This window comes from Mustelus asterias, chromosome 9, assembly GCF_964213995.1.
Source record: "Mustelus asterias chromosome 9, sMusAst1.hap1.1, whole genome shotgun sequence".
NCBI lineage: Eukaryota > Metazoa > Chordata > Chondrichthyes > Carcharhiniformes > Triakidae > Mustelus > Mustelus asterias.
This window is the reverse complement of record NC_135809.1, coordinates 14897615-15041793: the sequence shown is the minus strand read 5'-3', so window position 1 is coordinate 15041793 and position 144179 is coordinate 14897615. Positions and strand designations below refer to the sequence as shown.

The 144179-nt window shown below is 44.1% G+C and overlaps 2 protein-coding genes across 4 annotated transcripts in view; both read right to left on the bottom strand.

Annotated features, from left to right (window-relative positions):
- Nucleotides 1-49261, bottom strand: part of scaf11 (SR-related CTD-associated factor 11) — a 68666-nt gene extending 19405 nt beyond the window's left edge. For 2 of the 3 annotated variants that reach the window (XM_078219714.1, XM_078219715.1), the window contains exons 1-9: nucleotides 49055-49261; nucleotides 41767-41854; nucleotides 22595-22761; nucleotides 13473-13550; nucleotides 9630-9712; nucleotides 7351-7406; nucleotides 6903-7006; nucleotides 2969-3072; nucleotides 1593-1712 (exon numbers count right to left, since the gene is read on the bottom strand). In XM_078219714.1, the coding sequence (XP_078075840.1) occupies nucleotides 1593-1712; nucleotides 2969-3072; nucleotides 6903-7006; nucleotides 7351-7406; nucleotides 9630-9712; nucleotides 13473-13550; nucleotides 22595-22761; nucleotides 41767-41827 (773 nt within the window). In that variant the 5' untranslated portion in view covers nucleotides 41828-41854; nucleotides 49055-49261. Of the gene's footprint in view, nucleotides 1-1592; nucleotides 1713-2968; nucleotides 3073-6902; nucleotides 7007-7350; nucleotides 7407-9629; nucleotides 9713-13472; nucleotides 13551-17836; nucleotides 17914-22594; nucleotides 22762-41766; nucleotides 41855-49054 lie in introns of those variants that run through there. The other variant, XM_078219716.1, reaches the window with a different exon arrangement.
- A 36146-nt stretch (nucleotides 49262-85407) lies between these two features.
- On the bottom strand, nucleotides 85408-135746 carry LOC144498510 (sodium-coupled neutral amino acid symporter 1-like). Its single transcript, XM_078219730.1, has 16 exons — nucleotides 135555-135746; nucleotides 123990-124162; nucleotides 122369-122447; nucleotides 117912-118027; nucleotides 111914-111987; nucleotides 108929-109021; nucleotides 106257-106335; nucleotides 102231-102313; nucleotides 96935-96993; nucleotides 95891-95998; nucleotides 94461-94540; nucleotides 93821-93921; nucleotides 92106-92224; nucleotides 89325-89466; nucleotides 89135-89226; nucleotides 85408-87381 (listed from the first exon to the last, which is right to left on the bottom strand). Exons 2-16 carry the CDS (start codon nucleotides 124073-124075, stop codon nucleotides 87259-87261), a joined length of 1434 nt encoding a protein of 477 aa, XP_078075856.1. The 5' UTR covers nucleotides 124076-124162; nucleotides 135555-135746; the 3' UTR covers nucleotides 85408-87258.
- Between the last annotated feature and the right edge of the window lie 8433 nt (nucleotides 135747-144179).

Genomic DNA, 144179 nt, shown 5'->3' with positions numbered 1-144179 from the left:
GTTTCTCTGAATTCCTTTTTGGGTTTCTTGGTGACTGTCTTACATCCATGGCCTCTAGTTATTGCTCTTCCTCACAACACTGAACATTCTCTCCACTCTCTCAAAGCCTTTCATCATTTTAAAGGCCTCTATTAGTTCAAGAGAGGAGATCAAGTCGGTTAATCCTTTCTTGATATTATTCCCTCACATTTCTGGATTCAGGGGAGACAGTGGCATTGTCAATGGACTAGTAGTCCAGAGACTCAGGATAATGCTCTGGGAACCTCGGTTTGAGTCTCCCCATGGTAGATATGAAATGTGAATTCAATAAAAATCTGGAATTAGAAGTCTAATGATGACAATGAAACTATTGTCGATTGTTGCAAAAATCTATCTGGTTCACTAATGTCCTTCAGGAAATCTGCCATCTTTACCTGCTCTGGCCTACACGTGACTCCAGATCCACAGCAATGTGATTGACTCTTTAGCGCCCTCTGAAATGGCCTAGCAAGCCACTCAGTAAGGGCAATTAGGAATGGGCATTAAATGCTGGGCCTAACCAGCAATGCCAACATCCTACGAATGATTTAAAAAAAAATTCTTTCTATCTTTATATATCTGTATATCCTTTTAAATTTTCATGAGCCTCTGTGTTGGAGAAAGGCAGTTTTAGTTACTTCTCGGGTCAGTACTTCTGGCTGAATCAGAGGGATCAACTCAGATGAAGAAGATACCTTTCATTATAGAATATAAAACCTAGATGTTTCTTAAATTAATGTCTGGACCTCATTCATCCTTGTTAGCAGCTTTCCAGTAGTAAAGGGGCCCCAGGAATGTGATAGTGCAGGAGACTCAGTTCATTTTCTTCTTCACAGCCCAGGTCCATTATAGGAAGCCTCATGATTCCATTTGTTGAGAGAAGATACCTCAACCTGGGACCTATGTAGTTTATATGATTCATCTGATAAACCTGCTGAACCATTGGGGTGTGAATGTGTCCGAGGGGAAATTTTATGTTGGATAATTGGTTGATAAATCAGCAGTTGCAGCACCAAATGGTCTGGTCACCAACAGATGTGAATAAAGATGAAAAAGTTGTTGACAGCCCCGACAGACACTAGTCTCCTATTTCTGCAGGAACTCTTACTGATAATCAAGAATGTAGATAATGAAAGAAGGGACAATTGAGTTTGGTTTGCAGTAAGACTTTTAAAAATAAAAATAGACAAGGGACATGCAATTGCTGTGCTCACAACCAAGCAAGAAATTAGAAATCTTGCACCAGGCAGCCTATTTGGTCGAGACCAAATTGGATCTCTGCTGAGTGAGACATTAGGATAATGTGATTTGTAAAAATTATTAATGGGCATTTATTAAAGTTTAATAATTTGTCCAATTATCACATCTAAAATAACAAGGTCAGACAAAATATCTTAAATTAAACTATATCCATTATCAGCAAGGTTTGAACCAATAAGTGATGCAATTGGAGCTAGATATTGGTTTATAACTAATGTCACTATCATTTTATACAAAAACAAAACTGTTATTTTAAAAAGTTGCTCAACTTATTTGCAAAAGGTACTACACACAAGTTCACCCTGAGTCTATACCTCAATATTCCTGTTGTAAGAGCAGTGGAAGCAGCTCGCCATCGGAATCTAAGCGATTCGGGTCCTCTCCCCTTCTGTCTGATCAGTGGTGCAATTTCATACAGGTCAACAAACTCAGTACTATAAGAGACAGATAAAAAGGTTCAAATGATTAGGAGTAAAATGTAGAAATCAATTGACTCTAGTATAGTCCATATTTCCCATCCAGTTACAGAAACACTAGCTAATTAAACTCGTGCCCCTCTCCCATCTCTACACCTCCCACCAGTATCCAAAATAACCATCTGCCACGTTTAATTTCTCGTGAAAGTACCCATTTTACTCCACGTGAAATCCGGCAATGCCTTGATGTAGAATTTTCATCCTTGTGTTCAAAGCCCTCACCCCTCCCAGCCTCTGCAACCTCCCCAGCTCGACAACTGAGCTTCTTCAAGTCTGACCTTGTGTACCCCTGATTCCCTTTGTTTCATCATTTGTGGCTATGCCATCAATGCGAGCTCTCAAATTCCCTCCCTAAACTTCATCACCTTTCTATAATCTCACCCCTCCTTTAAGTCGCTCCTTAAAACCTACCAATTTGACCAAGTTTTTGGTTCCCCAACTCTTTTGGCTTGGTGTCAAATTTGATCAGAAATGCTCCTCTGAAGTACATCAGCACATTTACCACATCAAAGGTGCTATATAAATGCAAGCTATTGTTGATTAACTCTGCCTTAACTTCACTTATTTATGCCTGGATTGCACAAATTCACTTTGCTCGTATTAATTTTAAATATAGTATTTGCATTCAATTCAAGACAATCTCAGAAACTTACAAATGGCATAAGGACTATCCTCTAAATTATACAAAAACTAAATGGGCCAGTCTATTGTTCAAATAATATGCTCTAAGTCATAGCAAAAGACTTATTTTTTTCAGTTTCATTTTTGAAAGGACAATAAAAATTGCACTGACTTCTTTTCCCAACATTTAATTATTTTTCCTTCAAGGTTTTAAAGGTTTAAAGTCATCAGACACCTTCTGCACCTCAAATCTTACTTGCTTGTTTCCCCCTTTATATAAAAAAAATGGTGACTTTTCAGTTGTCCCATTGAAGCAAAAAGAAAATAACAAACGAAAAAGCTAATTTACTGGAGCATATAAAGTGAGATGTGCAAAACAGAAAGTGCACAATAGTCACCACAGTTGCTTCATCATTTTACAATGTCCAAATGAAGCAAATTTAGAACAGCAGCAGACTTCATGCATTGGAAAACCAGTTTTACACGACTAACACACCTTTTAGATGCATTAGCAGGCAAGACTATTTGCTTTAACTCTATAATTCTGCAACTTTTAATGAGCTGCGTAACCCTAATTTAGCACTGAGATTTACCTGTCTTCAGCCTGAGAATGGGATATCTCTGACTTCTCGTACTGCGGACAGAAACTGTTGAGGTCATTCCTCACACACAGCTGGTAACACGTTTTTCTGTTGACCTATTGAGGCAAAAGGATAACTTGTGAAAAAAAAAGCTAATTTATTGTAACTTGCAAAGTGAGATGTGTAAATATACCAAGCAAACTAGTTTTGTTTCACTCATTTGAAAATAGTTAAAGAACGGTGAGACCAGACTTCACTATGCCAACCGTTCCCTTTGAATCAACTTTCTGTCCATGGTGCTCAAGCAGCAGTTATTACCACACCGTTTCTGGCTGTTAGATGCATTTGCCCCTTAAAGCTTAGTGACCTGCCTCCACTGCACACACTGAGAAACTTCATGCACATATACAAAAAGTGAGTTGTCCTCCCAGTGAACAGTATAAATAATTAACAGATATGTGATATGCAGAGAGCACTGAACTTTCTATTTGAAAATGACAGCTGGCTGAAACTATGGAAAACAAGCAGTCACTAGTAGTGTGACAAGTTGCTATCTAAAATCGTGGCAATCTGCCAAATCTGACCATGAATATCCTGATGTATTTCTTCTAAGTGTCTATGAATAATGTGCTGGATGATACTTGGAATAGTAACACAGGTGAAAATACAGAATGCTCAATAATTTGAATTTTTCAAAAAGCATCTAATAAGGCGCCACACAAGAAGCTATTACATAAAATCTGGACTCAGGGGATTGGAGTATTAGCATGGGTTGAAGATTGGTAAATGGATAGGACACAGAGATTAGGAACAAAACGGATATTTTGAGGTTGAGAGGCTGTAGCTACCAGGATACCACAATGATCTATTAATAACTGAGGCCTAATTACTATCTATATTAATGACTTAGGTGAGGGGACTGAAGTTGCTGATGATATAAAATTAGGTGAGAAAGTAAGTGAAGATGCAAAGAGGTTGCCGAGAGACGTAGACGGGTTAGGTGAATGGACAAGTGCACTGCAGATGGTATAGAATTTGGCAAAGTGCAAAGTTATGCACTTTGGTAGGATAAATAAAAAACATATTTTGGATGGTGAGAGTCATAGAGGTTTACAGCATGGAAACAGGCCCTTCGGCCCAACTTGTCTATGCCGCCCTTATATATTTTTTTAAACCCCTAGGCTAATCCCAATTGCCTGCATTTGGCCCATATCCCTCGATACCCATCGTACTCATGTAACTATCTAAGTGCTTTTTAAAAGATAAAATTGTACCCGCCTCTATTACTACCTCTGGCAGCTTGTTCCAGACACTCACCACCCTCAGTGTGAAAAAATTGCTCCTCTGGACACTTTTGTATCTCTCCCCTCTCACCTTAAACCTATGCCCTCTAGTTTTAGACTCCCCTATCTTTGGGAAAAGATATTGACTATCTACCCTGTCTATGCCCCTCACTATTTTATAGACCTCTATAAGGTCACCCCTCAGCCTCCTACGCTCCAGAGAAAAAAGTCCCAGTCTATCCAGCCTCTCCTTATAACTCAAACCATCAAGTCCCGGTAGCATCCTAGTAAATCTTTTCTGCACTCTTTCTAGTTTAATAATATCCTATCTATAATAGGGTGACCAGAATTGCACACAGTATTCCAAGTGTGGCCGTACCAATATCTTGTACAACTTCAACAAGACGTCCCAACTCCTGTATTCAATGTTCTGACCAATGAAACCAAGCATGCCGAATGCCTTCTTCACCACTCTGTCCACCTGTGACTCCACTTTCAAGGAGCTATGAACATGTACCCCTAGATCTCTTTGTTCTGTAACTCTCCCCAATGCCCTACCATTAACTGAGTAAGTCCTGCCCTGGTTCAATCTACCAAAATGCATTACCTCGCATTTGTCTAAATTAAACTCCATCTGCCATTCGTCAGCCCACTGGCCCAATTGATCAAGATCCCGCTGCAATTGGAGATAACCTTCCTCACTGTCCACCATGCCACCAATCTTGGTGTCATCTGCAAACTTACTAACCATGCCCCCTATATTCTCATCCAAATCATTAATATAAATGACCAATAACAGTGGGCCCAGCACTGATCCCTGAGGCACACCGCTGGTCACAGGCCTCCAGTTTGAAAAACAACTCTCTACACCACCCTCTGGCTTCTGTCAAGGAGCCAATTTTGTATCCATTTAGATACCTCACCCTGGATTCCGTGAGATTTAACTTTATGCAACATCCTACCATACGGTACCTTGTCAAAGGCCTTGCTAAAGTCCATGTAGACAACATCAACTGCAATGCGCTCATCTACCTTCTTGGTAGATGAGGGCAGATGAGGGACTGGGAAATATCTGCATTCAGAATTACTTTTATAGGAATTGCAGGAAGTTAATATTCAGGTACAACAAGCAATTAGTCATAGAGTGTTACAGCGCAGAAAAGGCCCTTTGGCCCATCGAATCTGCACCAACAATACCCCTAAAGTCACGCTAATCCCATTTTCCAGCATTTGTCCCATATTCTTGAATGTTATGATGTTTCAAGTGCTTGTCCAAATACTTTTCAAAGGTTGTAAGGTTTCCAGCCTCCACTGCATTCCCAGGCAGTGAATTCCAGATTCCCACCACCCTGAGTGAAAAAGAATGTTCTCAAATTAGGAAGACAAATGTTGTAACAGAACTTTCTTTCAAGGGGTTGGACTATAAAAGATTTATTTTTTACAATTATCCAGACCATTGGTGAGACCACACCTGGAGTACTGTATGTAGTTTTGGTCCCCTTACCTAAGGAAGAGCATAGGGTGAGTGCAATGAAGTTTCAGTGGATTGCCCTATGAGAAGAGATTGAGTAGACTCAAACAGGAGTTGGCTATTTAAAACTGAAATGGGGAGAACTTCTCATTCAAAAGCTTGAGTGTCTTTGGAAATTTTCTAACCCAGAGAGCTATGAATGACGTTTAGTCCTCTGAATACATTCAAGATAGCGGATGATAAGATTTTGGGCCATTCAGGGACGAGTGGCAAGGTGGAGTTGAAGTAGATAATCAGCCATGATCTTGCTGAACGGCAGAGCAACGTTGAGGATTCAAATGGGCCACTCCAGGTCCTATTCTAATGTTATATTCTCAAATACATCTCAAAGACTGAAATAAATGCAATAATAAAGGAGATACAAGCAACGATTTTTTTTAGGACATAACAGATACTGCTTAAAAAAGAGAGGAAACAGAGGGTGAAAATATTTCAATACAAACTTAAACAGTAATTCCTCTTTCAATAATTTGTACTTCTCAAAGTTAAATTATATTTATACTAGGCCAACAAGTTCTTGGTCACTCAGCTGTAAGACTGTTGTAAAAACCCAACTGGTTCACTAATATCTTTTGAGAGAGAAAACCAGTTGTTCATACTGGGTCTGATCTATGTATCAATCCAGCCACACATCAACATGGATGACTCTTATGTGCCCTCTGAAGTAACCTCTTGTGTTACAGCAACTTGCTGGTGCAGTGGTTTAAGAAGATATCCAACCACCAATTTCTCAGGGCAACTAGGACATGGGCAATTTAATGGCAACATTGCTAGTGAAGTTCACACCCTGAGAGTGAAAGTAAAAACACAAGTTTCAAAAATGCACCAAAAGAGTATTCAAAAATATGACATTGAGCACTGTTATTTAAAATAAAGGAAACGTCAGCTTTTGAACCAGCAAGTGTGACTACTTGACCGTATATACTATTTAAGAGCACCAATTATGCTTATCCTGCAACACGTCTTGACAAACTGCTCCTGAAACCATTATTTTAGGGTATTGTGACAGGAATTTTACCAGTGGCCTATCCCTTTTTCTAACACGGATGTTCGTACACATGTTTCTATGTTCAATCCCACTTTAACACAGCATTGTTTACTACTCTGCAGACTCAACAAACCTTCCACTAACCTTATTTTTACTCTTCTTAGAAGTCCTGTCCCTTTTGTCGCAGGTCATGATCAATATGCTTTGTATTTCACAAAATTCTGTTTTTTGCAAAGCAGCGCAGTTTCCTGAAAAGAAAAGAAAAACTTCAATAGCCTTCTTCACTACATATTATCGTGACTGACCAAGCAGTCAGCTACAGGGAGAAAACCTTTCTTCAAAGACTATTATAGGACTCTTGACTTATGCATATTTGGCCATTTACAAGGTCAGGATTATCTCCAACAAATACTGCACTCAGGATCGGGCAGATATAATGGGTTGAAAGCTCTTTCCTCCCTTTGGATTTTATGCTCTTGACCTATGTCCAGACAAAAATACAAATACAAAGAGCACAAAAAAAGTGCCTTTTCCAAGCACGTTTGTTTCCTTCCAACTTATGCTGTGAATACAACGCTCATTTGTTACTTACTTTCACAATTTTCCTTTAAACAAGTGCATAACCCGTTGTTCGAGGCAATGTCTCCCCTGTAATTTGAAAAAGAAAAGCAGATGAGGTTTTTTGAAAGACCTGCATTATCTTGAGCTGCACTTTGTTGTAAAAATGATGGCAAGGCCAACAGTACGCAGTCTCAATCAAATATGAACTTCTGGAAACGGCACATGCACAATTAAAAGCAAAATTGGGAAGTTACTATCCAAGTTGCGTGCTCCCGCAGAAGCTGCATTTTTCCACTAACTTGCTGAGAAACTTGGCATTGAAACACATAAAACAGTGTGAAGTTACTGCACGTACGTGATATATACCCATAAAACGGACTGGAAAAAGTTCATTCAAGTTAAAGGAAACTTTTTAATGGTGCGACAATAATTTATGGCCAAATAATCCCTCTGAAACTGAAAACTAACTTTAGCAAAAAACAAAAAAAAACTTTCATCACCCGTTATATTATCCATCCTTCCCTGTTTTCTGTACCTGATTTGACACTGATTTAAATATTCTAACTTCCTTATTCATACTCTATGCAGGCCCTTATTTATTCTTGACTCTGACAGTTGAGGTGCACAGTTACTTGCCTTGTTCAAACAAGCCCTAAATTCCCTGTGGACAGCCCTGCACTGGTGGCTCTATAATTGCAGCAATTTTCAGTGCAAAATCTGACAAAAAGTCTGTGGGCAAGCAAAAGTGTAAAGAATGGCTGGCACATTTAGACTACTAGAGAATATAATCCAGTCCATTTATTTTTATAAACTAATATGATTCAGTTGCAGGAATTCCCATTAACTATGTCAGGTTCCCTTGTACTAGTGAACTCAAGCCACTACTTTTAGCTACAATACTGCAGAAAAATTACTTGGCAGTGTATCTATTATGGTTGTGCAGCCGGCTCGAAAATGCTCTTTGTCTATGCAGAATAAGCAATGAAATACAACAGATCTGAAAACAAACTCAGAGCTACTCAAGGCACACAATATTTGAAGACACCATTTGTGTAGAACTATCATAGCTCCTCTAATGCACGAGGGAACCAGAATTATTTTTTAAACAATGCCTAGATTAATTCACACTGGTCCAACCACACAAAATCACCATCAGATGTGGGCGGCACTGTAGCACAGTGGTTAGCACTGCTACCTCAGCGCCAGGGACCTGGGTTCAATTCAGGCCTCGGGTCACTGTCTGTATGGAGTTTGCACATTCTCCCCGTGTCTGCGTGGGTTTCCTCTGGGTGCTCCGGTTTCCCCTCTCAGTTCAAAGATGTGCGGGTTAGGTTGATAGGCTATGTTAAATTGACCCAAGTGTCAGCGGGATTAGCAGTATAAATATGTGGCATCACAGGAATGGGGCCTCGGTGGATTTGCGGTCGGTGCAGACTAGATGGGCCGAATGGCCTCCTTTTGTGCTGTAAGGATTCTATGATTCTAAAACATCCTAATCGGATTAGTTTCCAGAGTACATTATGAACTCACAATAGCATTACATCACTGGAAACATCGTTACCAAAATTCTCAGTGCAAATTCTAATTTTAACGAACTGATAAGATTAACAAGTTCAGCTCCTACACGATTATGCACACAAACACATACTTTTGCAAAACTACCAGTGTTCCCACATCCTGACATGAAACGGTTTTTCCTGTACTGCTTTGTGATCCATAAATCAAAACTTACTCTAGTATTGAAACATTCCAGCCATGCCTGAACCTGGGTCCCTAACTGCACACCTTCACCCTTCCCCATTATTAATATGACACACTTCAAAAAAAAATGCACTCTGATAGATTAACGGTTGCTGAGTCTTGTCTGTGAGATATCAGCAATGTGTGTCAAGCAAACTTGGCCACTTGGAATGTGATCATCTTATGAGCAGTGGCAAGAATGGAAACATTATCGCAGTTTTTTACGCATGTTGAACCCTTGTGCATTATCCCCACATGTAATATGCATACAATATAGAAGTACCATTAGTAAAGGGCACATAATCCAAATAAAGTATCTGAAGCAACCATTAAGCTTTGCAAATACACATCACTATATGTGCAAAGCATATCCACATCCACAGAAACAAAAATGCTCACTGATTGTTTAGAAACCAGTAAAATTTAACGTCCATGAAGAGTTTAACATTTTTTAAAAACAAAATTGCTGTGCCACCCAATTTTGGTTCCACTCTAACCCACACCCAGATTTTTTTTATTATGGGTTAGGAACAGATTTGGTCTAAAGTTTAATATTTTGGCAGTACATACCTTGTGACACCATGACAGTGCTCTTCATTGCTGCCTTCCTTCTGTTCTCTTGAATTTTTACTAAAGCTCTGCTTCAAGGGTACCTGAAATGTCATTAAAACAGCAGTGAAAATGACATGCCATTTTGTAATAAGTTGATTTATTTTGCTGTTTTGAAGGCAGAAAGTGTAAGATTTCACACTAAACTGTGAGGTGAATTTTACAGCACTGTGGTGCCCACCTGCTGGTGGGAATGGTGGTGGTGGTGGTGATGCAAGAGCACATCCACAATCCTGATGGCTGCTCTGCAGCAAATAATGCTGGGAGCAGTGTTAATTGCTTTAAGGCCAGACCTCCTTTCTCAGGAAGAGGTCCTACCTGGTGACCACTTCTGTGGTTACAAGCTGTCACCAGTGTTGTGGGGTGGGGGGCGCACTGAATTTTTGTTCGCAAAAATATACTTGATTTGTAAAATATCTGAAAGAACATTACAAATATCTCAAAATGGCCATCATACCAAGTGCAGTGGTATTCAGGTTTTCTACATACATTATGTTGCACTCGGAGCTGCTTCAACAAAGTCCAAGGACATTACAGACATTTCAAAATGGTCATTACAGGTATTTAAGTTTTCTACATCGATCAAGTTTGATCTCGGAGGAGCTTCCATACATAGAAACATAGAAGATAGGAGCAAGAGGAGGCCATTCGGCCCTGCGAGCCTGGTCCGCCATTCATTACAATCATGACTGATCATCCAACTCAATATCCTAATCTTGCTTTCTCCTCATAACCTTTGATCCCATTTGCCCCAAGTGCTATATCTAGCCTCTTTTTGAATACATTCAATGATCTGGCATCAACTACTTCCTGTGGTAATGAATTCCACAGGCTCACCATTCTTTGGGTGAAGAAATGTCCCATCTCTGTCCTAAATGGTCTACCCTGTATTTTCAGACTGTGACCACTGGTTCTGAACACCCCCACCATCGGGAACATCCTTCCTGCATCTACCCTGTCTAGTCCTGTTAGAATTTATAAGTCTCTATGAGATTCCCCCCTCATTCATCTGAACTCCAACGAAAACAATCCTAACTTAGTCAATCTCTCCTCATACATCAGTCCCTCCATCCCTGGAATCAGCCTGGTAAACCTTCGCTGCACTCCCTCGAGAGCAAGAACATTCCTCCTCAGAAAAGGAGACCAAAACTGCACACAATATTCTAGGTGTGGCCTCACTAAGGCCCTGTATAATTACAACACATCCCTGCTCCTGCACTCAAAACCTCTCGCAATAAAGGCCAACATGCTATTTGCCTTCTCATAGAAATCATAGAAACCCTACAGTACAGAAAGAGGCCATTCGGACCATCGAGTCTGCACCGACCACAATCCCACCCAGACCCTACTCCTATATCCCTACATATTTTACCCACTAATCCCTCTAACCTACGCATCTCAGGACACTAAGGGGCAATTTTTAGCATGGCCAATCAACCTAACCCACACATCTTTAGACTGTGGGAGGAAACCGGAGCACCCGGAGGAAACCCACGCAGACACGAGGAGAATGTGCAAACTCCACACAGACAGTGACCCAAGCTGGGAATCGAACCCAGGTCCCTGGAGCTGTGAAGCAATAGTGCTAACGACTGTGCTACCGTGCCGCCCTTTACCACCTGCTGCACCTGTATGTTTATCTTCAGTGACTGGTGCACAAGGACACCCAGGTTCTGCTGCACACTCCCCTCTCCCAGTTTACAGCCATTCAGGTAGGCATCTGCCGCCTTGGTCTTGCTTCCAAAGTGAATAACCTCGCACTTATCCAAATCATACTGCAACTACCATTGATTTGCCCACTCAGCCAACCTGTCTAGATCATGCTGAGGGGTCCCTGCATCCTCGTTACCCTCCCATCCAACTTGGTATCATCTGCAAACTCAGATGTTACATTTTGTTCCCTCATCCAAATCATGAATATATATTGTGAATAGCTGGGGTCCCAGCACAAATCCCTGTGGCACCTCACTAGTTACTGACTGCCAATTTGAAAAGGACCCTTTAATTCCTACTCTTTGTTTCTTCTCTGCCAACCAGTTTTCAATCCATGTCAATACACTTCCCCCAATCCCATGCGCTTTAATCTTGCACAATAGTCTCTTATGCGGGACTTTGTCAAATGGTTTCTGAAAGACAATTGTGATGCATGTAATAATCACTGTATACATTCAATGTGAGTCATACTGTCTGAAGGGGCCTGTACAATTATACTCCGCTCACTTCATAATGGCTGAAAGGTCCTGGCGATCTTCCCCCATTGCGTCTCTTAGCCAGCTGCCCCAAGTTTTAGTATGTCACTCAGTATGTAGTGCTGGACTTTGGAATATGTCACTCTGCAACACTCGAGGACAACTCTGTACTGGAAGACCAACAAGTTTTGGGCAAACCAGACTGCATCTTTTATTGAACTTCCTGCAGCAACTAATGTTTGTCTCAGAGAGCATCCCTGGGAACGTATTGCCACCCTTGGCCCAACATCAGCTGGCACAGCTAAAGGTGCTGGGCTTACTGCATAGCGTAGGCCCATGGTTAGTAAGTTTGCAGATGACACCAAAATTGGTGGCACAGTGGACAGTGAAGAAGGTCATTTAGGATTGCAACGGGATCTTGATCAATTGGCTCAGTGGGCTGCTGAATGGAGTTCAATTTAGATAAATGCGAGGTGATGTATTTTGGTCGATCGAACCAGGGCAGGACTTACTCAGTTAATGGTAGGGCGTTGGAGAGGGTTATAGAACAAAGAGATCTAGGGATACAGATTCATAACTCCCTGAAAGTGGAGTCACAGGTGGACTGAGTGGTGAAGAAGGCATTTGGCATGCTTAGTTTCATTGGTCAGAACTTTGAATACAGGAGTTGGGACGTCTTGCTGAAGTTGCACAAGACATTGGTACGGCCACACTTGGAATACTGTGTGCAGATCTGGTCACCCTATTATAGAAAGGATATTAAACTAGAAAGAGTGCAGAAGAGATTTACTAGGTACTACCGGGACTTGATGGTTTGAGTTATGAGAGGCTGGATAGACTGGGACCTTTTTCTCTGGAGTGTAGGAGGCTTAGGGGTGATCTTATAGAGGTCTATAAAATAATGAGGGGCATAGATCAGTTAGATAGTCAATATATTTTCCCAAAGGTAGGGGAGTCTAAAATTAGAGGGCATAGGTTTTCGATGAGAGGGGAGAGATACAAAAGGGTTCAGAGGGGCAATTTTTTCACTCAGAGGGTGGCGAGTGTCTTGAACAAGCTGCCAGAAGTAGTAGTAGAGATGGGTACAATTTTGTCTTTTAGAAAACGTTTAGACAGTTACATGGGTAAGATGGGTATAAAGGGATAAGGGCCAAACACGGGCAATTGGGACTAGCTCAGGGGTTAAAACACTGGGCGGTATGGACAAATTGGGCCGAAGGGCCTGTTTCCATGTTGTAAACCTCCATGTTTGCCAAGGGTAAAATACCGGTGGTGTCAGGATGAGGCCCTTAAGTGGCCATTAATTGGCACTTAAAGGCCTCAATAGGCCCAAGGGTGGACCAGCTGCCTGACATGGCTCCCCCGCCTTATAAAATTTCAGACAGGTCAGGGGCAGGGGATGGCCAGTGGACAGGTTGCCCGCTGGATTTTACAAGCCCTTCCAGTCTTCTAAGCCACTGGCATGAGATCATAAAGTAGTCCCAAGAATGGTCACTCTTGTGCCTTATTTCAATGACTATTCATCCGAATTACCTTGCACCTAGGTTCATTGTATATTGGATATTCGACCTGTATGCATATATTGAACTAATAAAAATAAGTATCTGTACATTACCTTTGCGTTACTCTTTATGTTGTCTTGTTTGTAAATCACACTGAATGGCTTATGGTCTATTGGACAACAATTGCGTTTCTGTAAGACAGACACAATTCCATTTGTAAAAGTGATTCTTTTCGGGGTTACTCTTCTGTCTTTTACAGTATGTTCAATTATTATATTCAAGCAATATTAGCATGTTAGCCTGAAAACCATCCACTGGACGATAGGTTTTCACTGGAATCACCCAAATTGTATAATGGAATGAGATGAATACTCAATTTTCTAATCTCAGTTGTGCTATTGTGACTTAGATCTTTCTCACAGAATGCTAGATGGGCCATGTGGTCCTCTCCTGCTCCCATTTCTCATGAAAGGATGGGGAAGGCAAAAAATGATGCAAAAAGAAAAGCAATATGAATTTCTCATACAGTACAGGAGACCACCATTCAGTCCATCAAGTTTATGCTGGATGGCTGTAGAACAATCCAGTCAGTCCTATTCTCTTGCTTTTTTGCCAATTTCCTTTCAAATCATGATTGTTTCTGCTTCCACCAACCATGTAGACAGCCAGCTCCAGGTGATTACCACACGCTGCATAAAAACACTTTCTCACATTTCCCCTGCCCAAAACCTAAAGCACCATTGGTGCCAAATCCTCCTCAAAAGCACTTTATAGAAAATGAATTGCTGTAGATGAAAGCGGTCATTATGTTATGCACATGTTCCTACAACCAACGATAAGATAAATATCAATCCTTTTTTGGTGGTCAGGGACATCTGAAAATAGGAAAAAAGGTTAGTGTGTTTGGAATATAACTCTTTGCTCGCAACACCATCCTTTCGATGTGAACGGACAGGTTTGATCCATTCTACTTGAAGCTCCTCCAAACTCTGGTGTTTTCTCAGAATAGAAAGTCCACTTTCACAGCCTGCTTTAATAATGCGTTGGTGCAGATGTTTTGAGTAGACTCACCTGCTGGAATTTATGATTTAGAGTCAGAACTTGTTCCTACATTTATCAGCAGCTCCTGTGTTCAATCCAAAACTATACTTAAAGGATACCTGATCCATTATGAATTTCACAAACATACATGAAGTATTATTCAACAATTACAAAAAACAAAGAACAATAAAGCACAGGAACAGGCCCTTCAGCCCTCCAAGCCTGCGCCGCTCATGTGCCCAACTAGACCATTCGTTCGTATCTCTCTATTCCCAGTCTGTTCATGTGGCTATCTAGATAAGTCTTAAACGATCCCAGCGTGTCCGCCTCAATCACCTTGCTTGGGAGTGCATTCCAGACCCCCACAACCCTCTGTGTAAAATACGTCCCCCTGACATCTGTGTTGAACCTTGCCCCTCCCTCACCTTGAACCTGTGACCCCTTGTGTTCGTCACCTCCGATCTGGGAAAAAGCTTCCCACTGTTCACCCTATCTATGCTCTTCATAATTTTATACACCTCTATTAGGTCGCCCCTCATCCTCCGTCTTTCCAGGGAGAACATCCCCAGTTTACCCAATCTCTCCTCATAGCTAAGACCCTCCATACCAGGCAACATCCTGGTAAACCTTTTCTGTACTCTCGCCAAAGCCTCCACGTCCTTCTGGTAGTGTGGCGACCAGAACTGGACGCAGTATTCCAAATGTGGCCTAACCAACGTTCTATACAGCCGCAACATCATATGCCAACTTTTATATTCTATGCCCCGTCCAATAAAGGCAAGCATGTCATATGCCTTCTTCACACCCTCTCCACCTGTGCTGCCACCTTTAAGGATCTGTGGACTTGTACGCCCAGGTCCCTCTGTGTGTCTATACTCCTGATGGCTCTGCCATTTATTGTATAGCTCCCCCTCTACCGAAATGCATCGCTTCGCATTTATCTGGATTAAATTCCATCTGCCATTTCTCCCCGCAATGTTCCAGCCTATCTATATCCTGCTGTATTCTCTGACGATGTTCATCACTATCCGCAACTCCAGCAATCTTCGTGTCGTCCGCAAACTTACTGATCACACCAGCTACATCTTCCTCCAAATCATTTATATATATCACAAACAGCAGAGGTCCCAGTACAGAGCCCTGCGGAACTCCACTAGTCACAGATCTCCAACCGGAAAAAGACCCCTCCACTGCTCCCCTCTGTCTTCTATGGTTAATCCAGTTCTCCACCCATCTAGCTAGCTCACCTTTTATCCCGTGAGATTTAACCTTCTGCACCAGCCTGCCATGAGGGACCTTGTCAAACGCTTTACTAAAATCCATATAGACGACATCCACAGCCTTTCCTTCGTCAATCGTTTTTGTCACCTTCTCAAAAAACTCAACCAAATTTGTGAGGCATGACCTCTCTCGTACAAAACCATGCTGTCTATCGCTAATGAGATGATTCAGTTCTAAATGTGCATATATCCTATCTCTAAGAATCTTCTCCATCAATTTCCCTACCACGGACGTCAAGCTCACCGGCCTACAATTATCCGGGTTATCCTTGCTACCCTTCTTAAATAACGGGACCACATTTGCTATCCTCCAATCCTCTGGGACCTCACCTGTGTCCAGCGAAGAGACAAAGATTTCTGTTAGAGGTCTAGCAATTTCATCTCTTGCCTCCCCGAGGAGTCTAGGATAAATGCCATCCGGCCCTGGGGATTTGTCTGTCTTAATGTTTCCTAAAAAACCCTAACACTTCCTCCCTTGTAATTGAGATCTTTTCTAACGGGTCAACACATCTCTCTGAGACACTACCAGTCAACATGTCCCTCTCCTTTGTGAATACTGATGCAAAGTATTCGTTTAGAATCTCACCTACTTCCTTTGGTTCTAAGCATAATTCCCCTCCTTTGTCCCTAAGAGGTCCAATTCTTTCCCTAACAACCCTCTTGTTCATCACGTGTGTATAAAATGCCTTAGGATTCTCCTTAATCCTGTCTGCCAAGGACATTTCGTGACCCCCTTTTGCCCTTCTAACTCCCTGTTTGAGTTCTTTTCTACTTTCTCTGTATTCCTCCAGTGCTCCATCTGTTTTTAGCTGCCTGGATCTCATGTATGCCTCTTTTTTCTTTTTGATTAGACCCACAATTTCACTGGTTATCCACGGCTCTCGAATCCTACCTTTCCTATCCTTCCTCTCTACAGGCACATGCCTGTCCTGCAGTCCTATCAACTGCTCCTTAAAAGACTCCCACATGCCAGATGTGGATTTACCCTCGAACAGCCTCTCCCAATCAACAACCACCAAATCCTGCCTAATCTGGCTGTAGTTAGCCTTTCCCCAATTCAGCACCTTACCCATAGGACAACACTCATCTTTTTCCATTACTATCCTAAAGTTTACAGAATTGTGGTCACTATTTGCCACATGTTCCCCCACTGAAACTTTGATGACCTGACCGGGCTCCTTCCCCAGTACTAGGTCCAGTATAGCCCCCTCTCTAGTTGGACTGTCAACATATTGTTCCAAAGAACCTTCCTGTACGCATTTTATAAATTCTTCCCCGTCCAGGCCCCCAGCCCCAAGCGATTTCCAGCGTTCATATCACTCAATTGTGAATTTTGCAGATGAACTAAAGACTACATTAAATCTAAGAAACGGAACACAGTAAGTAGAATGACTATCATCTCCGGTTTGCACCTTTGCAAGAATGGAATGTAGGAAAAATATGTCTTCCAGATCATAAGGAATAGTGTCTGCTATCAAGAACTGTTAAATTAATGAGAGAAGATTGCCTGTAATTATAACACTACTCGTTCGGGTTGCAAATGGCATCAATATTCAGAGATTGGCAACATGCAGGTCAAGTATATTAGAATTCAGCTCCCCACCCCGCTGACTTCAGTGAGAATTGGGATTCCATATGAGTTATCAGCTAAAATACAACAGTACTATAAATCTTTACACAGGGGAAAAAATGCACCAATTCTTGAGGTTTGCACCAGAAAACGCAACTTTAAAAAAAACTGCATTCAAATGTTCTTTCTTCATTAGCTCTTCTAAATTATACTAAAAACACAGGCCAAATTTTCAGGTCTGAATAAAGAATACAGCAAAATCTATTGCCCTTTCATGCCAGAAGAGTTGGAACATGTAATTCAGCACATCACCGGCTGACTGGCACTCGCGAGTGCGACCAACAGAAACGCGTTTTATTTTCCAGTTGTTTTGAGGAGTCTTTCCAGAGTCTGCAGGCATAATTTTAAGGATTTCTACAATAACTTGCATCAATAAAAGAAAATTGCTCAACTCCTATTCTGAACATTCGTAATAGTGTATTAGAAATGCAAAGAAGTTCTTGCTGCTTCTTAATTTTAAATGCCTTTATTGCTCCACAGCTGCTCCGTAATTGGGATGCCAAAGTAAAGGCTGAAAGAAGCTTACCTGCTAAATTCCTCTCCAGCATTATTCACCAAGATATTCCAGTTTTCACGCTGGAACTTAACTGACCTCCATCCTTCACCCCAGTGTCCCTGCCAACCTCAGCCAGAACCCCTGGGGCAAAGAGTAGACATCAGTGGTACAAATACTGTAATCCAGGAAATATTAGCACACAGCATAATCTGTGGGACCCAACATTGCCAGCCAGCACTTTGACACAAACAGAATTTACTTTGACATTTTGTTGGGCACATCGACAAGAGCAAAATTGTCACTGTTGTTCAGCGTTGCTCACCTCACATAGCAGACTAGGAAGCACACTAGGAATCTGGTAAACTTATAATTCAGACATGAATAATTTACAACAAAAATGAGTAATTTAAAGTTTCAAGTACTGGGTGTCCTGTTAAAATATCCCACCAGGCAAGAGCAAATATTTCCTGATTTACAGCCCATAGACTGCATATTTTGATCCATATCAAAATGGGGCACATTTGATAGGAATACTGCAAAAATGCAATTTAACATGCAAGCCTCTCCAGCTCTAGGCAACAGTGTACCTGGAAAAGTTATTCATTAAATAGTGCAACTATAGCATATTCTAATTAAATATCTTTAATAAAAACATGCTAATCATGCTTAAAGTAAAAACACTTCTTGGGTCCTTATTTCAATGCCGAGCCCATGATGACTTTCCTTTTTAATTTTAAATGGAATAAACAGCAACATCTGATATTTAGGCCACCTCAAAAGAACTACTCCAAAATACCAATACAAATTGCAGTTTAGCCAACATCCTTAAATGTGTCATTACCATGAAGGAATCCATACATCATCAAAAAACACAAGAGGAGGAAATTACCAATTCCATCCCCTGCTCCCCTCTCCCAAAATCGCCCCATTTTTCGAATAAGGCAATTGTTTTGTTGATGCATGCAGCTGCATTCTGAACTCTGGCCACTCAACCACGCCATTTTTGGGGATGGAATTCCTTCAATAATGACATTAATTGTGCAAGACGATCATGGAACTTCAAGCGCAAATTGCATTCAGTGCAACTCCAGTCCTTCGTGCTAAATCTAAAAACGTTACACTAGAAGCAGGCCCTGTCCAGACCAGCCACGCCCCAGGGTGAATTAGTCATCGTTGGGAGTTCCCGCTAATTGCATTTGTTCTTAGGTTTTTGAGGAGGCTCCAAAACAAAACCTGGAATTTATGGGTACAAGGACAATAATAGACACATTTTGAAAAGAGAATTAGTTTTGTTTTTAGTTTACTAGGGAACTCACTACGGTAACACGATTTAATTGGAAAGCGGTTTTAAACATTTGTGAAAAGTAACTGTCAGTTAAAATCAAGGTTATTCACAGGTGATGGAGTTACGTTGTTTCTGTGATAAATCAATTTTCAGCTGCAGTAATTCAAATTATATCAAATTACCACTCTTAAATAATCAAGGAAAGCAATGTTTTTTCTAAAACCACATTGTAAAATGCTGTCCTTGACAGATCTTACATTTGGTGATATGCCAATGAACTTGAGCGAATATCCAAGCTTGGGGAGGGAGACATCCATGCTTTGAAAATAGGAATGACTTGCACGGAATCACTGACTGTGGCCATGGGGGAAACTCGACCATCTAATATTCTTGCACTTAATATCATGTTTCGCAGATTATTCCAGAATAAATATTGCCACCAATGAAAGAAAATTCTTAACTATTTGGTTTTAAGTTTATTATTCACTAATTTATCTCTTTCAATCCAAGTCTCTTGGCTTGCTTGAAATAAATATTTTGTATTTGTCTTGTCCATGTCATTTAATATTTCTGTACATACTTCTGTTAAGTATTCCTCCTTATTACTGCACCTGTCCACCCCTGCAAAGTTATGAAGGTCAGTCAATCTTCGCAGTTATTTCCTTATAACTCAGAGGGAGATGGTGGGGGAGTGGTAACATTACTTAACTCTTGCAATCCAGAGACCCTAGGTCTGAAGGCACTGGTCCAAATCCCATAATGGCACTGGTTTGAATCCCAACACAGCTGCTTGAATTTAAAGGGCGGCACGGTGTAATTAGCACTGCTGCCTCACAGTGCCAGGGGCCCAGGTTCAATTCCAGCCTCGGGTCACTGTCTGTGTGGAGTTTGGACTTCTCCCTGTGTTTGCGTGGATTTCCTCCGAGTGCTCCGGCTTCCTCCCACATTCCATAAAGATGTGCGGGTTAGGTTGAATAGCCATGCTAAATTGACCCTAGTTAGGGGGAGTAGCAGGGCAAATGTGTGGGTTTACGGGAATAGGGCCTGGATGGGAGCGTGGTCGGTACAGACGTGCTGGGCCAAATGGCCTCCTTCTATACAGTAGGGATTCTATGATTCTCTCACTAACTCATTGCCATTTACAGATAGACCAGACTTGTGTTTCCCTGTATTCTTTCCAACGCACCCTATATTTTTTGGTGACAAAACTGAATACATTTACTCTGAATGTGGTCTGACACAGCAGTGTTAAATCTTAGCTTCACCACTACAAACTTGTACTATATGGCCCTGGCTATTTAATCCCAAAATTCTATCAGTTTTTTTGAAATGTAGTTTGCCACAATGTCTATACAATGAAAATGATAGGTCGACCATCACTTTGAGGTACATTTCCAAGTGACTCTCCTCCAATTGAAATGAGCATTTTAAACCAATGTTCAAAACTATACATTTACTGAAGTATTTACAGACCATGTGTTTCACCCGCTGTCTCTTTGCTCTCCCTATGTTAGTGTTGCCAGAGCCTCCTGGAAAACATATTTGGTTTTGTTACTGGGGTCAAAAGACTGAAAACAAGAGGGCTCCTTCTAAGCACTGACTCATCAGGAATTTTCCCCATCATGGCACATCACTTCCCAAGAAGCATCTTAAAAACTATTGCTAAAAGTTTTCTAAAAGTCCAAATATTACAGGGAGATTCACCATCTAATTTACTTGTAAAGTATTCAAAGAAGTTAAAGATGTTTGAGCAGAAGAATCTCTCCCCTGCAAACATTTTCCAGTTGTTAAATGATCTTTATGCAGGTTATCTTCACCCAGATAACCTCTTGGAATAGTTTGCATTATTTTATCCATTGTCGATATGAAACCATTTCTCCAATTAGTAAATTGCAACTGGATTCTACTTTGTTTGATTTTTTGTGCTTATGTTCATTTAACTTTTCATTAAGAATTCTGTAAATATTATTTCAAAATATTATTGGGCTAGCTCTAGATGAAGCAGGCATCTCATGGCACACAATAAATGACATTTTTCTGTATTAAGTTCACAATTTTTTGGGCCGTTAATAGCTGAAAATATGAGCTGATAACTTGTAGTGCGTCACCTTAACCAACAGGATTTGAAGTTTGAAAATGAGAAACAACAGAGAAGAAGAATGAAATAGTCGCTGGAATTTTACCGCTCTGCCCGCCACGGAAATCGGAGCAGGTGAGAGGAAGACAATGGAAAGGTCCGTTGACCTTGGGCGGGATTTTACAGTTTCGGGATGAACAAGGCTGTAAAATCCCGCCCAGTGTGTGAATCGAAATCAAATCAGATACACAAGGTGAAATAGAAAGGGTAAGAAAGTGAGAAGAGACAAATTAAATATATGAAATAAACTGATGATTTACAAATTGTTAACAATTGACCACATGCAGGAATTAGACTGAATACTTTCACCGTTTCCTATTCTGGGTTAGGAAGATTGACATTGCACGCTATCACCATAATTAAATTGGTACTTATACTCTTAATTATCAGACACAGGTTTGTGTGGTGCAGTTAATGGTCCATAGGAACAAGAGGAGCCCTTTAACCCCTCGAGCCATTCACAGATCTTGGCAGATCTGACATAACACCATATTCCTGCCTTTGCCCCTTTTCCTCAACACCTTTGGTTAACAAACAGCTATCAACCTCAGATTTAAAATTCATAGTTTATCTAACATTAATCGACGTTGCGGAAGAAAGGTCCCAACTTCTTGCACGTAGAAGCTTTTCTTAATTTCGCCCCCGAAAGGACTGGTTTTAAATTTTAGACATTGCCCCTGGGTTGAGAATCCCAAACCAGTGGAAATAGTTTCTGTCCACCCGATCAATTCCTCTTCATATCATACAATTTCAATCGTATCACCCATAACCTTCTAGATTCCAAGAAATACAACCCTAGTTTGTGTAACTAACGGGAAGGGGTTTAAGAACACTTACGCGAAGAAATTAGCAAAGTGGTCCACCAGCAAGTTCTGGAAATTCGTAACTCATGCTGCATCTCTTAACTTGTGCATTAATCTGGATGTGTGCTGCTAACATGCTGTAATTTTCCCAGCGTGACCTGGTCGATTATATCTATAAACTGTCACAAGGAGATACATAATGTTGGATGGTCAACCTTCTCCTGTACAGGATATATATATATATTCAATTAAATGTCACAGCTCATCCTAAACTTAGGGAATGCAACTCCTATCACTCTTACTCCTGCTATACCATCTCCCACCTCAAACCATAATCCTGCCAAAGTCTGCACCAAAACACAACTTTTGAGCACTACTGCTCATCTGGCTCAATTGTTCCATTTATAGATCATATACATTAATTTCATAACAGACTGCTCACCCACACAACCAAATCAGGTTCACAATTCATGACTCCTATATTTTCATTTCACTTCCACATATGAAGTTTTTAAAACATATATTCATAATACTGTTTCATTAGGAATTAACATTTTTCTTACTTCAGCCCATGCAAGAATGCACCTCAGGCAAAAAATGTGAGAACAGCTCTCAGGTACAGCCACTTCTTGTTCCACAAATTGGTTCAGGCAGATAGGACACCAATCAATTTGACAGGTCGTTGCAGCAAAAACACCATTATCAGCACGTTCTTGATCATTTTCTCTGCCTGTTAAGAGAATCAGAAAAAATGGTCTCAAAGAGCGCTAACTCAAAATAAACAATAATCAAACTATACAAAGTCTGAACATTAATTCATGCTAATAATTCAACTCAACTGGTCACCTTAAACCCTGATAAATAATACCAATTATACACAAATAACTTGGAAGGAGTTGATGCAATTCATACATTTGTATATGTTCAGTCACAAGAAATATAGTAAATATTTCTTCCTTAACAGTTTTACTTTCCATATTTCATTTTTCTTTCCTTAACATTCAAACATCTTTTCCATCAAATCGCATTTTCACCATACTTCTGTGAGAAGCAACAACTAAATTATTTGTATTTTTCCATTGCTGTGATGGACGCTTTGCAAATGCGTATTCAAGTTTACAAAATCTCAAACTTAACAGCATGAGGAGGGAATGTAAGGTCAGTATGATTTAAGCAAAGTCATCAGTTCCTTATATTTTTGTTCCCTTTTCTGGAAATATCATTCATTATTTTGCTTCATGTATTCTTACTTTTTGCTTCATATATTCTTCCTTTTTTCCAGAAGCAATCTTTTAGACTTTGTGAAGCCTCAAGAGCCACCTTTCGATCTGTGTTTGCACTAAAATGCATTGATCATATGTTGCAAATTCGAACGGACCTGTTCTGATTTACGATAGGTTTATCAGTAGCAAGAGTGCCACAAAGTTATTCCTAAGCTCCTTAGTACAAAAAAGGGGCAAACCAACATATTGCAAACATACAGTCAAAAGGATGAAGTTGCCAAAGTTTCACAGCTGCACTGCTGGTACCTGAGCCACATAAGAACGAAAAGCAGGAGTCTTGAGCCTGCTCCGCAATTCAATAAGATGATGGCTGATCTTTTTGTGGACTCAGCTCCACTTACCTGCCTGCTCACCATAACCCTTACTTCCTTTACCGTTCAAAAATCTATCTATCCTTCCCTTAAAAACATTCAGCGAGGTAGCCTCAACTGCTTCACTGGGCAGGGAATTCCCCAGATTCACAACCCTTTGGGTGAAGAAGTTCCTCCTCAACTCAGTCCTAAATCTGCTTCCTCCTTATTTTGAGGCTATGCCCCCTAATTCTAGTTTCACCTGCCAGTGGAAACAACCTCCATGCTTCTACCTAATCTATTCCCTTCATAATCTTATATGTTTCTATAAGATCTCCCCTCATTCTTCTGAATTCCAATGAGTATAGCCCCAGTCTACTCAGTCTCTTCTCAAAAGTCAACCCCCTCAACTCCGGAGTCAACCGAGTGAATCTCCTCTGCTCCCCCCCCGCCCCCCCCTCCAGTGCCAGTATATCCTTTCTCAAGTAAGGAGATCAAAACTGTACACAGTACCAGGTGTGGCCTCTCCAGCATCTTATGCAGCTGCAACATAACCTCATTGTTTTTAAACTCCATCCCTCCAGCAAGGAAGGACAAAATTCCATTTGCCTTCTTAATTACCTGCTGCGCCTGCAAACCAACTTTTGTGATTCATGCACAAGGACACCCAGGTCCCTCTGCACAGCAGCATGCTGCAATTTTTTTACTATTTAAATAATAGTCCATTTTGCTGTTATTCCGACCAAAATAGGTATCCAGATCACCAACAATCTGTCCTGGTCTCCCCATGCCGACACTATTGTTAAGAAAGCTCACCAACACCTCTACTTTCTCAGAAGACTAAGGAAATTTGGCATGTCAGCTACGACTCTCACCATCTTTTACAGATGCATCATAGAAAGTATTCTTTCTGGTTGTATCACAGCTCCTGCTCTGCCCAAGACTGCAAGGAACTACAAAAGGTCGTGAATGTAGCCCAATCCATCACGCACACCAGCCTCCCATCCATTGACTCTGTCTACACTTCCCGCTGCCTTGGCAAAGCAGTCAGCATAACTAAGGACCCCACGCACCCCGGACATTTTCTCTTCCACCTTCTTCCTTCGGGAAAAAGATACAGAAGTCTGAGGTCACGTATCAACCGACTCAAGAACAGCTTCTTCCCTGCTGCTGTCAGATTTTTTGAATGGACCTACCTCGCATTAAGTTGATCTTTCTCTACACCCTAGCTATGACTGTAACACCACATTCTGCACTCTTTCGTTTCCTTCTCTATGAACAGCATGCTTTGTCTGTATAGCGCAAGAAACAATACTTTTCACTGTATACTAACACATGTGACAATAATAAATCAAATGGATGACCTCACATTTACAGTTTGCATAGTCTCTGTTGTAAAGTATGGAAAGGTTTCTGGAGTTAACATCGATTGCAAGGTCAGGGTTTCCAATGATAAGTACCCAGACAGCTTACTTCTTTTATTCCATGAATCATTGTCAATGAGTAACATACGTAAAAATGTGAGAACGCTATCTCTCAGTATGCTAGCAAATGGATTATTTCAGAATGGTATATCCTACTCTGTATTTGAGGTTAAACTATTATAGAAAATGCCAAGAGTTATGTGTGCTCCAGTCACAGCAGTGAGCAACTAAACCATTAGCATCAGAAAGTGATAAATTCAATCCCTGGGTAAGAAGCTCTTGCGGAGAGTCGCTGAGAGAGACTTGATGGGCCGAATGGTCTCCTTCTGCACTGTAGGGATTCTATGGTTCCAAGGCAGAGGAAGGAACACAGTAATCAATCTCATTGCCAAACAGTTTTGGTGCTGGTGCAAATGAATACGTAAACAATTAGTTATGCGCTTAAAATGTGGCTTCGAAAGTTGAAACAAATTCTTGCATAGGCGTTCAGGCATTAATGCGCAATTGTTCACATACTTCCACATAAGGGATGGAATGTCCCATCCCTTTATTTCTGGTTGTGTTAAACTGTCCGTTTTTATGAAGCTGTTGGATAATTTTTGGGAGTTTCTAGGAAATTAACACGTGTCGAAAACATGACAGAAATTCAACTCAGGAAAAAACCCATCCCATCATCCAAGCATCACGATAATGCTCCCCAATGCACGGTCTAATATACCTCACCAGATCTCATGAATATTACCAATCGTGGGTACATTTTTTTTTCATGCTTCTGGACTATCACTACTCAGTTGAATTGTGACAATTATATTTCCCTCCTGATTGATCTGGATTTAAAATATGGTTTTACGCCCCTCCAAGATTACACGGTTTTTGAATGGATCGGGGGATGCACAAGGCAGCTCATAATATACGAGACCATCTAGATGGACCAGTGGTCTTTTCCTGTCTGCAAGTGGAAACAAACACCCACACTGCAAACCTTGCAGGTTACAAAATACAGCACATAGCTGTAAAGCACACGCAACAATTCCCAGAAGACAACACAGTCCCAAATCCCAAATTTAAGATGACGATATACCAGACAGCGGCTGTGGTTGGAGGTCAAACACCTCAGCTTCAGGACATCACCACAGGCGTTGCTCAAGGTGGCATGTGCTAGCCCCCATCTATTATCAGGGTAGCTTCAATGACCTTCCCTCTCTTAAGACTGAAAATGAGTGGTTGCATTTGCAATTTCACAGATAATGAAGCAGTCTGCAGCTGGGTGCACCAAAATCCAAGACTTAAGATGGTAAGTGCTGAGTAACATTTGCACCACATAAGTGCTGGAAATTGCTACATAGGAGTGGACCTAATTACCCATCCTTAACAATCAACGACGGCACCAACAAATGCCCCCTTCGAGCCACCAATGAACAAAAATGTTGCCATAAGATAGGGCATCTCAAAACCCATTGTTGAAAGTCGAATGATATTTGAAATGTACATCATAAGATGCAGGAGGCAGCCCTTTGGTCCATCGAGTCTGCACAGAACACAATTCCATTCAGGCTCCATCCCCATAACCCAACATTTTACCCTGATAATCCCCCTGACACTAAGGGGCAATTTAGCATAGCCGATCAACCTAACTCGCACATCTTTAGAGTATGGGAGGAAACCGGAGCACCCGGAGGAAACCCACAGACACAGGGAGAACGTGCAAACTCCACACAGACAGTAACCCAAGGCCAGAATTGAACCCAGGTGCTGTGAGGCAGCAGTGCTAACCACTGTGCCATCCTCATATGATAAACCAGCTGCAATAATAGGAACACTTAAGGAATCCTCAATAAAGGCTGTACCAGAAAAGAAAAGGAGTTTTAAACCATAGGACAGCTGAAACGTGTTCTCTCAGAACATTCTATAATTGGGGGGTATGATACAAGAGTCAATAATTCTTCAATGACTGCAAAAGGGAGTCAGGCTACTGGAGGTTCTAGATGTTTTGTCACGAAGGGAGATGCACTCCCTCACTCCTTCCAACAAAACAAGTAGACATTTTGAGAGATACTGGGCAGATCAGTCATCAATGGTGGCCAATGATCGCAATTTGTGCTCCAAATAGTTCGATGAAGGAAAAAGTATTAATGGGGGTATGAATGGGATTGATGAACCCGTTCCTCTGTGAATTCCCTTCCCTCTATGTTTATATAGTCCAGTTCAGATTCATTCTTGGAGCAGTTCAATGACATTACCGCCCATTAATTCTCGTAATGCCTGTTTATACTTTTCTCATTCAACCTCCCGCCAGGATTCCACTTCCTGTAATTGAATAAATCAATGCCTGCACTAAACTGACAATGCTGCCCTACCCCTCCTGAATGGCAACCATAGCTACCTGAAAATCTTTCTTCAGGTAGAATTTGAAGGACATTGAAAGATTTATATCCCTGTGTGCTGGGTAGGGAAAACAAAGAAAATCTGAACTTTGAAGACTTTCTGTTAAGGAAATTTGACTTTTGGTTTGGTTAAATCTCAGTTGCTTTTATGCTATCTATTTCCATTTTTTCTATCTAGGCAGAATGAGCTCTATGTATTTTAAGACAGATCGCAGGTATTTGGGCATCACATGTGGAGACCTAACAGCCAAATGTGTAATCCTGAGGAATCCCAGTAGAAACCCAAGAACTGCCTTAAATCACATATCATTAAATAACTTCCAAAACGAGCCTATAGATGATATTAGCTGTACCTCCCCTCAACAAAACAAGAAATTTGCTTAAGCAAGGAAATTGCAGGCCAATTTCAAAAGGAAATTGGATGGGGCGGGGCGGTGAAATGATAAGGAATACACATATTGCCACATCATTCTGCCGTGAGTATTGCGGATAAAGGAAGAAGTACAAATGCAAGACACCTCTGCCAGTGTAGCGAGTAGCTGTCCTTTATGCCAAAGCAATATTTAACAGAATACAGTACCATAGCAAGTCTGAAGCCAATGGGAGTAATAGGGAAAATCCTCCACTGGCTGGCTTCATACCTAACACAAAAGACAAATGTCCAGCTATCAGAAAAGCAGGGCATGACTGCAAGAATTTCTTAGCAAACTAATCTTCATAGGACCATCTTCAGCTGCTCATACGATGGCTTTTCCTTCAGGTGTTTTTTGAAACTCTTTGATAAGTCATGTGGTGAAGGATATAATACTGGAGTTAATCTTTATACGCTTACGTTTTTATTTGCAGAGAGAAACATTGCATTAAGTGTGCCTCCAACAAAAAAAACTTATTTCACTCAGTTCTTATATATATATGAGCTCACACAAGTTCCCAATTGATAAAGCTATAACCTGAATAGAATTAGTGCCCAATTGTAATTGGGACTGTGCACTGTTAATTCCATACTGTTCAGGTTCATTCACCACTCCTTGAATAATGAAGTATTCCTTGCTGATTTACATTAAGAACAAGGAGGTTGGGATTGACAGGTGCCTAGTAACGACCACCTGGAACAAGAGGCATCACCATAGTCGAGTGCCCTGTCACCACATCCTCTGGCTCATCATTAGCCAGAAGCTGGACTGGAATAGTCACATTTGTACTGCGGCCACAGGAGCAGGCAGAAGCTTTGTGATGAGTGGGTCACTTCCTGACCCCCCAAAACTTCTCTTTCAACCACATGGCCCAAGTCATGGGATGGAATACTCTCACTGTCTAAATGGACACATTGCAACATTCAGTAAGTTCAACACTGCATAGAACTAAGTAATTAATTTGGTTAATACCTCTGCCAGTGGACTCACCTGACAACAGTTGTTACATTATAACTTTACTAAGTGCAAACCACATGATTCAGTGTCACTGGCCAAAACCCTGAAATTCCGTAATGAATGTAAGCGCGAGGGAACCATCACCACAAGTTCATAAAGATATAGGAGCAGAATTAGGCCATTCGACCCATCGAGTCTGCTCCGCCATTCAATCATGGCAGCAGCAGTTCAAGAGGAGCATCAATCACCAACTTCTTAGGGTCTTGCCAGCACTGAGCATATTCCAAGAGCAAATAGAAAAAGGTAGCAAAATGGTCTCAGCTTCAAGATAAAATAAAACCTCACAAATCAATTACCAACTTGTAGCAATTTTAATTTTTCAAATGGACCGTGAAAAGATCTGCATTAACTTTCTGTTCCAAAACGATTTTCATTTAATTCTCTAAATAGAGATTGTAGCCAACAAAAAAAATCACATCTTCACTACAAACAGTTGCAAACTTTTTAATAGAAAAAATTAAATATAATTTGCTTACTACAAAACTGACATTAGTCTGCTTTTGATGTGAACACTGCCTCTATACTGCAAAGAGCTATCTGAATCCTATACTGCAATAATCAAAATCCAAATGGAGAAAAGCTTTGATGTGTCAATTCAATCACATGATCTAAGCTAAAGGTGCTAATTTTGAGCGAGTTACGTTGTAAAATGACAGCAAATGATATTTCAGAACCAGGTGCTGTGGAAACACCTATTAGCTCAATGGTTTCTATAGCACCAGGTGCAATGCAAAATAATCCCACGTGCTACCCCATTTTCAAATCGAGCAGAATGCTTTTCTTATTCGTTCAGGGGATGTGATTGCCCTCAAGAAGGCAGTGATAAGGTGCCTTCATGAACGACACCAGTCCATGGATTACAGGAACGCTCACCGTGCCGTGAGGGAGTTCCAGGATTTTGACCCAATGACAGTAAACAGCAATATGATTCCAAGTCAGATGGTACAACTTGAAGGGGGACTTGCAGGTGGTGCCCTTGTCTTTCTAGATGGTAGAGCTCCGAGGTTTGGAAGGTGCTGTCGAAGGAGCCTTGATGACTTGTTGCAGTGCACCTTTTAGATGGTAAATACTGCTGATACTATGCATCGGTGGCAGAGGAAGTGAATGTGAAAGGGGTGCCCATCAAGCAGGCTACTTTGTCCTGGATGTTGTTGAGCTTCTTGAACCAGGCAAATGGAGAGCCTTCCATCACATTCCTGACTTGGGCCTTGTACATGTTGGACAGAGGTTTTGGGAATCAGGAGGCGAGTTATTCACTGCAAGATCCCTAGCCTTCGACTTGCTCATGTAACCACAGTATTTATACTGCTGGTTCAGTTCAGTTTCTGGTCAATGGTAAATCCCAGGATGTTAATACAGGGGGATTCACAACTGATAATGCCACTGAATTTCAAGGATGATTGTTAGAGATGGTCATTGTGTGGCACTTAACTTGGCAAGTAACATTTGTGACACATCAGGCCAAGTCTGAATATTGTCCAGGTCTTTCTGCAGATGGATATGGACTGCTTCAGTATCTGAGTCACTGAGTGATGTTGAACATTGTGCAATCATCTGAACATCCCACTTCTAACTGCAGGATGGAGAGAATGTAAATGAAACAGCTGAAGATATTTAGGCCTAGGACACTACCCTAAGGAACTCCAGCAGTAATAAACTGAGATGGAGATGATTAACCTCCAACAATCACAACCATCTTCCTTTGTGCTAGGTATGACTCTTACAGAGTTTCCCCCGATTCCCAATGACTGCAGTTTTGCTAGGGCTCCTTGATGCCACACTCAGTCAAATGCTGCCTTTATGTCAAGGACAGTCATTCTGACTGCATCTTTTTAAACCAAGAACAACAATTTTTCCCAATGTCTGGCAACATTCCAATAGGCTAGCCGTACAGGGAGGAGGCAGTTTCAAATACCTAGTTGCTGTAACCAGAGTAACATGCAAGCATTCATAACAACACAAATCCACACAGTCCCAGATGACAGCTCATTTTATTTTGCCAACTTCAAGGTCACAGCCAGCAACTACAATATGTGACTGCAACATTTGACAATTATAGGTGGAGCTTAAGTGAGCATTTCATTCAAGCTAAACACAGCACAGACAATTCAATATTACATCAGAGATTTATGTGAAGTTATCAATTGAAGGTTCTTTAGTCATCTACCTGCTATAGCAAGAGGAATTCAGTTTATAATATAGTATTTGAAATCAACATCAGCTTGAAAGCTGATAAAAGGACTGAGTAGGAGTGCAGTCTATAAAATGTTTGATTTTGCTCTGCGTTTCTTAAAATGGCTAATTCTCATTCTAAATTTTAAGAGGGTTTGCAACTCAAACACGTTTATAAAAGTAACTTTCCAAAGTGCCACATTGCTTTTCCGCAGCTTTGCATGTTCCTCTCACCTGCTACAGCAGCATGTTTCTGCAATAGCTGACCTTAATCCTAAGCACTATCAGAGTTTTTCAGGGTAGTGTTCTAGACCCAACCATCAGCAGCCTCATCAATGACCTCTCCGCCATCATAAAGTCAAAAGTGGGCATGTTCACTGGCGACTGCACAATCTTCAGCATCATTTGTGACTCCTCAGTACTGAAGCTGCCTGTGCCCATATGCAGGAAGACCTGGACTATATTCAGGCTTGGGCTGATGTGTGGTGTGAATGTAACTTGCCACTAGTACCAGGCTATAACCATCACTCCATGACATTCAATGCCTCTACCATTGCTGAATCCCCCACTATCAACATCCTGGGAGTTAACGTCGACCAGAAACTGAAGTGGACTGGCCATATATAAATATTGTAGCTACAAGAGCAGGTTAGAGGCTGGGAATTTTGTGGGGAGTTACTCACCTCCTGACTTCCCAAAGTCTGCTCACCATCTACAAGACACAAGTCAGGAGTATGATGGAATCTTCAGTGTAGCTCCGACTACACTGAAGAAGCTTGACACTATCCAGGTCAAAGCAGAATGCTTGATTGGCACCCCACCCACCACTTTCAACATTCACTCCTGTTACACTGATGCACAGCAGCAGTGTACAACCTACAAGATGCACCGCAGCAACTCAATAAAGCCCCTTCGACGGTACTTTCCAAACCCGCAACCTCTACCACCTAGAAGGACAAGGGTAGCAGATGCATTTGAACACACCAACTTTAAGGAGCCCTCCAAGCACCGCACAGCACCCTAACTTGTAACTCTGTTGCTGTCTTTCCAAAGGCTGCTGGGTCCAAACAAGGTTTCAAAGGCAATGGTAACCATGTACTGAACCAGGGCACTCAAGAATAAATTGGCCTTTTAACAGGCTGCAGGGTCCAAATTCTGGAACTCCCTTCCTAACAGCATTGTGGGTGCATCTACAACACATAGAATGCAGCAGTTCAAGGCAGCAGCTCACTACCATTTCACAAGGGTAATTAGGGATGGGCAATAAATGCTGGCCTAGTCAGGGGCATTCACATCCCATGAAGGAACTAAAAAGAGTTGAGATCTCAAGGATTTGAGACAAAATGATACACCAGCATCAATATTTTACAAGTGCAACAAATACACATGATTATTTTGATGACTTTAGCAATAAATACAGTGAATATAGAAAATAATGTATATTTAAGCATGATGGCAGTAGCAATACTACAGAAATGGCAGCTGAGTGATATAAATGTTATATATTAATCTTACAACTAGTGTGGATGTCACATGTCAAATGTCTGAAAGTGTGTCAAGTGCAAGAAAGGAGGACAATCAGTACATGCTAGTTTCATCTAACTAGAACTACCAAATTACCCACCTGCAATCAGGTTATTTGACTTTTGGAGATAACTGATTTAGAACTGAAATATGCTTCACTCGCTATGGGTTACAGGGTAAAGACACTGCCCTGTTCAACATTAATCTATACAGATCCACTTTGCACATTAATTGATTTTGGAATGCATAAGTTAAAAGGCCAATTTATTCTTGAGTGCCCTGGTTCAGTACATGGTCACCATTATCTTTGAAACCTTGTACTAAGAGAAAAGGTCTGTTCTATAGAACGTTTAAAATGGTCACTCATGGAGTCATTTAGGGTCATCTTAAATACTTACAAATCTGATCTCTGAACTATTTTTATACTAGTGCCAAAATCTTTGAGGAAAAGTGAAACTCGCATTAACATAAATAAGGAGATCAAAATAAAGCATTAAAGGAGGGATATAATTACATTGAAAGTTATTGAGAAGGTTCACTAGGGTGTTTCTTGATATGAGGAATTATTTTATAAGGAAAAGTTGAACAGGGTGGGACAATACTTATTGGAATTAAAAAAGAGAAGTAATTATACAGAAACAGAAGATTCTAAGCGGGCTTGATAGGATAGATGCTGGGAGAATGTTTCCCCTCGTAACAGTCTAGAACTAGGGAGCACGGATTCAGAATATGCGGTCATTCACATAAGATGGAGAGGAGGAGAAATTTAATCTTTGAAAAGGTTGTGAATCTTTGGGATTCTCTACCTCAGAGACTTGGGAGTCTGAGCCAATGGATATATTCAAAGTGGAGATAAGCAGATTCTTCAACTGGATGGGAGTCAAGCATTAAAGGGAAAATACAAAAGGTGATTATTAACAATGTAAACAGATTGTAATCATGCTACCTAATGGTTCGTAGTTCAAACAGATAGTTGCTTCATGACCCAGCAAGTCAGGGAAGTTGTCAGAGACAGTGCTTATCTTGACTTGGTAATAAGTAACCCAAGTAATATACAGGGAGTGGAAGCTGCGATACTCTTCAGAGACAGCGAAGGCAAAATACTCAATTTGACAAGACTAGCGGTTCAAAAATAAGATCGTAATACAGGTGGTCCTCAATCTATGTATTTAATGTATTAAACAGTTGATGTTTTGGACACTTCCCACATTTCCCTTCTGTAAAACATTTTTCATCCCACTTTATCGGTAACACCCTTGTTCCTCATCAAACAGCATCTCCTCTGATTCGCTACATGTAATCTGTCAGAAGATTTGCTAGTATTACTCATCACAAGGCTATGCCTCTTAATTTTTGAAAATATGATTTTTCAACATTCAATTGACTGAAAATTTTGCAATTTGAACTGAGACAGGGCAAACTGCTTGAAAAAAATGCATAGTCACATTCCAAGATGAATGTGAGAAGCAGACAAATTACCCTCGGGGAGTGTGAAAAGAGAGACATATTTCCTATAATCCAGACATCCATCGAAACTCTTAACACTCGAAGGAAGAGACACTAAAAAGGCAAAATACTGGAAACTAGAACATTGGCTGCCACAAACACCCAAAACCCTAGGGAAGTGCACAATGGGTGAAGTATTTCAAGGTAAGGCTGCTCAGCAACTAGAGAGAGAATTCAAGTCACACAAGCGATGTCAAGAAAATCTTCAGCAGAGGAAACAAGCTGAAGGCTGATCACTCCCCCTCTCTTTTGGAGTAAAAATGGCAGCTGGTTCGAGAAGTCAACTCTACCAGAAACCTACCAGTAAACTGAGGTCTCCTAATAATTACAATATCTTCTACACCTGACCGGATGCAAGAAAGCAGCTAACCTAAATGGGCTGCAGTGTTTAAAAGATGTGCCTCATGGACAAAAGACATTTAACTGTATATTCTTTTACTTTTTTTTGTTGAACTCTTAACTCTTCTTATTTCTGTGTGTGTGTGGATGTGCATTTCTTTGTGGGCCCGAATAATTGCACGAGGGTCAAATTTGTGATGTCGTGTTTTTGTTATTTTTCTTGAGTTTAGTGGCCAACATGTTTATTCTTTGACTCAAGAAAACTTGATTCGACTGGCTCCTTATTACTCACACCTTAAATAGTTAAACATTCTAATTTCGAAGCAGCACATCCTTGTGAAAAAGAAACCTAAAACCTTCATTATGATGAACCAAGGAGGTTGAATAGAGGGGAGTCACCTGGTCGCAACATACTTTTAAAAGGCTAACTTTGTTTCAGCGGTGAACAGGTGGAACAACTTTAAAGGCTGAATGCTAAGCATACAGGATTAAAAAAAGCACAGCCATAATTAATAAAGTGCGAAGCAATGTTGGCCCCAAATCGGTAAGTGATTTAATTGGAGAAAAAGGCAAAAGTCTTCATGACATCAAACCAGAAGGGCAAAGAGGCAGAGATAGATCTGGAAAATAGCAGAATGCAGATACAAAACACAAAAGTAAGAAATTCTTTTAGTTTTAGAGAATAAGAGAAGAAATGAGAACCCCAAAAAACGGCAATCTGAACTGAATGGAGGATAAGCACAAGTATATTCTCGTTCGTATTGAATGAATGTTTCCTTCAAGTATTCATCAGGGAAGACATGAACACGGCTTCTGAAAACAGTAATATTTGAAGTTGGAACTAATGAGACGTAAATGAGGTGGAAATTCTAAACAAGCTAAAAAGGTTTTCAACAAATAAATCCCCTGGGATGGACTAGCAAGAGATGACACTTATGAGCTATTGAAGAAGTCACTTGGCATTGGGAGTTCCAGAGAAGTCAGAAACAGGCAGACATTTTGAAAAGGTTAATTTTCAAAAAAGGAAACAAAACAGATGCAAGCACCAGCAGGCTAATCAGTCCTGCCTCAATGCTCTGCTAAATAATGTAACTGATCATGCGGAATCCTGAGAATTACTTATATCACAATAGCCCAGGAGGCAGTACCAGGTATAGATTTAGAAAGGTAATATTGCTTGACCAACTTCCTTAAGTTTTTGATGATGTGGCATCTCAGATGTGGTGTACCTTGACTTCAAAACACACTTGATAAAGCTCCTCATGAAAGGTTAGAACATTTGAAGTAGTAAGGATTCTCATTCTGTTAATGAAAAGGAAAGAGGTTGAATGGTAGGAATCAGTAGCACCTTTTGAAGGAGAATTCCTCGGTTGGAGCAGGTTGGGTGTATGTGGAGAAGGGTGGGAGAAGAGGCAGTTGGCAACCAGAATCATCATTAGAATCACTCTAAATAAACTACGACTTGCAGATACTTAATCCAAATTGATCAAATTTACTGACATCAAACCAGAAGGGGAAATTGCACTTGGAAGAGTTGGGTCAGAAACTACAAAGTATACAAAACAAGTAAACAGGTCAGATTTAATACAGGCAAGTTCAAAGCATAGCACATCAGGTGGCGTTGGGGACAAAATCCCGAAAAGTTTCAATAAACTCAACAATCAACGTCATCTAACTACAGCGAGCTTTAATCAACTAAGCAAACAGAAGACTGAACTACACATCCAAAATAGCACAATCGAACTGAAGATGGAGGACATCATGCTGAAATCGTACAGTGCTCGTTTCAGACCACAGCTTGATCACAGCGATTTGTTCTGATTCCTGAAAGAAAAGAAAGTCATTCAAGCCATGGGGAAAGTTGGATGAAGAGCCACAAGACTGAACATACAAACAACAAATTAGGAGGAGTAAGCCATTTGGCCCCTCGAGCCTACTCTGGCATTCAATAAGACCATGACTGATGCCTCAACTCCACTTTCCTTCCTTCCCCACTACCCCTTGACTCCTTTGTCAATCAAGAATCTGTTTTAAAAATATTTGATGACCCTACCTCCATCGCTGTATGGTCAAGAGTGTTCCACAGATTCACGACCCTCAGAAAAAAAAAATCTCCATGCCGTCTTAAACAGGAGATACTCTTAAATGGTGTCCCCTAGTTCTAGTATCTCAGCACAGCAAACATCCTCTCAGCATCCATTCTGTCAAGTCTCCTCAGGATCAATGGATATGGACCCAACCTTTCTTCATTGAATAGCCCCCTCATCCCAGGAAGCAGGTGAGGGAACCTTCTCTGAACTACTTCTAATGCAATTAAGTTATTTCTTAAATAAGGAGACCAAAACTGTACACAGCACTCTTAACTACTCGATTCAACGGTAGCAAAATATTCCTCCTTTTGTATTCCATTCCCCTTGCAAAAAAACCCCATTCCATTTACTTTCCTAATCATTTGCTGTCAACGTATACTGTTTGTGATTCTCGTACCAGGACAACAACAATCCCTCTGTACCGCTGCAATATCTCCCCATTTAAATAATACACTACTTTTTTATTCTTCCTGCCAAACTGGTCAAATTCATATTTTTCCACATTATACTCCATCTGCCAATTTTTTGCCCACCCACTTAACTTTCTATATCCCTTTCAAAACCCCTTATGTTCTTTTTCCAATTTCTTTTCCAAGTTATCTTTGCACCATTCGCAAATTTAGCAACCATACATTTGGTCCCATTATCCAAGCCATTAACGTAGATTATAAATGGTTGAGGCCCTAGCACTGATCCCTCGTTAAATCCCGCCTATCTGAATATGACACATTTATGCCTCCTCTGTTTCCCGTTAGTCAACCAATCCTCTATCCAGGCTAATATGTTACCCACACATCATGGGCTCTTACGTGGCACCTTGTCAAATGTCTTCTGGAAAACCAAGTACACCACATCCAAAGGCTTAATTTATGAGGAAAGATGAGCGAAACTTAGGTTTGGCAGCATAGAAAGAAGGCAATCTGAAAGGAGCACATAAACTAGTAAAGGAAAATCCAGAACACTATATCGAGTAGGATAGGACATTCAGGAAAATTTAGAACGGAATAGAGCGGAGTCCAGTTGAATTGTGTTGGTGTCATTTTGTGGGGATTGGGGAGGGGAAGCAGTAATATCGTTCTTAAAAAGACAAGATGAACTGAATGACCTCCCTCATCTGCCTCTAGCACACGGTGTCATTGAAATCACTTTTTATAGATGACAAATGAAATTCCCACTCCCAGAAGTGCTTTGACAATGTCAGGTTTTGAAAGAGCATCACCAAAACCCACATCATTAAATTTTTTTTCTGGCATTTAAAAAATATTTTTGCTTTAAAAGCAAGTGTAGCTGAAATCAGACAAAGAGTGTTCAAGGAATGAATGAGGCTTTGAGGAAGCTTCTTAAGTGATATAGTCAGAAAACCAGGGAAAATTCAACATCAGATCTGCACTAATTCAGCACCCTTACATAGTCAGATTTGGTATCTTAATAAGGGTACGGCATAGTTATGGTGCAGGACTAGCCAAACAGTTCAACTGTGGCCAGTTTATGTTTCAGCAATCTGGTCATTTAAAGGCTGGCAGCAGGAAGAATGATCAGAGCTGCTGAATTTCACCAAAGATTCTAACCGGCACATTCATGTCTTTCAGGGAAGGAAAACCTTTTCAAATGTATTCAGTCATTGGATGTGGACACTGCTGGCTCGGTTAGCACTTATTGTCCATCACTAAATGCCCTTGAGGTGATGATGAACTGTCTTCTTGAACCACTGCAGTCCATGTGTTTTAGATACACACAGAGGGCTATTAGGGAGCGAGTCCCAGAATTTTGACCCAGCAACAGTGAAGGAATTGCAATATACTTCCAGGTCAGGATGGTGGGTGACCTGAGGGGGATTTGCAGATGGTGGTGTTCCTATGCCCTCGTTCTTCAAGGTGGTAGAGGTCATGGTGTTTGGAAGGTGCCTTGGTGAGTACTTGCAGTGCATCTTGTAGATGGTACACACACTGCTGCCAAGTGCATTGGTGATGTAGGGGGTGCCAATCAAGCAGATAGTTTTGTCCTGCATGGTGTCGAACTTCTTGAGCATTGTTGGAGCGACATTCATCCAGGCGTGTGGAGACATTCCTCACTCATGCCTTGTGGATGGTGAACAGGCTCTGGGAAGTACTCTTCTTGTATAATTCCTAGCATCTGACCTGCTCTTGTAGCCACAGTATTTATATGACTGGTTCCATTCAGTTCCTGGTCAATAGCAATCCCAGGATGTTGATGGGGGGGGATTTGATGATGGTAATGCTACTGAAGTCAAGGGAAATTGGTTAGATTCTCTCTTGCTGAAGATGATCATTGCCTGGCATTTGTGTGGCATGAATCCTACCTGCCACTTATCAGTCTAAGCCTTAATATGGTCCAAGTCTTACTGCACATGGACACGGACCACTTTAATGTCTAAGGCATCGCAAATGGTGCTGAACTTTGCACAACTAGCAAACATCCCAACTTCTGACCTTATGATGGAGGGAAAATGAAGCCAAAGATAGTTGGGCCCAGGCTGCGAGGAACCCCTGCAGAGGTGCCCCTGGACTGAGTTGATTGACCTCCAACAATCAGCTCACATGACCGTAGTACTTCAACATGTGGTCAACTCTGAATGCACTTTGAAATGGCCTAGCAAGCTACTCATTTGTAAAATCAGCTTAGATCATATCCAACAGCAATAAGTACCACTAGACACTGAAAACTTCCCCATTCTAGTTATTTGTACACTGCTGCATTACGCTGAGAGCTATCCCAGTGTAGTCAAGCAACAGCCCAACAAAGCCATTCTCAAAGAATAACCAGTGAATACCAGACTCCTCTAAGCATCCCTGGTTACATTAACAACTTGAATTTATATAACACCCTTAACGTAGCAAAACAGTCGAAGGCACAAATTTTGACTTGTACCATCAGCAAAATAGATCCACCAAAGGTGGGGTCAGAGTGATACACAATCAGGTAGGAACGCCCTTGCTGTTGAACGCCTCAACATTGGCTCCTGCTCCCTTGATGAAGCATCATGGCTTCATATTAAATAAAACCAAATAAATCCCCTGCTGATCACCATTTAACCTCATCCCCACCAACTGACAAATCCATACACCTGCACCCTGAACACCATTCAGGAGGAGACACAGAGGGGAATATACTCTAGAAGAGGAGGGAGGGGGAAGGGCAGGAGTTATTACCAATGCCAAATCCAAGGAGTTTGCATGGAGACTGGATCACCATCAGGTGACAAAGGAACCAATGAGTGTAGTCCACTTGATATCCTCACTTACCAAGCATGTCTATCAAACATAGCACCATAAGAGTAATCACACTCAGTCTTCATGAAACAAGGTTATGCAGCCAAACCAAGTGGATCAAATGTAGAAACCCTAAACTGGACGGTCTTGAGACTCTGTAGACTCTTATCAACATCAAGATTGTGTAATACAGCCGGAAATCTCATGCTGCTCACAACTCTCACACTTCTGTCTCCAACAAACTCGAGACTGTCTCCAAGAAACTGGCAGACAAACCATGTTTCAATGGGAAATATAAAAAGGATATGCCATGAGTAGAGGCTTAGTTCAGAATGAGGCACCAAGTTACTGAAACTACAACACAGGAATATCTGTGCACTAAGTACCAAAAGCGATATTTGCAGTCAGAGTTAAGTATTCAACATCAACAGATGGGAGCAAAACCCAATAATCTTCCTGGATGCAGTCAAGGACTGGACAACTAGATAACATAAGAAGCAGATTCCATAAACACTTTCACATGACCACTGCTAGCAAGAAATCCACCTTAGACATTCACTAGCATCATGAATATCAAGTCCCCACTGATAATATTGTGCTGGGTGACGGGGGTCAACACTGACCTCAGGTTGGGTTCTGCGACAAGTGGTTTACTTCCTTAACCCTCAGGGTCACTCCCCAACTTCTATAAGGCTAAAAGCACAAGTGTGATTAAATAGTCTTCTTGCCTGGTTGGGGACAGCTGCAATATCACCTACGGAGCTTATCAGAACAGGGGAAATTGACACCACGACAAATGGATTCAATGTACACATTTTCAGTACCAATGCACTGTATGTACCATCCACAGGATATACTGATGTAGCTCAGCAAGCTCACTCTGACAGCAACCTGATCCCCCCACCACCAAGGATGGCAAAAGTAGCAAAATCATGGGAATACCAACGCCCCCAAGTTCTGCTCTAACTTACATCCCAAGCTGATTTAGTGATTTACCACCAAGTCTTCACTGTCAACAGGAATTCCCTACCCAATCTTGGGAACACCAGAAAGGCTGACCAATACGTTCTCAAGATAGCAAAGAAATACCATCATGCAAATACCAAAATTAAATAAAATATGAGGATCATTATGAAAAAGTCACTCGGAACATACAGAGCTAACCTTAAAAAATTCTAAAGTGCTCATGACAACAAGATCCATTTAAGTAATAATTTTCAACAAAGTACCAACCTTGAAAAACCAGAAGACCTTGATGGAAATAGGCTGCATACTGAAAAATCTGCCAGTAAATCATACTGACATCAACACAAAGAGTTTGGAAAACATTTAAAAACTCCTTTATGGCCACTTCAGCAGCTGGGCCTATATGTCTGCAAGTATGTGTTTTCAACAAAATTAACACCTGACCAGGAACAATTATATTATTCACATATCAACTCTGTCTCAATCCTGTGACATCTGTTAAAAAGAACAAAACAATCCACTACCCAGAGTAGAGTGGAATCTGCTTATTTAATATAATGGAGGGGATATCCCAAAGTGCTGTATACTGGTATTTCCCTTACAAACAGCACTCACTCAGACCCACCGGCAAGATCGGCCTGCAACGACTCATCAGTCGATTTTCCATTTCACAGCCTCACATGCTCATGAGCAGCTACAGAAACCCAAGACAATTGGCCAAAAGTACCACACAAATCCTAGCTTTAAAACCAGTGTTACACAGTAGCTGTTACTCTCCCCAATCATCCGTCAGCAGCCCACTTTCTGAAATGAAAAAAGATGGCAGACCAGATTGTCACCAGACTTCCATTAACTGCAAAAAGTCTCCGATAATGCAGAACAGAGTTTACTGGGAGCATGGCTAATCAAGACCCCATCAATGCGTTAAAATACATTTTTCACTGCTACATCAAAAACAACTGTTCCCTCGGTGTTAAACAAGGGTCTATTCCCAGGACAGCAATTGGTTACAAACATAATTAAAATGTAAAACATTTCTAATTCACAATAAAGTTTTCAAAGTTGACAGACAAACATCACAATGCAAATAAACTTACCTTCAAAATCTTCATCCTGTTCTGGAGCTGCTGCAGGTTTGTTTAATTTCCTACCTCCCATCTTTTACACTCAGTCGATAATGCAACACTGCAAATTAAACAAAATTTAAAGGCAATTAAAGTTCATATTTTCTTGCACAGAATAGTTAAGCTCTCTCAGCATAATGCAACAGGTTTCTGATCCAGAGCCATACACAAAACTGCGTTGTCTTAATAGCTCGAATGATACCTGCTTCAATTGTCCACCTGAGACTGAGAGGTCTTAATAAAGACAAATCATCAGGTAGCTTATCTGCCAGGGTAATTTTGGCATAGTTATCGGGTTGCTACACTATCTCCCAACTACAGGATGGAAACAGGGTGTACAGAAAGACAAAATTATAATGGTAGCATTTGATGCAATAAAGTTGACTGGTGTTATACCCATTTATCATAGGGTCCTTGATGCCAGGCCTCTATATGTACAATTAACAAGGTATAAACCAGTCCTCCTTAGGAAGGATAAGATTAATTGTTTTTAATTGACATTCTGTTCTGATTTCTCACAACTGCCAATTAAATACTACTGCTTTCCAAAATAAGGGCACTAAACAGCTGATATCCTAATTAAATTGAAATAAATACATAAAGCAGCAAGGTTTCCTTTCAAGCAGTCTTGTAAAGCTATCAGCTCTTCCAATAATCAAATCATTTGTTATAAACGGTCACTGATCTACTCTAATGACGCTGGATGTGAAATATTACCTTCTTCCACTTCAACCATACATTTTTCTCCAATCGAGTGAATCTTAGAATGTGCTAGCACCTACAACCAGAAAGGACTAACAAGTACCCCACCCCTTTGCTTAAAGGAAGGACCAAGAGCCCCAGGGGAAAGATCAGTCCAATCAAATATCACAACACAAAACCCTGCCATGATCCATTAGGGCAAGTGGCAAAACTCAGCTGGATATATCAATTAATTTCTATGATGAGACAAACAAAGACAAAATTGCACATCTTATTACAAAGAATATCCAATTCACTAATATCCTGTAGAAAGGAAGCCCATCACCCCAGGGAGCTTGAGCATATCTGCAGATGTGTATTTCGTGCCTCCAAGAGGAGGAGGCCATCTCAGTACATGAGGTTATCAGGTTGTAAGCCTCTGAAGTCATTTTTTCTAAATCCCTCATTTTGACCACCCATCCAGCCCCACTCTTTAATTAGACATAGATTGTCATGAGGTCTTAAGCAGAAGAATCTGTCTTCTACAGATACCAGCTGACCAGATGTATATTTGTTAAATAAATACGTCAATTCACTCTACGTTTTCGGGCGGCACATTGGTTAGCACTGATACCTCTCAGTGTCAGGGACCCAGGTTCGATTCTTGGTTTGGGTCACTGTTTGTGTGAAGTCTGCACGTTCTCCCCATGTCTATGTGGGTTTCCTCCGGGTGCTCCAGGTTCCTCCCACAGTCCAAAGGATGTGCTGGTTAGGTGAATTGGCAATGCTAAATTCTCCCTCAGTGTACCCAAACAGGCACCGGAGTGTGGCGACTAGAGGATTTTCACAGTAACTTCATTGCAGCGTTAATGTAGCCATGATGTGGAGGTGCTGGCGTTGGAATGGGGTAGGCACAGTAAGAAGTCTCGCACACCAGGTTGAAGTCCAACAGGTTTATTTGGTAGCACGAGCTTTCGGAGCACTGCCGCTTCATCAGATCTCACCTGATGAAGGGGCAGCGCTCCGAAAGCTCGTGCTACCAAATAAACCTGTTGGACTTCAAGCTGGTGTTGTGAGATTTCTTTCAGTATTAATGTAAGCCTACTTGTGACACTAAGAAATAAACTTTAAACTAACATATGAAATAGGAGCAAAAATAGGCCATTTGGCTTGAGCCTGCCCCGCCATTAAATAAGATCATAGCTGACTTGTACGTGTTGAATTCCACATTCCCCATCTACCTCCGATAACCTTTGATTCCCTTACCTCACAAGGATCTATTTACCTCTGCCTTAAAAATATTCAGTGACCCTGATTCCACCGCCTTGTGAGGCATTGAGTTCCAAAGTTACATAACTGTTTGAGAGGGTTGCAAAATAAAAATAACAGAATATCCCCTTCACCAGCCTGACAAAAAAAACTGTGCAGGACTGTAATTCCTTCATTGAAAAATGTGTTTAAACATCTCGATTGTGTGATCAAAAGGAACCATTCCTGAATGAATCTGTTCCCCTTCAACATCTCAACAGTATATATCTAAACACTACAGCTTGAAGGATGACACGGATGTTATCCTTTTCCCAACTTGCACACTTAGTAACAATTTTAAAGTTTATTTATTAAAGTTTTAAAAGTATAAAGTTTATTTATTAGACTTACATTAACACTGCAATGAAGTTACTGTGAAAATCCCCTAGTCGCCACACTCCGGCGCCTGTTCGGGTACAGTGAGGGAGAATTTAGCAATGCACCTAACCAACACGTCTTTCGGACTGTGGGAGGAAACCAAAGCACCCAGAGGAAACCCACGCAGACACGGAGGGAACGTGCAGACTCCGCACAGACAGCGGCCCAAGCTGGGCTTCGAACCCAGGTCCTTCGTGCAGTGAGGCAGCAGTGCTAACCACTGTGCCACCGTGAACCAAAGCTAATCTTAAGTCATTGTTCCTTTAACCCACTGTCAAATCAGTCAGTAAGTAAATCATTCTAGCTGTACTCTCGGTATGAAATGGTGAGAGTTCAGAAATATTTAATGCAAAGGGTAGGAGATCTGAGAGATGTGATTTTTATGTAAAGAGTCAAAACCAAGACCTGTTTCTTGCATAAAAAAACATATTACCTTGATATTAATCCAGGTAACACTATTCTGCACTCTCCCCTTTCCTTCTCTATGAACGCCATGCTTTATCTGTATAGCGCGCAAGAAACAGTACTTTTCACTGTATACTAATGCATGTGACAATAATAAATCAGATCAAATAAGGTACCAGAATCGGCTACAGATAAACAGGAAGTGGTCGTGTACACAACTACAAATAAATGGCAATCACAAAGTAAGCAAATTTTTGTTAATATCTACCAAGTTGTACATGGAATTTATAGTACTTTTAGCTTTATATATCTTTGACTATGCTTTTCCCATCTTCAATTGTATTCAAAATAGAAAATAAGTGAAATTTACCAGTAGTTTGATTCTGGTAAAGTGGAAACCGAAAGAGAATTGTGAACTGGACAATGCCCTTTAGACTCCAGTTTGTTTTGTAACTAAAGTGTATCGTAAACAATTGTTTCAAAGCTGTAAACATTTTAGGCAAGGAATGGGTTGGATATTTTTTTTTTAAAAAGGAGCTAGTATCGGAAAACTGTTTAGCTTAACATGTGTAATAAACACTGGCTGCCTTGGTATGTGTCAATTCCAATGGATCTAACTAACACATCACATTTCAGTATTTAATGCAGCCTAAGAGTGAGGATTTCACATTGCAGAAGGCCAACACTCTGCCCATTGTTCTGTTGCAGGTCCTGTAGGAGCTGGAAATTTAGTCCATTCCTCTACCCACTACTCCAATTGTCACTGTATTTGTCAAACACTTCACCCTTTTAAAAGGTGGTATGACATACCATAAGAAACTACAGGAAATGGTAGATACAGAAAAGTGAAAGTACTGAAGTATGTGAAACAAGAAAAAAGTAACAATTGAGAGTTTTAATGCAAGTTGCAATTCCCCACAACACAAAGGGGTAAAGATTGTCAAACGGCTCCATTCCATCCCCCCCTCCCACTGCTCACCAACGGTGGTTTATTTCCAATTCCATTCCCCCTCCCCCCAACAGTGTAAAGATTATTTCCAATCCTTCCCGGGTGAAGATTATTCCCAATTCCCCATCCCCCCAGCTGAAGTAGATCCCAATCCCTCCAGAGGAGATTATTCCCAAACCCATCCCGGATTAAATGAAGATTGTTACCAAACCCCCCACGATGAAGATTATTCCCAACCCAACCGCCCCCGGATGAAGATTATTCCTAATTCCCCCCTTGGGGATTATTCCCCATCCCTCCACCTTGGGATGAAGATTATTCCCAATCCCCAACTCAGGATGAAGATTATTCCCCCGGAATGGGGATTATTCCCAAACTCCACCTCCCCCAGATGAAAATTATTCCTAATCCACCCAGGATGAAGATTATTGCCAATGTCACCCCCGCCCCGGGATGATGATTATTCCTGGTGTTTTGGGGGGATTGTTCCCGGTGTTTTGGGGGGGATTGTTCCCAGTGTTTTGGGGGGGATTGTTCCCGGTGTTTTGGGGGGATTGTTTCCGGCGTTTTGGGGGATTGTTCCCGGCGTTTTGGGGGATTGTTCCCGGCGTTTTGGGGGATTGTTCCCGGTGTTGAGGGGGATTGTTCCCGGTGTTGAGGGGGATTGTTCCCGGTGTTGAGGGGGATTGTTCCCGGTATTGAGGGGGATTCTTCCCGGTGTTGAGGGGGATTGTTCCCGGTGTTTTGGGGGGATTGTTCCCGGAGTTTTGGGGGGATTGTTCCCGGTGTTTTGAGGGACTGTTCCCGGTGTTTTGGGGGGATTGTTCCCGGTGTTTTGGGGGGATTATGCCCGGTGTTTTGGGGGGATTGTGCCCGGTGTTTTGGGGGACAGTTCCCGGTGTTTTGGGGGATTGTTCCTGGTGTTTTGGGGGGATTGTTCCTGGTGTTTTGAGGGGGATTGTTCCCGGTGTTTTGGGGAGATTGTTCCCGGTGTTTTGGGGGGATTATGCCCGGTGTTTTGGGGGGATTATGCCCGGTGTTTTGGGGGACAGTTCCCGGTGTTTTGGGGGATTGTTCCCGGTGTTTTGGGGGGATTGTCCCCGGTGTTTTGGGGGGATTGTTCCCGGTGTTTTGGGGGACAGTTCCCGGTGTTTTGGGGGGATTGTTCCCGGTGTTTTGGGGGGATTGTTCCCGGTGTTTTGGGGGACAGTTCCCGGTGTTTTGGGGGGATTGTTCCCGGTGTTTTGGGGGGATTGTTCCCGGTGTTTTGGGGGGATTGTTCCCGGTGTTTTGGGGGGATTGTTCCCGGTGTTTTGGGGGGATTGTTCCCGGTGTTTTGGGGGGGATTGTTCCCGGTGTTTTGGGGGGATTGTTCCCGGTGTTTTGGGGGGATTGTTCCCGGTGTTTTGGGGGGATTGTTCCCGGTGTTTTGGGGGACAGTTCCCGGTGTTTTGGGGGGATTGTTCCCGGTGTTTTGGGGGGATTGTTCCCGGTGTTTTGGGGGGATTGTTCCCGGTGTTTTGGGGGGATTGTTCCCGGTGTTTTGGGGGGATTGTTCCCGGTGTTTTGGGGAGATTGTTCCCGGTGTTTTGGGGGGATTGTTCCCGGTGTTTTGGGGGGATTGTTCCCGGTGTTTTGGGGGGATTGTTCCCGGTGTTTTGGGGGGATTGTTCCCGGTGTTTTGGGGGGATTGTTCCCGGTGTTTTGGGGGGATTGTTCCCGGTGTTTTGGGGGGATTGTTCCCGGTGTTTTGGGGGGATTGTTCCCGGTGTCTTGGGGGGATTGTTCCCGGTGTCTTGGGGGGATTGTTCCCGGTGTTTTGGGGGGATTGTTCCCGGTGTTTTGGGGGGATTGTTCCCGGTGTTTTGAGGGACTGTTCCCGGTGTTTTGGGGGGATTGTTCCCGGTGTTTTGGGGGGATTATGCCCGGTGTTTTGGGGGGATTGTGCCCGGTGTTTTGGGGGACAGTTCCCGGTGTTTTGGGGGATTGTTCCTGGTGTTTTGGGGGGATTGTTCCTGGTGTTTTGAGGGGGATTGTTCCCGGTGTTTTGGGGAGATTGTTCCCGGTGTTTTGGGGGGATTATGCCCGGTGTTTTGGGGGGATTATGCCCGGTGTTTTGGGGGACAGTCCCGGTGTTTTGGGGGATTGTTCCCGGTGTTTTGGGGGGATTGTTCCCGGTGTTTTGGGGGGATTGTTCCCGGTGTTTTGGGGGACAGTTCCCGGTGTTTTGGGGGGATTGTTCCCGGTGTTTTGGGGGGATTGTTCCCGGTGTTTTGGGGGACAGTTCCCGGTGTTTTGGGGGGATTGTTCCCGGTGTTTTGGGGGGATTGTTCCCGGTGTTTTGGGGGGATTGTTCCCGGTGTTTTGGGGGGATTGTTCCCGGTGTTTTGGGGGGATTGTTCCCGGTGTTTTGGGGGGGATTGTTCCCGGTGTTTTGGGGGGATTGTTCCCGGTGTTTTGGGGGGATTGTTCCCGGTGTTTTGGGGGGATTGTTCCCGGTGTTTTGGGGGACAGTTCCCGGTGTTTTGGGGGGATTGTTCCCGGTGTTTTGGGGGGATTGTTCCCGGTGTTTTGGGGGGATTGTTCCCGGTGTTTTGGGGGGATTGTTCCCGGTGTTTTGGGGGGATTGTTCCCGGTGTTTTGGGGAGATTGTTCCCGGTGTTTTGGGGGGATTGTTCCCGGTGTTTTGGGGGGATTGTTCCCGGTGTTTTGGGGGAATTGTTCCCGGTGTTTTGGGGGGATTGTTCCCGGTGTTTTGGGGGGATTGTTCCCGGTGTTTTGGGGGGATTGTTCCCGGTGTTTTGGGGGGATTGTTCCCGGTGTCTTGGGGGGATTGTTCCCGGTGTCTTGGGGGGATTGTTCCCGGTGTTTTGGGGGGATTGTTCCCGGTGTTTTGGGGGGATTGTTCCCGGTGTTTTGGGGGGATTGTTCCCGGTGTTTTGGGGGGATTGTTCCCGGTGTTTTGGGGGGATTGTTCCCGGTGTTTTGGGGGGATTGTTCCCGGTGTTTTGGGGGGATTGTTCCCGGTGTTTTGGGGGGATTGTTCCCGGTGTTTTGGGGGACAGTTCCCGGTGTTTTGGGGGACTGTTCCCGGTGTTTTGGGGGGATTGTTCCCGGTGTTTTGGGGAGATTGTTCCCGGTGTTTTGGGGGGATTGTTCCCGGTGTTTTGGGGGGATTGTTCCCGGTGTTTTGGGGGGATTGTTCCCGGTGTTTTGGGGGGATTGTTCCCGGTGTTTTGGGGGGATTGTTCCCAGTGGTTATTGTCTCTCACTCTCCCCCGGGCCGGAACTCCCGGCGCTGCCGCTCTCTCTCGCCGCCCTCCCGGCCTCTCCCCGCCCAGGCAGCCCGGGCCCAGGCCCCGCTCCCCGGTTCCGCTGCCGGAACAAAGCGCCCTCCGCTCCCCGCTCTAGGCCGCCAGCCCGGGGCTGGGCCGCGGCCTCCTGGCCGGAGCTCCCTCCCTCCTCCCCCGGCCCCAGGCCGCACACGCACTTGGTAAAGTCCCCGGGGCCCCGAGCCTTGGGCGCTCCCCCGGCTCCTACCTGAGTCCCGAGGCCCCGCTCGTTCGCTCTCCGCTCTAGCTCCGTCACCCGGGCCTCATGTGATCATCCTCGCCCCGAAGCCGCCGCTAATTCCGGCCAGAGCGCGGCCGCTGCCGGCCCCTGAGCGCCTGGGGAAGCGACTCACTCACTGCGGAAACGCGGGGCCCCGAGCCTCACGGCCACATGTCGCTCTGAGTGGGGGAGGGGAGCGGCAGTGCCGCTGCTGGCCACTGGCGGCGCTGTGTACCTGCAGTCCCGGTGCTGACCATTGGTGGCGCTGTGTGCCTGCAGTCCCAGTCCCGGCCACTGGCGGCGTTGTGTGCCTGCAGTCCCAGTCCCGGCCACTGGCGGCGCTGTGTGCCTGCAGTCCCGGTGCTGACCATTGACGGCGCTGTGTACCTGCAGTCTCAGTCTCGGCCACTAGCGGCGCTGTGTGCCTGCAGTCCCAGTCCCGGCCACTGGCGGCGCTGTGTGCCTGCAGTCCCAGTCCAGGCCACTGGCGGCGCTGTGTGCCTGCAGTCCCAGTCCTTGCCACTGGTGGCGCTGTGTGCCTGCAGTCCCGGTGCTGGCCACCGGCGGCGCTGTGTGCCTGCAGTCCCAGTCCTTGCCTCTGGCGGCGCTGTGTGCCTGCAGTCCCGATGCTGGCCACCGGTGGCGCTGTGTGCCTGCAATCCCAGTACCGGCCACTGGCAGCGCTGTGTACCTGTAGTCCCAGTCCCGGCCACTGGCGGCGCTGTGTGCCTGTAGTCCCAGTCCCGGCCAACGGCGGCGCTGTTTGCCTGCAGTCCCAGTCCCGGCCAACGGCGGCGCTGTGTGCCTGCAGTCCCAGTACCGGCCACTGGCGGCGCTGTGTACCTGTAGTCCCAGTACCGGCCACTGGCGGCGCTGTGTGCCTGTAGTCCTAGTCCCGGCCAACGGCGGCGCTGTTTGCCTGCAGTCCCAGTCCCGGCCAACGGCAGCGCTGTGTGCCTGCAGTCCCAGTCCCGGCCAACGGCGGCGCTGTTTGCCTGCAGTCCCAGTCCCGGCCAACGGCGGCGCTGTGTGCCTGCAGTCCCAGTCCCGGCCAACGGCGGCGCTGTGCGCCTGCAGTCCAAACCGGCCAACGGCGGGCGCTGTGTGCCTGCAGCCCCTGTGCTGACCACTAGTGGTGCTGTGAGCCTGCAGTCCCGGTGCTGGCCACCGGCGGCGCATTGTGCCTGCAGTCCCGGTGCTGACCAATAGCGGCGCTGTGTGCCTGTAGTCCCGGGGTTGGCCACTGGCAGCGCTGTGAGCCTGACTCCGGGGACGAGACACATGGGAATAAGCTGCAATTCCAGACTGGCCACAGGGCGGTGCTGGTGATGCCAGCAGTGATATTTGATGCTGTTTGCAGAGGATTTCATTGCCATTGAACACTGCTGCAACACTGCATCACAGCAACCTGCTCAGATTGGGTCATGGCTGAGGGGCTACAGAGCATGGCCCAGCTCAGAGGGCACTTGCTGCTGCCATTGACAGGTGGTCCCCGATTCAGAGGGCCATCGCAGAGGGCTCAAACACCATGGCAAGAACGCAGATGGTCCTCCAGGACTGGCAAGGCCAGGTGACGCCGGGGCTTCTGGAGCTCACTGCAGAAGCACCACTGTCCTATGGAGTGACCTGGGACCCACAGGAACCCCAAGGCAGGAGAGAGGGCTCGATCCCATCCTGGGGCATTCCACCCAGGACACTGTGGCTACACCTTCTGAATCCCCCCCCCTTCCTGACACCAGGGCATCTCAGGGGCAACGGGATGAAGGAGGTGTCATGGATATGTCCCTTACGCCTGGAAGCCAGCCAAGGCCCTCAAGGTCCAGGCCCTCCAGAGGAGGCTCACCAAGAGCATCACAGGCCACGGGGTGCAGTAGGCAGCTGGCCACCTCCACCTCTGATGTCCATCCTGGGGAGACATCGCGACTTCACCAGGGCCTCGAGGGCGATGTAGGTCCAGTCTATAGCATGCTGTACATTTGTCTTCCCCGCGATGGCTGCGAATCCTGCAGCCCAGGCTTCCTACTGGACCTGGTTCAGGTCAAATTTAACATACTGGCCAGCCTGGGCACACAGGGCATCCATCAGCTGCTTGACACACTTGTGGATGGATGGTTGGGAAATGCCGCAAAGGTCTCCACTGGCAGTCTGGAAAAACCTGGTGGTGCAAACGTTTAAGGCGGCCGTCACTTTCACAACCACCGAGACTGGGTGCCCCGAGGTGCCCCGAGGTGCCCCGAGGTGCCCCGAGGTGCCAGGTCCTGCAACAAATGGCACAGGTGTCACACAGTCTCCTTTTGGAGCGGGAGCTGTCGGTGGCAATGCAATGTCCGACAGTTCGTCAAAGGACACTCACGTGTGGAATTGCCGGTGTCTCCGCTCCTTCCTTCTCCTCCTCCCCACCCCCACCCGCCTCCTCCCCCGGGCGAATGGTGGCCACATCCTGCCTCCAGCAGCCGTCTCCCTCTACTCCTGTGAGTGGTAAAGTCTGGGCCTCCTGTGCCCACAATTCATCCTCCAGCTCCTCCTCCTCAGCTCCAGCAGCAACCAAAAGAACAGCAAGACCAATGGGTTGCATTGCAAAAGCCATCTCGTCAACCTGAAGAGGGGGGGAGCACATTTGAGGAAGGGGAGGGAGAGATGGAAAGGTTACAGAACTCTGTTCGCCCCCAGCCCAGCAACACACACTCCCCAGGTTCCCCACCCCCCCCCCACAGACTCCCAGCAACACACACTCCCAGCAACATACAATCCCCATACCCCCCCACACAGCCCCAGCAACACACACTCCCCATACCCCCCCACAGATTCCCAGCAACACACACTCCCCATACCCCCCCACAGATTCCCAGCAACACACACTCCCCATACCCCTCCACAGACTCCCAGCAACACACACTCCCCATACCCCCCACACACTCCCAGCAACACACACTCCCCATACCCCCCCCAACCCCCACACACACACTCCCAGCCACACACACTCCCCATACCCCCCACACACTCCCAGCCACACACACTCCCCATACCCTACCCCACAGATCCTGGGATGGCAACACAGCCACCCCCGGAACTCCCCACCACTCACTGTCTGTAGTGGCCACAGACACTGCTGCTTGACAAGTATTGAGGCTGCAGCACTGCCACTTCAGAGTTTCCAGCCCATCCTCCACCTGAAACTGTGCTTGTTGCTGCCAGCACTAGGACCCAGAGTCAGCGCAAAGACCCGAGGTCTGTGCTGAGAGTCCGAGGTTGGACCCCATGAGCAACAATAGCCCCCCACACACCCCCACACACTTACAGGCCACCCCCCCCCCGACCCAAAATACAACATGGCCGCCACGAAACAACCCCCTCTGAGCAGCACGGAGCAGTTTGAAAGCAGAGACTTACCTCCTCGCTCACCCTCACTGATCAAGCGCCTGAATCCAACTTTTATACATGAGGTGTTTTCCTGACCGATCCGGCTGCAGTGAACAAGGTAGTTAAGGCCGGTGAGCTGGGACGATTGGGAGTGAAACTCACTAATTACATCGTGATGAATGCAAAAACATGCAATTTGACGTTTGGCCCATTTTGGGCAGGCTCCCGATCATAGAATCATAGAACCATAGAATCCCTACAGTACAGAAGGAGGCCATTTGGCCCATCGAGTCTGTACCGACCACAATCCCACCCAGGCCCCATCCCCACAACCCCATGCATTCACCCTGCTAATCCCCCTGACACTAGGATCAACTTAGCATGGCCAATCCACCTAACCCGCACATCTTTGGAGTGTGGGAGGAAACCGGAGCACCCGGAGGAAACCCACGCAGACATGGGAAGAATGTACAAACTCCACACAGACAGTGACCCAAGGCCAGAATTGAACCTGGGACCCTGGCGCTGTGAGGCAGCAGTGCTAACCACTGTGGTTATGCCGATTGTTTTTGTAAAATGGGAATGGGCGTGAAAACAGTCGCCATTCCCGCTAGTCGCATCACACCCGATTTTACAACATTTTCCCAGTGCAATGAGGTCATAAAATTCCATCCCCTGTCTCAAGCTCCAACTCTTCTTCAGGCCCCGCCCCTTCCTCAAAGGCCCTGCCCCTTCCTCACAGGCCCCACCCCTTCCTCACGGGCCTCACCCCTTCCTCAGTCCCTGGCTCCACCTCCATCCTTTCAACTTCATTCCAGGGGTTGGGACTGATTTCCCCCTGGGTTGTTATCACTGCTGCCTCACACCACTCTCTGTGCGGAGTCTGCATGTTCTACCCGTGTCTGCGTGGGTTTCCTCCACATGCTCCGATTTCCTCCCACAGTCTGAAAGACGTGCTGGTTAGGTGCATTGGCCATGCTAAATTCTCCCTCAGTGTACCCAAACAGGCGCCGGAATGTGACCACTCGGGGATTTTCACAGTAACTTCATTGCAGTGTTAATGTAAGCCTACTTGTGATACTAATAAATACACTTAAACTGTCCTCTCCTGGCGGGTCCTAGTGCCCCGCACAGGATGCAATCTGTCTTCCGCCACTGAATCAGGAGCTGAGAGCCTGTCACGCTCCCCCCCATGCTGATTGCAGTCATGCTGAGGGGCCACATTCTCAAGGGCTGCTGCTATTGTCCGCTGTGTCTTGGCACTGTCCCCCGAGGTGTCCTGCAAGCTCTCGAGCCTCTCAGCTATGGGCTGCAGAATTCCGAGAAGCCTGTTGAGGCCCTCAGTTGTGGCCCACTGTGACTTGGCTGTGGCCCTCTGAGACTCTGCCATGGCTTAGAATCTGCCACTCATGGTGAGGATTTCCTGACCCAAGCTTTCCATCCTTTCAGTGTTGGCCTGGGAACCCCACAATGGCCACTTCTGTTTCCAGTGCTGGCTATTTTCACCAACGCAGGAAAGAGGGAATGCCATGAACTCGCTGTGCTCCTATTCAGAAGTGTACATGTTAGCACTACATTGAGGTGGCTGCGATTTGGAAGTCCTGCTCATACACTCTGCAGAGTGGACCTGTGAAGTACAGCTTGTAATGCTGGGTTCATTTATTGAGCTGTCCTGGAGAATGCGGGTTTAGTGGTTTTGACAGTTTTATGAGCTTCTGCAGAGGCTGATTGTTTCCTATGCAGCTATTCAAATGATGATTGTTTACTTGGATAGATTTATGAGCTTTCCAATGACCTCCAAATGCTGGTGAGGGGAAGATGAGGGACGTATGAGGGTGCTGAGGGAGATAACGGGGGTTAAGGTGAGGGGAGCTTTTCACTGATCTGTAGGTTTAATTTCAAGATGTGGAGATGCCGGCGTTGGACTGGAGTGAACACAGTAAGCGTTTTAACACCAGGTTAAAGTCCAACAGGTTTATTTGGTAGCAAATACCATTAGCTTGCGGAGCGCTGCTCCTTCGTCAGTGGAGTGGAAATGGAGTGAAAACATCTCGCCAAGGACATCCCCATACCCCCACTTCTTGCCTTCAAACAACCGCGCTACCTCAAACAGACCATTGTCCGCAGCAAACTACCCAGCCTTCAGGAGAACAGTGACCACGACACCACACAACCCTGTCACAGCAACCTCTGCAAGACGTGCCGGATCATCGACACGGATGCCTTAATCTCACGTGAGAACACCATCTACCAGATACACGGTACCTACTCTTGCAACTCGGCCAACGTTGTCTACCCGATATGCTGCAGGAAAGATGTCCCGAGGCATGAATGAATGAACACCGCTCGACAATCACCAGGCAAGACTGTTCTCTTCCTGTGGGGGAGCACTTCAGCAGTCACGGGCATTCAGCTTCTGATCTTCGGGTAAGCGTTCTCCAAGGCAGCCTTCACGACACACGACAGCGCAGAGTCGCTGAGCAGAAACTGATAGCCAAGTTCCGCACACATGAGGACGGCCTAAACCGGGATGTTGGATTTATGTCACATTATCAGTAACCCCCACAACTTGCCTCCTGGACTTGCGGGCTATCCTGTCTGGAGACAATACACATCTCTTTAACCTGTGCTTAATGCTCCCTCCACCCACATTGTCTGTATCTTTAAGATCTGGTTGGTTGTAGGGATTCGCATTCTAATCAGTATTCTGTAACTTGATTTTGTGTCTCTGTGCCCTGTTTGAGAGCACATTTCCACTCCATCTGACGAAGGAGCAGTGTACCGAAAGCTAATGGTGTTTGCTACCAAATAAACCTGTTGGACTTTAACCTGGTGTTGTTAAAACTCTTACTGTGTTCACCACAAGTGACAGGCTGACTTCTGGCCAATCACACATGGTCTGTAGATCTCACTTGCTGGTACTGCTGAGATGGAGGCAGGACTCAGACATTAGAATTAATCCAGTTTCCAAAAGGAAAACGCAGCCTCTTGTGTCCAGGTATATTTTGTATCCAGTACTGCTTATTTTTGCAGAACCTCATATTCACTCTCGCTTTCTGCACCTGCAGTTCATCAACCTTGTGCGGCACGGTGGCACAGTGGTTAGCACTGCTGCCTCACAGCGCCGGGTACCTGGGTTCGATTCCGGCCTCGGGTTACTGTCTGAGTTTGCACATTCTCCCTGTGTCTGCATGGGTTTCCTCCGGGTGCTCCAGTTTCCTCCCACAGTCCAAAGATGTGCGGATTAGATGGATTGGCAGTGCTAAATTGCTCTTTAGTGTCCCGGGATGCACAGGTTAGAGGGATTAGGGGGGGGTCTCCCCCGCTGTCTTCCCGCCCCCCCCCCCCCCCCGAGGTTAATGGACCTTCCCATTGTCCACCCCTCGCCCACTCCGATTCCTGTGTGGCGGGCAGTAGAATTCCGATGGATCTTTCTCCTGGATTTGAACAGCCCAGCATGAAATGATGTAATTAAACAAAAGAACCACCAGATGGTGCCAAACTCCAACAATCATGCATGGACATTCTGAAGACCAGGGCTGGTAAAATGATTGAAGTGAATCAACAATGGGCCCAAAAATCTCCAGTCTCACCCCACTCGCACAGGTATAGCAAAATAAAAATTGTGCTCTCTTACTGACTACTACTCCTGACCCAACCAGAGTCTCCCTGATCAGAGGGCCATTTATAGAGTGCCAGTATACATACATATCATAGAGTCATTGAATCCCTACAGTACGGAAGGAAACCTTTTGGCCCATCGAGCCTGCACCAACAACAATCCCACCCAGGCCCTATCCCCGTAACTCCTCGTATTTACCCTGCTGGTCCCCCTGACACTAAGGGGCAATTTAACATGGCCAATCCATCTAACCCGCACATCTTTGGAGTGTGGGAGGAAACCGGAGCACCCGGAAGAAACCCACGCAGACACGAGGAGGACGTGCAAAATCCACACAGACAGTGACCCGACGCCAGGTCCCTGATGCTGTGAGGCAGCAGTGCTAACCTCGGTGCCACCGTGCCGCCCACAAACATATTCCAATTCTCTTCTGCACCTAGTGGTGTACTAAGGCAGATTTTCATCTGTTTCCACAGTTAGTAATTCCTGGAACAGGCCACTAGTCTGTCGCCAGAGGCTTATAGCTTGAGGGGCACCACTCCATAACAAGCGTGGCTGACCAGGAGTCTCTCCCACTCTTACTGCCGGCCATTGGTATGTTTGGAAGGATTTCGCAGGTTGCCACTCAACCTGTTTGACCGCTTTATGAACATACTTTCCCTAGCCATCAAGTCCTGGAGTGGGACTCGAACCCGGAGCTTCTGGCTCAGAGGCAGGGACACTAACCCACTGTGCCACAAGACCTAAAACTCAATCTAAAAGAAATGGCGGAGCTGCTTAATGAATACTTTACCTCGGTATTCACGGTGGAAAGGGATCTGGGTGGTTGTACTGCTGGTTTGCGGTGGACAGAAAGGATCGAGCATGTGGACATAAAGAAAGAGGATGTGTTGGAACTATTGAATGGCATCAAGGTTGGTAAGTCGCCGGGACCGGATGGGATGTACCCCAGGTTACTGTGGGAGGCGAGGGAGGAGATTGCGGAGCCTTTGGCGATGATCTTTGCATCGTCGATGGAGACGGGAGAGGTTCCGGAGGATTGGAGGATTGCAGATGTGGTCCCTATATTCAAGAAAGGGAACAGGGACAGCCCGGGAAATTACCGACCGGTGAGTCTAACCTCAGTGGTTGGTAAGTTGATGGAGAGGATCCTGAGAGACAGGATTTATGATCATCTAGAGAAGTTTAGTATGATCAAAAGTAGTCAGCACGGCTTTGTCAAGGGCAGGTCGTGCCTTACGAGCCTGGTTGAGTTCTTTGAAAATGTGACCAAACACATTGACGAAGGAAGAGCGGTGGATGTGGTCTATATGGACTTCAGCAAGGCGTTCGATAAGGTCCCCCATGCAAGACTTCTTGAGAAAGTGAGAGGGCATGGGATCCAAGGGGCTGTTGCCTTGTGGATCCAGAACTGGCTTGCCTGCAGAAGGCAGAGAGTGGCTGTGGAGGGGTCTTTCTCTGCATGGCGGTCAGTGACCAGTGGAGTGCCCCAGGGATCTGTTCTGGGACCCTTGCTGTTTGTCATTTTCATAAATGACCTGGATGAGGAAGTGGAGGGATGGGTTGGTAAGTTTGCTGACGACACCAAGGTAGGTGGTGTTGTGGATAGTTTGGAGGGATGTCAGAAGTTGCAGCAAGACATAGATAGAATGCAAGACTGGGCGGAGAAGTGGCAGATGGACTTCAACCCGGATAAGTGTGTGGTGATCCATTTTGGCAGATCCAATGGGATGAAGCAGCAATATAATATGAAGGGTACCATTCTTAGCAGTGTAGAGGATCAGAAGGACCTTGGGGTCCGGGTCCATAGGACTCTTAAATCGGCCTCGCAGGTGGAGGATGCGGTCAAGAAGGCGTACGGCGTACTGGCCTTCATTAATCGAGGGATTGAGTTTAGGAGTCGGGAGATAATGCTGCAGCTTTATAGGACCCTGGTTAGACCCCACTTGGAGTACTGCGCGCAGTTCTGGTCACCTCATTACAGGAAAGATGTTGAAGCCATTGAAAGGGTGCAGAGGAGATTTACAAGGATGTTGCCTGGATTGGGGGGCATGCCTTATGAGGATAGGTTGAGGGAGCTTGGTCTCTTCTCCCTGGAGAGACGAAGGATGAGAGGTGACCTGATAGAGGTTTACAAGATGTTGAGAGGTCTGGATAGGGTAGACTCTCAGAGGCTATTTCCAAGGGCTGAAATGGTTGCTACGAGAGGACACAGGTTTAAGGTGCTGGGGGGTAGGTACAGAGGAGATGTCAGGGGTAAGTTTTTCACTCAGAGGGTGGTGGGTGAGTGGAATCGGCTGACGTCGGTGGTGGTGGAGGCAAACTCGTTGGGGTCTTTTAAGAGACTTCTGGATGAGTACATGGGATTTAATGGGATTGAGGGCTATAGATAGGCCTAGAGGTGGGGATGTGATCGGCGCAACCTGTGGGCCGAAGGGCCTGTTTGTGCTGTGGCTTTCTATGTTCTATGTTCTATGCAGGACAATAGGCAAAACGCAAGGGAATGTGATGAATTGCAATGAGTTGGGAAATTTGCTTCTTCTGTGCTGCATGCTGCAATGATGCTAAATTATGGCTCTTTCAGGCTATAGTCACGGACTGGATACCTCACTGCGCCCAATTCTGCACTGCAAGGACTTGAATGCTGGTATCTTCCTGGTGTCAAGGATGTTGGTGCAGTAGAATCCCAGCCCCATTGATAATTTGTAAGGATGCACGTACCCTGTGTCTGCGTGGGTTTCCTCCGGGTGCTCCTGTTTCCTCCCACAGTCCAAAGATGTGCAGGTTAGATGCAGTGGCTGTGCTAGATTGCCCCTTAGTGTCCAAAGATATTATATGGTGGGGGGATTAGCGGGGTAGTGTTATAGGGATAGGGCCTGGGTAAGAGTTGGTGCAGACTCAATGTATGATTCTATGGGTGGATTCTTTTTGAGCCAGTGAGAGCTGCAGGTTGAGTGGTTGCAAGACTGTGGGCCTTTTGATTTGATTTGATTTGATTTATTATTGTCACATGTTTTGGTATACAGTGAAAATTATTGTTTCTTGCGCGCTATACAGACAAAGCATATCATTCATAGAGAAAGAAAGGAGAGTATGCAGAATGTAGTGTTACAGTCATAGCTAGGGTGTAGAGAAAGATCAGCTTAATACGAAGTAGGTCCATTCAAAAGTCTGATGGCTGTGGGTATTGTTGGCACCATCTGGTGGTCGCTTTATTTAATTACATCAATTCCATGTTCAAATCCAATCTCAGAGAACAGTCATCTTTCTCTTTCCCAGGCTGGTTGAGTCCTCAGCAGTTCAGGCAGTCACAGCCTAGCCAAATATTACTGACATCCCTGACCCTCTGAATGTCAGCTCAGCAGGGCAGCAGCGCACGGAGACACCAGCCATAGGATGATGGAAATTTCTTTCAAAAAAATTGCAAATATGTATGTAAAGTAAAATTACTGTGAGGTATTTAGTGTGGGAGAGAAAATTAGGGGGTCAAGTTAGCAGTGGTGTAGAGTATCCCTGATGACTCCTTTAATGGATTGCTGATTTTTGGAGGAGACCTTTTCTGATGCATCCTCTTGGGGCAGAATATTACTCTCATCCCCGCCCTCTGAGGCAGCGGGGAGGGTAAGATTGAATGGATAGAATTTCCCCCAGGAACCCACCTGCCCAAATCCAGAGGCGATTTCACAATTGGCTGGGTCTCAGAGGGGAAACCTGCTCATTCACCTATTAAGGCTCTTAAGTGGCCACTTAAAGGCCTTATCCTGCCCAGCCTCAATTTTTCAGGATGGAAAATTACAGTTAAACTTTTCCCCATTTCAGGCAGAAAGAGGAGGAGGGGGTGGGCTCACTCACTCGGAAGGCCCCCTCAGATTTGGTGCCTCCTCCCTCCAGTATGTAGGAGCTCCAGGACCCCTCCCCTCTCCCATGGTCTACCCCCTGATGCTGCAATTGCCTCCCTCCTGACCACCCCCCACCAGGGTGTCCCTGGCCCTCCTGCCCCCAGGGCCCCAGGGATTTACATTTTCAAAGCTCTTGGGACTCAGTTCCAGGCAGAATACTGCAGTACCGCTTCTGGCCACTGCAACGCCGTGCCTGGATGGGTTGAAGAGCTGCCAGCGAATCTGATTGGTTGACGGTTCTCATGGGAGGGGCTTCCTTCCAAGGGGGGACAGGTTTCTCATCCACTGCCAATCAATGCTCAAGTGAGTGTTAAATGGCAGTGGGAGTTTGCGAGTTGGCTGCTGTGTGTTACGTACTGACTCTCGGGGTGGCGAGTGCCGATTTTACCCATTGTGACGCTACTGTGCCTTTAAGAAATGTATTTTAATCACCTTTGCAGGAATTTGTCGGCGCCGTTTCTGTGACCGGTGTCCTCTAATTGTTACTGAAGCAGAATAATGGACGTCATGTTGTTTTTAATCTGGACTAATGCAGTGCTCTGTGGTTTAATGGTCCAATGGGGATTGCTGAGTGGAGCTTGATTTGGGGATGATTGACAGGCCAAGTGAGATGCCGAGGGACAGTTTTTTTTATGGAACATTCCAAGTTTTTAGTTTTGTTTTAGTTGCTGCGAGAAGCTGGTGGAAAAGGCAGTGCCGCTGTCTCTCTCTCTCTCTCCCCAGAAGCTTTTTGGAAAGTTCGAGGACTGGGAAGCCTCGGAACATTGATCCTACATTCAAAGGATCAATTCACAGCAGGTGTTAAAAAGCTGCAAATCCAGCATCACGTGAGCATACTTGTTTCTGTGCAAAGTCTGAAGAAGGGTTTGTGACTGTGGGCTGGTATTTAACTTGGAACAACAGAGATAGCTAGCTGTTAGGAGTTATACTGTCATGTTTCAGTCTTGTAATTGGTAAAAGTTATACTAATGTTATATTTGAACTGTGTTCTTAAATAAGCTTTGTTTGATAAAAGCTCCCTAATGGGTCACTTGAATCGTACCTGGAGTGAAACATCTTATGCTCACCCGTGGCCACTTAAGGTCTAGGCTAACTTCTTACAACACCTTGAAGTTTTTGGCCCGAGTCTTCACATTGTGCAGACAGAGTGCATAATAAACTCTGGTGGAATAGATGTTCCCAAACAAGTCTTGTGCTTTGGTGCAGAAAACCACTCTCATTCCCTCTTCCCCACGTTCCAGTTCCGCCTCTTTAATGAGAGCACAGATTACAATGATCGCAGTGAGTCCCCTGATAAGGGCTCCAATCAGAAGGGGAAGAAATTAAGAATTAAAAAAAATTTCCTGCCTGAAATTGCTGAAAACCATCTGTGGAATTTTTATCTTAAAGCATTGAGAGAGGAAAATAAAACAGACAAGTTCGTGCAGTCAGAGCTGTTATTTGAGAACATATTGGTCGACAGTCCGAGCCTCTGAACTTAGCCACTTCCCCATTCGATAAGCCGTGTGGATAACATACTTCTGTATCCATCAGGTTTCATTCGTTCCGGCAAATCTGGTTAAACATTCCAATTCCTGCATCCTCACTCCTCCATCATTTTCCACCCAGCACCATTTTGGAGGTGGCCGCATTTCCTACCAGAAGCCACCTTCACCGGAATTTTGTGTATTTTAGAATAGGGGCAGATCTAGCAAACCCAATTTATATAACCAATCAAGTCAGATCAAACACATTTTTGCTCCTCCACCCCCAGAACCCCCTTCTCCCCCGTCCACTACTCTCAGGTGAATGTAAAAGATCCCATGGCACTCACTCACCAGGGAGTTATTCCTGGTATCCCAGCCAATATTTATTTCTCAAGTAAACAGAACAAAAACAGATTATCTCATCATTATCACATTACCCTCTGTGGAAGCTTTCTGTGCAGAAATTGGTTGCCACATTTCCTACATGATGGCAGTGATAACTCTTTGAAAGTGCTACATTAGTTATAAAGCACTTGAGGTGTCCAGTGGACATAAAGAACATGATCTAAATCCTCCCACAGTACAAAGATGTGCAGGTTAGGTGCACTGGCCTTGTTGAATTACCCCTCAATGTCCAAAGATATGTAGGTTAGGTGTATTGGCCATGTTAAATTACCCCTTAGTGTCCAAAGATATGTAGGTTAGATGGATTAGCCATGGCAAATGTGTGGGGATAGGGCGGAGGAGAGGGCCTGGGTCAGATAATCTGTCAGAGTCGGTGCAAACTCGATGGACCAGGTGGCCTCTTCTGCTCTGTAGGGATTCTATGATTCTATGATAAATGCAATTCTTTTCTTTTTTTCCTATTTGCTGGACTCCTCTTGATGGAACAGAATCTCATCTGAGCTGCGTTCCATTGCGTTTCACTCCCTCATCCTCTCTGAGATGTCACACAGCAAAAGAACAACATTTCAGGTTCTATTTGCTGGCTAGATTTGGGAGTATTTTTCTGAATTGGAGGACATGATCAAATGTCTTGAAAGGAGCTGATATTTGAGTTATGCCAAACAGGAATATTTACTGGATAAAAATTTGCATTTGAAGATATGAATAAAATGGGAGAGAGGAGATGAAAATGCATGCATTTTAATATTGTTTGATTGTTAGGAGTTGTAATTTTCCATAGTTTAAATGCATTCTTAATAATCTGGCACCGCCCGTTGCAAAATTCTAACCTTTGGCTGACTAATACGAAATGACATATTGTAAATTTCAACATCCGGTACAAACATAATACATAAAAGATAAGGATAAAAAAATCCAGATCAATGCCAATGGACAAATAAATGATCTATCAATTCCTTGGCATGTTGTAATATTCTTTAATAAGCTTTAATTACCTGAGCAACAATTTGTGATATAAAATCTGTGTATTTAAGCCTGTGATTATTCTCCATTATTACTTTGAAAGGTTTGCACAGCTGACATTTTTAATCTCATACAGACTTTAATATTTAAATCTGCAGTGAAAAGTGCTGTTTGAAAAGGCGTGAATGCTTGACATGAAGGTATGAAATTTCATTGTCTACGATCGCAGTGCTACTCTCATGAGGTCCAATTTTACTGTAATGGCATATTAAATGTATATACATACTGCCAAAAAAGAGCTTAGCATTTGAAGCTTATGCACTCAAATATCCAGATTCAATTTCTGTATCTCCGTGTATTATTTTCATCTTGCCCTATCAACATTCCCAGCTTGAATGTGTAACATGGGAAAGGGTTTAACCTATTCCCGTTCTTCACGTGAATGGTCTGTCTATCTTCCAATGCAATGACTGTTCTTCCCTTGGTTAGAAAGAGCTGGGCATCAAAGAAGTTTGAATAGGGGAACACTTATGCTCAGAGCAGAAGGTAATGATGCTTCATACTATTTATTACATGAACAGGGTAACATTATTTACTGTACAGCTTTACTCATGTGCAAAGGTCTTGTGGCGCAGTGGATAGCAACCCTACCTCTGAGTTACAAGCTCTGAGTTCGAGTCCCAATCCAGGACTTGACGGCCAAGGAAGGTGCATTCATAACGTGGACAAAACAGCTCAACTCTCATCCTGAAAGCTAGAAGGTGCTGGGAAAAGCTCAGCAAGTCTTCCGCACTCTGAAAAAGAGTCCTATTAGACTCAAAACATTAACTCTGTTTCTCTCTCCATAGATGCTACCAGACCTGTTCAGCATTTTCTGTTTTTGTTTCAGATCTCCAGCATCTGCTGTACTCATAGACACCCTACAGTGTAGAAGGAGGCCATTCAGCCCATCGGACCTGCACCGACCACAATCCCACCCACGCCCTATCCCCATAACCCCATGCATTTACCCTAGCTAGTCCCCCCTGACACTAAGGGGCAATTTAGCCTGGCCCATCCACCTAACCCGCACATCTTTGGACTGTGGGAGGAAACCAGAGCGCCTGGAGGAAACCCACGCAGACACAGGGAGAATGTGCAGACTCCACACAGACAGTGACCCAAGCCGGGAATCGAACACGGGTCCCTGGCACTGTAAAGCAGTAGTGCTAACCATTGTGCCACCGTGCCGTCCATTCGCTTTTATTTTCCAGAAGTAGGAGTCATAGTTTGAGGATAAGGGGTAAACCTTTTAGAACTGAGATGAGGAGAAATTTCTTCACCCAGAGAGTGGTGAATGTGTGAAACTCACGACCACAGAAAGTGGTGAGACCAAAACATTGTGTGATTTCAAGAAGAAATCAGATATAGCTCTTGGGGCTAAAGGGATCAAGTGATATGGGGGGAAGGGAGGGACCAGGATCTTGAATTCGATGATTAGCTATGATCAAAATAAATGCCAGAGCAGGCTTGAAGGGCTGAATGGCCTACTCCTGCTTCTAGTTTCTATGTTTCTGTTTCTATGTTTAATTCACTGCCATTTCTCTACCTTGATTATCTACCTGAAGGCACAGTGCCACAGTGGTTAGCACTACTGTGTCACAGTGCCAGGGATCCTGGTTCGATTCCGGCATGGGTGACTGTGCAGAGTTTGCACATTCTCCCTTTGTCTGCGTGGATTTTCTTTGGGTGCTCCGGTTTCCTCCCACAGTCCAAAAGATGTGCTGGTTAGGTGTATTGGTCATGCTAAGTTCTCCCTCAGTGTACCCAAATTGGCGCCGGAGTGTGGCAACTAGGGGATTTTCACAGTAACTTCATTGCAGTGTTAATGTAAGCCTACTCGTGCCACTAATAAATAAACTTAAACTAACAAACTTGCTTTCCCAGCCGCATTTCCTTCATCAGTGTCTGCCTCTGAATTACCTCATGTGGATTCCAACCAAAATTCCATGTTTTGAACGCAGCTGAGAGACACGACATTTCTCGGATTGCTTTTTAGAAACATAGAAACATAGAAAAACTACAGCACAAAACAGGCCCTTCGGCCCCATAAGTTGTGCCGAACATATCCCTACCTTTTGGGCCTACCTATAACCCTCCATCCTATTAAGTCCCATGTACTTATCCAGGAGTCTCTTAAAAGACCCTATTGAGTTTGCCTCCACCACCACTGACGGCAGCCGATTCCACTCGCCCACCACCCTCTGTGTGAAAAACTTCCCCCTAACATTTCCCCTGTACCTACCCCCCAGCACCTTAAACCTGTGTCCTCTCGTAGCAGCCATTTCCACCCTGGGAAAAAGCCTCTGAGAGTCCACCCGATCTATGCCTCTCAACATCTTATATACCCTCTATTAGGTCTCCTCTCATCCTACGTCTCTCCAAGGAGAAAAGACCGAGCTCCCTCAGCCTATCCTCATAAGGCATGCCACTCAATCCAGGCAACATCCTTGTAAATCGCCTCTGCACCCTTTCAATCTTTTCCACATCCTTCCTGTAATGAGGCGACCATTTCTCGCGACATCCTGAGATTCACTCTCAGTGACATCAGCGCCACATGTACAAACTCGACCCATCTCAAAGCTGTTCTTGTCCCCAGTTTCATTTCACTTCGTCTCGTCCGACGTCCTAACAAGAAACTTTTTCCCTTCCTTTCCGTAGTTAAAGAACATATTGGTACCAATGCCCTTCTGGATCCTTCTCCCCTTCTCCTCCCCACTGACCCTATCCCTTCTTCCCAATCCCAACTCTTGACAGTTCTGAAGAAGAGCAATTTTGGACTCAAAATATCGACTGTTTGCCTCTCCGCTGATGCTGCCACTGCTCAGAATTGCTGCGCTTTTATGTAAACACTTTGTTTTCATTTCGGATCTCCGGCAGCTGTAGTAATATGCTTTTGTTTTATTTGTTCTCAACCTGTAATTCCTTCCAATATGGCAGGCGTTAGGAATGGGAGAGTCTCCTGGTCAGCCATGCTTGATGCAGAGTGACACAGAGTCTCACTCTCTGGCCTCTGGTGATGGGTTGGTAACCCGTTCCAGGGGAAAAAGCAACTAGCCTTGGAAATTAAAAAAAATATTCATTTACGGGTTGTGGGTGTCGCTGGCTAGGCCAGCATTTATTGCCACTCCTAGTTGCCCTTGAGAAGGTGGTAGTGAGCTTTCTCCTGCCTCGAGCTGCTGCATTCCCTGAGGTGTAGGTACACCCACTGTGCTGTTAGGAAGGGCATTTTGACCCAGCGATAGAGAAGGAATGGCGATGTGCTGCCAAGTCTGGATGGTGAGTGACTTGGAGGGGAATCTCCAGGTGTTCCCATGCATCTGCTGTCTTTGTCCTTCTCGATGGTAGCGGTCATGGGTTTGGAAAATGCTGCCTAAGGAGCCTTGGTGAGTTGCTGCAGTGCATCTTGTAGATGGTGCAGACTGCTGCCACTGTTTGTGGGTTATGGAGGGAGTGAATGTTTGGGGACGGGGTAGTAATCAAGCGGGCTGCTTTGTCCTGGGTGGTATCGAGTTGCGTGAGTGTTGTTGGAGCTGCGCCACCCAAATGGACATAGGCACGTGCATTGTCCATCTCATGTGCCACTAAGAAACGGGAAAGCCTCTAAGTTAAGCCTAAGGAGGCAGGCTGTGTGAGGGCACCGTTGGCTGATGCAATGTTGCCCAGTGTGTAATCATTTTGAAAACAGACTGTTTGGCAGGGAGCTGGTATCAGTTTCACAGAAAAGAGAAATGAGACTCAAGGGGCGAAGTTCATTTGTGGACTTGTCTTCCAGGAGTGCTGCACTGCATGCATGTCACAGTCTCCCCATGTCTGTTTATACCTCACTGAGCAAAACAGGTTCAGAATATGCCATTCATGTCTATCTTGGCAAGCTCTGAAGGATTGCAAATTTCTTAAACAGTGTGATATCATTTATGTGCCATGATCCTTAGTCATCTTCCCTATTACCCTGCTGATGGTGCAGGAAGACTTACCCCAGTGCACAAGTACTTTTGCTCACATTATTAGGACAGGTTCTTTCCAATTCCAGGGGATTATCATTTTCTAATCCATGAAATTGGTTGCCGCGTTTCCCTACTTTTGAACATGTTTCAAAAGCAATTCATTGCCTGTGAAGTGTTGTGTGTGGATTATAGATGACCTCTGTTACTGGATGATTGATGCCTGTGAATTCTTGCTGCTGTCAGGAATGCAACATATTTGAACTCAGATTTGAAGACAATTCTCAGGGTATTAATTATGTGGTATATTTTTCTAAAATGCGCATTCTAAGTGTTAGTTAGGTATGTGAAATTATGTGACATTATGTTAAAATAAACATATACCTTTGAGTGTCACTGAGCTACAAGAATCTCCTGGGTAACTATATTTGCTGCTTTCCTTCCACACTGAAGAGCTTTTCTGAGCTCCGGCATGATGTTTAAACCAGATTAATGTCCCCTTTCAAAGGTAGCATTCCAATCTTATTATTGTATTCTTTTCCCTATAATCCTTCTTGCATTGCCAGTCGCTTGCAATTTGAAAACATTTATTTTTAGGTTCCTTTCTGCTCGAACTGTGTAAAGCTGGTTGTAATACATTCTTGAGAGCCTAATGTATATAAGCTGCAAAACTGGATGGGGCAGGAAAGAGGTCCAGGGATTAGCGATGCGGGATTAGCATGTCTGTCGCTTCCAATGTAGATCACATGCAAACTTTGACCTGTGTACTAATTTGAATTATCGTAGAGTACAGCTGGCATTAAGCGCACCATTGAGTGGCTGCACACCTGAGCAGAGGGGCAACACTCTGAGAGGTTGGCATGAATTAAAGCTCGCCTGCGTTGTTTAAAGTCAGCCTCCACCCTTTTAAAGAAGGAGTGCATTGCGACTGGAACGGGTTCTGCTGAAAGTGGAGAACACTCAACGATGGCACAACACAACAGGTCCGCCAGACGTTTTGACGTGGCACTGGGAGGCCTTGACGTCGAAAGTGGAAACAAATGGCCCCACTTTTATGGCGTCTGGTCCGACCTTGCACCAGAGTGCGTGTAGGCACCAGGACACCATTGGGACTTCAAAAATTGAGTGCCTGGTATCTGAATTTTGAGGCAATAACCTGCCTTCCTCAGTGGCACAGCGGTTAGCACTGCTGAGTCACAGCGACAGTGACATGGATTCAATTCCAGCCATGGGAGACTGTGTGGAATTTGTGCATTCATCCCGTGTCTGTATGGGTTTCCTGTGCAGGCTAGGTGGATTGGTTATGCGAAATTGCCCCTTAGTGAAGATGTGTAGGTTAGGAGGATTATGGGGTAAATATCTGAGGCTATGGGGTTAGGGCTTAGATGGGATGCAGTTGGTGCAGACTCATTGGGCCGAATGGCCTCCTTGTGCACCGTAGGGATTCTATCACATTCCGAATGCTCTGCTGTGCATTTTAATTATTTTCTGCCTTGATTTTGTGGAAACGTGTTGGCCCTTTGATGGATTTCATGAACTGATACATCTTTATGTCATTATATTTTTGCTGTGGGTGGGTCATATGTTATTAGGTTAATTTGGATGCTCTCATTGCCAGCATCATCTTACAAAATGGAAATCAATTTACAAACGACAAAAGATGCCAAAGTCAAAATTTACTACAGCCTTCACATTATCACAGCCATTATCTTGACTTACATTAGATTTTCTTTTTAAATTCTACTTACATGGTCAGGATTGTGTCAACTGTGTAAACGTAAAAAAAAATAGCAGAACCAAACGATATGGAGCTATGGTACTGATAAAGAAATGTATCACTGGTGCCACTTCTACAGATTTACCATAGAAAGCATTCTTTCTGGTTGTATCACAGCTTGGTATGGCTCCTGCTCTGCCCAAGACCGCAAGAAAATACAAAGGGTCGCGAATGAAGCCCAGTCCATTATGCAAACCAACCTCTCATCCATTGACTCCGTCTAACTGCCCGCTGCCTCGAAAAAGCAGCCAGCATAATTAAGGACCCCACGCACCCCGGACATTTTCTCTTCCACCTTCTTCCATCGGGAAAAAGATACAAAAGTCTGAGGTCACATTCCAATTGACTCAAGAACAGCTTCCCTGCTGCCATCAGACCTTTGAATGGACTTACCTTGCACTAAGTTAATCTTTTTCTACATCCTAGCTATGACTGCAACACTACATTCTTCTCCTTCTTCTATGAATGGTATGCTTTGTCTTTTTAGCGTGCAAGAAACAATACTTTTCACTGTATGTGACAATAATAAATCAAATCAAATCACTTTTAGGCAATATGAGATCATTTTGGGGACATATCAGTCTGAGTACCCATATCATTCAAGAATAGGTTCAGGCTCAGCGAGAGGATCACGTCCCATTCTGGGTGTCAGACTTTAGGGAGAACCTTAGAGAAGGTGCAAAGGAGATTTACCAAAATGAGAGACTTCAGTTATTTGCAGAGAAACCGTGAAGCAGAGGGATTATTCGATGCATTTTAAGTGAAGTTAGTGAACAGACAGCTGAAGAGCTGTTACACATATATGTACGTAAATTCCTTAGAAAAAGGATACAGCAGGAGACTGACACACAGCTAATGTGTTTCCTGTTTTTAAAAAGTGAAATAGAAAAAATTCAAGGAAACTTAATGTTGGTGGTAGGAAAGGTAATGGAATCTTTACTCGGTAATAGAAAAACATAGTGGTATTGTTGCTGAGCTATTAATCTAGAGATCCAGGGCATTGCTCTGGGGATCTGGGTTCAAATCCCACCACGGCAGATGGTGAAATTTGAATTCAATAAAAAATCTGGCATTAAAAATCTAATGATGACTTTCTTCCATCGGGAAAAAGTACATGTACAAAAAGTCTGAGATCAAAAACAGTTTCTTCCCTGCTGTCATCAGACTTTTGAATGAACCTACCATATAATAAGCTGATCTTTCCCTACACCTTAGCTATGATTGTAACGCTATATTCTGCACCTTCTCCCCTATGTTTTAAAGTTTATTTGTCAGAAGTAGGCTTACATTAACACCGCAATGAAGTTACTATGAAAATCCCCTAGTCGCCACGCTTGGCGCCTGTTCGGGTACACTGAAGGAGAATTTAGCATGGCCAATGCACCTAACCAGCATCTCTTTTGGACTGTGAGAGGAAACTGGAGCACCCGGAGGAAACCCATGCAGACACGGGGAGAACGTGCAGACTCCACACAGACAGTGGCCCAATCCGGGAATCGAACCTGGGTCCCTGGCTCTGTGAGGCAGCAGTGCTAACCACTGTGCCACCGTGCCGCCCCTCCATGAATGGTATGTTTTGTTGCATAGCTCACAAAAAACAATACCTTTTACTGTATCCCAATACATGTGGCAATAATAAATCAAAAGTTCTGGATGCCATGCCTTAACACTAGCCTTGAAGGGAGTCCAGCACAGATTCACCGGAATTATACTGCAGCTAAAGGGTTAAGTTATGAGGTGAAGCTGCGTAGACTAAGCTTATACTTCTTTTGAGTGCAGAAGATAAATTGACGATCGAATTGATGTGTATAAAATGATTAAAGTGTTTGATAAGGGAGAGAGGGAGATATCACTTCCTCTGTTGGGGAAGCTGACATGAAGAGGGGAATCGTTTTAAAATTAGAACTCCCTCATTCACAGGAATGTCAGAAAACACTTCTTCACACAAAGGACAGCGGAAGTCTGAAATTCTGTTCCTCAAAAAAGCTGTGGTGCTGAGGTCAACCAAAAAATTCCACCCTAAGATTAATCGATTTTTTTTTATTGGGTGGGGGGGGGGGCGGGTAGGAGGCTGTAAAATGATTTGAAGATAAAGTAAACAATCAAATTCTTGAATGGTTATTGGCGGTGAGGCAGGAATGTGAGGTTGAAGTTACAGTCAGATCAGCCATGATCTTATTGAACGGTAGAGCAGGCTTGAAGGGCTGAGTGGCCTACTCCTGCTCCTATGTTTGTATGTAGATAAATAAATACAATCGGGGTACAAATCAGCCATGATTAAATTCAACAGCAGAACATATTGGAAGGGCTGAGTGTTCCATTCCTATTTCTACGTTCCTACCGTTCACTGAATAAAATTAAGCTAAAATTATTTTCACCAATCTTTGCATTTTGGTGTTAAAATGGCTGCTGGGCTCCGCAAAAGTTAAACTTAAGGTATATGAAGGCAACCACTCATCACTTCCTGTAGAGCTGTGGTTTTTCTAGGAATTCAAAAAGTAAAGCTTTGTCATGTGTGATTTGTCAAGCTTTCTTCTTGAGGTCTCTGAGGAAAAGCATGTGCTTACAGATAAAAAAAAGTTGTCGTTTGTGAAATTTAGAATATTGATAAAGAACAGAACCACGCAAAATCCTTTCTTGCATTCACAGTGTTCAGAATGAATTCAAGAATTTACAATTATAAAAGTGCCTTTTTGGTATAAAAATACCTCCCAAATTGATGGCTCAAGAATATCTCCTTCATCTTGTGATGCGAGGAACTTCTTCTAATCAGGCATCCATTTTAATCATCCACATTTTACAGAATCAAAAGGTTCCCACTGCAGTTAAAAGAACCTCGAGTAAGCAGCCATTTTGTGATACTGTCTGAATGCCTTGATTCTATCCTGGTGACTTCCTAATTCTGCAAAGTTTCTCTTGAAAAAGAAGTTGTGTTGATAGCTGTTGTACTGAATTATGGAGCCATTCCCTTCCCATAGGAAGATCCCTCATAGAGAAAACTGATCAAGTCACAGCAAGAGGATGCACAAGGTCAAGATCAGCAGACTTTGTAAAAGGAAATTTGGATGAGCAAGGTTCTTCGGAGCATTTTATCTCTCCCTTCCATAAAACCAACCCTAACTCCACTTTCTGCAGAATTTACCTATTTCTTGAATGAATCCAGTATCCTGATCTGAGCCATGTTTCCTTTTAGGTCTCCCAGATGTTGCTTAACATCTGCATGAAAAAAAGCACTCTGGCTTTTGGGGAACTAGACCCCTGTTTCTTTTGTCTTAAAAATATAAGGGCATACGAAACAGGAGCAGAAGTAGACCATTCAGCTCCTCGTGCCTGCTTCACTGTTTAATAAGATCGTAGCTTCAACCCCCACTTTCCTGTTTGTCTCACATATTCTTTGATTTCCTGAGAGACCAGAACTATTCTATCTCAGCTTTAAATATATTCAATGATGGAGCATGCTTAATCCTCTAGGGTAGAAAATTCCAAAGGTTTATCTCCATCTCAATCTTGACTGATTGCTTCCTTACCCTGAGCTTCTGTCCAGTATTCTAGATTACCCAACCTCTCGGAGTGATCCCTCTCAAGCCCCTTCAAAATCTTGTATGTTTCAATGAGGTTATCGCTTATTCTTCTGAACTCCAGGGAGCATAGACCCAATTTACTCAGTCTCTCATCATAGGACAGTTTTCTCATCAGGAACCAATCTTATGAACCTCCTCTATAACCCAACCATTGCCAGTATATCCTTTCTTAAATACGGATACCAAAACTTCACACAGTTCTTCCAGTGTGGTTTCACCAAAGCTCTGTATAATTGTATCAGAACTTCCTTATATTTGTACTCCAATCCCCTTGCAATACAGGTCAAAATACCATTTCCCTTCCTAATTGCTTGCTGTGCCGGCCTGCTAGCTTTCCATGTTCCTTGTATTAGTGCACCCAACTCCCCCAGACATCAACATTTACAAGTTTCACAGCTTTTAAATAATATTTTGCTCTTCCATCCTTCCTACCAAAGTGGAAAACCTCAGAGTTCTCCATTTATAACTTATCTGTCACTTTGATGAGCACTCAGTTAATCTGCTTATATCTCTTTGCAGCCTCGCCGCATTCTCCCCACAGTTCACTTTTCTACCTAGCTTTGTATCATCAGCAAACTTAACTTCATTGGCCGGGATTCTCTGGTCTCATCCATGGCAGGACCCATTGTGAGTGAGAACGGAAAATTTGGCGTTCCAGCCAGAACTCCATTAACTTTCTACGACACCGGAAAATCCCAGCCGTGAACGACGAAGGAAGATTTCGGCCTTGTTCTCTATCTGTTCATCTAAGTCATTAATATAGAGTGTAAATAGCTGAGACCCCAGCACTGATCGCTGCAGCACTCCATGAGTTACAGCCTGCCACAGTAGAACTGTCCCGTTTATTTTCACTCTTTGCTTTCTATCCATTGTCCAGAGGTGCAATATTTTCACACAGAGGGTGCTGAGTGCTTGGAGCAAGCTGCCAGAGGTAGTAGTAGAGTCAGGTACAATTTTGTCTTTTAAAAAGCATTTAGACAGTTACATGAGTAAGATGAGTATAGAGGGATATGGGCCAAATGCAGGCAATTGGGACTAGCTTAGGGCTTTAAAAAAAAAGGGGTGGCATGGACAAGTTGGGCCGAAGGGCCTGTTTCCATGCTGAAAACCTTTATGACTCTATGACTCATTAACCAATTCTTTATCTAACCATGTTACTGTGGTGTATCTGGTGGTTTGGGTCCAGCAGTTTATTTTCCCTATTCCATTTAGTGCTTCAGATACCTCTATGGAGTTCCCTCTGAGATGTCACAATCTTGTCCCTCAAGCACCTTTGTTGCCAAATGAGATATCACATAAAGCTTAATCATAAAATCCAAACTTGTTTAAAACAATATAATAGTAAAGCAGTTTTCGGTAGTAAACTGATTTCAAAGGGTTAATTGCGGCAGACATTGAAAGGACTCAGCTCTAATGAGTGGGCTCCTGTTGCGAGTTCTGTGACCCAACAGGCAACCTGCCAGGGGAGTCCCAGTAGCGATTCAGCACGGAAAGAAGTGGGGCATAAGAGAATGCAAAACCTCAGCAATCATTATTTTTACTGAAAGCTCCCTCACTGTTGCATTCATGCAGCTGTTAGGAAGGAACATTCAGCGATGATTGCAGGAAAGGGAAATGAATGTTGCGGTCAAGAAGGCAATGGTAGACTTCCCTGTCTGATCTTCTCCCACTGTTTCCACCATTATGCTGGCCGATTTGTGGCAAGAATGTGAGGGAGAATCCAGACAAGAATCTTCACGGGGAGTGAGGTGGGAGCAAGAACAGCAACGTATATTATATAGCGCTTCATGAAATGAAACACCTTAAGGAGCATCACAGGAGTGTTATAAAGCAAAGTATGACACCAAACCAAATTAAGGAGATATTAGGTGAGGTGACCAAATGCTTGGTCAGAGAGAAAGGTTTGAAGGAGTGCTTTAGAGGAGGAAAGAGAGGAAGAGAGGCCACAAGGCCTAGGGAAGGAATTCCAGAGCCTAGGGCCTTGGCAACTGAAGGCATGGCCGCCAATGTTGGAACTGGAAATGAATAAGAGCAGTGCGGATATCTTGGATGGCTGTGGGATTGGAGGCGATGACAGAGATCAGGAGGGGCAAACCATACAATCCCTACAGTGCAGAAGGAGGTAATTTGGACCATCGAGCTTGCACCGACCACAATCCCATCCAACCCCTTTCCCATAACCTTAGCTATTAACCCTGCTAACCTCCTGACACTAAGGGGCAATTTAGCATGACCAATCAACCTAACCCGCACATCTTTGGAGTGTGGTAGGAAACCGAAGCACCCGGAGGAAACCCACGCAGACATGGGGAGAATATGCAAACTCCACACAGACAGTGGCCCAAGTTGGAAATCAAATCCAGGTCCCCTGCTCTGGGGAGGACCTGCTCTGTGAGGCAGCAGTGCTAACCACTGGGCCACCGTGCCGCCACAAGTCAATGTAAACAAGGACAGGAATTTTGATTGCAAGAAGTTGCTTGTTGGGGAGCCCATGTAGATCAACGAGCACAGGGGTGATAGGAGAACAGGACGTTAAGATGGGGCAGCAGAGTTTTTAAAGCATTAGTCAGGAAGCTGTGGCAGTTGATGGATTTGGGACAGAGTAGAAGTGTCTCATAAAAAGCACAAAATTTACAATTGGATCGATAAACAAAATCTTAAACTGACTGACGCCAGCATTTCTGCCACATTCGTTTCCAACACTGGTAAGTGAGTGCACTGCAGCGGCATATTTCCAGTTACCCAACGTCTGACCCTGTTTCCTAGGCAACTCTCCTCTTGGGAATGATGCCATGTCTGTCATTTGCACCTGACCAGAAGACAGAAGAGGAGAGACGAGCAGCTGGCTTGAGACTGTGCTGATGGAAGCATTAATCAATAATTTAAAAAGGAACATTGTCCTCAGGTTGAAGGAAGGTAAGATTGCTTTGGGTTGATAAATAAATAATTAACACCATACTGCTTCTTTAAAGGATGAGCGCTCCAAAAACATGCTTCACATTTACAGCTTTTACAGTCTTATGAGGCGGAACAGAAACAGTGGTTGTCCCCTTTTAAAGGTTAAAAGGTTTGTAAATTAGATTTATTATATCACAGGAAAATGATGAGTTTGTTGCCCCATTAAATACCACACAGTTCCAGCCTGCTGCAGTTACACAAGTTCTCACATAAATTCTCATTATAGGCTCAACGCTTCTTGTGGACATTTCTTGTAAATCGAATGCAGTTTGAAGGCGGCAGCAACCTACCTTTAGCATCCCCTCCCCCGTCGCCCCGTACAAAATCACAGGTCAGCAATTCTTTTTTCTCTCTCTTTTGTCACTGCTCTCTACAATTCTCTCCCCTTCTGAAAGTGATGACTGCTTGTTAGGCGATGGTTTCATGGCTGCAAATCACCCTTTCGTCCCCTGTCCAAGTGGCTATTTACTTGTGTGTAGGCCTCAACGGTGAGTGTATCCAAAACTTGTGTGAGGGGAGGTTGGGGGGGGGGGGGGGGGGGGGGGGGGGCGAGCGGGGTGTGAGGGGAGCATCATAGCCGAACCTGACCCTGTCCAGACCTGGTGTCCAATGGAGACCGTGGGCCCTATTTTATCATTTTTATTCTAAGTGCTGAATCTGGGCGTGATTCAGATCCAACTTGTAAATCTGTTCTCAGGCGCCCCCATACGCACTCAGCCTGAAAGAAAAGTCGCGAGTCTGAATCGTGCTGTGGGCGGGGCTTATCGTACCCGAAACGCTGCTGCTCCGATCGGAGTCTTCAACTGCGCATGGTAAAATCGGGAATGGTAATTCTGGATGATCTTGTCCTCTTGAACCATGACTAGTGAAGACAATTACAGTTCCCACAATTCTGGCTCAGCGAGTATCAGTAGCTCACTAGATGGTGCATCCCTGTTTGACTTCCACCAGAAATGTTGCAGTCAAAATCCATGCAACTTTGTGTCTGATCATTCAGGGTGTCTTTTTAGACCTGAACTGAGCTTTTCTTAAACATCACCAAAAATCTATTTTCACTTCTTTACATCACTCAGCTTTGGTACTTTAAGTACATTTCTAACTTGACGATTTCAATCCTCTTCTTGCCAGTTCCTTACTCTATGTAACTTCAAATTATTCAAAACTCTGCTGCCTTCATCCTATCCAATTATTGTCTTAAAAAGAAACATAGACATAGAAACATAGAAATTAGGAGCCGGAGGAGGCCATTTGGCCCTTCGAGCCTGCTCCACTATTCATTGCGATCGTGGCTGATCATCCAACTTAATGGCCTAATCCTGCTTTTTCCCCATAACCTTTGATCCCATTCGCCCCAAGTGCTACATCCAGCCGCCTCTTGAATACATTCAATGTTTTGGCATCAATTACTTCCTGTGGTAATGAATTCCACAGGCTCACCACTCTTTGGGTGAAGAAATGTCTCCTCACCTCCATCCTAAATGGTCCACCCTGAATCCTCAGACTGTGGCCCCTGGTTCTGGACACCTCCGCCATCGGGAACATCCTCCCTGCATCTACCCTGTCTAGTCCTGTTAGAATTTTATAAGTCCCTATGAGATCCCCCCCTCATTCCAGCGAAAACGTTCCTAACCTTGTCAATCTCTCCTCATACATCAGTCCCGCTGTCTTCTTTTCTATCAACTCTGCCCTCACCCACCTTCACTATCCTCCAGTTCCCAAATGTGGTGATTTCAAAAACCTCGGGGGTGATTCTCCCACCCCGCTGCGCTAACTTTCTCACGCAGCGGGCTGGGAAAATCGCGTGGGGACGGGGGAGGGGACGGGGGGACGGGGGACGGGGGACGGGGGGGGGGGCGATTCCTGGGATTCCCGTGAGCGTTCGTGCCCCGCTAGGATCTCCCAGTGCCGAATTTCCGTCCTGGAGATCCCCATCCCGGCCCGCTAATAGGATTTAAATGATATTTAAATCAGCTGTTGAATATATTAGGCAGCCCCGTGCCAACTTTTGGCGTGTAGCTGACGGCGCTGGAAATCCGGCGCTGGGAGCTGCGTGGAGGCCATGGCGCCCAGCGGGGAGCTCACGAAACGGCCTCCGCTCGAGTCTCCCGGCCCGCTGCACTAGAAAAGCAGTGCAGTGGGATGGGAGAATCGCCCCCCTCCCCCTCCAAGAGTTTACAAGTTGTGTTTTGGATAACCCACCAGTGGAAACTGCATTGGCCTTTTGGCTAAGATCAAGAGTAGTATCGACATCATGAGGTTTCACTGAGGCTTCATTTGAAGCAATTTTTTAAAGCGGCATCTAGGTCTTTTGGTTAAGATGCAAATGAGATCAAGCCTTGGAGGAGGTGCAATGCCTGCTCCAATCAACTTGGATCACGTAGATCAAGACCAAGACAGGAAGTGGGAAGCCTGTCTTGTCAGCTTGGATCTGGAATGTCTCACTTTGAATTGGACTTTGGATTGGATTGAATTGGATATAAACAAAACAAAAAAATCTGTTGAAGGCAGCTGCACTTTTACATGTGCAGTTGCCTCCGTGAATCATACATGTGCAAACTACAACCTCCCCTTGTTACCCCCCCCCTACCCCGACTCCCCTGACCCATCAGTGGAAATGCTGGATGCCAGGTTGAGGGGTGGGACTTTCAAATTTGTGACTCTGGTGTCCTTTTTGCTCCAGCAGAGAGCCTATCCGCACCCGTGGAACCGATATTAAAATTCTAAATACTGCTACGCAGCTAAAAAAGAACTCAATGAGATGTGGGTTAACATAAAGATCTTGTGGTCTCTTCAACGGTAAACACTCTTCAAAGTTGGGAAGGAAAAGGATGTCGAATGTACTTTTCAAGTTTCTTGTGTTATTGTGGTCTATGCATGTGATAAAATTGAAGATAATATATGTAAGCTAGCATAGTAGTTATGTTACCAGATTGGACTCCAGTAACTTAGTTTAATTATCCAGAAGCATGAATCAGATCCTACCACAGCAGGTAGAGAATTTAACAATCAATTATTTAAATAAACTGTGCTAAAAAGCAAGATTGGCTCTTATTTGCCCTCTGATATGGCCTTACAAGGCACTCAGTTGTATTGAACTATTGTGAAAAAATATACAATAACTTGGGACCATTTGGTGGCAGTGTCAGCACCGGACATGACAAAGGTGCACACAGCCTGCTCAACGCTTCCTCTGCACTTACATCTGGGGACTTGTGCCAAAACTGGGAGAGCTATCCGACAGTCCAGTCAAGCATCACCTAGACGTAACCATGTTCACAGAATCATACCTTTTAGCTAATGTACCAGACTCCTCCATCACCATCCCTGGGTCTGTCCTGTCCCATTAGCGGCAACAGAGGCCCATCAAGGTGGCAGCACAATGATATAGTCAAGAGAGAAAGGCCCTGAGACTTCTCAGCATTGAACCTGGACCCCCTGAATTTTCACTGCATCAGACAAACATGGGCAATGAATCCTTCTGCTCGTTACCACATATAGGCACAACCTCAGTTGATAAATGATGGGAACATCAAACTTAGGAACAGGAGTAGGCCATTCAGCAATTTGGCCCTGCTCCACTAGAACAGTGACTACAATTCAAGAGCTGAAAATGTACTTTGGAATGCCCTGTGGTTGTAATGGCACAATATAAATGCAAGTTCCCTCCTTCTTTCTAACAGATTTTGGAACTGGCATGGTCTTTTCTAGTTCACTAATTTCCAATGTTCCTATGTCAAGAGAGATTGAACAGTTTAGACCTATACTCTCTGGAATTTAGAAGAATGGGGGGTGATCAAATTGAGGTATATAAGATGATAAAAGGTATAGATAAGGTGACGTGGAGCGGATGCTTCCTCTTGTGGGGCATTCTAGGACGAGAGGTCATAGTCTTAGGATAAAGGGTAGCAAATTTGAAACAGAGTTGAGGAGAAACTACTTCTCCCAAAGGGTTGTGAATCTGTGGAATTTGCTTCCCCAAAGTGTGGTGGATGCTGGGACAGTGAGTAAATTTAAGGAGTTAGACAGATTTTTTAATTGGTAATGGGTTGAAGGGTTATGGGGAGAAGGAAGGAAAATGGGGATGAGGAGCATATCGGTCAAAATCAAATGGCGGAGTGGACTCGATGGGCCGAATGGCCTAATTCTGCTTCTATATCTTATGAACTTATAAACTTAAGTGATGTAAAAGTAATGTCGCTAGTCTAACTGCCTTTTCGCTCATCTAGGGACTCCTGAGGTGCAGAACGGAAACAAGAAAAATATGTTAAGCAGTTTTGTCAAAAACACAAAGATGATTGTAGTTGAACGAACCTGTAAAAGGGTTGAAATGTACATAAGCATACCACACAGAACTGCGAAGGGATTTAAAATGTCAGAAGAAAGGGACTTTAAACAAATAAAATTAACAATATTTCTTTATTGCATTATATCAAAAAAAGACATTAAAAATCTTTATGATGTGTAATTGTATGGCATGTTTCATTCCCTAATAGAAGTTTTGATGAAATAAGCTAGATTCTTTAAGATGGGTGTAGCTGCCTTGTCCCAGATGGTCATAAATAAATCAGTACAGCATTTTTAAAATGCAAGTACTTGGCAGCATTTCAAATCCTTTAACAGAAATCACTAATTAACTAGTAATCCAAGCTAAAATAAATCACATAATTTCATGGAAGTGAATTTATATAATATTAACAAAAAAAATCTAGATTTACAAACTATACCATAAGATAAATTATATACACTGTAAGGTGAACAAAATTCTGATTTCTGTACAAAATTGCTACCAACATGAATCGTGCTTTAAGAAAATACAAATTCAAGTCTCTTTAAGTCAGAAGTTCTGCACTCTGATAAAATCGGAATACATCTCATAGAATCATAGAAGAGTGTCAACCACATTGCTGTGGCTCTGGAGTCACATGTAGGCCAGACCAGCTAAGGATGGCAGATTTCCTTCCCTAAACGGTAGCAATTAGTGAACCAGATGGGTTTTTATAACAATGGTCATCATTATGATATTTAAATCTTAATATCACTTGCGTTAACGGCATCATCAGGGGAGGTCCTCAATAGCGAGGATCCCGTATGGTCCCCAGCAATGGGACCTGCCATAAAGGCCTCGCCGGTGGGACCAGAGGCCATTGAGGCTCCCTGGGTGGTCGGGACAGGGGAGGCAGTGCCCCTTGGGCAGTGCCAACATGGCACTGAGGCTCTTTGGGCACCTGGCAATGCCAAGGGGCAGGGCCTAGGGAGAGATGGGGGGTGTTGTGCACTCGGCATTCGGGGATTGCACGGGTGATGATCGACTGGGAGGGTGGGGAACAAGGATGTCAATCAGTGGGGGAGGGTAGTGGTTTGGGAGTGGGGGTGGTGATTGACTGGGGGGGGGGGGGCGGATGGGGAATGGGGGTGGTGATCAGCCAGGGTAGGGGAGGCAGACGAGGTTGGTGATCAGGTGGTGGTGGGGGGGGGGGGGGGGGTGGGGGGGGGTGGGGGGGGTGCTGCAATCAGGGTGGGCCGATCGGGCAGGCGTGACTTATCTCTGTGGTGAACCATTGTTGGTTCCCACCAGGTAGTGCTGAGCCAGGGTCTGGCCAGTACTATGAGTCTGTATATATGTTACTGTTGGGGTTAGGGTTGGGCTGTTCTACATGTTACTGTTGGGGTTAGGGTTGGGCTGTTCTACCTGTAATATAGTTCTTATGGTACATCCCAGTCGGGCTCCGCCTCCTGGGAGAGGTATAAAGGTCATTGCTCTGTCTGGGACCCTTTAGTCTGGGATCGTGTATTATATATGGTAGCTCTATTGTTGTAGTCAATAAAAGCCTTTATTTCCCCGAGTACCTCTAGCCTCGTGAGTTATATCGCGCATCAATTTTATTGACTACAATTGAACTCTCTTCGTTGAAAAAAAAAACGACACAGAGAACATGGAGCAAATGCTTAAACCTGAACGGCTTACGTTGGACCCACGTGCGGCGGGCGCCTCGAACACCTTTGACCACTGGTTGAAATGCTTTCAGGATTACCTCGAAGCCTCCGCAGCGGTCACCACCGACGCCGACAGACTCCGGGTCCTCCACGCGAGGGTAAGCGACGCTGTATATTTAGCGATCCGTGGGGCCACCAACTACAAAGGAGCCCTCGAGCTTCTTAAGAAGCGCTACATTAAACCGCCGAACGAGATGCATGCTCGATATCTCTTAGCCACTCGACGGCGGCAGCCCGGCGAAACGACGGAACAGTACGCGTGCGAGCTCCTACAGCTAGCCAGGGGCTGTAACTGCAAAGCAGTGTCGGCAGGCCAGAACATGAACGACCTCGCTCGAGATGCGTTTGTGGCGGGAATCGGCTCGTCTTACATCTGCCTTCGGCTGTTGGAGCACGGTAATCTCGATCTCACTAAGTCCATAGAGCTAGCGGATGCGCTAGAAATAGCCTCCAAAAGTCTGGCGATGTACCCCGACGACCACGTGGAGACAGCGTGGCAGGGGCAGTCACAGACCCCACTTCATTCAGCGGGACCGAAAAACTGCGTGATTGCGTTCCCACCCTCGGGCCTGACGACGGCAGCAGCTCCAGGCGGCCCGCGGTGTTACTTCTGTGGGGGAGTGAAACACCCTCGGCAGCGATGTCCCGCTAAAGCGGTGTTGTGCTCCGCCTGCGGCAAGAAGGGGCATTATTCGAAGGTATGCCGATCCAAACTTCAATCCAGGAACAGCAGTGCGGCGTGTGACTTCCCGGAGCCGGTTTCCTCGTCGTCGGCATCGTCAAGGGCTTCTTCCACGTGCGAGGCCAGGACATCGCCATTCCAGACGACGGAGTTGCAAGAGACGCGCGACCACCAGGGGCCGCTGGTTTTGGCGCCATCGCCCACGTGCGACCTATGGGGGCAGCCATTTTGGTCGGCACCGACCGCGAATGACCAGCAGGGGTTGTCATCATCCATCTCAGCTGCCTGCAGTGGCGCCCACGAACCAACGGTGGCGTCGATCATCCTGGACCAGGCAAAGCCTCACAGACTCGACAAGTCCATGATGGACATACAGGTAAACAAACGCACGATTTATTGTCTGTTTGACAGCGGGAGCACGGAGAGCTTCATTCACCCAGATGCCGTGAAGCGGTGTGGCCTCCGGATTCAGCCTGTCAAGCAGACAATTTCGATGGCGTCAAGGTCCCGGTCTGTCACCGTGCTAGGGAGTTGCGTGGTAAATCTGACGGTGCAGGGCTCGGTTTACGAGAGCTTCAAGCTCCTGGTGGTACCGCACCTTTGCGCGCCAATACTCCTAGGACTAAATTTCATGGTCCACTTTAACAGTGTAACCCTACAGTACGGTCGGCCACTCCCTCCGCTTTCAGTGGGAGACTCGCAGCCTCTAAATTGCCCAACGCGCTCCATCTGTAGCCTCTCGACGCTTAAGATTACCACACCCCCTTTATTCCAGAATCTCGTGCCAGGCTGCAAGCCCATCGCGACTAAGAGGAGGCGTTACAGTGCTGAGGATCGGATCTTCATTCGATCTGAGGTTCAGCGGCTCCTCAAGGAAGGGATCATACAACCTAGTGCTAGTCCTTGGAGAGCACAGGTCGTGGTGGTCAAGAGTGGGAACAAACCCCGGATGATCATAGACTATAGTCAGACCATTAACAGATACACGCAGCTGGATGCGTATCCCCTCCCGCGCATATCTGACATGGTCAACCAGATTGCGCAGTACCGGGTGTTCTCCACCATCGACCTAAAGTCTGCTTACCACCAGCTCCCCATTCGCCCAGAGGACCGACAATACACGGTTTTTGAGGCGGATGGTCGCTTGTACCATTTTCTAAGGGTTCCTTTTGGTGTCACGAATGGGGTCTCGGTCTTCCAGCATGCTATGGACCGAATGGTGGACCATAACGGATTGCGGGCTACCTTCCCGTCACCTCCACCGAGTAGGGTAGATTCCGGGCTTTTATGAAGTGGAAGAGCCGAGGGACCCCCGGATGGCAGAGGTCATTGTGGAGAGCCTGCAATCGATTCTCCTGCATACTAGTGCATGTTCCACGCGATAACGTCACCATCTGCGGCCATGACCAGCAGGACCACGATGCCAACCTTCTTAGATTCCTACGCACTGCATCTCGCCTGAATCTGACCTACAACAGGGAGAAGTGTGTATTTCGCACGCGCCGCCTAGCTATCCTCGGATACGTGGTGGAAAACGGGGTCATTGGCCCTGATCCAGACCGTATGCGTCCCCTCCTCGAACTTCCCCTGCCCACTAGCGTAAAAGCACTGAGAAGATGCTTAGGCTTCTTCTCCTACTACGCACAGTGGGTTCCCAATTACGCGGACAAAGCCCGTCCGCTCCTCAAGTCTACCTCTTTTCCCCTAGCACCCTTCAAGGCCCCGAAATTCGACATTCGGCGGTGGAAAAGGAGGCCCAGGCCATTGTGGAGGCCGTCCGGCATTGGCGCCATTACTTGGCGGGAAAACGGTTCACCCTGCTCACGGACCAGTGGTCCGTGGCGTTCATGTTCAATAACACGTTACGGGGCAAGATCAAGAACGATAAGATCTTGAGGTGGAGAATCGAACTCTCCACCTATAATTACGACATCATGTATCGTCCAGGGAAACTCAACGAGCCCTCGGATGCCCTGTCGCGTGGAACATGCGCTAGTATGCAGGAGAATCGATTGCAGGCTCTCCACAATGACCTCTGCCATCCGGGGGTCACTCGGCTCTTCCACTTCATAAAAGCCCGGAATCTACCCTACTCGGTGGAGGATGTCAGGTCTATAACCAGAAGCTGCTGGGTATGCGCGGAATGCAAACCGCACTTCTACCGACCTGACAGGGCACAACTCGTTAAGGCCACTCGTCCATTCGAAAGACTGAGTGTAGATTTTAAAGGCCCCCTTCCCTCGACAGATCGGAACATGTACTTCCTCAATGTGGTTGATGAGTACTCACGATTCCCCTTTGTCATTCCTTGTTCCGATATGACCGCTGCCATGGTTATCAAGGCATTTCGTGATCTTTTCACCCTGTTTGGGTACCCCTGTTACATCCATAGCGATAGGGGCTCGGCGTTCATGAGCGATGACTTGAGGCAATTCCTGCTCTCATCCGGAATTGCCTCTAGTAGAACCACGAGCTACAACCCTAGGGGTAATGGACAGGTTGAACGTGAGAATGCTACAGTCTGGAAGGCTGTCTTACTGGCGTTGAAGTCTATAGGCCTTCCAGTCTCCCGTTGGCAAGAGGTGCTCCCTGATGCGCTCCACTCCATACGCTCACTCCTGTGTACGGCAACCAACGCTACTCCCCATGAGAGACTGTTTTCATTCCCTCGGAAGTCTTCCTCTGGGACCTCATTACCGTCTTGGTTGATGTACTCAGGACCTGTCCTCCCGCGGCGACATGTTAGGACCCGCAAGTCCGACCCTTTGGTTGAACAGGTCCATCTCCTCCACGCCAACCCTCAGTATGCCTATGTGGCATACCCTGACGGGCGAGAGGACACGGTCTCGATTCGAGACCTGGCGCCAGCAGGGGGCTTGGAAACCCCTGTCGCTCCCATACCTCCTGTTAGAGACCCCCCAACTATTGTTTCCCCTCCTGACACGGCGCGGGCAGCATCGGGACCATCACTTAACCCTTTTACTCCCGTGTACAGCTTGCCTGAGTCCAGGAGATGGTCGCCACTTCAAGGCGTGTCCGAGTTCAGCGGATTGTCACCACCTTGGGGTTTACCGGCCCGTGAGACATTGGAGGAGCCGTTGGACACCGCCTTGGGGAGAACGCCACCGCGAGTGCCTACACCAGTGTCATCGCCGGTGTTGAGGAGGTCACAACGACGGTGCGGTCCCCCAGACCGTCTGAACTTATAGACTGATGAACAATTGTTCTGTGTTTTGTACCCCACCGGCCTTTGTTTTCAAAGGAGGGGTGAATGTGATGAACCATTGTTGGTTCCCACCAGGTAGTGTTGAGCCAGGGATCGTGTATTATATATGGTAGCTCTATTGTTGTAGTCAATAAAAGCCTTTATTTCCCCGAGTACCTCTAGCCTCGTGAGTTATATCGCGCATCAATCTCCCAGTGCATTAACTGTGTATTCTTGTAAACAGGTAGTGCACTGGGAGATTGGCACATGTGCAATGGTGCCCTCCGCAATCAGCAGCCGGCACCCCAGCTTGAATAAACTCTATCCATTCCCTCTACTGATGAAAATCACGCTTTGCCTCATTTTTTCCTCTCAGTGTCATTAGATCGTGTCTGAGTGCTCGCCCAAAAAATGAGCGCGATTCCCGTTTTCATACTCGTTTTTTTGATAAGATCGCCCCCATTGGCTTTGAAGTTGTCTGCTGCGTTATATTTGATATAACAATGAGGTTGGTGAAGCTGGGGTTGTTCTCCTTAAAGAGAAGGTTTTGAAGAGATTTGCCAGATGAAGGGTTATCTAGACAAGTGTAAATGAAGAGAAACTGCTTCCATCGGTGACAGGATCGAGAATCAGTGCACACCGATTTAAGCTGATTGGCAAAAGAAGAAAAGGCGACATGAAGAGAAACCTTTTTTACACAGTGAGAGCCTAGGATCTGCAAAGCATCGTCTTAGCGTGTGATGGAGGCGGGTTCAACAGTGGCTCTCAAAAGGGAAATGGAGAAGCGCCTGACAAGAAAAGAACGCGGGGGTATGGGGTAAGAGCAGGGGAGTGGGATCAACTGAATTGCTCTTTCAGAGAGCTGGTATGGGTATTAAAAGGGTAAATAATCACACAAGTTTAAAAATCACATAAGCTGTAAGCTGTATCTCAGTTACACAGGGAATGCTGCGTGAAAACCACAGGTCTTGATTAAAACAGACCCAGGTAAGAGCCAAGGATCATTCAATTGAACAATGTGCAGCTGCAACTCACATTTGCCCATTAGAATAAGGAACAATGGAAAGGGAGGTAGATATACCATTGGTCAGAGACACAGCTATCACTGCTTGATGATATAATACGCAGAAGTTATAATTGGACACTATACCCTTATGTATGCATGATGTAACCTTAATCAATAACCATGATTGATAGAAATAACTCCTCTGCCTCGATTGGTATATGCTAATAACTTGTAGTTGCATTTGAAACTGCAACTGCTTGCGTATTTCTGAATTCTGTACTCCGATAGGCCTTGACAACTTAAGACAGAGTCCAATAACTATAGTCTTAATAAATCATCTTGAAACCACTCAACAACTTTGTCCAGCTACTTGAGGGGAACGATAGCTTTAAATACAAGAAAAACATCGTGACAGCCCCATAACAGGTATTAAGGGCTGAATATCCTTCTGTGCTGTGAACATTCGATGATTCTGGATAACATTTTTCCTAACATGGGGTAACTAAGTAACAGTCAAATAATAAGCTAGAAAATGCATCGTACTGATAATCACTTTTATCGAGGGCATGCAGTTCTTAACAGAAAAAAATATTGCTGCATTAGTCTCCATTGAAATTGAAAAGAGAGGGATTTAGGAAGAATGTGTCAAATCTTCATCTCTTTGTATCTAACGACATAATTTGAATCAAATTTTATAATTGGGACCTTTTCAAACGGAGGTAGTATTAATTTCCCCAACGGCCCGGCAGTGTGCCACAATGAAATAACTAATGGAGGTGGCAGAGAGGAATTTACGACATTTGTATTGATTCACAGGAAATAAATTATCTTTTAAAATGTCTAATTAAAATGAAATAATCCTGTCAAGAGGCTGGAAAAAAATGTGTTCATCTGGTAATTTAAGATTTAGAATTTCTGGAAATTCTGAATATTTCCAGCAAATTACATTTGCCAGTTAGGCACGTACAAATTATGTAGACAATTCAAAATGTGGCAATGGAAATACATTCCAATTAGTTCCTTTTTTAAAAAAACAGCGATGAAATTTTGTGACAATTTCAGAAACAAAATCCACTGATGATTGCCTATCAGTGAAGATTACAGCTTCAAAGTGATGCCCGGCCAAACTGTGATCAAAAATGTTAAAGGGATGCATATTCCTGCAATGACAATTCTTCCAAAAAGCTGCCAAGTGCAGTAATTTCTGACTAACCAGATAACATTTCAAACAAAGCGTCTTCAGAGGCTCCAGTAGAGAAAGCTTGCCTTGTGCTTCATTCCGTTACTGATGTCAATCTTGCCCAGAGCAGCTGTCCATGATAGTGCAATTGTCACTTCTCCTGCTCCATTCAACGAAGATCATTGGTACAGTAACAAATATGAATATTATCCCAAAAGCCAGAAATGCCATAGCCTGGAAGAAGCAGGAGATAAAAGGTAAATGACGTCTCGTTCAATAAAATTAGTGTTGATCGGCATTTAAATCACCAGTGGCCTGCGTACCTGTGAGCTCTGGCCACTGTCATTCTGATGGGATTTGGCATACACTTTAATAAAGTGAGAACTGAGAGCATCAATTGCCAGCATCATCGGTAAGATGTCACAGAACAGTACTCAGTCATTTCAAAATATTTAAAATGGGACGTGCTTCGACCAAAAGAGGAATGGTTACCTACTGCTGAAAACATGTTAAAAAGGCAAGATGCATTCTAAGAACAAAGAAAAGTACAGCACAGGAACCAGGCCCTTCAACCCTCCAAGCCCGTGCCAATCATGATGCCGTAACTAAACTAAAATAAAATTCTGCCCTTACTCGGCACATATTCCTCTATTTTCTCCCTATTCATGTGTCCATCCAGATGCCTCTTGAATGTTGCTAATGTGCCTGCTTCCACCATCTCTGGCAGCACGTTCCAGGCACCCACCACTGTCTGTGTGAAAAACTTCCCCCGCACATCTCTCAAATTTTCCCCTTCTCACCTTGAACCTGTGTCCCTTTGTAATTTACACTTCCACCCTCGGAAAAAGCCTCTGGCTCTCCACCCTGTCTATAACTCTCATAATTTTGTAGACCTCCATCTGATTTCCCCAAAGCTCGAAACAATTAAATTACAGCATGCGTTGTGCTCTCTGTAAAAGTGACTATAAAAAGGTGCAGAAATTGATCATTTCTCTTTCCGAGTAGCGAACCAAGTTGAAAGCTCAAGAAGTGATCCAATATTGTAAGATGGACTAGAACATCTATGCAGAGTTATATATAGTTCAAGCTGGATACTAAGGAAGCAGCAGGAGTCCCGTTGCTGGGGCAAAAAGCGGGGGAAGAAACCGTTCCAACAGTCAGCATGACCTGGAGCTGCCATGTCATTATGGATGGCCATCTGTCCCAAGAGCCAATCGGTAAATCAGAGGACCAATAACTCAGCCAGGGTGGTGACCAGTGCCAGGGTGGTGACTAGTACCAGGGCTGGATTTGGAGGAGGAGATCACTATAGGCCAGCTCTGGTGAGGTGGGATGGGGAAGGGCTGGAGGTTTGCTGACGGCATCCTTGCCGTAGCAGCAACCACTGCTTTTGGGGGGGAACAGCCTCTCCGTGGACCGAAGAGTGCCTAAAACATCGCCCCCCCCCACCCCGCCACAATCCCTGGAGCCCGCTGGGAGGCAGCTAGAATTTCCCTGGCAGCCTCCCCAGATGGCAGATGGCCCCACAAAGGTTAGTAAAATGCCAGAGGAGGTGGGAAGAGGAGTTTAATTGGCTACTCCAGTGGCTCAATTGTGCTTTGAGCGGGAAAGCCATCTGGTGGGCATGCAACCCTCCACCTTCCCACACTATCTTGCCATCTCTCCACCTCCCAGCCATTCCCCAATAGGGCTGGTAATACCCAGGCCTTTGTCTATGGGCCCTGCTGTTCTAGCCGGACACAGCTTATTTGTCTATCCATTCCTTACAAGGTGTATGCATCAGATTCCTGCTGTCGTCTGCAGATGCACTTACCTCTGCAGCAGAACGAGATGGGTGCACACAAAAGACAGGCCCTCAAAAGTAAGAAGGCGCAAAGAGAAGCAAACATTTGATATGAAGATGCCCTATTTTCCAAAACGAATCTAGGTTGTAATTTTCACATCCAGAAGCCATGTAATTGATGAGTGCAATATCAAAGGTACTTACCCCGATCTTTTGCCAGCGACTTTGAGACGCAGCAAGTTTTAAATATAATGAAGCAGGAAGAATGAAGATCAGCATGTTAGCAGAAGTGGAGCCTGTACCATAGGAAAACAATATACATTTGAAACTGATATCAAATGAAATGAAACCAATATTGTAATTCAGCTTGCACAGAAATAATATTTACACCTACCAATGACAGCAAATACATCCCTTATCGATGGAATGTATATTACCAAAAGGTCACTAGCAGCTAGAAGGAAGACTGTAATTATAAAATGACGAAGCCAGCTGAACCTTCCCTGAAACAGCAACAAGACAATTGAAGAGCGGACCTGTGCAAATAAAAATGACAAACATTTGTATTTAGCAACTGTTACGATCACTGTCACAGTCAAACATTTCATGTTAGCTTCCCTCATGTTGCATATTTCTACGATCATTTTCAGTATGAATTGTTTAGCTAAATATATAAATATGATAAATTCACAATTACACACACATATTGAATCATAGAATCCCTGCAGTGCAGACGGAGACCATTCAGCCCATTGAGTCTGCACTGACAACAATCCCACCAGGTCCATGGCGGCATGGTAGCATAGTGGTTAGCACTGCTACTTCACAGCTCCAGAGACCTGGGTTCGATTCCCGGTTTGGGTCACTATCTGTGTGGAGTTTGCACATTCTTCCCGTGTCTATGTGGGTTTCCTCCGGGTTCTCCAGTTTCCTCCCACAGTCCAAAGATGTGTGGGTTAGGTTGATTGGCCAAGCTAAATTGCCCCTCAGTGTCCTGGGATGCTTAGGTTAGAGGGATTAGTGAATAAATATGTAGGGATAAGGCCTGGGTGGTCTGTTGTTGGTGCAGACTCGATGGGCCGAATGGCCTCTTTCTGCACTGTAGGGTTTCGATGGTTTCTTCTATGGTCCTATGCCCACAACCCGATATATTTATCCTGCTAATCTCCCTGACACTAAGTGGCAATTTAGCATGGCCAATTAACCAAACCTGCACATTTTTGGAATGTGGGAGGAAACTGGAGCACCTGGAGGAAACCCATGCAGACAGGGGGAGAATGTGCAAACTCCACACAGTCGTCCAAGGCCGGAATCGAACCCAGGTCCCTGGCGCTGTGAGGCAGCGGTGCTAACCACTGTGCCACCGTGTCGCCCCATGTGAGCAAAAATCAAATGTGATGTTACAATGTGACGTTTCACTGAACAGAACGTCTCAAGAATTGGATCTTTGCCAGAAGCTCACACATTGTAAAGCTATCCATTAATCAGATAAATTCTCCTCTAGCCAAAATGTTGAAATGGTCTGCGACTTGTTAACTTCTTCATAAAAGTCATTAGTATCACTTTCTAATCTCTTACCAGTTATTATACAATTAGGAAAAGTCACTCACTGAGCAATGAGTTCAGTGAAATGGAAACTTTTCAATTCAACGTGATGCACCATATTATTTACCCAATAATATAAATAAGATACATTCACAAGCTGCATATAAAGAAAATGCAGCAAGATATTACAGCACTAAGACACTGAACACATAGGCCGGAGTTTTCCGACCGCTAACACCAGCATGGTGTGAAAGGCAGGTAAAATCACGCCCATACTCTCAAAAATTACATATGCCCTTGTTTAATTGGCAAAAGGGCATTGCGATACCTAACTAAGCAGCATGAATAAGTAACAGACTGAATTTATTAGTCATATTCTGGAACCAATTCCCTCCATCAAACTATATGCTTGGATTAGAAATATAATTTAATTCACTGCATCACCAATCAATAATGCTCCAGTAAATGCATAAGCTGGAAAATCTAAATGGAAGATAGAGGTAGGTTCCCTTTATCCAATTATTGCTTTAAAACAAATACCATTAAATGTATATGAACACTTCTCCATTACATTCCATGGAACTCAGAGTGATTTTCAGAGTGTTCCTTTAAAAATGGAGGATGGGATCCGATTCTGCTATTCCCACCCCCATTTCCAACACTTCCAATTTTCACCAGCATAGGAGAAGGGTGCGGGCATTGAGCCCGCATTCTACACTCCCGACCTGGCTGGCTCCATTATGAGGGTAGGTATCTCCGAGCCTTCCACAGTTTTCATGGAGTCGGGCTAGCTTTTCAAGGACTTATGCTTCACCGCCCTTCAAAGATATCCTGAACCATCGTCTGGATGAGTAAATCTTTTGAAAGGCAAGTTCAAAAGATCTTACCCATGCCCCCATGCAAACTTGTGCCCCATACCCATCCTCAATGGCCTGTCACACCTTCCATCCCAGACCAGACATCCAGTCTGTCGAAACAGCTGCACTTAAGGGAAGGTATTGTGTGATTGAGCTTTTTTTCTTAGATCTATTTTGTCAATTGCTCAATGGTTATTTACACAGGATAAAGAGGTATCAAGTTTCTGTGGTTTCTGCTATTGATACTTTAAATATCTGGTTGATTGACACTTTTATAAGGTTATAGTAACAACAGTTCTTTTTAAGCAAGTTATGGATGAGTGGCTGTTTTTTAAGCTTCAACACACATGTTACTGTCACTATTGATTGATATATTGATTTTGTACAGAGTGTCGTTCTGTTGAATGGGAATGGGAGTGCTTTGTGTTGGCATGGAGGGTATGAGGAGCCATTAGTGTGTGTGTGGGTTGGCATAAATGGGGCATAGGGAATTGGGAGGATGTATTGGGTGAGGGCTAAAGGACCTAACATTGAATAAAACAAGCGGGACAAGTCCAGAGAACCACGAGGGACCTTTTCACCAGCCCGCCTTGGCACTCAGGAATCCTTGTGGCTACCTCCAAACTGTTTCCGGGGTGACAAGCCAGACTCCAGTATGCTGTGAGACTGCAAAGGGAAATCAATCTGAGGACCATGTGCGTTCTATTGATTTTTGAAACAAATTTGCAGAACAAAATTGATCAACTGATCCCAACTTAACCAGTAATACTCACAGTGAACAGAAGGACAGGCACAGTCAGGACGACTGCTATAATTACAGCCAAGCGAAGGATAACAATAATTATGTCACTGCAGGCAGCATAAGAGAGGAGCAACTCTTCATTCACACAGTCTGTATGAAGAAAGAACAAGTAACCAGGAGTTCATTTTTTAAAATGTCATTAGCTTGCTTTCCAAATTTACAAATAAACGTAGAAGGTTTTGGAGCATAATTCTAGTTAATGCTGTTACCTAACTTAGTTACAGATTTCTGGCCATCCAGTTTCAATTAAATGTCACATATCCATTGTTATAGAAATACAAAAATACATTGTTTATATGACAGGGTCAGTTCTTAAAGGAGTCACTGGGATGAGTGAAATATTTTGGGCGGCATCTTCCCGTCCTGTCTGCCACGGGATGTAGCTACACAGACCATGCAAAGGTCCGTTGAACTCAAGTGGCATTTTCCACAGCTGGAAAATCACACCCCATGGCTGGAATTTTACCGCCTCGCCCGCCCCAGAATCGGGGCGGGTAAAGCTTGCAGAATGGCATTCTCCGTTGGCCTTGGACGGGCGAGGCGCTAAACTTCCGGCACATTGCTCTAACTACTTTCTCTCGTGTTGAAGATAAGTGAATGCTTTCTGACTGGTTTCATCTGAACAACATTTTGCTGTTGAGGTACTGGAATCCCATAACCTCACTCAGAAGCTATTGGCTAGAATGTCACCTCTTAACTTCCTTCCACTGACACTGTGTAAAAGAAAACGTAAAGAAAATTGTGTCTAAACTCTGACACCCAATCTAGGGCTGAATGTTTTTGTTTATTCCTGTCGACGGGACGATCCGGTCCCACCATTGGGTATCCCTCACTATGGGTTCCCCGGTGGCGAAGGGTGTGAACAACGGTAAAACCTGTTGCAGCAGCGGGACTGGAAGATCCCGCCACCGGCCAATGGTGGGGCACCTTTGCCGCTGCAAAACCCACAATGGGGGAAGGGGTGCGGAAAATCCCTTCCTAGGTTTCCTTTGTGATATCAGTGCCAGAAAAAAGAAATGCATGCTTTTAGTTAAAATTGAGAAATGTATTAATTGGAAAATGGAACAAATCAACAAAGCAATTGAAACACATGTAGGAAGAGATAGTAATTAGTCATACCAGTGTTTGCTATTTGCCTAATGCTGGTGCCATTCCAATATCTGGCAGATCCCAGTGAGGGTCAGGTGGGGAGCGGGGGGGGGGGGGGGGTCAGGCTTTATAGCGGGGGTGGGTGAAGGGGTAAAGGGATGGGTATGATCTTGGGAAAGTGCCTCCGATGGGCACAGGGGACCACCCGAACGAAGTAGCCCCCTTCCTGTTCACAGCAGCCCAGGCAGTGAATGCTGCAAGGCTGCTTTCCATTTCCCTGTGCACAAAAAATTGCAGTGGAAGCAGACTGAGGTTCTTATGTGGCAATTAATTATCCACTAAATGGCCATAGTAGGGCTTAAGGGTGGGCAGGCTGCCGGAGACCTTTCCCACTCCCGGTAATATGGTGGATAGTTTGGGGATAGGCGGGAAGGTGGCGGACCGGCAACCCACTTTATTTTACATGCTCCTCTCACCTTCAAACAGACCAACATGGGTGGGCAGGGGGCCGGTGGGGGGGGGGGGGGGGGGGGTGTAATATTCATGCCGAGAACTTTGAGTGCAGACAGAAAATGATTAAATGTTTTTCATACTTACTATAGAAAGTCAGATATCCAAAGAGTGCTGTTAACAGGTACATGAAAAGCATTGAGGAGAAGGATATAGCTGAAACACACTCCATTTTTCTGCATGTGTGACTGAAAAACAAAGTTTAAGTTTATTTATTATTATCACAAGTAGGCTTACATTAACACTGCAATGAAGTTACTGTGAAAATCCCCCACTCGCCGCACTCCGGCACCTGTTCGGATACACTGAGGGAGAATTTAGCATGGCCAATGCACCTAACCAGCACGTCTTTTGGACTGTGAGAGGAAACCAGAACACCTGGAGGAAACCCACGCAGACACGGGGAGAACGTGCAGACTCCGCACAGACAGTGACCCAAACCGTGAATCGAACCCAGGTCCCTGACACTGTGAGGCCGCAGTGCTAACCACTGTGCCACCATGCCTCCCTATTATAAGATTATTCCATTTGTGGTCAACCTCACTGGAGTTGCAAATATATATTAAAGATATAGCATACAAGGCTACGGACCAAGTGCCAGAAAATAAGATTAGAATAGATCAGTGCTTGATGACCGACACAGCCACAATGAGCCAAAGTGCCTCTTTCTGTGGTGCCAAGCTCTATGACTCTATCTATGGTTACATATTTAATTGAGTACACTTACTCCTTAAGCTCACGGTAGATGGGCAGGACTGACGGGTGGCACACAAAAGCAAAGGCTATGGTGGGCAAAGCAAAGACTGTCTGGAAAATAAAACAACAGTTCAAATTCAAGCATGACCGAAAACCAAAATCAACAGCAAAGATAAACTTTAAGGTCACGCACACCACACAGGAAAATACTAAATTTTACATTTTTTCCAATGAATTTAAAATGCTTTCAGTGGCATTAGCCTTGCTTGGGAGGTTGATAAAGGTGGGAAACCTCACAGCCTTCATGGAATGAACATTTGATACGTCATAACATTCAAGACTATGGGCTGGAAAGTGGGATTAGTGTAGATTCAGGTCATTCAGGGCATCCCCGGGCCACATTTTAGGCCCACCTGGCTACCAGTTAGTTTTGTTAGGGTTCCTTTCCCTTTATAAGAGGGAACCCAGCCCCAAGAGCTGCAGGCCATTTGGAGCAACTGGGATAGTGGCCATTGCTGGTACTGCGCCCAGCTGAGCAAACGCAGTAATGGAAACTGCCCTCACAACTAGGTGAGTGAGGCCTGGAGTTCTCAGGACCAGCTGGTCAGGCCCTGTTGAGGGTACGGAATATGGATATATTTCTGAGGTCTGATGATGGTGTTGCCATGGGGGCAGCCAATGGGGGTCTCTCCATGGGCTGCAGGGTCCCCAATTTGGCTGTCCCCTTCACAAGCCAGCAGATAGGTCACCAGGTTTCACCAGGCAGTCTCTCCATGTAGCAAAGGGCCCACTCACTGCAAGCGGCAATGGGAAGAGGCACTTAATTCGCTACTTAAGTGGATCAATTGGCCAGTGGTTGGTGGGTCTATGACACAGAAACATAGATGTAAGATTCAGTGTATGAGACTGAGCACAGCAGGAGAACCACAACAGGTTGTGAGGTTGTGCTACTTTATATATGTCCCCTTTTGTTCTTCAGAAGTTCCTTATGCCACATATTATTCTCGCTCCCAGACCTTTTCCAGAACCAGTCTTGAGCTAACATTTGCAGGACACAGGGCAGGTTAGATATCAATGTCCCCTACCAATTTTGTGCGTCACGTGTGTCCTGTATATTTGCACTTGGAGTACCTTTAATAATTTTAAACAGCTGCACACACGTGATACTTCAAAGTGGACAACTTGAGAGAAGCTTGCACGCTACCTCCCAAGGTTACCACACAGCCATGCAGAAGTATAGCTCACAAGAAACACTCACTCATTTTGTCGTCTTTCTATGTATGCAGAATTAACTTTAATAATCACATGAATTAAATTAAGATCTCCTGACCCAAATCATTGCAACTGAAATACGTAATCTTAGTATTGGGAATGCTTAATGAAACGCATCAGTACTTTAATAAAACCATCTGGCATATATTCATATTGAAGGTTTGAATAATGAAACAGAAAATTTGGTACCTTATCATTCAAGACAAAATTCTTTGGTGTGGATATGGCTGTACAAGAAATGTTTGAAACATTAGTCGGTACCAAAGGACAGGAATGGGCTGCCTGTTTGTAGATAACCTGAAATCAAGACAAACAATCACTGCTTTTTATGTTTTTCTCGCCAATAATTTATAAACATAATTGACTAAATATATTTAACATCTGGTATTAATCCTTTTTTTATTAGTGTCACAAGTAGGCTTACATTAAGATTGCAATGAAGTTACTGTGAAAATCCCCTAGTTGCCACACCCTGGCACCTGATGGAGAATTTAGCATGGACAATGCACCTAACCAGCACTTTTTCAGACTGTGGGAGGAAATCGGAGCACCTGGAGGAAACCCACGCAGACACGGGGAGAATGTGCAGACTCCGCACAGACAGTGACGGGGAAATCGAACTCATGTCCCTGTCTCTGTGAGGCAGCAGTGCTAACCACAGTGCCACCGTGCCGCCTAATCCTAATACCTATGCTCTGAATGCCTAAATACATTTCACACTTTGGCTGGAATTATCCGGCCATTCACGCCAGCAGGATCCCCCGGTCCCCCCGGCAGTGCACCCCCACCTGCGGGTTTCCTGTCGGTATGGGGTGATGTCAATGGGAATTCCCATTGACAGCGGTGGGACCAGAGAATCCCGCCGCGAGCAAACAACGCGCCACCACCCACCGGCGGGTAACAAGCGGCTGGGAGGCTGGAGAATCTTGCCCCTGGTATTAATCCTAATACATTAACATTGCTATGATTTCCAAAAGGCATATTCAACTTTTCCAGTAATGTATACTGTTGTACAGTTTTATAACAATGTAATAGAAGCAAAATACTCCAGAAGCTAGAAATCTGAAATAAAAACAGAAAGTCCAGGTTCCGAAGAAGAATCATATTTGACTCGAAATGGTGTTTTTCTCTCTTCACAGATGCTGCCAGACTCACTGAGCATTTCCAGCACTTTGGTTTTGATTTATATCAATGTACTTAGTTTCACTGAATGGCATACAGATTAATACTTACTACAATGAGGAAGAAAACCATACAGGCAAGTGAAAATCCGCTGGTGTATCCAAGGTACCCTATGAAGCAGGAGAAGAATCTGTCACTCTGAATATTGGTGCAATGTATAACAGTGCAGAAGGCGGGGGAAAGTATTATGTTCATTAACAGAATAATCACAGTAATGTTTACAATGCCGTTGGAAGTCTCCGAAATTTCAAAAGGTTTAGAAAATTACTTAATACTACTCTGCGTTCTGGCCTAGCAAAGCACATTGCCCGGATGTTGCAATATATTAATCTGCGGAACCACTTCATCTTCTCCACCTTTGATGCCATTCTCACTCAGTAAAATGTTTATTCTCTCCTATCATTGTCTGCTCCACTGGTATGGTCCCCATCTTCATCGCTCAGGTCTAAAGGGGTACAAATGTGAGCAGATTTGGTGCACAACTGATTCAGCCATCCATCAGCAGGTGTGGGCAGACTATGTGAAGAAGCTTGCATCAGCCAAAGTACAAAAGCAGTAGAAGACAGAGAAGAAGGACTGTAATGACTTCAATGAGGCCAATGAGGTTGGCCTCTTAGAATATGAACTCCCTGATTGAGCTTGGCCTGGCAAGGCATGCCATCTACAGGTCCAGGCAGCGGGCGATCGAGGGGGTCGTCCATCCCGACTGTCTGCCTCTCTACCGCAGCTACATTTGTGGCCGGGTGTCCCTGGAAAGGGAGCATGCGGTGTCCAAGGGCACTGTTGATGCCTTCAGTACCCACTGGGCACCGCAGGGACGGGGGCGTATTATTGATTCCTTTAATCACATTTTAATTTGATGTTTTAAGATTCCTTTCCGCTTTGTTTTTTGTTTCGGGCGGTTCCCCTCCTTTTAGGGAGCTGCCCTTTTTGAGTTGTCTCTAAGTTAATTTGATTTTGTTCATTTGGTTCGACACAAAAAGAGTTCCCTGATTGAGCTCCACATCAAAAGATGTCCCTGATTGAGCTCTGTAATGCTTGTCCAATCAGGGAGCCTTTGTTGTATATATAACTGGGGAGTGTCAGCTCTCCTGGCATTCTGATTGCGGACTCAGAGATTGTAACACTCTATGAACTTAAATAGAGATAAAGGGGAATCTGGTGAAGGAATACCAGCCTCTGCTGACTTATCTCAAGGATGTGGCAGGGGGCAAGAGAAAGAAAAAGGGAAAAAGAAGTAACAGGATTGGATCTGGAGCCGGAACCAAAAGGCTCATGTCGATGGACAGAGAGAATTCATTTACAAAGACCATCTTGCAATCTTTCATCCTCAACTTCCATGGGCTTAATGATTTTATTTCTTAGACAAATTATAGCAACTGATTTTCATACAATCACTAATGAGATGAACGATTAGTTACTCGGGCTGGTATTTCCCTCATTACCGTGGTGGGGCCTGGTGGTCCAGCCGAAACTCCATTGACTTCCGGCAGGACCGGATGATCCCGGTGGTGACGGGACTGGAAAATCCCACCCTCTATTTTGTGATGCTGGTTGAGAGATGTGTATAAACTACAACAACAAACAGCTCCCCTTCCTTCCTTGATCTGATACGTCCACCCTGATGCAACATCTCATCTGAAATCAGCCCCTCCATCAATGCAAAGCTCTCTCGGTACTTCACTCAAGTTTCAGCCTAACAGATACTCAACCCCAGAGTGGAACTTGAAGCCACAACCTTTTGACTCATAGGCAAAAGTGCTATCGAGAACAAAGCTGACAATTATTTTTTGCATACAGGAAGGGGATTTCCACACTTGGAGATAGATATCTTGCCATTAATTAAAAACAGGCCTGTACTGGAGCAGCAGAACAGGGGGAGAGTTTATATCAAAATATCTAAGTGTAGTTTTGAAAATCCACTGATGGGGACCTGAACTTGGTTTATCAATCTGTATTTAAGCTTCCAGAGATTGGAGTTTGGGCAAAAAAAATATTCTTATCAAAAGCAATAAAATACAAAAAATCTTAGTTAAAATAAAAAAAAGTGAGCATTTTTTGGCCAAGGTTTGTGAGATGATTTTCCACTGTCTGTTCAAGCTTAAAAGCTTTCTCAATCTTTCACCATGCCCTACCTCCATATCTGTAGTGCCGTAACATAATGGAGCCCTTCCTGTCTCAATTCTTGACTCACATTTGAATGGGGCGGCACGGTGGCGTAATAGCAAATTGGATTATTATCTAAATGGAAAAAAATTAGAACATGCTACTGTGCAAAGGGACCTGGGGGTCCTTGTGCATGAGACGCAAAAACCCAGTCTGCAGGTGCAACAGGTGATCAAGAAGGCAAATGGGATGTTGGCCTATATCGCAAGGGGGATAGAATATAAAAGCAGAGATGTCTTGCTGCATCTGTACAGGGCATTGGTGAGGCCGCAGCTGGAATACTGTGTGCAGTATTGGTCCCCTTATTTGCGGAAGGATATATCGGCCTTGGAGGGAGTGCAGAGAAGGTTCACCAGGTTGATACCAGAGATGAGGAGTGTTGATTATGAGGAGAGACTGAGCAGATTGGGTTTGTACTCGTTGGAATTTAGAAGGCTGAGGGGGGATCTTATAGAGACCTATAAGATAATGAAGGGGCTGGATAGGGTAGAGGTGGAGAGATTCTTTCCACTTAGAAAGGAAGCTAGAACTAGAGGGCACAGCCTCAAAATAAAGGGGGGTCAGTTTAGGACAGAGTTGAGGAGGAACTTCTTCTCTCAGAGGGTGGTGAATCTCTGGAATTCTCTGCCCACTGAAGTGGTGGAGGCTAACTCGTTGAATATGTTTAAATCACGGATAGATGGATTCCTGATCGGTAAGGGAATTAGGGGTTATAGGGATCAGGCGGGCAAGTGGAATTGATCCACTTTAGATCAGCCATGATCTTATTGAATGGTGGGGCAGGCTCGAGGGGCTAGATGGCCTACTCCTGCTCCTATTTCTTATGTTCTTATGTTCTTATGCTGCCTCACAGCGCCAGGGACCCGGGTTCAATTCCTGCCTCGGGTCACTGTCTGTGTGGAGTTTGCACATTCTCCTTACGTCTGCATGGGTTCCTTCCGAGTGCTCCGGTTTCCTCCCACACTCCAAAGGTGTACGGGTTAGGTTGATTGGCCATGTTAAATTGACCCTAGTGTCAGGGGATTGTCAGAGTAAATGTGTGGGGTTGCGGGGATCGGGCCTGGATGGGATTGTGGTCATGCAGACTCGATGGGCCGAATGGCCTCCTTCTGCACAGTAGGGATTCTATGCTGAGTGGGGGTGGGGATGGAGAAATTTAACTTGTGCCAGATTTCAGTGTGACATGGGTGACATAATGCAGCCCAGGCCTGAGGGCCGCAGCTCATGACCTGTTGAAAATGTAATTGGAGGGGGAGGTGAACCAGAGGAAGCTCAGCCTGGGAAGAGCAGTACGAAGATCAGCCTGGGCTAGCAGCACCCCACTGCATTTTTGTAGGAGCTCTGAAGTGAAACTATCGGAAAGTTTTCCATAACTTCTCATGGGCGGCTTCCACACCTCAACTTAAAGACTACTGATGGCCCATAACATCTGTGCAGGGCCACAGTGGTGTCACACTGAGGTTCTAAAGCTGGCGTTAAGGCTGATTTGTAACTTCAAAGCATTTAATACCTGTTTCAGGCATTGGATACAAGTGTATATTTCTGGGAGAAATACATCCAAAATTCACCATTCCAATCTTACTTTCTCAACCCCTTACTCTCGCAGGTGGTGGAATTTGAATTCAGTAAAAAATGTCTGGAATTAAGAATCTACTGATGAAACAATTGTTAATTGTCGGAAAAACCCATCTGGTTCACTAATGTCCTTTAGGGAAGGAAATCTGCCATCCTTACCCGGTCTGGCCTACATGTGACTTCTGAGCCATAGCAATGTGGTTGACTCTCAACTGCCCTCGGGCAACTAGGGATGGGCAATAAATGCTGGCCAGTCAGCGACACCCATGCCCCACAGATGGATAAAGAAAAAGCACAGGAACCATCAGATTCCAAAGTATTTGGTTAGCAAAACCAATATTTATTATTACAATCATCAGTTCTATTCTTCAGTAGATCACCATTCAGCTTTTCATTCCCCTCCCCCTTAATTCTGCCAATTTTCCACCTTGAAGGTAGAACTACCACTGGTATCACTCACTCCTTCTTTCTTCATGGGGTGCAGTGCTTCATCCAACTAATTTTTTAATTCTTTGATGAGATGTGGACACGTGGCAAGGCCAACATTTGTTGCCCACTCCTATTGCCCTTGAACTGAATGGCCATTTCAGAGGGCAGTTAAGAGACACATGCAGGCCAGACCGGACAAGGATGGCAGATTTCCTGCCCTAAAAGGCATTCGTGAAACATATGGGTTTTTAAATGATAATTGATGATAGCTTCAGATTTATTAATTGAACTTAAAAGTCCACCAATTGCTGCCATAGTGGAATTTCAACCCATGTCCCAGAGCATTAGTCATAGTCACAGAGGCTTACAGCATGGAAACAGGCCCTTCAGCCCAACTTGTCCATGCCGCCCAGTTTTTACCACTAATCTAGTCCCAATTGCCCGCGTTTGGCCCATATCCCTCTATACTCATCTTACCCATGTAACTGTCTAAATGCTTTTTAAAAGACAAAATTGTACCCGCCTTTACTACTGTCTCTGGCAGATCGTTCCAGACACTGAACACTCTTTCAGTGAAAAAATTGCCCCTCTGGACCTTTTTGTATTTCTCCCCTCTCACCTTAAACCTATGCCCTCTAGTTTTAGACTCCCCTACCTTTGAGAAAAGATGTTGACTATCTACCTTTTCTATGCCCCTCAATATTTGATAGACCTCTATAAGATCACCCCTAAGCCTCCTACGTTCCAGGGAAAAAAAGTCCCAGTCTATCCAGCCTCTCCTTATGACTCAAACCATCAGGTCCTGGTAGCATCCTCATAAATCTTTTCTGCACTCTTTCTAGTTTAATCAAATCCTTTCTATAATAGGGTGACCAGAACTGTACACAGTATTCCAAGTGTGGCCTTACCAATATTTTATACAACTTCAACAAGACGTCCCAACTCCTGTATTCAATGTTCTGACCAATGAAACCAAGCATGCCGAATGCCTTCTTTACTGCTCTGTCCACCTGTGACTCCACTTTCAAGGAGCTATGAACCTGTATTCCTAGATCTCTTTGTTCTATAACTCTCCCCAACATTCTACCATTAACTGTGTAGGTCCTTTCCCGATTCGATCTACCAAAATGACTAGTCTGGATGTGTCTTCACCTCCTTTGGCACATTAGATACTTACCCAAGTTCTTGAATAGACACAAGGGTAAGATGACAACTAAAGTCACAAGTATAACAAGGTAGTTGCCATACATAGACCACGATCTGAAAAGAAATAAAAAGGGAGTATTACTTATCAGGAACAAGTGTTCCAACTGAAAGGGCAACTTGCAACTTTCTTTCTTCAAGAGACTTACAGACACACACACATGCAAATTCCAGAACTGTTCACAGCTAGCCAGCGCATACAAGATATTCACAAGAGGTGTTCAAAATAATCAATGATTCTGACAGAGTAAATAAGGAGAAACTGTTTCTGGTGGCAGAAGGATTGGTCGACAGGGAACACAGGCTTAAAGGGAATTGGTGAAACTTTTTTTCCACAACAAGTGGTTGTAATTTGGAATGCATTGTCTGAACAGGTGGTTGAAGCTGATTTGATGCCAATATTCAAAAGAGGATTAGATAAATTCTTGGAGGGTAAAAATGTTATGGGCTATAGAGGGATTAAAATCATTGAATGCCAGTGGAGTTCCCCTGGGAAGCTGCTGTGAAGTGTGAAATTTCCATAGCTGCAGATGAGCTGCACAAACAAGATGAACAAGGGTCAAGAGAATGGGAACTTTGATGGATCACAAGGAAGTAGTGTAACAGCCAGGGCCTGCAGGTGTGGACCTTTCCATGGTGTAGCCATGCAGGCATGCTTCATTAGTTATTGAATGTTATAATTAGGCAAACATATAGAGGCTGTAATTTGTTAACTATATTCACTTGACATAAATGAAGTAATCAGAACTATTAGCTGCAATTGGACATCAGTGTCTTCAGAACAAATGTACACTTGTGATTGGTTCATGCAAATTACTTGTAAGATAACCAAAGGTATAATTACTGATGCATTGTAGCAGTCAGGAAGTCTCTATACCAACTTGTGGAGGCAGACTTCCCTTCTGTGGCTTGAATAAAGATTTACTCAAAGCTCCAAAAGTTTTGTCTGGTCTCTTGAGGGGAGCAAAGTACATGGCAGCTGGATAGTTCTCTAATAGGCTATGGGGAAGTAAGAGGAGAGCACTATGGCTTGCTTCAGTGCGGCACTGCTTTGATTTTAAGATAGTCAGAATCTGAAATTCTCCACCACAAACTGTTTTTGAAGTAGAATTCATGGTGTTTTTTTCAAGGGTGTTACAGAGCGTCATTTTGAATACAGAGTGTTATTCTAAGATGTTTCTCCTATTTAACTGCTTTACTGGCATCTGTTGAGGGCTCTGAGCATGTATGAGTTTTGGAGGGCTTTTCAGTCTGCCAGAGAGTGTTCTGCAAGCAAGACCAGTTTTACTAGTGTTCCTGTTTTCATAGTTATTTCTGTCCCATAGAGTTGCTGTTAAGCTTTAATTATAATCAAGAAGATCATTCTTTATACAACACATTCAACTATCTTTTTTATGCTCTCATTTGCTTGAAAAAGAATATTAAATAGTTTAGCGAATGAGCAGGATTAGAGCAGATAGCTGGTGTGGAGGGAAATAATGGAGCTGTTACATTCTATGCATATAACTCCAAGGAAAAAAAACAAAAGAAAGGAAGCATTTGTCAAAGCTAGGAGGCTGGGAACACACGAAGCAAGTGTGGAATACAAGGAAAGTAGAAAGAAACTTAAGTAAGGAATAAGAAGGGCTAAAAGAGGTCATGAAAAAGCATTGGCCAGCAGGATTAAGGAAAATCCCAAGGCTTTTTATACATATATAAAGAGCAAGAGGGTAGCCAGGGAGAGGGTTGGCCCACTCAAGGACAAGGGAGGGAATCTATCCGTGGAGCCAGAGGAAATGGGCGATGTATTAAATGAGTACTTTGCGTCAGTATTCACCAAAGAGAAGGACTTGGTGGATGATGAGCTGGGAAAGGATGTGTAGATAGTTTGAGTCATGTTGAGATCAAAATGGAGGAGGTATTGGGGTTCTTGAGAAACATTAAGGTAGACAAGTCCCCAGGGCCTGATGGGATATACCCCAGAATACTGAGAGAGGCAAGGAAGGAAATTGCTGGGGCCTTGAGAAAAATCTTTGTATCCTCACTGGTTACAGGGGAGGTACACACAGTAAGAAATTTGACAACACCAGGTTAAAGTCCAACAGGTTTATTTGGTAGCAAAAGGTGGCTTTTGCTACCAAATAAACCTGTTGGACTTTAACCTGGTGTTGTTAAACTTCTTACTGTGTTTACCCCAGTCCAACGCCAGCATCTCCACATCATGACTACAGGGGAGGTCCCAGAGGATTGGAGAATAGCCAATGTTGTTCCTTTGTTTAAGAAGGGTAGCAAGAATAATCTAGGTAATTACAGGCCGGTGAGCCTTACATCAGTGGTAGGGAAATTATTGGAGAGGATTCTTCGAGACAGGATTTATTCCCACTTGGAAATAAGTGGACGTATTAATGAGAGGCAACATGGTTTTGTGAAGGGGAGGTCGTGTCTCACGAACTTGATCGAGTTTTTCGAGGAAGTGACGAAGATAATTGATGAGGGTAGGGCAGTAGATGTTGTCCACATGGGCTTCAGTAAGGCCTTTGACAAGGTCCCTCATGGCAGACTGGTGCAGAAGGTGGGGTCGCATGGGATCAGAGGTGAGCTAGCAAGGTGGATACAAAACTGGCCCAGTCAAAGAAGACAGAGGGTAGCAGTGGAAGGGTGTGTTTCTGAATGGAGGGCTGTGACAAGTGGCGTTCCTCAGGGATCAGTGCTGGGATCTTTGCTGTTTGTAATATATATATAAATGATTTAGAGGAAAATGTAACTGGATTAGTAAGTTACATTTGTAATTGGATTAGTAAGTTTGCGGACGACACAAAGGTTAGTGGATTTGCGGATAGCGATGAGGACCATCAGAGGATACAGCAGGGTATAGATCAGTTGGTGACTTGGGCACAGAGATGGCAGATGGAGTTTAATCCGGACAAATGTGAGGTAATGCATATTGGAAGGTCTAATACAGATAGGAAATATACAGTAAATGGCAGAACCCTCAAGAGTATTGATAGGCAAAGGAATCTGGGTGTATAGGTACACAGGTCACTGAAAGTGGCAATGCAGGTAGAGAAGGTAGTCAAGAAGGCATACAGCATGCTTGCCTTCATCGGCTGGGGCATTGAGTTTAAAAATGGGCAAGTCATGTTGCAGCTTTATAGAACCTTAGCTAGGCCGCGCTTGGAATATAGTGTTCAATTCTGGTCGCCACACTACCAGAAGGATGTGGAGGCTTTGGAGAGGGTACAGAAAAGATTTACCAGGAAGTTGCCTGGTATGGAGGGCATTAGCTATGAGGAGAGGTTGGTTTGTTCTCACTGGAGTGATGGGGGTTGAGGGGAGACCTGATAGAAGTCTACAAGATTATGAGAGGCATGGACAGAATGGACAGTCAGAAGCTTTTTCCCAGGGTGGAAGAGTCAATTACTCGGAGCATAGGTTTAAGGTGTGAGGGGCAAGGTTTAAAGGAGATGTACAAGGCAGATTTTTAACGCAGAGAGTAGTGGGTGCCTGGAACTTGTTGCCGGGGGAGGTCGTGGAAGCAGATAAGGTAGTGACTTTTAAGGAGCGTCTTGACAAGTACATGAATAGGATGGGAATATAGGGATATGGTCCCTGGAAGGGTAGGGGGTTTTAGTTCAGTCGGGCAGCATGGTCGGTGCAGGCTTGGAGGGCCGAAGGGCCTGTTCCTGTGCTGTAATTTTCTTTGTTCTTTGATCTTTGTAGATACATTTAGCTTGAATTTTCCTTCACAGGATGAAACTTTGATGCCTGTTTTCATTGGTACAAAGCATTAAGGGGAACCAGGCCTGTAGTTATAAGATTCTCACTTAAAATGCTGAGTTATTATTTTTTTATACATGCATATACCCTAATTATCTGTCAATACCAAATGATGTAGCAAAACCTTCATAATGATTCCAACAATCTTGATACCAATTTTTTCACATTACTTGCATTTAATGAACCAACTTTTCTTAATGGATTTGTATATTTGAATTTGAATGTATCAATGAATCATACTTACTGAGAATTGCCTTGCTCTGTAAAGAACTGGATGACTTCTGGTAGTTCTTTCTTGACAACAAATAGGTAACTCAAAATGGCTAAAATAAAGGAAGGATTGCTTTAATACAAAACCAGAGCTATTGCTATTCATCATACTTTCCTCTACCTTCTAGAAGGGCAGACGCATCGCCATCCGCTAGTTCCCCTGCATGCCATCCTGACTTTGAACTCTATCGCCGTTCCTTCACTGGCACTCTGTCAAAATCCTAACAGCATCTTGGATGTACCTACACCAGATGGACTGCAGTCATTCAAGAAAGTGGCCCGCCATCACTTTCTTATGAGGAATTAGGGATGAGCAACACATGTTGACCTTGCCAGCAACGCCCACATTCCAGGAAGGAATTTACAAAAAACTTTTAACTTTCCTTCACAAACCAGACACATCCAATTACAGATCCTGTGGCATTGTTTTTGGCAAGCGGCAGTATGCTGCAGAATAGGAGTGTCATCAACAAAGTGCAACTGGAAAATGGGGGCCAAGTACAAAACTTTACAGGAAGGATATACTATGCCCAAGATGTTTCCATAGAATCCCTACAGTGCAGAACGAGGCCATTCGGCCCATCGAGTCTGCAGTGACCACAATCCCAAGCCCTATCCCCATAACCCCATGCATTTACCCTAGCTAGTCCCCCTGACACTAAGGGGCAATTTAGCATGGCCAATCCACCTAACCCGCACATCTTTGGAGTGTGGGAGGAAACCGGCGTACCCGGAGGAAACCCACGCAGACACGGGGAGAACGTGCAAACTCCACACAGTCAGTGACCCGAGGCCAGAATTGAACCCGGATCCCTGGCGCTGTGAGGCAGCAGTGCTAACCACTGTGCCACCGTGCTGCCCATTTGTTATATGTATTACTGTTCTGTCCTGTTACTCTGCAATCAGTAACAGAAATTCTCGGCACCAATGCTGATATGAACTGGAATTTATATATCAAAGCAAATAAAATCAATATTTTTTTTTAATGTATGTGCAGAAATAGTTTTAACAGACATGGAAGAATAGTCTCACAAGCTGCTGTAACTTAAATAAATCGATCCCATTTATTGATTTTATGATTATTATTTCTCTTGTACCAAGTGCCAACAGCAAACCCCCCCCACACTCACTTTGCCCCACCATTCATGGCTGGGCATTCAGTAAGCTTGCCTTAAGCAAGGAAAATCTCTCCCTAAATCTTCCTGCCTCTCTATCTCACTTCCTTTAGAAATAAGGAAATTAGGAGCCACGACAGAGAAGGTTTGTGTTTCTCTTAACAGTTGCCAACACAATAAAAGGTTTCAAAAGAAGACGACAGCCGGAATTCTCCGGCCATTCACGCCATCGGGGTTCTCCAGTCCCACCAGCAGCGCACCCCTGACCGTGGGTTTCAGGCCTGCGTGCGGTGACATCTATGGGAAGTCCCATTGACAGCGGCGGGACCAGAGAATCCCACCACAAGTGAACAGTACGCCTCCTCCCTCCGGTGGGAAACATGTGGCTGGGAGGCCAGAGAATCTCGCCCAATATTAAATCCCATGAATGATAAAACACTTCGTCCCGACAGTTTATCAATGTTATTTTAATATAAGTGTGAGTTACCCTGCTGTGCCTCAGGTTGGTGAGGAAATCCACACAAGTTCAGCCAATAAGCAACTCCTGGCGACTTAAAGGTTTGGCTGCACAGATTGACATGTGGGGTGAGGCTGAGATAGGAGCTGATGCATTGCGTAATTAAAGGGCTGAGGGCCTGGTAGGAACATGGAGGGGGGAGGGGGACCTACAACCCATGCTGAATTCCCAAAACTGCCAAATCAAGAAATTAATATTTCCAGGTATGCTTCCAAGCGAACACTTTAATTCACATTGGACATGGCCATCTCTGTGCCATTTATAAACAGTCAGAAAGAGAGCACCTGCTGGGGCTGAATAAAACAGCATTGTGGTCCTAAAGATTCATTATTAATTTTGCACAGAATAATATGGTTTCCGGTGGAACCGTTGGCTGCCTAAATTCAAATCCAGCTCAAACATTACTTCAGACTGGAAGGTTATTTTACTATTTATGCCTCGCTCAGTTATTCTCTAAAGTCATAGGACTTAGTTGCTGGGAGAGCCTTTGGGCCTGCTCTGTCATGCAATAAGTTCATGACTGCTCTGTCTTTCACTTTCCAGCCTGTCCCCCATAACTCTCCACTCCCTTGACTCTCAAAAAATCTAACTCAGCCTTGAATGAATTCAATGATCACATGCTTTCTGGGAAAGAGAATTCTACAGATTAACAGCCCTCTAAGAGTAAGAAAAAACCTCCTAATCTCCATCTTAAAAGGGAGACCCCTTATTTTTAAACTGCAGCCCCTAGTTTTAGTCTCTCCTACCAGGGAGACATCTTCCTGGTGTCCAACCTATCTAGCCCCTCAAGATCACATGTGTTTCGTTACGATCGCCTCTCGCAGTAAAACATTCTGAAGTATTTCATAGGAGCATTATATTTGAAAATCAGATGGCAGCAAACCTCAAATGTGTCCTGAGTTGAATGTAATCACACGTCATTCAGCAGACTGTATACAAAACTGGGGAACTAGTGATTTGAACGTTAGCATAACACACTTGTGACTAAAATATCCACAGTTCTCTAAGTATTACCTCCGATGTTCTGTAGCGATGTTGATCCAAAGACTGCAAATTTGCCAGGCTTCCCAAACGCTAGTTGTCCTAATGTTTCATAAACCATGGTATCTAAATGCAGGAACATTTTTATCGATTAAAAGAAATTAAACTTTCAATGTAAAACTTCAAAGTGGTCAGATATGTTCTGCAACAATTAGCTGCTTCATTAGTTGATGATTATTGAAGTCACTTTGTGTTTTTTTTTGTACACTTTCATTGACATGAGCGATGTCTGATTTGAATTTTGCTGAAAAAAGACATTTTGTTGGAGCTTTGGATTGGACAACATTTGCCAAATAGTCCTTAGTGTGCTAAAATTATGCTGACAACTAACTTAGGATTGTCAGTCGGACTCCCTGTGTGGTGCATTTGCATGTACTGGAAGCTACATATATTAATACACAGGTCCTGTTCTTTGTAGACAGAAAGAACAGGTGCATTCATTGCGCCTGTTTCAGCTAAAAAAAAAATTAAGTGATAGCCATTCACTGATTCATTCCTCAGGGCAACGTCGTTACCAATCAGAATCCAGCTGCCTGGTTTGAATTTTCAAATGATACTTGGTAGTTAACTGTTAGTCACCATTAACTGGTATATTCTCCTTAGCAACATCTCTACCAATCAGAGACCACTTGCCAACCAATCAGCACTCTCTTCCCATACAGTATAAAGTTGTTGTTTCCCCTGACACTGGTATTCTTGGAATTATCCTGATGAGTGCAAGACAGAAAGCTTAGACAAAATGTCTTCTTTCAGTAATATTCAAATTCTGTGATACCAAACGACTATTTTTCTGATTTTGCCAATATAAATTAAAGGCACGAAAGCTCTGCATTCCAAAGATTTCATTAAAAATGGTCTAAAACATGCTTTTCCCCCATTTTGGCATTTGGCTCCATCTCTCACTTGGGAGAATTAAAAAGTGCTTATTAAATAAACTTTAGTGCCAGGTTTTCTGCTTATGTAAATTTCTTTGTCTGCATCACTTTTCATTCTAGTAGTGTCGAGTGTTAATGTCTTATTGATTACACTGTTAAGGTTTGCCAATGTCAGTTGTTAAAAGTTAAAAGGTGATGGATGTAAATTGTCTTTGAGCGTGTATAAAAAGGGGATCCTGTTCCTGGGCCTGATGAAGGTGGCCATCAACAGGTCCAAGCAGTGGGTGGTCAAGGGGGCTGTCCAACCCGATTGTCTGCCCCTCTACCACGGCAATGTTCATAGTCTGGTGGTCCTGAAGAAGGAGCACGCAATGTCCGCTGGTACGCTTCAGGCCTTCTGCCACCAGAGGGCATCACGGGGGCTGGAGTGCATCATGACCCCCAGTAATGATATTTAAGTTTGATTAGCTAAGTTTCCTTTGAAGCTTTGATTTTTGTTACACTGCGTCACTAGAGACTGTCACCTCTTGTTAGTTTATTTTATAGATTTTTTTGGTTTATTTAAAAGATTATTTAGAGGGGATAGCTGGGACATGGGTCGGAATTTTACCGGCAAGGCCACCTGAGGCTTGTAAGATCGCGCCTGAGGCCAATGGAGAATGCCATTCTGCGAGCCTCGCCCGCCCCGAAATCGTGCCGGTAAAATCAGGGCCTAGGTGTGTGGGAGGAGAGTTGTGAGTTTGAGTAAGTCAACAAACTCCCTCAATTAGGAAAAGAACTGTGTCTTGGTTGCTGCTTCACTAACTGGCTTGAATCCTGTTAAAATGGAATGCATCATATCAAACCTCACACATTTATCCTGCTAATCCCCCTAACCTATACATCTTTGGACATTAAGGAGCAATTTAGCATGTTCCATACATCTAACCTAGAAATCTTTGGACTGTGGGAGAAAACCGGAGCATCCGGAGGAAACCCATGCAGACACGGGGAGAACATGCTATCTCCACACAGCCACCCAAAGCCCGAAGTGAACCCGAGTCCCTGGCATTATGAGGCAGCAGTGCTAACCACTGTGTCACCGTGCCACCCTTAAATCATTTTATCTTGTAACATCTCTCACCTATATTCAACCATGAACTGATTGATAAGACTCTTTTTTGTCTGGATTATTGATCTAAATTTAGGTATTCCAAGCAAGTAGGGACTAAAGTACTGAAGAGACTACACTCGTGAGATAATGGATGGAATTCCCCGATCTCGTTACCCCCGCTGCTGGCGCGAACAGAGGATTTGGCGCTCAGCCAAAACTCCATTCACTGCAACGGGATCGGAGAATCCCAACCTGCGGGGGAGGTTGGAGGTTTCTGGCAAATTGATAGGGTTTTAGAATATATAAAACGGAAACTGCTTCTAACTTTTAATTTAAGGTAACTGTTAGGATTCAGTGCTTTAAAACATGATATGAATAAATTAATAAGTTCAAAAGCATGGGATGGAATTTTACCGTCCCGCCCGCCACGGGAATCATAGCAGGCCCGGGGGGGGGGGGGGTGGGGGAGAGAACCATACAAAGGTCTGTTGAGCTCGGGTGGGATTTTCTGGTCTTGGGACGGGCGCGCCAGGGAAATCCCACCCTTAGACCCAGTTGCTGGCTGTTTTTCCTCTTATTTATTTCCTTCAAAGGTTAATTTAATTAGTTAATTTTGTTTACAAGTTATTTAATTATCATTGCATATTCCTGATAAGAAACTCTTGTTCAAAAACATCTTCACAATCCGAAAGAGACTTTTGACTTTGTGGTGCTTGAAAGCCTAGAAAGTTCATGCTGTGACATACGTGTCCATTTTAGATCATGAGATGGGTGTAAACTTTGAAGTACAGCCAACGTGTTCTCTGACAGGGTTTTGTAATTTGCAAGTAACCACTGCATATGACCAAAAAAAGTTAACCGGCGAGTTTCAAAGCCAGAACTGACATTTGTTTTACGAGTTGCTTACACATGCAATGAGTCCTGAAGACGGCAAGCAATTTAACAATGAGTTCTGGTGCTACAGTCTGAAAGAAAGTTCCATCATCTTACCTGTTAAGACTGAAATCTGGAGCAAAAGGTGAATAGAATAAAGCGACAACAGAGCCATACCAATTAAAAGGGACCTGCAGAACAAAGAAAAAGGAAAAAAGATGTTTGTTCCGCTCTGAATTATGCTGCTTAGCACTTTCCAGATTTTAATTTGCTCATTTTTATTTAAGCTTTGAAATAAAGAGATGTCTGACATAACCATCGACAAAGCAAAAGTGGGCAATTTGACTCTGGATAAGTAAAAAATGAGTGATATTAACACCACCCCTCATTATTCTGAAATGAAAATCAAAAGTGATACTTAACAGCTGAATCAACACTGACCATTTCACAGTACCAGCCAAAGTTAAAATCACCCTCAAATAATTGCTCTCATTCTTTTCCTTGATGATTTTGAAAGGACTTGTTATGTATCCTCCTGAACTTCATTTCACAACCTGCTTAAATACTATGGGTGGGATTTTCCGGCCGCGCTCGCCCCCAAGGCTGGAAATTCCCACCCAAGGTCAATGGTCTTTTGCATGGTCCGCCTTTGCATGCTACGATTCCCGTGGCAGGTGGGACGGGAAAATTCCGCCCTATGGCCGGAGCTATATAGCCCCTCCCACCGGCGGAATCTTCCGGCCCAGCCAAAGTCAAAGGACTTTTGAACTGCTGTGATATCGTAGCTGCCTCTGTTTTTTAGAAACACACTGGTGAACACCTTATATTTATACTTACAAGAATTGTCAGATGCAAGCTAAAGGATCAAAAAACCCACAAGTAGCTAAAAGCAAAGAAATAATGCTGGAGGTGCCAACACCCCTGGCTTACAGTAATGTATGCGGTCATGGTAAAAGACCAAACATGGTCAAGTGCTATGTACAAATCTAGGTTAAGAGTCAGTAAAGCACCCACAACAGACAACGTTTTACTAAAAAAGTATTCTTCCATGGAATGTGGACGTATCTGGCAAGACCAACATCCGTTGCTTTCCCGAATAGCCTTTGAACTGAATGCTTTGCCCGTCCATTTCAGAGGGCAGGTAAGAGCCAACCACATTGTTCTAGATCTGCAGTCACATGTAGACCAGACCAGGCAAGGATGGCATTTTTCCATCCCTAAAGGACATTCGTGAACCTGATGGTTATTTATGACAATTGATGATGGCATTATGGTTACCATTACTAAAACTAGCTTTCAATTCCAGATTTAATTAGAGAACAAAGAACAAAGAAAATTACAGCACAGGAACAGGCCCTTCAGCCCTCCAAGCCTGCACCGACCATGCTGCCCGACTGAACTAAAACCCCCTACCCTTACCACGACCATATCCCTCTATTCCCATCCTAATTATGTCTTTGTCAAGACGTCCCTTAAAGGTCACTATCGTATCTATGTTTCCACTACCTCCCCTGGCAGTGAGTTCCAGGCACCCACCACCCTCTGTGTATAAAACTTGCCTTGTACATCTCCTTTCAAACTTATCCCTCGCACCTTAAACTTATGCCCCCGAGTAATTGACTTTTCCACCCTGGGAAAGTGCTTGAACTTAAATTCTATCAGCTGCCATGATAGGATTTGAACATTCATCGTCAAAATATTAGCCTGGCCGTCTGGGTTACTTGCCCACCACGCAACTATCTCCCCCCACCTCCATGAAGTTATTTGGAGTAACTTTCACAGGCAATTTTTTTTTTTTTTTAATACTTTTCCAATTCAATCAAATCAAATCCAATTCAGAGTCTCAACAAGTTGAGACATTTCCGATCCAGGCTGACAAGACAGGGCAAGCGACCAAACCACCCTGTCCTGGGCCTGATCTACATGAGCCAAGCTGATTGGAGAAGGGGGAGGTTCCTCCTCCAAGACTTGGGCTCATTTGCATCTTAGCCAAAAGGCCGAGATGCCGCTTTTAAAAATTGCCTTATATGAAACACATGAAGCCTCAGTGTAACCCAATGACCTCAACCAAGTGCAGGCGATCCATACTACACTTGATCTTAGCCAAAAACTTTCATAGGCAATTGTGGATGGGCAGCATGCCATCCCACTGGAGTCAATGGGAAAGACATTGGGCAGGCTTTCTGGTGTTTGTGTGTGTGCATTTGTCTTACAGTGAGTGGGTGACAGCACCGGTACATTGATATATGAATATATTCAATTTTATGAAGGTTGATTGCGAAGCTAGCAGGGTTAAAATGCAGAGAACACACTGGAGAATACAGAAGATGGAAAATATAAAGTAAAATTAGAATACTTTTGAGAATGCATTGGATAAGATGTAAATGAAATGTATGCCATAAACAAGTAGCTGGTTAATACCAAAACCTGGAACTTGGTGGTGACATAAAGGCCGAAACAGAGGGAAAAAATGTTGGAAGCGTTTTAAGAAACACAAAGGATGAAAGATCATGCAATGCATAAAAGAAAGCCAAAGCTTCCAAGTGTATTATCTATGAAGGATCAAATTAAAGAGATTTACGGAAAATGGGATTTTCCGTCCTTTCCTGATGGCGGGAGCTTCTAGTCTCACTGAAGACCACCCCACCACGACAGGTTCCCCGGTGGCGGGGTGGGCAAGCCACGCAAAAGGCAAAACTGAAAGATCCTGCCCAAAAGATTGAACTATGTTCATGGAGAATTGAGCTTCAAAAAACAACTGACTCTCTTAAAGACTAGCAAGGTGAGGTAGCAGAAAAGGTAAAGATGCACACAATTATGACATTTATTTCCGCTGAAGAACTACAGCATTCCTTTAACAGAAGATGGATCTGCATTTCTTGAAAAATGGAGATTAGTAAATGAAATGCCGATTTTAAAAATTGGGCACTTCAATACATATCAGGTGGAAAACTGAAATATGTTCAGGTACAAGATTAGGCAATGCAAGCTGCCGGAAAGAAAATTGGTGTAAATCCTTCATAGCTTATCAATTATTATGAGTGATTATGTGATCCAGCACTCTCAGTAAAGAGGGATACTCATTCAAGGCACAGCCACAATTAACCAAAACGTTTTCCCTGCAAGGGTTGTTCCCCAGTGGGAGTGCTAAATTTTGCAATCAATCTACAGATGGGAAATTATTATTTTATTTACAATTATTTGAAAATGCCAAAAAAATTGGTTCCTTGCAATTAAGTCAATTAAATTAATATCCATAAAGATGAAGGCATTGGAGCATTTTAGAAAGAAAACAATTCCACATCATTTAGCAAGCATGCAGGCAATAATTCGAAGATAACGCAGGTTAATGAAGGGAAACAGTGAAAGTAGTGGTCATTAATTGCAACAGTTCTCAACAGGCAGTTATAGTTGGAATATATCAGCACTCTGCCTGGAAACCTCTGTAGCTTACAACAGTTATAAATAATTGTGTTGACACTACTAAAAATGTCTAAGTTTGCGAGCTACATACTTATTTATCAGTGAAAGCAAAGAATTCAGCAGAACGTTAAGAAAAAACTCTACAGAGGCTTGGTAACAGGATAGATGAATAAAAATGGGAATTAAAGTTGGGAAATATGAGCTAATACTAGTATTAATATTAGTATTCAGGGGGAGATGATGGTCACGTGGCATTATCGCTAGAAACTCGACTAATATTCTGGGGGACCCGGGTTTAAATCCTGCCACAGCAGATGGTGGAATTTGAATTCAATAAAAAAAAATCTGTAATTAAGAATCTATGTGAAACCATTGTTGACTGTCAGATAAACCCATCTGGTTCATTAATGTCCTTCAGGGAAGGAAATCTGCTGTCCTTACCTGGTCTGGCCTACAGGTGACTCCAGAGACACAGCAATCATTTTGAAATGCCAAAATGATTGGATCCTTGCAATTAATAGTCAATTAAATTAATATTTAATGATATCTATTAATATCAGCTGAATAATCATTTTCAGCACCTCTGTTCTTCATTCTTACAATAATGACAAATATGTGTAGGTGGCTTTAAGGCACTAATTCTATTGAGGATCTCGATGGAGATGAACCCTCATTTAATCTCCTATAATTCTTGAAGGAGACCAGTCAGTTTCCATGTGGATAGCCATGTGCATTCTAGGACAGTTGTGAGAACATGTTAGCAAGCACTGAGTGCAGTCTCTTACTTTCTCTCTCTGTAAGTCGTAAGGTGTTTTATTCATCTTATGCACTTAGTAAAGATTAAAGTTTGAGTGGAATTTCTGGCCCGGATTTTCATGCTACCTAACGAGCTGCTCAACCAAGATTCAACTAATTTAGATGTATCTATTAATCTTCATTTGTTCTTCTATGTGTGTTGGCAACCCTATCACCTGGTTTCATTTACTGAGCATTTTTCTAATGAAACCAACTGCTCTGGATAAGTTGAGCAAATTTCGCTGACTAAATGATTAGCAATTAAATCAACTCCCATTAAATCGAAACTCGATCTCTTCCCATGTTTGTTATCAAATTATTTTCTTTTACCTCGACAGGATGTGATGCAATTCAGCAAAATTGATCTGCATAAATATGCTGATTGTTCCTCACACAGTTCAAAGTCAGCTGGATACAATTTATCATGAGGCAAAAAAAAATCTGCTACACTTTGTCAGTGTACTTTATACATCCAATCTCGGGCAGAATTTTCCGACTGTTCCCGCTGGCGGGTACTTCTGGTCCTCCTGACGATGCACCCTGTCACAGGTTTCCCAGCAATGCAGGGTGGACCAGAAAATCCCACCGCAGGCCAATGGCAGGCTGCCGCCGAGAAACACACCACGGGAGGCCAGAATGTATCCACATTCAAGACAGTTTCCTATCGTAAGTACAAACACAATTGCTCTCAAATCATCATAGATTTTCTGATTAATGGAAGAGAACATGGGGGAGATCTTGACCCCATGCTTGCTGTCCGTGCGAATGCTGGAGAGGACTCGCGATCCGGAAGTTTAGGCAGCAAGATTGGGATTTCGGACCTTCCCCACCTGTCACTGGTGACCCCATTAGCATCACGCCGATAGCGGGCATGAACCTGCTTTACATGCATTTCAAATATTTTAGTACCATTAACTGGCCCCCTTGCCAGATATTTACCTCCGCCATGCATTGACACCGCCCCGACATCAGGTTAACTTAGATGTGAACCTGTCGTTGGGTGTCTCCCCTGGGGCACAAAGATAAGTATAACCCCTGTGGGAGAGGGACATAGACAGATAGTGGCCTGGCAATGCCCCCTGGCACTGCCCCTTGGCACAGGTTGGCCCTGCCAGGTGGCACAGCGCCAACCTGACAGTGCCAACCTGTGTCAGGGGAAGTGCCGGAGATGGACCGCAGTGGGAGCTCATGGACTTTCATTCACATATGGAGGTGGGCTGGAGGAGGCATGAGAGTTGGGGATGCCGGCACTGGCCGTTGGAGGTGGGGGGTGGAAGAGGAGGGGGAGCTGATGCTGACTGTTACGGAGAGTGGGCTCTAACCGGGATGGAGGTGGGGGGGCGGATTAAGTGCAGACGTCAATTGGGGGATTGGGGGGAGCCCCGAGACCACCATGGTGGGCTGAGGAGGAGGTTTTTTGCTGTTCTGATCAGGGCACCCTTTAAGGTGGCACCCCGATCACTGTGCAGCCATGTTTTGCCAGCATGTTAAGGCCCCCCCTCACCCGTTTTCTTTATCAGAATGTCGTAAGATCTTGAGAGAAAGCTGATGTGTTTTGCTGCTTTTCTCGCCAGAAACAACACTGCCATTTCTTTTGGAAGATTTCGCCCAGTGTTTGAAAGCAACTTTGAATGTGATGTGGATAATATATATAACATCTGAAAAGGCAAAATGCATTCTTAAAATTTCAGACAAGTTTGATCATCAAAAATATTGTATCGAAAATAAAATAGCATGCCAATGACCAAATGTTGTAAATCAAAAGAACCATGCAATGATCTCTTCAATGAACAACACAGCAATGCTGTGAGGTGTTAGTTTGAACAAAAGGAACTGTTCATTATAAGAAAAGGTATGAACTATAACATTAATGATAATTTTTCCATTTGATACTTACACAAACAGTACAATTCCTGTATTGGCCATTGTGTATGACAAGCCTAAGAGGCCAGTACCAATGATGGCATTGCTCAAGTTAAACACAGACATTGAAATGGAGGTTGATCCCACATACTAAAGAAAATAGAAAAATACATTAATGTGACTTAATCAGACTAACAGACTATTTGTTTAACAAGCCTCCAATACATGAACAGACGCAATGCCATCCCAAATGATCATCAGAATTTTTAATATTTGCATTTTGTATAATGTAACCAAATTGGGGCGGCACGGTGGCACAGTGGTCAGTACTGCTGCCAGGGCGCTGGCAGCGCCAGCGCCAGGGACCCGGGTTTGATTCCCAGCTTGAGTCACCGTCTGTGCGGACCCTACACATTCTCCCCAATCTGCGTGGGTTTCCTCTGGGTGCTCTGGTTTCCTCCCACAGTCCAAAAGACATGCTAAATTCTCCCTCAGTGTACCCGAACAGGTGCTGGAGTGTGGCAACTAGGGGATTTTCACAGTAACTTCATTGTAGTATTAATGTAAGCCTACTTGTGACTAATAAATAAACTTCACTTGACAAATTGCAGAAGCAACCTGAACGTTATAATTCAGGTGCATATTGGTTGTGACAGCCTTGCTGAACTATGTTATTATTTGATTTGTATTAAGGATTTATCCACTTCCTGATGCATAATTTATAAAAGACCTGCAACAACCTCAATTTTTGTTTTATTTATTAATATGCCACTGAAGGAAAAGATTCAGAAAAAAGGCACAGTAAGAGCAATTTTGGTGTACAAGCACACAAAATAGGAGCAGAAGTAGGCCATTCTGCCCCTCGATCCTGCTCCATCATTTGATAAAATCATGATTGATCTGTTTTCATTTCAAGTACCACCTCCCCTCATTGATTTCCTTGTCTACCAAGAATCTATGTACCTGCGTCTTAAAAATATTCAGTCTGTCTTCACCACCTTCTGATGCCGCACAAGCTTCAGAAAGAGAAAAACATTCTCCTCATCTCTACCCTAAAAATGTGACCCTTGATTTTGAAACAGTGCCCTCTTGTTCTGGACTCACCCACAAGAGGAAGCATCCTTTCAACATCCACCTTGTCAAGGATAGCATTCTATTATCCTTCATAATTACCCGTTGCGCCTGCAAACTAACTTTTTGTAACTCATGCACGAGAACACCAAGATCCCTCTGCACCTCGGCATTCTGCAGCCATTTTCCATTTAAGTGGTATTCTGCTTATTCATTCTTCCTGCCAACGTGAACGGCTTCATATTTTCCTACACCAAATTCCACCTGCCAGATTTTTGCCCACACACTCAATCTATATATCCATTTGCCACTTTCTAATGTCCGCTTCACAATATACTTTCCTACCTATCTTTGTGACATCTGCAAATTTAGCTGCCATTTCTCCTCATGTATGTCATTGATATAATTTGTAAAAGGTTGAGGCCCCAGCACAAACCCCTGAGGGACTCCACTCATCAAATCCTGGCAATCAGAAAAAGACCCATTTATACACACTCTGTTTTCTGCCAGCCAGATGATCTTCAATTCATGTTATGTTGCCCCTACACCATGAGCTTCTATATTTCCACAATAACCTTTGATGAGGCACTTTATCAAAAGCCTTCTTGAAATCCATGTACAGCATATCTACAGGTTCCCTTTTATCCACAGCACAACCTACTCCTTCAAAGAACTCCAATAAATTGGTTCAGCAAATGGATATGGGGGGATGGGGGATCAGGATATTGAATTCCAGGATCAAAATGAATGGTCTAGGCCTGCTTCTAGTTTCTATGTAACGTGATTTCCCTTTTGCAAGACCATGCTGACTCTTCCTGATTATATGGTGTCTCTTGAAGTGTCCATCTATAACTCCATTAAGGATTGATCTAATACCTTCCCCACAACAGATGTCAAGCTCACTGGCCTATAGTTTTCTGTGTTTTGCCTCCCTCTCTTCTTGAATAGAGGGGTTATTTTTCTATTTTCCAGTCCGATGGAACTTTTCCAGATTCTAATCAATTTTGGAAACTTAACACCAACACATCCACTACCCCATTAGCTACCTCTTTTAAGATGAAAGGATGAGGTCCATCAGGACCCGAAGACTTGTTAACCCACAGCTCCATCAGTTTGCGCAGTACCTCTTCCCTAGTGCATGCAATTCCACCAAGTTCCTCACCTTCCCACTTCTTGATTTACAGCTAATACTGGAATGCTGTTTGTATTCTCAATTGTGAAGGCAGAAGCCATTTCCTTATTATCTACTAATAACCCCCATTGTCATTCTCTAGAGGACCAACACTCACTTTACTTACACTCCTTTTTAAATTTCTGTAGAAACTCTTTGCTCTTTTTATATTTCTAGCTAACTTCCTCTTATACTCTAATTTCTTTCTCCTACTAACCTTTCAGTCATTCACTGCCGTTCTTTATATTCATGAGCGTGTTATTCAAAGAGCTAGCAATTACAATGTGTACAGTTCTTGTGTGAAGCTGGACTGTTAGATTATATTACATCCAAGAGTTCTACTGGACACAATGGAGGTTATTTTACAAGTCTGTGCTGCTGGCAGGGTGTTTCAGCCAATGGCGGCACACATTCAAAACTCAGGTCTTCTTGGTCGGTGATTTCAGGATCATTAAAAGGAATGAGCAGAACATTGTGAAGAGTGCATTCCCCAATCATGCAGTGTCTCCCCCTCCTCATTGATCATGTGCAGCATCTCCCCCCCGCCGACTCCGATCAGGCGCAGACTCTTTCAACACCTCCTCCCACCTCATTCAACTACAATCTCAGCTCTCCCCGCTACTGAAGATACGCACAGCCTTCCTCCCATCTCAGGATTATTTACAGATTCCTCTCCCTCCTTCTCCGTTCGCAGCCTGACCCCTCACCAACAACCGGGGATGTTCCAACATGGTCCCCCACTGTGGCATCCAACCCCTTGCTACTGACCAGGCTGCCCATCCAACTGGATGCCAAGCGGGACTCTGCATCATTTTATTTAAATTATACCCTGCCATTAAGATGGGCAGTGCTTCCACACCTTCAGCCTTGCTGGGCTCATTGCCTGTTACCAGGCTACGCTGCACATTGCATGCAGGCCACAAAAATCACACTTCGGCCCAACTTGACCATGCTGCCTTTGTTTTTAACCACTAAGCTAGTCCCAATTGCCCTCATTTGGCCCATATTCCTCTATACCCATCTTACCCATGTAACTGTCTAAATGTTTTTTAAAAGACAAAGTTGTACCTGCCTCGACTACTACCTCTGGCAGCTTGTTCCAGACACTCACCACTCTCTGTGTGAAAAAATTGCCCCTTTCTGGACCTTTTTGTATCTCTCCCCTCTCACCTTAAACCTATGCCCTCTAGTTTTAGACTCCCCTACCTTTGGGAAAAGATATTGACTATCTAGCTGATCTATGCCCCTCATTATTTTATAGACCTCTATAAGATCACCCCTCAGCCTTCTACGCTCCAGAGAAAAAAGTCCCAGTCTATCCAGCCTCTCCTTATAACTCAAACCATCAAGTCCTGGTAGCATCCTAGTAAATCTTTTCTGCACTCTTTCTAGTTTAATAATATCCTTTCTATAATAAGGTGACCAGAACTGTATGTAGTATTCCAAGTGTGGCCTTACCAATGTCTTGTACAACTTCAGCAAGACATCCCAACTCCTGTATTCAATGTTTTGATCAATGAAACCAAGCATGCTGAATGCCTTCTTCACGATCCTGAACACTTGTGACTCCACTTTTAAAGAGCTATGAACCTGTACCCATAGATCTCTTTGTTCTATAACTCTCCCCAGCACCCTACCATTAGCTGAATAAGTCCTGCCCTGGTTCGATCTATCAAAATTCATCACCTCGCATATATCTAAATTAAACTCCATCTGCCATTCATTGGCCCAATTGATCAAGATCCCGTGGCAATCATAGATAACTTTCTTCACTGTCCACTATGCCACCAATCTTGGTGTCATCTGCAAACTTACTAACCATGCCTCCTATATTCTCATCCAAATCATTAATATAAATGACAAATAACAGTGGACCCAGCACCGATCCCTGAAGCACACCGCTGGTCACAGGTCTCGAGTTTGAAAAACAACCCTCTACAACCACCCTCTGGCTTCTGTCATCAAGCCAATTTTGTATCCAATTGACTACCTCACCCTGGATCCCGTGAGATTTAACCTTAACCAACAACCTACCATGCGGTATCTTGTCAAAGACCTTGCTAAAGTCCATGTAGACAACATCAACTGCACTGCCCTCATCTATCTTCTTTGTTACCCCTTCAAAAAACTGAGTCAAATTTGTGAAACATGATTTTCCACTCACAAAGTCATGCTGACTGTCCCTAATCAGTCCTTGCCTCTCTAAATGCATTCCAATAGTCAGTTTCACGAGACCACTGGCTACTTACATGCTCCTTATTTTCTTTCCGTCCATCATCAATGCTTCCACGGTGCACTGTACTTTCCAAATCATCTCCACCACATTTTCTGGAAGACAATAAAAAATATCACTTTAATCTATGTTTATAGGTGTGCTGTATTTAACCCTTGCTCTATTTCACATTCTCATTTTAATTATTGATTATAATTATAAATTTAATTAGGCGTATTTTAAGTTCCCCTAAATAATTATATTTAACATGGGGCGGCACGGTGGCACAGTGGTTAGCACTGCTGCCTCACAGCTCCGGGGACCTGGGTTTGATTCCCGGCTTGGGTCACTGTCTGTGTGGAGTTTGCACATTCTCCCCGTGTCTGCGTGGGTTTCCTCCGGGTGCTCCGGTTTCCTCCCACAGTCCAGAGACGTGCAGGTTAGGTTGATTGACCATGCTAAATTGACCCTTAGTGTCCAAGAATGTATAAGGTTAGATAAAAAATAGGGGTAAATGTGTGGGGTTGTGGGGATAGTGCCTGGGGTGGGATTGTTGTCAGTGCAGACTCGATGGGCCAAATGGCCTCCTTCTACACTGTAGGGCTTCTATGATTCTATGATAATACAGCACTGAATTTGGGAAAATCCTTCATGTATTAGAAGCGAATTGGCAGTTTTAATATAACTTATACTAAACTGTGCACCTTAATATTGAATGCCTTTATTTTAACGCTTAACAAGTAAGTACAACTGCAAAAAAGTTATGTACAGACCCCATGATGTGGTATATTTGGTATATGTGGTATATTTTTCAACACTCTCTAGATAAATTAGCCTGACCTGGGTGTCTGATGAATATAAATAATTTGAGAATTCTTATTTCATGATTTGAAAAAAATGATTCTGATGAAACCACTGTCGATTGTTGGAAAAACCCAGCTGGTTCACTGAATATCCTTTAGGGAAGGAAATCTGCCGCTTTTAACTGATCTGGGCTGCATGTGACTCCATTGCCACAGCAATGTGGTTAACTCTCAATTACCCTCTGAAATGGCCTAGTAGGCCACTCAAGGGCAACTAGGGATGGGCAATAAATGTTGGCCAGCCAGAGACGCCTACTCGAAGTCAGCATCCATTTTGTGATACTAACTTTCCTAAGATACTGGAGCTGCATTATTTTAGTGGCACAGTGGTTAGCACTGCTGCCTCACAGCGCCAGTGACCCGGGTTCATTCCGGCTTTGGTTGACTGTGTGGAGTTTGCACATTCTCCCCGTGTGTGCGTGGATTTCCTCCAGGTGCTCCAGTTTCCTCCCACATTCCAAAGGTGTGCAGTTTAGGTGGATTGGCCATGCTAAATTGCCGCTTAGTGTCAGGGGGATTAGCAGGGTAAATGTGTGGGGTTAAGGGGATAGGGCCTGGGTGGGATTGTTGTCGGTGCAGGCTCGATGGGCTGAAGGGACTTTTTCTGCACTGTAGGGATTCTATGATGTCATGATTCTCACTGATACTTTCCTTCCAAGAAAGTTAATTTGATACCTGTAATGAATATCCAAAATGTTATCATACAAATTATAAATAGGACAGACAAAAATGATCCTATTATTATGAATATTTTATAATAATGCTACATATAAGAAGTGAATTTTTACTCCATACCTTTCCATTGCAGCCCCTGCTTCTGCAATGTCTTTGGGTTTACAGCCACCAGACTTGATACTACCCTTAAATTCCAAATCATCCATTCGAACTCCTGGTGCAGCTTTTGGAAACTTGCAGGTAGTGGAGGTCTTTACAAAAATTGTTCAATCTGATCTCAATGTGATTTTAACCTGTTTAGACCAACACATGATGTAACTTTAGTCATTGGAAACAGGAATTAAAGGGAAGAACTGTGCTGCTTGTTTAGTTGGAGCGAGGTCAAACTTCTACAAAAATCAATTATTTTGATCCATGCAATTGATGTGAATAACAAGGATTCTTCAATTAGTAAATGTGATTCATAAAACATTTAAAGAATCCCGAAATTAACATTGCTATGAAATAATTCTGGTCTTGTTGGAATGTGCAGAGCAGATTCTTTGTCGCAGAACTCTTCTGGTGAAAGAGAGAGAGAGTTGGGGAAGAGATTACAACACGTTACGACTGTGTAAACTTTCAGGCTGTGAGCCCGAGGTTTTGTATTTTTACTGAGAGACATTACTAGTTTTGGAAGAACTGCAAAAGGATTCACCAAGAACACTGAGCATTGAGGAGAATGATGTGCAGAGAATACATCAAAATCAATCTGTGTATTGTTTATTTTTAATGAGGGCAGAAGCAACTTCACGGTGGCACAGTGGTTAGCACTGCTGCTTCACAGCGGCAGGGACCGAGGTTCGATTCCCAGCTTGGGGCACTGTCTGTGCGGAGTCCGCACGTTCTTCCCGTGTCTGTGCGGGTTTCCTCCGGGTGCTGCGGTTTCCTCCCACAGTCTGAAAGACGCGCTGGTTGGGTGCATTGGCCATGCTAAATTCTCTCTCAGTGTGCCCGAGCAGGCGCTGGAATGTGGCGATTAGGGATTTTCACAGTAACTTAATTGCAGTGTTAATGTAAGCCTGCTTGCGACACTAATAAATAAATAATTAAACTTCATTCTTCGATAAAAATTAATAGTGAGGATTTAATCACTCGAAAGCAGTAACTGCACGGGATCAGCCGCATAATTCAATGACTACATAAGCAGGAGATGAGTAATTCACCAGAGAGGTTGGGTATTCTCTGGTGAATTACTCACCTCCTGTCTCCCCAAAGAATTGTCCACACTCTACAAGATACAAGTCAGGTCTCCGATGGAAAATTCTCCTGGCTGGTTGAGTGCAGCTCCAACACTCAAGCAGCTTAACATCTCCCAAGATAAAGCAACCCACTCTTTCCACCATCAATGCATCAAGTCTACAGTATCTACTATTTACACTTGGTAAAGCTTCCTTGACAGCACCTCCCAAATGTGCAGCAGGGGCCTGGAGCACCATCACTTCCAACTTCCCCTCTGCCTCGCACACTATCCTGATTTGGAAATATATCAGCTTTCCTTCGTTGTCACTGGATAGAAATCTTGGAACACCCTGCCACTGTTGAGTATTTTCACCATATGGATTACAGCAATTCAAGAAGGTGGCTCCCACCACCTTCTCAAGCGAAATTAATCACAGAATTGTTATGGTGCAGAAAGAGGCCATTTGGCCCATCGTGTCTGCACCCAGCTCTCCGAACGAGTATTATGGCTCAGTGTCATACTCAATACACAGTAATTGCTGGCCTTGCCTACAAACCCACATCCTGTTGATGAATCAAAAATAAACAAGAGAATACATGATGAACCCTGGGAAGCACAAGGATCAGTGAGGGGGACATTTGTGTGCATATACACTGGTCCCTTAAGGTAGCAGAGCAGGTAATAGGATTAAGAAGGCATATGGCATACTTGCCTTTGTTAGCCGAGGCATAGAGTTTGAGAGCAGGGAGGTTATGCTGGAACTGTATAAAACATTGGTTAGGCCACAGCGAGATTATTGTGTGCAGTTCTGGAATCCACATTATAGGAGGGCTGTAGTAGCACTGGAAAGGGTGTAGAGGAGATTTACCAGAATGTTGCTTGGGCTGGAGAGTTTTGGTTATGAAGAGAGATTGTATAAACTGGGTTATTTTCCTTGGAGCTGAGGAGGGACATGATTGAGATGTATAAAATTATGAGAGGCATAGAAAGAGTAGACAAGAAGAAACGTTTCCCCTTGGTGGAGGGATCAATGACCAATGGGCAGAGATTTAAGCTAAGGGGTTTAGAGGGGATGTGAGGAAAAACATTTTCACCCAAAGGTGGTGGGAGTCTGGAACTCATTGCCTGAAAGGGTGGTGGAGGCAGAGACCCTCATGACATTTAAGAACTGTTTAGATGTGCACTTGTGATGTCAAGGCATACAAGACTGTGGGCTAAGTGCTGGAAAATGAGATTAGGATAGTTGGGTGGTTTATATTTGATTGGCATAGACACGAAGGGCTGAAGGGCCTTTTTCTGATCTGATTACCTCTATGACTCGCTAGTATCCACATATAAAACTTCAATAAGAAAAGCAATAATTCTAGACAGCTGGTAAAAAGCATATGTAGATCTTATCTTCAAAATGGGAGATAGAACCAAGAAAAGTATAGACCAACTAGCTTAATGTCAGTGTTCTGAAAGGTACTAGAAAAAAATCACTTAACAAGAGCGTGAAAGATAGCAGAAGTTTCTAAAAAGAAAGGTCATGTTTATCCAACCGTACTAAGTTGTTTGAAGAAACAACAGAAAGAGCAGACAAGGCCAAGGCGTGGTACACATGGCTTTTCAGAAAGCCTTTCATAAGGAACCTCAAAAGAAATTGAAGGCAAAGACCAGTGACAAGATTGACAGCTGACTATAAAACAAATGGAACACATAAACAAGGAAGGGTAAAGTTAGATGAATGTAGAACCACAGTTATAGAATCACTCTTGATCTACTTTGTTCTGGTGAGGTGTAACGGTGCATTTTAGATGAATACAAGTTCCCTTATACAACATGATGGTTATCAATAAGCTTGAATTCAGATATAATCTATATTTACACCCAGCCACTTATGTTTTTTTTAATTCATTCGTGGGATATGGGCGTCGCTAGCTGGCCAGCATTTATTGCCCAACCCTAATTGCCCTTGAACTGAGTGGCTTGAGAGGCCATTTCAGAGGACAGTTGAGAGTCAACCACATTGCTGTGGCTCTAGAGTCACATGTAGGCCAGACCAGGTAAGGATGGCAGATTTCCTTCCCTAAAGACATGAGTGAACCATGGTCATCAGTAGATTCTTAATTTCAGATATTTTTATTGAATTCAAATTCTACTATCTGCTATGACGGGATTCGAACCCGAGTCCCCAGAACATTAGCTGAGTTTCTATAACCGTGTGTATGCAATCTCTCTTCATAACTAAAACTCTCCAGCCCAAGCAACATTCTGGTAAATCTCCTCTGCACCCTTCCCAGTGCTACCACATCCCTCCTAGTCACACAATAGTTTCCACAGTTACTCTTTTTGTCTACATTTTGACAAGTTTTAAATTTAGAGACAGAAACATGGGACAGTTCTGTTTATAATGCACTCCAGTTACTGCACAGAGAGAAGGGCTAAATGGCCTTCTCCTGGTTCTATTTTCAATGTTTCTATGTTTCTGAAGCTCATGTTTCTCATCAGAACAAATGCAAGAAATTTGCTTGTATTCTTTCTGGCCTTTCCAGCTCCCGTTACTACTTTTGGTGCTTTATGCGTTGGTGTTTGGCCTCTTACCTTCCAAGGATTACGTGGCCTCCTATATGTAGGGAGCCATTATCTGCAAAGTAAAGGAATATGGTCAAACCTTGCATCTTTCTTTGCATTACTTGGAAGCATGGGGAGTCTGTAGTTCCCCATCACTTTCTCTATGGCGATGCCTCAACCAATCAGATTCAACTTGCCAACCAATCAACACTCTCTTTTCTCCTATGGTATAAATTGTTGTGGTTGTTTGAAATTTGGCATTCTTGCATTTGCCCTGATGGGTGCAAGACAAAAAGTTTCAGCAACATGTTTCTCTTTTCAGTAGTATTCACACTCCAATTTATTAAGATGTAAATGCAGATACAAATATAGTTCTCCTACATAGGTCAGGTGCACACTAAGACAGTTCAAAATGTTTTTCTATCTGTGGCTTTAGCATATCACAACCACAATATATTTCATTGATTGTATACAGAAGATTCTGGCCTCTAAACCATTAAGCATCAATGAATTTTGAAGTTATGCACAATTTCTCAGCTATGTATAACATATGGCGTGTGGAAGATAACACATACATCACTGTAGACTATAAAACATTGGCATGGCAACCTGTACATCAGTAAGAGTTTTAACAACACCAGGTTAAAGATTAAAGGTGTTGTTAAAACTCTTACTGTGTTTACCCCAGTCCAACGCTGGCATCTCCACATCATGACAACCTGTACATCTACAGCCAAAGGTAAAGCCTTGCCATGGTGCAAATATCCCATTCTTACCCTTCACTCGAGTGTTAACTATTGTGTTTAGCCTGCTATTTAGACTTATGTATCTCAACTGACGTGTTACTATGCAACAGATATTCATCTCAGAGATTCATATGTATCTCTAATCATGACACTTAGTTTAGTCGATAGCATATTTCAATTTTGCTTACCAAAATGAGCAATGATTTAATGTTAAACTTTAATAAAAGATTCAGAATTGTAATTGTCAATAAACATAAACATTGTGAAGCTGCGGGGAGAGGAAATTTGGACCCCGAACTATCGCCAGGATTTTCCAGCCCCTCCCGGGGCATGTTTTCCAGCAGCAGAGGTTTCTCCGGGATTCTCCGGTCCTGCCGAAGTCTATGGCATTTTGCTTGGTTCGCCCAACCTGCCGCCGGGGAACTCACCGTGGGGTGGTTGCCTTTGACGAGTCCAAAAGATCCAGCTGGCAGAAAGGGCAGGAAAATTCTGCCCTATATGTGTGACTTTAGATAAGCAGGAGGGCGGATATAAACACAACTAAAATTAAATTGCAAATGTGTTGTGAATTTGTAGAGGTGTCACCCAATGAACAAATGTGCTGGAAATGTGTTCTGATTAATGATGCCCCTAGATAATAAATTTGTACTAACTATTATTTTGAGACAATTGGATATAATTTATAAATTTGTATTCAAACTGTATTCAGTACTCTTAAAGGTATACCACAATAGTAATATATCTACATGACAAAATAAATGGCCAGCTTATAAGCGATATATGCTATTAGCCATGTTAATTGACTCAAGAATTCAATTGACTATAGGTACCAAGCAACCTGATGACAATTACATGCATTAGACAGTTAGTGCCACATTTCTACCTGATCAAATTATCAATTTGGTTTAACAATCCAGAATCAGCAACTGTCTCAAGATGAATACATTGATTTGTTCCGATTACTGCCTGCAGATGCTTCCCCTTGCAGTGATCCAAGGACTGGTTTGGGAAACGTCACACTTACGTTAGGTGGTGAGATTTTCAGCTGCTATGTGCAAATGTGGAAGAAAAGATACATCATAGGAGTTTTCACACCCACCCTGCTGACAACCAGCTGGCGATGGAGTTGGGAGTCATTGCTCTTTATACCAGGTTCAATGTGTGAGAACATCAGACAACTGCATGACAGAGTTATCAGGTTCACCCTACTCCTGTAGAAAAACAATTTGATTTGATTTGATTCATTATTGTCACATGTATTGGCATACAGTGAAAAGTTGTTTCTTGCGCCCTATACAGACAAAGCATACCATTCATAGAGTACTTCGGGGAGAAGGAAAGGAGAGGGTGCAGAATGTAACATTACAGTCATAGCCAGGGGGTGTAGCAAAAGATCAACTTAATATACGGTAGGGAAGAAGCTTTTCTATATCCAGGCTGTACAGGGACAATCCACATCAATAACAAGTGGGTAGAAAATTTACAAATAATAACTGAGTTGTGTGCAGCAGAAAAAGAATACAAAAAGCAAAATGATTACATTCTTTTTATACAATTTAAAGCAGCAACTAATGAGTTAACGGAAATCTGATTGCTGCTGTTGGTCAGTAAATTTCCTCATGGTGAAATAATGCAGTTTCGTAATTTGTGCGGTGTTTCTGACCACATGTTTGCTCATCGGTCTTGAATAGCTTGAGGTAGCACACACTGGGAAGACTTAAGCACCCAGACCAGGTCACAAATGCTATTATTATAGTACTACTATACTATTAGTTAGATATTGACACCATGCACCCCTCCCACCAATGCTAGACTTTCATAGGAGCGCCCTTTCAGACTGGGCGGCACGGTGGCACAGTGGTTAGCACTGCTGTCTCACAGCGCCAGAGACCTGGGTTCGATTCTTGTCTTGGGTCACTGTCTGTGTGGAGTCTGCACATTCTCCCCATGTATGCGTGGGTTTCCTCCGGGTGCTCTGGTTTCCTCCCACAGTACGAAAGACGTGCTAGTTAATGCATTGGCCATGCTAAATTCTCCCTCAGTGTACCAGAACAGGCGCTAGAGTGTGGTAACCAGGGGACTTTCACAGTAACTTCATTCTAATGTTAATGTAAGCCTACTGGTGACACTAATAAATAAACTTGGTGTTCACCATTTTAGCATAAGGGATAAGGAGAGGATTTCCCTAAATCTCCAAATACATTCAATGTTTCAATTGGTAATAGTGGAGTGGGAGTGGTGAGGGGAGGGGGCGGGTATGAAGGGGTTTTTACTGCCAAGTTTTCACTGAGCTCAGATTTTACATTTGGGTTCAGTCAGCCATCACGTCACCCACCCAAGACAGTATGCACAGGAGGTGTAAGAGTGTAAAGTCCCTGGTGTAGCAATATTGAGAATACAAATCTTCCAAGGGAAGTAAGGATTGAAAACATATTCCAGTCTATGGAATGCGGTTCCCATCAAGCAGAATGTTTAATGGTAGTCAAGTTGATGATGTCCATTTTATTCTATCACCCACAGTTAAAATGATACCCCTTTATGCCAAATGGGCAAAAGGGTTCCTCACTCTGGGGGTGAGGTGGGAACAACAAGTGAGAAGTGGAAGTGTTTTGGACAGAATCCCTTTCACCATCAACCCTCTTATAGTCCATCCACGTTTACCTGCCATCAATGCGCTGGAGAAAACCTTGCTCCAGATCGGTGGGTCAAATAACAGAGAAGCCTGGGATTTCCAACAATCCTGTTTAAATGTAGCATTCATACTTTGCAAACCATTGGTGAGGGCCTGCTTCACTCATTTCATCATTGCAGTTGATGCTTCATGTAGCCACTCATTCCATGGATGAGGACATTGCAAATGTCTCTGACATCATGCCACTCGGACATGCTCCTTCATTCTCTCTGCAAGCACGTACAATGCAGTCGGAAAGCCTGCCAGAACATCAAGCATTCTTTGCTGCTGCTCCAGAAGACATCTCTTCATCGACAACTCCTTCCTTTGGGGAAGGAAGGGATTGGGCATCCTAAGTATGGGTGTTGATGAGGGCTGGAGGAATGGGTTTTGGAGGTGAGGGGGTTAGCCACCTGTGATATTTATGTGCTCTATTGCCAAAAAACATGTCAGGCAGGGGGCTATAAGAACCAGCCCAGGTGAAAATCCAACTATCTTCTTTACTGGTCTAACTGAAATGTCATTATTTGACCTGGTGCATAATCTGACTGTGTCCTCTGATGGTACACCCTCAGAGTGTGTGAGATCCTCTCAGGAGTCTTCATCACCATCCTAGATTGCCTCCTGAAGGATGTTTAATAGTGCCTTGGATGATTACGGATGAATTAGAACTGTCAAAGTAATAATGTTTTCAGTGATCATTATGTACAAGATCATATTGACATCAAGTCAGCATGAGTGAGTATTGTCAAGTGGCTGCCTGATATTTAATTCTGTCCCTAGGTAGCTAGGAGGTGCCATCTCCAACACTCAGGCAAGCCAAAATTCTACTGCTCTCCAGCATCTCCCCCTCTGCAGATGTTAGAAGTCAGATGACTGGAGCATGGCCTTTGTTTCTCTGCCTCTCCCTCTAGTTCTGTTCTATTGACAGATGAGAAGGTGAGGAAATGCATAGACAGAGAGAGATGGATGTACAAGAACGTAGGAAGTAGGTGCAGGAGTAGACCACGTGGCCCATTAAACCTGCTCCACCATTCAATGTGATCACGGCTGATCTAGGGCTTGAACTCCACTTTTCTGTCCATTCCCTATATCCTTTGATTCCTTGAGACCAAAAAGATCACCCTATTGCATACTGGGCGGCATGGACAGGTTGGGTCAAAGGGCCTGTTTCCATGCTATAAACCTCTATGACTCTATGACTCCTCGATGATTAAATATGTTCAAACGTGGAGCATCCACAAATCTCTGGGCTGGAGAATTCCAAAGATTCCCAATACTTTGAGAGAATAAATTTCTCCTGATCTCAGTCCTAAATGATCTTTGTCTGCAAGTTCAGGTGGTGAGCGGAGTGATGTAGTGATGTCGGCTTGAGAAGATGGAGTGAGGGGGTTGATGTGACACACATATCAAAGTATGGTTGAATATGCCACTGTACTCACTTTTCCTGTCCTGCTTAGGTCATCAAACCACTTTCAGCATCGAATCCACAGGCCTGACACCACACTCCTGCTGCCCACCTCTTGAGAGCAATCTTCCACTACACCTTGTTTAAAAATGCAAGCTTCTTCCTCCAATCGGTGGGACAGAGTATCTCCTGCAGGGCCTTACAGTCCGCAGTATTAAATTCAGGGAGGCTTCAGTGAAGCATGGCACAGGCTTAGCACAATGAGACTCTATTAGAGTATTTATTCCTTTTCTGTCCTCCATCTCCACAATCCCTCAACTGTTATCTTTGCACTTCCACTATAAATAGTCCAATTGAAATTGACCCAAATGGGCTGTAATAATGCTTACTTGTGCTGTTTGGTCAGGACCCTCAAGTGAGATGCATTTGCATTACTGTTTTGAGGAAACAAGATCCGGGGGGTAGGGGGAGGGGGTGTGGGGTGTGAGGCATTTGGGTTAATAAGCTACTGATAGAGGCACTCTATATCTGGGCTCCCACGTGCAACTAAATACCATGTTCCCACTCACTGGCTCACCATACCCCACCCACTCGTAATGCATGATTAAGTTAAAATTCCTCCCTCAGAGCACGAAGAAAGTTTCTACAGGTTCATAGTTGTTCCAGGGAAGGTCTAGGTTATCAAGATCTGGAAACCAAGCAGAAACTTGTTGGCTTGTTTTCCTATCTTAAACTATGTACCATAACGGTCCCTAACAGACTGATGTACGCTGGTAACAAACTAGATGCAAGACTTTTGTTTGCATTGATATCGCATTTGATTGTGAATACTTTTATTTAATAAGTCAATTGTGGTGAATTCTTTTGCGTTAAGTAAGGAAGCTTTCATTAAATCTGTAATGCTTGTTGTCGGAGTGACTTTTTCAGAGTGGGCAGTAAGGGGTTATGCTTTGAAGACAGAGCTCATGATGGGAAATTACATGGAGAATTGCTTCACTGTTAAACATAGAAACTCAGTTCACAGGATGGATGGAGGCTTTTCAATAGACCACATCTTTCATATAAGCAGATAAATATAAACAAATATTTTAAAGCTTGAATTTTATAACATAACAGATAATGAGGTTCGCAGCTGCTTCTGTATGAACTATGAGTGCTAGAAAAATCACTTATGCTGCAGCTATCCTTTAGTCGGAGATGAAGAATTATATTTATGTAGTCACCTTGCTATAAAACATAATGAAGATGCTGAATCAGATCTTAAGCAAGGTTTAATTTCCTGACAATGAAAAGCAAAAAAAATAATAATCTGGCGGCCGAAATGTATAGAGTGTTGAGATCATAGACTGATACAGCTTAGAAGGAGGATATTCAGTCCATTATGCGTGTACCAGCTTTCCTGTAGCCCTGCATGTTTTTGCAAATGTTCAAGTATTTATCCAATTCACTTTTAAAAGTAATTATTGACTCTGCGTCCACCAACCTTTCAAGTAGTCCATTTCCAACGCCATCTCATTGAGTTACAAAGTTGCCTCCCAATGCTCCAGGTTGTTTTGCCATTCATCCTAAATCTTTGTCCTCTGGTGACCAATGTTTCTGCCCCAATTGGAAACAGCTTTTCCTTGTTTTTTTTGGTACCTTTCGGTACTTTATTTCCAACCAAAAAAACGAATTCAAATTGAATCCCATTCATGGTCCTCATGCAAGGGACAAATAATTTCCAAGCTAACAAGATGAGACATTGCACCCCATCTTGGGCTTGATCAAACAAGATCCAAGCTGACAGGATGAGTAAGAAGTCTCACAACACCAGGTTGACAGGATGGGGCATTACACCCCATCCCCGGCTTGATCTAACATCTTTCAGACTATGGGAGGAAACCGGAGTAAACCTTCTTCCTCCCAGGGAAACAGCCCCAGTTTCTCCAATCTATCCATATAACTTAAGTTCCTTTTCCCTTGAAACCTGTCTAAGGAATCTCTGTGGACCATTGTTTAAAGTTTATTTATTTGTGTCACAAGTAGGCTTGCATTGACATTGCAATGAAGTAACTGTGAAAATCCCCCATTCGCCACACTCCGGTGCCTGTTCAGGTACACTGAGGGAGAATTTAGCATGGCCGTTGCACCTAACCAACACGTCTTTCGGGAGGAAACTGGAGGACTCAGAGGAAACCCACGCAGACATGGGGAGAACGTGCAGACTCCGCACAGACAGTGATTCAAGCTGGGAATCGCACCCGGGTCCTGGCACTGTGAGGCTGCTGTGCTACCCACTGTGCCTCCTTGAAAGGGAGAGAAGTTCAGCATTTGATGCAGAGGAGGATGCAGGCTAGGGAAAGGGAGTGAAGAGATAATAGAGGGATCCGTCACAATAGCGAAAACTCCTCACCTACAGGCTCCGCTGAATTCTTTCAGCCACAAAGTTAATTCTTCATGCTCTGCTTATAAAATAATCCACAAGAGAGCTTAAAGTTAATCATATAAAGAGAGAAATTGGAATTGCCGAATAAATAAAATACGTAATGGCCAACATGTCACTATTTCCATTGGTGATGATCACCTAGAGTTGAGGTTCCACCCATTCCGGAGTTCCCACTGAAAATCTCCCTGTGATGTTCAACATTTAAGCTGCCGTACATACATATATATTCAAAAGTATTATTAAACTTGAATGGTAAAATGGAGAAAACGCGGTATCTCAACCGCAGATAACCCAAAAACAGGAAATAGTTTCTCACTATTTAAAAACATCCTGCCTTTGCTACCAAATATGTTCCTATAATCTTAAAATGTGAGTTCTGATACCTTTACTGCACTATTGTGTAAGTACATTAATACAAATACACATCGAGATAAATATAGGATTTTTAAAAAAAGTTTCCCGTCTGCATATTTTTCTAGAATGCCCCAATTTTCTCCACAATTCCAATGAAAGCAATAATTAAACTTACACAATCTATCATTACACAGACCCCCGCTGAGATCCGATTCTATCAAGACAAGATTCCATGTAAAATAAGAAATAGACGAAGGCACGGATTCCGAAAGAGCACTCAGAGGATCCGAGCAAATTTTATTTTTTTACCTTTTACTTCTGAGGCTGGGGAAATTCCCTCTGCACTTTCTTCTCTTGATGGGTTAGAAGAATGGGTAAAACGTTTTATTGAGTGGATGTAGCTGGACCAGACCGCAACTGACAGATATATCCTTGACTGTGAATATTAGCGGGAGCATTTGCCTTCTGCTGGAGGTACAGGATACTGATAAAGTGCTCAGCAGCTCAACTTCAGTTTCCCCCTCTTATAAATAGCATTCCACTACATGGTGCTAATCTCGCGACAGTACATGTCAAGAAGGGTGAACACATGTGTGAAAAATACACTCCCACATTTAATTGAATGACGTTCATAAACATGCAGGTCGAGGCTCCTAGACCATGTCCCAGCAGTTGTCCAGGACACTAAATCGCTTCAAATCACTCAACGTGTCAGTCAGCATCCCTGGGTACCCACCTGGACCAGTTTGCAGACGGTGACTCAGCTGCTGAGTCCATCCTTGTTTTAACATAGAAAATAGGAGCAGGAGGAGGCCATTTGGCCCTTTCATCATAACCATTGATTATGATCATGGCTGACCATCCAACTCAATAGCCTGATCCTGCCTTCTCACCCATAACCTTTGATTCCCTTCACCTCAAGTGCTACATCCAACTGCTTCTTAAAAACATTTGATGTTTTGGCCTCAACTACTTGCTGTGGTAGTGAATTCCGTAGTTTGACCACTCTCTGTGTAAAGAAATTTCTCCTCATCTTTGTCCTGAGCAGTCTACGTTTAGGTCTGACATCTGCAGTTTCATTTTGCCTTTATACAGGGTCGGGGGAGAGGGGTCAGGGAGAGGTGGGGGATGGTTTTCCAAATGCTCTGGTCACTCTCCACCATTTCCCCATTTTGTGCCTCTTCCATCAAACAATCAGCAATGAAGTGGAAGCATTCATTAGAATGAGGAAATCACGACCTCCGGTGTGTTTCTTGCCATTGGATGGGCGGCACGGTAGCACAGTGGTTAGCACTGCTGCTTCACAGCTCCAGGGACCTGGGTTCGATTCCCGGCTTGGGTCACTGTCCGTGTGGAGTTTGCACATTCTCCTCGTGTCTGCGTGGGTTTCCTCCGGGTGCTCCGGTTTCCTCCCACAGTCCAAAGATGTGCGGGTTTGGTTGATTGGCCATGCTAAAAATTGCCCTTAGCGTCCTGAGATGCATAGGTTAGAGGGATTAGCGGGTAAATATGTCGGGATATGGGGGTAGGACTTGGGTGGGATTGTGGTCGGTGCAGACTCGATGGGCCGAATGGCCTCTTTCTGTACTGTGGGGTTTCTATGATTTCTATGATTTATCTACTTCAAACACTGGGTGCAGGAAGACTTAGGCTCTGGTGTCAAAGTCCATAATTTGGTAAATTTGGAAAAGGGCACCAGTAATCGCCTATAGTCAAATGGAAAGAAATTGCCAAGGTTAAGGGATAATGAAGTTTGTTTCAACAATCCCGATGGAAGGATTATGCCATTTGATTTGATTTGATTTATTATTGTCACATGTGTACAATGAAAAGCATTGTTTCTTGCGTGCTATACAGACAAAGCATACCCTTCATAGAGAAGGAAAGGAGAAGGTGCAGAATGTAATGTTATAGACATAGCCAGGGTGTAGAGAAAGATCAACTTAATATAGGTAGGTCTATTCAAAAGTCTGACGGTAGCTGTTCTTGAGTCGGTAGGTACGTGACCTCAGACTTTTGTATCTTTTTCCCAAGGGAAGAAGATGGAAGAGTGTATGTCCGGGGTGCATGGTGTTCTTGATTATGCTGGCTGCTTTTCCAATGCAGCGGGAAGTGTAGACAGTGTCAATGGATGGGAGGCTGGTTTGCATGATGGACTGGGCTTTGTACAAGACCCTCTATAGTTCCTTGCGGTCTTGGTCAGAGTAGGAGCCATACCAAGCTATGTTGCAACTAGAAAGGATGCTTTCTATGGTGCATCTGTAAAAGTTGGCAAAAGTCGTCGCAGATATGTGTGCTTTGGTGGACTCTATGGGGCTAAAATGGTAAATCTTTGCCTCTCCAAAAATAAACTGTGGGTGGGCATTGTTTGGTGAAAATGGCTTTGTGCTCTGTGGCTTGCCATATACATGTTACATTTGATGTCATGAGATGTAAAGAGAAGCTTTCAGGTAGTAGCAATTTTACACACCATGTGGAACATGGTATCAGAAGTGAGCAACTGGGATTGAATGGATTTTAGTAGTTGTCAGAGAGCATATGTAAAAAAAAAGCAGAGAACAGCTTAAAATTGAGTCCTGTAATTTGGTGCAGGGCATTTACAGCTGAGTGAATCACTATGGCTTTGAAATTTCCAGTACCTGCTCCAATAAACATGAAGGTGGATTTGAGAGAGAGTTGGGAATTCTTCCAGTCTAAATGGCAGAATAATCAGATTGCCACAGAGTTGAACATGAAACCTGAACAAATTTGAATAGCAACCCTGTTGTTATTGATGGGAAAGAATGCCACAAGCTGCACAAGAGAAAAGCCACACCTGTGAAATTATGGAGGCCTTGAAGATGAACTTTGAACTCTACGAATGTTATTTGTGAACATTACGAGTCGGACTTTCCACCTTCCCCCACCCCAGGGCACCTTTGCAGCAGCAGAGATGGTCAGCCATTGGCCAGCAGTGGGATCTTCTGGTCTTGCCTTTGTTCGCACCCTGGGGAACCTGCTGTCGGGTGTTGCCGTCGGCACCAGAAGATCCCATTGGCGGGAATAGCCTGAAAGTTTTGGCCTATGTGTTTAACAGTGAAGCTCATAAAAAGAGGGAGAATATTGATCAGGATGCGAGCGCAGTGAGAAATCTAGCTGCATCATCTGAGTTTGGACAACAGGACAATGATCTCATCAGAGATAGGATCGCCGTAGGAACATGAGATCCAATCGGGACAGCATGTCTGCTGAGAGACGAAAAGTACATTCTCAAGGAAGTCACTGAATGTATGGAAGTTCTGAGGTGACTAATCAACAGCTGTGATGGGAGAACCGATGAGGCTGTACACTATGCTATGCAGCAGTCCAAGCCATCCAAGGGCACGTCAATAATAAAAAGGAAGGAGAATTCTCAGAAGGTCCTGCAAAAAGACCAGAGCACAGGATGAAAATGCTGTGGAAAACACTACAAGAAGGAAATGGAAACATACCCAATGTGAACAAAGCAGTGTTCTGGCTGTGAGAGGCTGAACGACTTTGCCTGCAAATGTTTAGCTGGAAAGAAGAAAAGCAAGTGTACAAAGATCATTGCTAGATAGATGTTGAATGACGATTCTGACAAATCTACTCTCGAGAACATGTTGGTGCCTTCAAGTCTCAAGGCAGAAAGTGGTTTTTGATTGTAGGAATGATGACTGCGGAAGGTGAACATCAGTTTCATGTGAAGTGTCAGAGAGACACTGGTTCTATGTGCAGTATTATGAGCTTCATAGAATTGTTGAAGTTGTTCAAGATGGTGACCTGAATGTGAAGCTGTCAACGGTAAAGTTGATGCTCTATGATGGACTGTTGCCTCCAGAGTATGCAGCTTCCCCCTCACCCACCTCTCCTTAGACCCCACCCCCATCATGGCCCCACTCTTCTCCTTAGGCCTCGCTCCTCAGGGCATGCCCCCTTACCACTGCCTGGTGCCCTGTGGGCAGTACCATCGTGCCTGGTAGGCAGTGTCAGGGTCCAAGGCTGGCACTGCCCAAGAGGTACTGCCCCTCTGCCCCCACCTCCCAGGGAGCCTCAATAGCCTCTGATCCTACCGGTGAGGCCACCTCATCACGTCACTGTTGATGGGGACCATATGTGATCCTCGCCAGTGAAGACTTCACCGGCGAGGCCGCTAAGGCAAGTGAACCCAGACAATTGCATCCCAGGCTCATTAATAATATTTACATCATTATTTAAGTATTATATCTCTGGGTGCGAGGCTAATCTCACTGGAAATCCGGGCCCAGTAAGATCGCAATAGGTGAAAATCAGGCGCCAACTTGATTCTTTGCTTCTTGCACGATCTTGCCTGCCCATCCCGCCTATCAACTGGTGGGACAAGTCAGTAAGATCTCCCCCATAGAGTCATAGAGGCATGCAGCACAAAAAGGCCTTTCGGCCCTTCGACTCTGCATTGACAATAACTACCATTGAATGTGCTGTAATCCTACTTTCCTGCACTTGTCCCATATCCCTGAATGTTATGATATTTCAAGTACTCATCCAAATGTTTTTTAAAGGTTGTAAGGTTTCCGGTCTCCGCTACCTTCCCAAGTGGTGCATTCCAGATTCCCACCACCCTCTGCAACAATTTGGCAAGCATTTTGGTGATAGCTTGGAGTCTACCCTTCCCAGTGTGGGAGTGGTGAGCAACATTTTGAGCACGCTTGTCGACTCGACCATGGTATAGTGTCTGATGGCTGATACCTCAGCTTCCATTGCAGAAAAACAGCATCCTAACAAGATATTGGCCCATAAAATCTATAAGCAAATTACTGCGGATGCTGGAATGTGAAACAAAAACAGAAAATGCTGGAAAACCTCAGCAAGTCTGACAGCATCTGTGGAGACAGAACAGAGCCAACGTTTCGAGTCTGGATGATATTGGCCCACTTTCTGGGTGCTGTAATGGAAGCTCAGAGTGCAACCATCATGCTTTGATGTACCAATGTGCAAAGGAGCTCCCGGGATATCAAAACACTCCTGCAGTCTGTTCTTTATTGGGTTTGCTTTGTGAAGACCTCCAGCTGATATGGCTTCTTGGTGCGAGCCCTTCTCAACCTTTTCCTCACTGCATTCCTAGCAGCTTAGCCTGCTCTACATGGTCCCTATTCATTGTCCTAGTTATGCTCAATGTCAAAAGGAAGCCCTACTCAGTCACCCATCTCTGGGGGCAACTGGCTTGAGGAGAAAGCTTGAGATCAGCAAAGCGTCCTTCACACACTTGGCACACCACTCCCTGTCGACGTCTGTAAATTGAATCAACTATGGCAAGCACCCAAAATGGATGACACTGAGACAGGTGTACCTATCCCAAACCTATGATATATCTGCTCCGATTCTCAAATCCTGTTGCATTTGCCGAATGCATAAGGCACTGGCCCACTAAGCCAGAGATTGTGGTTCATGTCCCATTTGGGATGAAGTTATTTGGGGCGACACAGTGGCACAGCTCTAGGGACCCAGGTTCAATTCCGGCCTTGGTCACTGTCTGTGTGGAGTTTGCACTTTGTCCCCGTGTCTGCGTGGGTTTCCTCTGGGTACTCCAGATTCGTCCCACACTCCCAAGGTGTGTGGATTAGGTTGATTGGCCATGGTAAATTGACCCTAGTGTCAGGGATATTAGCAGGGTAAATGTATGGGGTTACAGGAATAGGGCCTGGGTGGTATTGTGGTCGGTACAGACTCAATGGGCCGAATGGCCTCCTTCTGTACTGTAGGGATTCTATGATTTAACGTGTTGCAATTTATTTCTAATGTATTTGATGCAATGTTCCCATACCCTTAGCTAATTGTTATAGTTATGGTTCTGTTATAATTCATCCGATTTTCGACTTTTAACAGAAACGTGACCCTATGAAGACAGGAAAGTCCGATGTGTTTGTTTACAAGCAATAAAAAGCATTTGGCCAGACGCGTGTTCCTGAAAACATTGCCAATTTAAAAAAAAACAAAGCGGTGGAAAAAGTGCTAGTATTTCACGGATAACATACTTCATCCAACGAGGGTGTTCATTTTGAAATTGTCAGTAATTATTCTGGTTGTGTGCACTGTTTAATCTGCATAGGTTATGTTGCTAACTTAAGTTTATTGGATGCAGGATATTTTAAATTACTGTAAATCGTAGTGTATTAGTCAAGCTGGTGTATAAGGCGACCCTCAAAATTATGTTTTTGCTCACTCTCAGCAAACATAAGCGGTCACAACATGCTGTACTCACACTGGGAGTCAGTCTCAATTTTTTCTCCCCACAAGTGCATATTTTACTCACCTTACCTTACAACTGGGCACATGGGATCAAGCAGGCAACATAGGCTATATTGCAAAGGTGCACAAGAGTTTAAGACATGCCCATCCTTTGCATCAGAAGCAGATAACATTTCAAAATAACAACTGCCCACAGCGGTGTTTCACTTTCATGCTCAACATGATGGGTGGCACGGTGGCTCAGTGGTTAGCACTGATGCATCACAGCACCAGGGTCCCAGGTTCGATTCCCAACTTCGGTCACTGTCTGTATGGAATTGGCATGTTCTCCCCGTGCCTGCGTAGGTTTCCTCTGGGTGCTCTGGTTTCCTCCCACAGCCCGAAAGACTTGCTGGTTAGGTGCATTGACTATGCTAAACTCTCCCTCAGTGTACCTGAACAGGCGCCAGAGTGTGGCAGCTAGGGGATTTTCAAAGTACCCTAAAATTGCAGTGTTAATGTAAGCCTACTTGTGACACTAATAAATAAATAAAATAAATATAAGTCAATCCCAGTTTATGGAGTGTTTTTTGGGGCTTTTTGATGTATACGTCGACATCTAGAATGCAGCACTAAGTTATATTGCTTGTTGGAGAGATTTGATTTTTGCATGATTATAATTGCAGGTATCTATAATGACTAAACTGTCTTGTGTCTATAGGCAGGGAGGGGTGCCTTCTATTTTTGTAAAGCTCTGCAAGAGTTCACACTTTGCTTAAAACCCTATTATAAACGTGGTTCTGCCTTCAAATAAACTTGGAATGGGCCAAGTGTTGTTTTGACATAAATTGGGAATGTTTAACAGGACAGATGGTTTTGAATAAAAAATGTGGGAAAATATCCATCTTTTGAGAATTTTAAACATATAAAAGAGTAGGAGGATCATGTTTTCAGCTGTTTTATTGTGAGTTTGAGATTTTAAGGTGAAAATAGTAGGTTTGACTGTTAACTGGGTAGTGTACATGACAGTAAAAGCAGAAAATGCTGGAAATACTCAGCAGGTATCCATGACCTTCTGAGAGAAAAGATTTCCTCTCACCTCTATCTATAAATATATACACAGGGTATGGCCCAAGCAATAAGCTTGCTTCATGTTTGTTGCTACACAAATCTCTGTCCAGTCCACTACTGACTCTAGTCTCAGTTCATGTGTCTGTTTACATCACGCTGTGGGCAGTATTGTTTCACAACCCCTCTCTTGCTGTGTCAGATACTCTTATATTGCAATAGTGAAGTCTAGAGGTAATAATGGCGTGATTGAGGGCTTTAGCAACTGATGAGCTGACGGGACAGAATCAAATGAACAACATACAAACATATGGATTCAGAGCAGGAGTAGGCCATTTGGCCCCTCGAGCCTGCTCCATCATTCAATTAGATCATGGCTGATCCGATTGTGGCTTCAACTCCACATTCTGCCTGACCCGATTACTTTTGACTCCCTTCTAAGTCAAGAATCTACCTCTGTCTTAAAATTATTCAATGACCCTGCCTCTGCTGTTCTTTGAAGAAGAGAGTTCCAAAGATTCATGACTTTCTGAGAGAAAATATTTCTTCTTATCTCCTTCTTCAATGGGGGACCCCTTATTTTTAAACTGGTCTCTCTCACAAGGGGAAACATCTTTTCAGCATCCACCCTGTCAAGTCTCCCCTAGGATCCTTATATGTTACAATAAGATCATCCCTCAATCTTCCAAATTCCAATGGATTCAATTGCAGCTTGTCCAACTTTTCCTCATAAGAGAACACCCCATCCCAAGTATCAATTGAGTGAACTTTCTTTGAAATGCCTCTCATGTATTTATGTACTTTTTAAAAATAAAAAAACCAAAACTGTATGCAATATACCAGGTGTGATATCACCAATGTCTCGTTCAACTTTAATAAAACATCCTTACTTTTATATTCCATTTCCCTTGCAATGAGCAACAACATTGTTGCCTCATTGCCTCCTGATCACTTGCTGTACCTGCATTCTAACATTTTGTGATTCACCCAATTACTTGACACTCAATTACTTTGCACCACAATCTCTCTCTATTTAAATAATACGCTGCCGTTCTATTCTTCCTGACATAATGGACACATTAATATTTTCCCATGTTATACTCCATCTACCAAATTTTTGTTTGCTCACTTAACCTATCTATGTCCCTTTGCAGACTCCTTGTGTCCTCTTCACAACTTGCTTCCTTACCTATCTTCGTGCCAACAGCAAACTTAACAACCATACATTCAGTCCTGCCATCCAAGTCATTGATATAAATTGTAGCTGAGGGTCTGGCACTGATCCCTGTGGCATTCCATTCGTCACATCTCGCCAAACTGAAAATGGCCCATTATACCTACCCTCTGTGTCCTGTTATCCTCTATCCATGCGAAAATGTTACCCTCTACACCATGAGCTCTTCTTATTTTGCGTAGTAATCTTTGATGTGGCACCCTGTTAAATGTCTCCTGGAAGTCTAAGTACAGCACATCCACAGGTTCCCCTTTATTCATTGCTTGTTACTTCATTAAAGAATCAGATGATGTTACAGAGATGAAAATATGCAATCTTTGTGATGCCTTAGACATGATCAAAAGCTTATCTTGGGGTCAAATACCATATCTGTGGACAATCTGATTCAGCCTCAAAAAGTTGCCAGGGAGAGGATTGGAGTAGGTCGC

What these genes read in the sequence shown, in the direction of transcription:
- LOC144498510 (XM_078219730.1), bottom strand. Translation starts at nt 124,075, where the DNA reads ATGGATGATTTGGAATTTAAGGGTAGTATCAAGTCTGGTGGCTGTAAA. An exon ending in TGGATATCTGACTTTCTATA is followed by an intron (nt 92,225 to 93,820) that starts GTAAGTATGAAA and finishes TTCTTCATACAG; the next exon opens with ACTGTGTGAATGAAGAGTTG. An exon ending in GGATGTATTTGCTGTCATTG is followed by an intron (nt 89,227 to 89,324) that starts GTAGGTGTAAAT and finishes CCTATGGTACAG; the next exon opens with GCTCCACTTCTGCTAACATG.